Here is a 125098-nt window from a genome sequence, read left to right on the forward strand (position 1 = left end):
TAATTAACCTGTAGACTGGGCTCCCCTGGCCTAAGGTATTGTCATTGTTCTTGCTTCTTGCTGACTGCTCTCAGTAGCCCCTCAGGAAAACAAACACACTCTACACAAGATAGTCACTGGCAGACAAATGTTTATCGGTATTTCACTTTCTGCTGATCCCTTGTTGTTTCATGCTAGTATGACCAGTTACTGTAAGTCTCTAATATCTTATGCTCAAGCCTATCATCAACAGGTTAAAGAAGCTTTCCAAGGATCTGATTTTAAAGGATCCTGTTTGTCACCGTCTAGAGCCTGATGACGGGGCATTCTGGAAGCATCATCAGAGAAAGAGAGCCCTTGAGGCCCATTGGAAGGGCAAAACTGGAAGGCATTGTATAGGATAACATGTATTCTGTACAAATGCTGGAGACCTCCATATCAAATTGACTAGGAAGAGAAGTAGCTGACATTGGTGTAGACTGCTTCTACCCAAGATACCAGAAAAAAACCTTCCTATTTTAATTAAACATGAAATCTTTTTCTTCATTTCTTTCTTTCCTTTATTCTGACATTGACCTATAAAAATAATGCCCTCATCTCTACCTCCCAGGTGATTGCTAAGGTAGGTAAACTATGGAATTTAAAACAACTTTTTATATCAGGCTAGGAGAAAATCTAACTGACTCTTGGCTTAAAAAGTCAAATACGACAATTCCTGTGAATGAATCGATTAATAGTGCCACCTCGGTGGATGTATTTGTGCCTCAACAGGGTTTATCTTTGTCTGGTTATAATTTTCCTTGGACTTATGAATGACTAGATGGCTGGCACACAGCTGGCAATGCCTCTTAGGTTATCTAACTGTGTCCCTCACTGCTCTAGAAAGGACCTACCAGGAGGCATTTATAAATTCAAAATTAACTCACTTTCAGATTCCTATTTCCTCAGTTAGGAGTAAACAGTAATGAGGCTATGATCAGAAACCTCTCCTTAGCTCTTAAAAATATTGAGAATCCAATGCTAAAGCAATAGCTGCCCAAGAAAACTCCTTAGACTTTCTGGTTGCTCTTGATAGTAGGATAGCCCTTGATTTTCTTCCAGCTCAGCAAAGAGCTGTCTGTGCGGTGGGCAACACCACCTGTCGTACCTAGACTAACACTCCTAGAGAAGTTGAAACTCAGTTACATTAGATCATTGAGTAAGCAGTCTGGCTTTAAAGGTTTTACTCCTTCAACGAGATCTTTCTTTCATGGGTTTGAGTCTTAGGGACCGTGGCTCTGAAGTGCAGTTCAAACATTGGGAATTATCCTCCGTATTATAATTATAATAATCTTTCTGGCATGTTGTGTTCTTGCAAAAAGTTTAATTGCATATTTTTAGCTCCGAATAGCGAAGTAATCTCCCTGAGACTGGAATGTCGGAAAGGGAACAAAGAATGACCAATTGAAAGAATGTGAACCAGAAGACACGGCCTGTGAGTAAAACAGGGATTGAGCAAAACAATCACGACCTGCAAGTATCACTCAGAAGACCATGAAAAGCCCTAAGAACTATGGAGGACTGACTGAGTGATGCTAATGCAAAAATTTTTTTTAATCACATCTCTCAGCTTGGCTGAGAGTTTTAATCAAATGGAAGGGATTGTTAAAACAAAGAAATAACAATCCCCAAATGGCTCCCATGACAGCAAACCAAGAATTAATTGCAGTTTCAGGCCTCCCAGGATGTGACCTTTAAACAGTCAATCTGAAATTTCCTGAGTTGCACAAGTTAGGTAACCTGCATGATAAAATCCATGCCAATTCCCTTTCCCCCAATAAAGATGTTCTGGCTGAAAATAACCCTATCTTTTCTTTTGCTAGTTACTTCCTGACCTCACCCTCCTTCCTATAAAAACTTTCCATCTTGTAAGCCTCCTCATAGTCCTCTTCTATCAGCTGGATGGGACGCTGCTTGATTCATGAATTGCTTAAGAAAGCCAATTACATCCTCATATTTACTCAGTTGAATTTTGCTTTTTAACAGATGGTATGTGAATTATATCTCACTAAAGCCATAAAAAGAAATTTTTAATAGATGTTTTGTGCAAATTAATAATGCTATGACATTTTATCCCATATTTTCTCTTCATTTCTTCCCTGGCATATTGTGCATGTACCAGAGAGCAATTTTATGAGATCTGAGTGTAATTAGTTACTTATTCCTCCCTTACTCACTGGACTTTAGAGTCATGAAGACCTTGTCTGACATAGTGCTATATTCCTAGAACTAGCGTAGAAAGGGTTCCCACAAATGTTATCTGGATGAATCAATAAACCAATAAATATAAACCTCTATAGGAGCTTACCACCGGTTTACCCTTCTGGCCTCCATCACTTCCCACTCTGCCCCCATTTCAAGTAACTCATTTTCAGTGTGAATTTGTGGTATGAGTTGAACTGAAGCAGAATGTCACTTACCGAAAGGGGATGATTGCGCCATATTTCACTTGCTTTAGTTTAACTCAGGATTGTTTTCATTACTCTTTTAATCAAAATTCAGCACTAACCAAGCAAAATGCTTTCTCTTCTTTTCAAAGGAAAATCAAAAAGTATTTCACTTATGAGCCTCCCCAAGTAGATTTTCTGCAAAGAACTGCAAACAATGTAGCAGGTTTATATTAGACTGTTTACTCAGATTCTGTAGATCAAAGTCCAATGTTGACTTTGATGTGCTGCTGAGGACAAGAATTTTTACAAAGTACACCTTTAACTGGTTTGTCAACTGCTGGAAGTAACTCAGCAAAATATTTCTTTCTGTAACTAATGAAAACGGCTACCTACTTGACCCTAAAAAATTTGGAGAAACAGCTTCTATGGCCCTGCTTTGGAGGTGAGACAGGGCTAATTGAGGAGAAATTGTGTTCATCACACACTTAGTGTGGAAGGAAGCATTTTCTCCGCTTGAACTTTTCTATATACAGTCATTTTGCCTTATCTCGGGGATCACCTCTTCAGCCTCCATGGCCTTTAAGGACCTCCTGGATCAAGTTGGAGGCCTGGGGAGATTCCAGATCCTTCAGACAGCTTTCCTTTGTATCTGCGCCATGATAGCATACCCTCATGTTCTATTGGAGAACTTCACTGCAGCTGTCCCTGGTCACCGCTGTTGGGTCCAAATCCTCGACAATGACACTGTCTCTTCTAATGGCACTGGTATCCTCAGCCAAGATGCTTTCCTGAGAATCTCTATCCCACTGGATTCAAACCTGAAGCCAGAGAAGTGTCATCGCTATGTCCATCCCCAGTGGCAGCTCCTTCACCTGAATGGCACCTTCCCTAACACGAGTGAACCAGACACAGAACCCTGTGTCGATGGCTGGGTATATGACCGAATCTCCTACTCCTCCACCATTGTGTCTGAGGTAAGAGGCCCCATTCACCTTTTGTGAGTACATGGTGTGGGTATTAAAGGTAGAAAAATAATGAAGATGCTTCCAGCCTTTAGTCACTACATAGGTAACAACTCTTCATTCTTTCAGTAGATATTAAATGCTTCACTTTTAAATAAATAATAAGACTAATGAATTCAATAATGGATGTGAACCCTGCTATCACAGTGCTTTTATTCTTGAAAGGACCAAAGTTTAAACAACTAATTTATGTAATGTGTTAGAAATGTTATTGTAAGTCAGTAATGCTTACCTTTTGGTTGCAAATTATAAATTTTTGGGAGATTGATGAAAACCTCCATGCTCAGACTGTACCGCAGAGCAATCCTATAAGAAGGTCTATGATGAAATTCAGTCATGAAAAAATTTTAAAACTCAGATAATTGAACTCTATGGCCAGTTAGCATGGAGTAAAACAGAGCATTACCAAAACTTACAATTTTAAAGGAGGCTTCCAAAAACAGTTATGTATAAGCTGAGATTGGAATGAGAAGATCAGCTAATTTAGAAAGGGAAGCTGGAAAGGAAGATAGGAGTCCAATATACTAAAATTTGCAAGTAATGTTAAGCTGTTTCCAATGAGGGGTTATAAACTGCTGTGGAGCTCTCTTTTGCAAGTTTCCTTCTCTTGCAGTGGGACCTGGTATGTGAATTTCAGTCACTGATCTCAGTGTCTAAATTCTTAGTCATAGCTGGAATGCTGGTGGGAAACATCATATATGGCCATTTATCAGACAGGTGAGTGTCTCTAGATCACAGCTCCCTTTACTCCTGGGTATTTTCATGATTTCATGAATCATTCCATCATTAGGAAATAAATATTGCAAATTACAGTCCTCTGGAGCTGCCTTGGTCTCCAGTGTTCTAGAAGTACAAATAGAGAATTAATCATTGTGCTGAGTGCTGTTTTTTTCAGCATTGAGCTTTGTGTACAGGACTCAGTAATGGCATTTCCATCTAATCTGGAAGCATATTAGGACAGGATACAGAAAAGAGGTGCTATAACTTGTAGTTTAGAAACATGAGAAAGCGACACCTATGGGAATGGAGAGGAAAATATTTCATGGCATGAGATTTGGCCTGTTTGAAGACTCAGATATAGAAAACTGCTTTGCTGGCCTTGTCCAGGGGTGTCATGTTTCTGGACGTTGTGAGCTGAATTGCGGCTTCCCAGAAAATGATCACCAGGGTCTAGTTGCCCTACTGTGATGGATAGATTTTCTTATAAAACCTGTGTGGTACAGAGCAGTGCATCATTGGTGGTGTGTTAAAAAATTATGCCAGTAACCTTAGTTTTTGGTTTTGCACAAACAGGTTTTTAAAGGTAAGTTTTGTAATCGTTTAAAGTAATTAATCTAAGAATAACTGCTGTCACATTTTTCATGTGAGAAGTTTGGGGAATTCTGTGCCTGACCGTACCTCTTCTCATATAGACTTAACTCTGAAATCATTGCCAACACTCAACCATGTCTCTCCTGAGGGAGGTGGAGCACATGAGGTGCCCCTTACCATTCACCTGCATAATATTTACTGTTGTCTCAGCTGAGAAATGTGAACGTTAAATATATCACAGTAAATGTAACATAGAAAAGAGTTCAGAGCCAGAGTTTTCATTTTCAACAGTCCAGTAACATGGCCTCCTGTGACAGTGTCATGATAAATTATAGATATATCAATTTTTATGGATGACATGGTAGTAGAGGCAAGGGATGGAAAAGGCTTAGTAGCAGATAACAGTGGAGGACTAGCTGAAATTGAGGTAGTTTGAAAAATCCAAGGATTTTGAACTTCATCAGCAAGCTAAGAGGAAAAACTAAAAGGTATGTGTAGGAAAGGGGCATGAACAAATTGATACTTTTTAAATAACACTCTCAACTATTCATAATATTGCAATACCGGAAGCAATCTAGAAGTCGATCAATGATAAAATAAGATGCAGGATATTCATATAATAAATTAATCTACAGTAAAGGGAATGAACAAACTACTCTGTGCAGTAACACAAATGAATATCAGAATCATGCAGTTGTGCAGAACAAGCAAAATACAAATGATTACATATCAGACAATTACACTTTTAGGTGGAGTCAAAAACAGGCAAGCTATACTAAGTTGTTGGAAGTTGGAAAATTGGTTCTCTTTAGAATTTTACTGTGATTGTCTTGAAACTGTAGAGCAGTTTGGGTCAGATTGTCATTTTTAACATACTGATTTTTGTGATCTGAGAATATTATGGAGATATTAATTTAGATATTTTTAAATTTCCTTTTTCAGTGTTCATAGTTTGTGGGAAGAGTCGTGCATTTTTTTCCATAAAATTTACTTCTATTTAACTTGGTTTATGAGGCTATGAAGTTGTTTTTCGTAACTTTAATGTCTAATCATTCATTGCACATACGTAGAAATGCAATTGATTTTTATGTATTGATTCTACCAACTGCCATCCTGATAAATTTATTACTACTGGTAGATTTATTGTGAATTCCTTGAAGTTTCCTACTACTCTATCTTTTCATCTGCCAGTAAAGATAGCTTTACTTATTATTTTCATTTATTTTGCTTTTTACTCTTTTTTCTATCAATAGCTATAACGTTCAGTATCATGCTTAATGCAATTGGTGAGAGATGATAATCTTGCCTCATCTGACCTTAGGTAGAATGCACTGACCCTTTCACTCTTGAGTATAATATGAGATAGAGGATAATGGTAGATACTCTTAATGAGTTTTAAGAAGTTTTCTTCTGTTTCTGGTTTCCTGAATATTTTATTTGGAAAGATAGTAAGTGCTATTGAAGACATACTATAGACCATCTAATACTTGAAGGAGAAGCCTAGTTCAGATTTTTTTGGAGATTAAGACATTCAAAAGCAGCCATACATAAGGTGTAATTCAGAAAGCCATGCAAGAGGCCAGGCAACACACATGCTCAGAAAACACATGAGAACATATAAAGCTTTTGCCTCAGGTTGATGCCTACCCTACCACAAACCTGGCTAAGGCTTTAAGGAGTGCCTTGAAACAGATGCAATCTGCAAACATTGGGAGATCTCCAGACACTCAAGGAAATGTCTGTCAAAACTTAGCTGAACATGAACTAATAGTTTTGCAAAACAGTTTGGAAAAGTCTCAGAAAAATAGACTACTTAACCCTTCAGCTATTAAAAAAAGAATGAGAAATCAATGGGGAAGAAGGAAAATCTGACTTCCAGAGTTACAACATACAGTAGTGAAATGCCCAATTTTCAACAACAACAGAAATATCAGAAGGCATGCAAAGAAACAGGGAAACACGACCCTTTAAAAAGAGGAAAAACCCTGATAGAGACTATTCATGAGTAAGCTTGGAAGTCAGACATCCAGACAAAGACTTTAAAACAACTGTCTTAAATATGTTCAAAAAGATGAAATAAAGCATGGAAAAAGAACTAAAATAACTCAGGAAAATACTATATGAACAAAATGAGAATATCTACAAAGTGATATAAATTATTAAAATGGAACCAAATAGAATTTTCTTTTTTTAGTGAGGAAGATTGGCTCTGAACTGACATCTGTTGCCAATCTTCCTCTTTTTGCTTGAGGAAGATTGTCACTAAGTTAACATCTGTGCCCATCTTCCTCTGTTTTGTATGTGGGATGCCACCACAGCATGGCTTGATGAGTGGTGTGTAGGTCCACGCCTGGGATACTAACCAGTGAACCCTGGGCCACCAAAGTGGAGCATGCGACCTTAACTGCCATGCCACTGGGCCATCACCCAAAAAACATTTTAAATTGTCCTTAATTCACTTTCTATAAGACAGCTGACCTGGACTTTTCAAAAAAGGAATGTCATGCAAAAAATAAGTGGAGTGATCATTCTAGATTCAAAAAAACCCTAACAAAATGTAAGAACAAAATGCAATCTGTAAACTCCAACTACATCATGGATGGAATAAATAAAAAGAACAGCTAGAAAGAGAGTCTGAGGACCTTTGCAACAATTTGAATATAGTCTAATAGCTGATAGGATGGAATCAGTGTTCTTGGGTGTGATAATGGAATTATAATAGATTGGAAACTGTCCTTATTCTTAACTCAAGTATGCTAAAAACTTCAGGAGTGATGTGTCATATGGTTTGTAACTGCCTTTCAAATGATTCAACAAAAAAGTGTGTGTGTGTGTTCACATACATGCAAAGAAATAAAGCCAATGCAGCAAAATGATATCTCATGGTGAGCCTGATTGAGGTTTATACCAGGATTCGCTACAGTATTCATTTAAACTGTCTTTCATGTTTGAAAACTTTCAAAATAAAGAGTAGTTGGGAATAAATCCACCCAAATGAGAGCCAACATTAACATCATCTTGTTATATTTACATATATCACAAACATATGTTTTAAGTAAAGTTGGGATATATGTGATGTATGTACAATTGTGTAACCTCTTTTGACATATTTGTTTATAGATATATATCACATTTTCTTTTCAAATAAAATATTTTTTCAAATAAATTTTGTAACAAAGCCAAAAAGAAATACACACAAAGATTCTCCACTTATCTTCATTAAACATCGTTGTAATCACAGCATTACTATATTACTCAAGATAACTGGTTGCAGTAAAAAATCCAGAATCCTAGTTGGTTACCTGAATAAAAGAGTGATTCTCATTCATGTCATAGTTTGGTGTGGATTAAGTAGGGATCCAGGCCCCCATCTTCTAGACAATGACTAAGGAAACAATTCCTTCCATCATGTGAATTTTCATCAAGCAGTTTTTGTTTCCAGCCATGTTGTCAGATGGAATAGGTAGAATCAAAATTGATTTTATATGGACAGAGCTGGAAGTGGTCTACGTCATTTCTGTCCACAGCCCATGGTCAACACAAAGGTGAATGGACCATACTTAATTACAAGACTGGGAAGTATAGTCTTCCTCCGTGTCCAGAAAAAAAGAGAAGCAATGGTGAGCATCTAGCCAGTTCACACAATAATTGATAATGAAACAATGTTTATATTTTGCACAACACAGATTTCCCTTTTTTTGGATGTCAAGAAGAGATGGTTGAATTATCATACTCCTCATTACATAAGACAGTGTTCTCATTAACTTGGTCTTGAAATCCCCTCATATGCATATGTATATATCTGTTTCACTTTTTCTCCATGCTCTACTCCCATTTCTCTCCTCCAAATGTAGGGATTATTATAGTGTGTTGATTACACTATTTTAAAATTATGTATGTTTTCACAAAACTAGTGACATTGTTTCATTTACATTTACGGTAATTTACATATTATGTAAATATATTTTCTCATTATTTTTTGTTTGTACAATCACCACTATGTTTTTTAGATACATACACATTCTTATGTACACTTCTAGTTTATTTTCCTAGTTGCTAAATATTGCTGCACATTGTGGTTCCATCACACTGTTCTTAACCCCTCTTTTGGGAAAGGATAGCCAGATTGCCTCCAAAGACCTGATACCACAAATTTCCCTACATGTAAAAAACTTACCTGTGACTATTTCCTTTGAGTACATTATATATCATTATACATAACTACTTTTTGTTTTGACTGACCAGGCTTTCCAATAATCACCACTACATCATTTCCTTAATCATAGCACTTCTTTGTATTGATTCCATACCATTCTGAATTGAAACACAAATATAAGAATAAAGTATATATTGTATAATAACTCAGAATATAAAATATTTGACAGTTGTATTATAATATAAGTATAGTGTGAGTGAAGTAAATATTATAGAACAGTTTCCCAGTCCAATTTTTGTCCATTTGTTAATATTAATGGTCATATAGAATCAGCACAGGGGCCTTATTCCACAGAAAGACACCTTTTTCCAGAAATCTGTGAAACATAGAATTCTCTTTCCCTTTTATTTTTTTAACCTCACTGTTTTCTAGTTATTCATTCTCCATCTTACATAATTTCTTTCCTCTGAGAACTTTCTATGAGTTCCTCTGTATGTATTGTGGCTCTCTTCTACCATGCTTAAGAGGAAGCATGTTGTCCAATATCTGCAAACCCACACTCAGCAGAGAGTAGTTCTTATGCAAACTTTCATTAACTTTGGTATATTTTTTCACAGATGTTGCTTTTACATCAGGTTTGTTTTGCTATTAGAATGCTTCATATTCCTTTTTCCAGGTTAATTGAGACATAATTAACATATACCATTATGTCAGTTTAAGGTGTACAATACAATAATTTATACAGATATATATTGTGAAATGATTACCAATATAGGGTTAGTTAACATCTCCATCACCTCACATAATTACCATTTTGTGTGTGTGGTGAGAACATTTAGATCTACTTCCTTAATGACTTTCAAGACTATTGTTAACTATAGTCTCCAAGACATATTAGATCCCTAGAACTTATTCATCTCATAACTGAAAGATTGTACCCTTTGTCCCACATCTCCTCATTTCCACAAATCCTCCAGCCCTGGAAACCACCATTCTACTCTCTGTTTCTATGAGTTCAGCTTTTTCCCTGGTAACCAGAGAATAACCTATAGTGATTACACAAATGAACATGATCAAGATGTTAAAGCATATTGATACCAAAACATCAAAACACAAAAAGAGAACATGATAAGAAGAACATGATAACAAGGAAGAAAAGGTCTACAAAAAAGTCAGAAAACAATTAACAAAATGGCAATAGTAAGTCCTTACCTATCAATTATTACTTTAAATGTAAATTGATTAAATTCTCTAATCAAAAGACAGAATGGTTGAATTGATAAAAAAAATCCAGCAATAAAACAAGATGAACAATCCATTGATATGCTGCCTACTAGAGACTCACTTTAGCCTTAAAGACACAATTGACTGGGATGATGGCCTGGAAAAAGATATTTCAAGCAAATGATAAACAACAAAAAAAGCAGGGGTAGAAATACTTGTATCAGACAAAATAGACTTTAAACTAAAAAGGGTAAAAAGAGACAAAGAAAGCCATGACAGCATGACAGAGTGGTTAATACATCAAGAAGATACAACAATTGTAAATATTTATGCACCCAACATCAGAGAACCTAAATATATAAAGCAAAAACTAACAGAGCTAAAAGGAGAAACAAACATCAATATGATAATAGTTGGGGAATTTAATACCCTACCCTCAACAGTGGATAGATCATCCAGAAAAACAATCAATAAGAAAACAGAACATTTGAACAACACTGAGGACAAACAGACCTAAGAGATATATTCAGAACATTCTATCCAACAACAGCAGAATATACATTATTCTCAAGTACACATGGAACATTTTCTAGGATAGATCATATGTTAGGCCAGAAAGCAAGTCTCAGCAAATTAAAGAAGATTGAAAGGATACCAAATATCTTCTCTGACCACAGTGGTATGAAACAAGAAAACAATAACAGGAGAAAAACTGGAGAACTCACAAAAAAAGCAAATTAAACAACACTCTCCAGAACAACAAATGGATCCAGCAAAAAATTAAAGGGGAAATTAAAAAGTATCTTGAGAAAATGAAAATGGGAACACAACATACCCAAATTTATGGGATGCAACAAAAGCATTTCTGAGAAAAGTTCATAGTAGTAAATGCCTACATTAAGAGACAAAAAAGACCTCAAATAAAAAACTTAACTCAATGGCTCAAGGAACTAGAAACCAAAAAACAAATTTAGCCCAAACTTATCAGAAGAAAGGAAATAATAAATGAAATAGAGAACAGGAAAACAACAAAAAAGATTAACAAAACTAAGTATTGGCTCTTTGAAAAGATAAACAAAATTGGCAAATCTTTTTCTAGAGTAACAGGTAAAAAAAGAGAGGACCCAAATCAACAAAATTATGAATGAAAGAGGAATCATTACAACTGATACCACAGAAAGACAAGAGGCCACTATAAACAACTGTATTGCAACAAACCGGGCAATCAAGATAAAATGAAAACAATTCTAGAAACAACCTACCCAGACTGAATCAGGAAGAAATAGAAAATCTGAACAGACCAATTACTAGCAAGGAGATTGAATCAGTAATCAATAATCTCTGAACAAAGAAAAGCCCAGAACCAGACGGCTCCTCTGCTGAATTTTATCAAACATTTAAAGAATAATTAACACTAATCCTTCTCAAACTCTTCCGAAAAAATCAGAGGGAGAAGTTCCAAAGTCATTTTATGAGACCAGCATTACCCTGATACCAAAGCCAGAAAAAGACACTGCAAGAGGAAAACTAGAGGAGTGACATCAGCATTGTGGCAGGGTCAGTTGTCTCCTTTGTCTCCCCCCTCTAAGTTGCAAGCTGTAGGGCATCCATTGGCCAACAAAGGACTCCCTGCACAGCACATCAGAATGTCTGAGAGATCCATGCATCTGTACATCTGAAGGTGGGTGGACTGGACTTCTAGGAGGTGGTGGAACTAGGTGAGCAGCCCCCTACCCCTCCAGTGACGGCGGTGATCCAAGAGGCAGATACCCCCAGCATTTGGTGGTGGTGCCCTGATCTGAGATTTCAAAGAAGACAATGACACCAGAGACCAAGGCTGCAAAAGCAGCAAAAACACTCTAGGTTTACCCCTTTCCCTCTTTCAGTGGTGGCAGAGGGCACCCATGATCTGATGATTCCAGAAACACACTGGTGCTTGTGGCCCAGCTCCCCCCGTCTCCCTCAGTGGTGGCAATCCAAAATGTGAATACCTCTAGCAGAGGCAATGGTGCCCTGACCTGAGGTTTCAAAAAGTGCACCGGTGCTGGAGACAGAGTCTGCAGGAGAAGCAGCAGTGCTGTGGCTGAGCCCTACCCCTCCCCAGCAGTGGCAGGTAGCACTTGTGACCTGAGGCATCACAAATCACAATACAACCTTTGACCCAGCCCCCAGTGGCAATACCTCTGACACTGGCCTTATCAGTAACAGGTGACATATACAAGACTCCCTGGCAGTGGCAGCAACACCCATGACTCAGCCCCCAGGAGTGGTGCTGCCTACAGCTCCAGATAACCTAGGAGAAGCAACACAGGTCTTGCAGGGGGCATCAGCACCTGAGGCTGTGGAAAACCCACAGAAAGTCAGTGAGGGAACAGGAGACCCAGGTGACCCCAGAAGCAGCAATGATGCTTACAGCCTGGTGACCCAGGAGGCAACACCCAAAACTGAAGCAACATTTTAAACAGCAAGGCACCAGCATCCTCGGAGGCACAAGCAGCATAAAGAGGGCACTGACACTTGCACAAACATTCCCTAAATTTCAAAACGTGGCTACATTCTCATAGTTATTTTTACACTGGGTAGTTCTTGTTCCTTGATCTAACCTGTACCTGTTTCTCAGGTTTGGGAGGAGGTTGATACTCAGATGGTGTTTGCTCCAGTTCGCCATTGCTGACACCTGTGCAGCCTTTGCTCCCACCTTCCTCATTTACTGCTCACTACGCTTCTTGGCTGGCTTTTCTGTCATGACCATCATGTTAAATAGCACCATGCTCAGTAAGTCAACACTTTTGATCTTGTACATTTTCTAAGCCTTGACTTTGATGTAGACATTCCACCGTTGTTTAAAATCAAAATCCTGTTTGTGTTTTCTTTCAGTTGTAGAATGGACAGTGCCCCGATTCCAAGCCATGGGAACAACACTTGCATTCTGTTCTCATAGTATTGGACAGATAATATCAGGAGGACTGGCTTATGCCATTCGAGACTGGCGCACCCTCCAGCTGGTGGTTTCTGTGCCGGTATTTGTCATCTTTCTGTCTTCAAGGTACAAGCTCTCTCTCAGTCTTAGAGGATCCTGGAATGAAAGATGCATGGAATCAAGAGACATGAATTCTCTGTGATCCTTGGTCAACACTTGAGCATGTACTCTACTAATCTGTGTAATTTCAGAAGCTCAACAGACACCATTGCCAGATTATATCATGGAAATGAAATTATGTTTAATTTCAGATAAACAACAAATATTTTTGTATAATAATATCCCAAAGTTTAAATGGCACACAATTACACTGAAAATTCTTCATTTTTGTGAAATTTCTATTTATCCGAGTGGTCTGTATTTTCATGTGCTAAGTAGAAAAATACAGAATGTTCCATTAAATTCAAATTTTGGGTAAATAGCAAACAATATTTTAGTACAAGTGTGCCCCAAATATTGCATGGAACATAGTTATACTAAAGAGTTATTCACTGTTTATTTGAATACAAATTTAATTAGGCACACTTTATTTATAGTTACTGATATTGGCATTTCCCCTGAATAAGAGTGAAGCCAATGTTCCAAGTAGTGAAAGTGTACTGCATTAAGGTGTCATCTTCATATTTTCCTAGTTACAATATAAGAGAAAGTAAGTTTATATTTTCTGGTATAACCAAACAGTGGTGGATATTACATTGGAGTTGAAAGGCATAAGCAGGGGAGGAAAATTTCCTTCTACCCTTGTAGGTCCTGTGAATGGCCTAAGAATTAAACTGACATAAGACAATTAACAGGAGAAATGCACATAAATTTATTCAATATTTTATATGTATACGTCTTCAGGAGAAAAATTAAGACCCAAAGAAGCCATTAGGCCCAAAAGCTTATTTACATTTTTATACACAATGAAAACTATAAATTGTGTAGATGCGATGAGACACATTGGTCTGGACTAGGGGTGGGAATTTGTGGGACAAAGACTAAGAAATATATGGGGAAACTAAGGGAAAGTAACAGTTATTTTGGTAAGTTTGTTTGTATAGGTTCTTTTTGATGTCAACTCCAAGTCTCTGATGATAAGAATGTTCTTTTCTTCCTGGCACAAGAAGGGCATCTTTTCATGGTAAATTTTACGACTCTCTTAGGTAGAAAGGGAAGACAGAGAGATCTTCCTGCATCTGCTGTTTCCCAAGTTCCTTCAGCTCAAATAATCAATGTTTTAAAGCAGCATATTTTGGGTGGCATGTTCAGAGCTGCTTCCCATTTCTGGACAAAGATAATATGAAAAATGGGAAAATGAGAGTTAACGGCACCTCTGTTCTGTCCTTTGATCAGTTGGCTGATGGAGTCTGCTCGGTGGCTGATTATCACCAACAAGCCTCAGGAGGGCTTAAGGGAACTCAGAAAAGCTGCACACAGAAATGGAAAGAAGAATATCAAAGACACCCTAACCCTGGAGGTGAGAAGGATGGGAGCTGGTTATGGGTTGTAGAGAACACATGACCTGACATCTACATTAGTCAGTATCCAAGCAAGGTAAGGTCTTAGGAGTGGTTATGGGTCTTCTGACCTCACTGTTCTTGTTATTAGTTGAGTGTCAACATCATTTGGGTAACATTAGAAAAGGGCATGTTGTTACTGAAAGTATTTGACACGAATTTTACTCAATGGAGGAAGGAAGGACTGAGTACTAACAATTATAAAAACTGCAGACTCACAAAGAAAAAGAGAAAGCTCAAGTAAGTAAAGTTAGAAAAAATGAGAAATTGTAACACATAGAATACAAAGGATTATAGAAGAAGCTATGAAAACCTATATGCCAACAAATTAGATAGTCTTGAAGAAAAGGATAAATTCTTAGAATTATGCAATCTTCCAAAACTGAATGAAGAAGAATAGAGAATTTGAATAGACAGATAACTAGTAAGGAGATCCAAACAGTTACCATAAACCTTCTAAAAAACAAAAGTCATAGCTTCTCTGGTAAATTATATTATTCAAAGAAGTTATATTCAAAGAAGATTTAATACCTATCTCACTCAATCTTCCAAAAATTTGAAGAGGAAGAGATGCTTCCTAACTCCAGCTAGGCCAACATTAGGCAAACATTACCCAGATACCAAAACAAGAGAAGGAGAGCACAAAAAAGAAAATTACAGGGGCTGGCTCCCTGGCCCAGTGGTTAACTTCATGTGCTCCACTTCAGTGGCCCAGGGTTTCACCAGTTCAGATCCTGGGCACAGACATGGCACCACTCATCAGGCCATGTTGAGGTGGCGTCCCACATGCCACAACTAGAAGGACCCACAACTAGGATGTACAACTGTGTATTGGGGGGATTTGGGGAGAAAAAGCAAAAAGAAAAAAAAAGGTTGGCAACAGTTGTTAGCTCAGGTGCCAATCTTTAAAAAAAAACAAAAAAGAAAATTACAGGCCAATGTCACTGGTGAACAAAGATGCAAAAATCGTCAACAAAATATTAGCAAATTGAATATAACAACACATTAAAATGATCATAGACCATGATCAAGCCAGATTTATTCCAGGGGTGCAAGGATGCTTCAGCATCTAAAAACTGATCAATGTGATACACCACATCAACAAAATGAAGAACAAAAATCACATGGTCATCTGCATAGATGCCAACAAAGCATTTAACAAGATACAGCATCTATTTATGATAAAACCTTAAATAAAAGGGTTTAAAAGGAAAGTATCTCAACAGATAACTTTTTAAATATTGTATAAAACCCTAAAGAATCCACCAACAAACTATAAGAAATGATAAAATAATAGAGTAAAGTTGCAGAGTACAAAATCCACATACAAAAATCAGTCGTGATTCTGTTCGCTAAGAATGAAGTTCCAGAAAGAGAAATCAAGAATACAGTTTCATTTATAATCACAACAAAAAGAATAAAATACCTAGGAATAAATTTAACCAGGGATGTGAAAGACCTATTACCTGAAACCTATAAAACGTTGAAAGAATTCGAAGACAAGAAATGAAAAGATATTCCGTGCTCATAAATTGGAAGAATTAGACTTAAAATATTCGTTCTTCCTAGGGCAATCAACAGATTCAATGCAATGCCTGCCAAAGTCCCAAAGACATCTTTCATAGAAATAGAACAAAGAATCCTAAAATTTACATGAAACACCAAAAGACTCCCAATAGCCAAAGCAATCTTGAGATAAAACAAAGCTGGAGGTATCAAACTCCATGATTTCAAAAATATACTACAAAGCTATAGTAAAGCTATAGTAATTGAAACAGCGTGATAGTGGCAGAAAAACACACACACACAGATCAATGGAACAGAATCAAGAGCCCAGAAATAAACCCACACATCTATGAACACCTAATTTTCAACAAAGGTGCCAAGACCATACAATGGAGAAAGGAAAAATCTCCTTAATAAATGGTCAGCCACGTGAAAAGAATGAATGTAGACCATTATCTTACACCATACACAAAAATTAACTCAAAATGGATTAAAAACTTAATGTTTAAGACCTGAAACCTTAAAACACCTACAAGAAAACATAAGCAGTACACTCTTTGACATCAGTCTTAGCAATATCTTTTTGAATATCAAGTCTCCTCAGGCAGAGAAACAAAAAGAAAAAGTAAACAAATGGGACTACATCAAACAAAAAGTCTTCTGCACAGTAAAGTGAATCATAACCAAAGTGTAAGGACAGACTAACAACTTGGAGAAGATATTTGCAAATCCTATATCTGATAAGGAGTTAATATCCAAAATATACAAAAATCTCATACAACTCAGCAACAAAAAAACCAACAACCCAATTACAAAAAGAGCAGAGGACATAAATAGATAATTTTCCTAATAAGATATACAGATGGCCATGAGGCACATGAAAAGATGTTCAATATCACTAATTATTAGGGAAATGCAAATTAAAATACAATGAGAAATTACTTCACACCCATCAGAATGGCTGTTACTAAAAAGATGATAAATAACAAGTGTTGCAGGGGACGTGAGGAAAAAGGAACTCTCACACATTGCTGGTGGGTATGTAAACTGGTACAGTCACTATTGAAAACAGTATGGAGATTTCTCAAAAATTAAGAATAGAACTACTATATGAACCAGTTATTCCAATTCTGAATATTTATCCAAAGAACACGAAAAAAAGATATATGCACCCTGATGTGCATTGCAGCACAGTATTCACAGTAACCAAGACTTGGAGGCAAACTATATGCCCATAAAGGGATGAATGGATGAAGAAGATGTGGTATAAATATAAATATATATATAAATATATATATACACTATACACTAAAGTATACTACTAATGCTACTCTACATATATATTTATGGAATATTAATGTACAATGGAATACCACTCAGTCACAAAAAAATATGAAATCTGCCCATTTGGGACAACATGGATGGACTTTGAGGGCATTAAGTGAAATAAATCAGTTGAAGAAAGCCAAATGCTATATGATTTCACTCATACGTAGAAGATACAAAAACAAGAACCACAAACAAACACATAGACACAGAGAATAGTTTGGCAGTTACCAGCAGGGAAGGGGAGCAGGGGGAAGGCAAAATGAGTAAAAGGGCCCATGGGTATGGTGATGGATGACAATTAAACTTTGGGTAGTGAACACAATGTGGTCTACACAGAAGTCAAAATATAGTGATGTTCACCCCAAATTTATATAATATTATAAACCAATGTTACCTCAAAAATTAATTAAATAAAAAGTATTCTTTTAAAAACATTGTATACTGGTCTCACTCTGTATAAGAGAAAGTAGCAAAAAGTAATCCATTCCCTTCCAATTCTGACCATTTTTCAGAACAGTAAGGCCAGTAGAAGGATTAGTGACCATGCAGAACGGAGCATAAAGAGGTTCTCCCATTTGTTCATTCACCCATGCACTTTCGTTTGTGGTATATTTAGTGAGTGCTGACCTGTGGCAGGTTTTGTTCTAAACCTGGAAACACGGCAGTGACCACAACAGTCCAAACTCATGTGGAGTTTACATTCTCATTATTACAACTTCCAAGAGCATGACTGAGTGGAAATACCTCAGAGAATACTTTTTACCTCTTATTTTTCATCCCAGATATCGAAGGCAAATATTGCTGTGCATAACCAGTTAAATCATTCTTCATGTCATGCACATATATGAAGTACTTGCTGGAAAATTATATTGTACCATGTGTTGTGCTAGATTGTGAATGACAGAATAAGTTAGACTCCCAGCATTCAAAGAGCTTCCACATTCGTATAAGAGAGATAAATTCATAGACATTTTTAAATCCAAATATTTAAAATGATAAGAGAATGTAAAGAATGCTAATGGATATAAGGGAAAAAAACTACTCTCTTTTAATTGATAAAGGAGAAGATTAGAAGGTAGCCATTCAAAAAGGAGGAATAGAAGATTTCTGGAAACATATACAATGGCACATCTGATGGAAGTTCTTATAGTTCCAGAAAAGAGCAGAAGTCCTTTAGAAGATTTCGAATAATGCTCTTGAGAATTTAGATCCTAGTGAAGATGGTGGAGAGAAATGAAGTCTTCCCCAGAGATGAAGCAATTACACAATGGCATGAGTGTCCCTGATATGATGGGGAAAACATTTGATTATGTTAAAAAAAAAAAGGATGGGGGTGAACCTTGAAATTTAGGTGGAACTTGATGGCACTTCTACTGTGTCAATATGTACCTAAATTATATAAAATTCTTTTGGACCAACTAACTTCCCAGGAGTTATCTGATTCCAAGCACATACCTAGTATTTTGCCTACCAGATTGCCCCAATCCACGAAGGAGAGCGTAAATACTTACAGGGGCCAGGCAGATACAAAAGTAATGATACCAGCTGAACTTAAAAAAAAAAAAAGCATAATCAAGGTGAATGGCAGCTGACAATCACCTCAGTGCCAGGGAGAAGAAAGAAAGCATGACGCACGAGTAGCAGTTAAAATGTGGTTTAACTTAAAATTCATGAATCAGTAGCTAAGAAGCCATCATTTGATTTTCTTTTATTTTGTAAGATAATTCGGAAACTTGTTGTCTTAGTCCGGTTTAAATCTCCATCTGATGGATTGCCAAACACATCTGCTCCAGACGGTTCTAACTTAAAGCTGCCCCACGTTATGTCAATATCAATCTGTTGATTCCCCCAGATGTCCAGGAAGGGTGGCCTTTCATTTCTCTGAATTCTCTTCATCGTTGAATTTTCTCTAATGAGCTTCATGGTATTGTTTCATTCGTAGAGAGGAGAAGAGATTGGAGCTAATATTACTTGAATAATTAATAAATCAATAATTGCCTGATCTGTGCTAGACATAATTCCATATGTACATTTGTGACCTCATGCATGCCCTGGAAATCCTTGTGAGAGAGGTATTATTTTTTTCTCCTCCTACTTCTTCTTCTCTTGATCCTAATTCTGTTACATTTTCTTCTATTTTTTTGAGGTATAATTGACATATAGCATTATATTAGTTTCAGGTGTACAATATAACAATTCAATATTTGTCAATATTGTAAAATGATCACCACAATAATTCTAGTTATCTGTCAGCATACCTAGCTACAAAATTAATTTTTCTTGTGATGAGAACTTTTAAGATCTCTTAGCAACTTTCAAATATAAAGTACAGTATTATTAACTATAGTCACCATGTTGTAGACTATGTCCCCATGTCTTATATATTTTATAACTGGAAGTTTGTACCTTTTAACTCCATTCATCCATTTTTCCCACTCCCCCAACACCCACCTCTGGCAACCACTAATCTGTTCCTCGTATCTATGAGCTTGGTGTTGTAGTATTTTTTTTTTTTAGATTACATATAAATGAGATCACAAGGTATTTGTCTTTCTCTTTCTGACTTGTGTTTCACTCAATATAATGTCCTCAAAGTCCATCCATGTTATCTCAAATGGAAAGATATTTTTTTAATCACTAAATAATATTCCATTGTATCTATATATGCATACATACCATATTTTCTTTATCCATCCATTGATGGACACTTAGGTTGTTCCCATGTCTTGGCTGTTGTAAATACTAATGCAATGCTCATAGGGGAGTATGTATCTTTTGAAGTTAGTGTTTTCATTTTCTTTAGATAAATACCCAGAAGTGGAATTGCTGGATCATATGGAAGTTCTATTTTTAATTTTTTGAGGAACTTCCATACTGTTTCCCATAGTGGCTGCACTAATTTACATTCCCACCCATAGTGCACAAGGGTTCCTTTTTCTCCACATACTCACCAACACTTGTTATTTCTTGTCTTTTTGAGGACAGCCATGCTAACAGGTGTGAGGCGATATTTCATCGTAGTTCTGATTTGCATTTCCTTGATGATTAGTGATGTTGAGCGCCTTTTCATGTACCTGTTGGCCTTCTGTATGTCTTCTGGAAAAATGTCTGTTTGTATCCTCTTCCCATTTTAATCATATAGTTTGGTTTTTGCTATTGAGGTGTATGAGTTCTGTATATATTTTAGATATTAACTCCTTATCAGACATATGATTTGCAAATATCTTCTCTGTTTGCTAGGTTGCCACATCTTCTTATCCTTATTCAACTTTTTAATAACAAGGAGATTGAGATTTAGATATGTCCTGTTTCCTTCCACAAGGCATATGACTAGCATGTGGCAGAGCCATTGTATAATGCCGGGTTGTAGAGTCTGGGTATAAATCATACAACATCAAGATCTCCCCTAAATTTGTCCTCAGATTTAATTTTAGGCATCTCATTCATGGAGGCACAACATATTCCAAGATTTCTCTGAAAGAGGCTGGCCGAAGAACCAGAATAAAGGCTCTCAGAAAATTACTCTCCTTCCTGAAAAAAAAACCCCTGTTTTTCTATTAAGAGAAGCCAGCTGAGAACCAAGCTCAGTTGCCAGACCTTTCATGCCCCTCTGGTATAAATGAAGCTTTGAACTATAATCCAAGCAATTCTTCATTTAGTCCCCTTCCTGATCTAAATCTCTAACCTACACACCCATTTTGATGTCCTGCAGTCAAATTGAGTCTCATGTTAAAACGTCCTTGTCATTGTAAAATTTGCCACAGGCCCTCTTAACTCCCTAATTTACCTTTCACACCACTTTTATACCTGTCATTGCATCTTCCATGGCTATATTTTCCAGTGGACAGAAAGGTAAGTTATCTATCTTGCCCTCTATTGGGGGCTTCACAATGTCGACCGTTTTGTGACAACTAAACAGTTTGCTGTTGTTGTTGAAGATTTTGAGGTCCACCATGCAGGAGGAGCTGGAGACAGCACCAAATAAATGCAGTTTTTTTGTGTTTTTTATTTTTGAGGAAGATTAGCCCTGAGCTAACATCTGCTGCTAATCCTTCTCTTTTTTGCTAAGGAAGACTGGCCCTGAGCTAACATCTGGGCCCATCTGCCTCTACTGTATATGTGGGACGCCTGCCACAATGTGGCTTGTTAAGTGGTGCGTAGGACCGCGCCTGGGGTCCGACCCGGCGATCCCTGGGCTGCCAAAGTGGAGTGTGCAAACTTAACTGCTACGCCACTAGGCTAGCCCCTAAACCCAGTTTTTGATTTGGTTGTTCATTTTTTGGTTGGGCTGTATGAGTTTTTTATATATTTTGGAAAGTAACCCGTTGTATGCTATACGATTGGCAAATATTTTCTTTCAGATGTTGGATTGTCTTCTTGTTTTGTTGATGGTTTCCTTTGCCATGCATAAGCTTTTTAATCTGATGTAGTCTCATTTATTTATTTTTTCTTTTCTTTCCCCTGCCTGAGTAGATATGATATTCCAAAAGCTACTGCTAAAACTGATGTTGAAGAGTGAACTGCCTATGTTTTATTCAAGAAGTTTTATGACTTCAGGTCTTACATTCAAATATTTAATCCATTTTGAGTTAAGTTTTGTGTAAGATAATGGTCTACTTTCATTCTTTTTCATGTGGCTGCCCAGTTTTCCAAACACAATTTATTGAGGAGACTTTCCTTTCTCCACCATATTGATTCCATAGCTTTGCAGTATATTTTGAATTCAAGGTGTGTGATACCTCCAACTTTGATCTTTCTTCTCAGGATTCCTTTGCTTATTTGGGGTCTTTTGTTAGTTCCACGTAAATTTAAAGATTCTTTGTTCTGTTTGCATGAAGAATGACATTGGAATTCTGATGGAGATTGCATCGAATCTGTAGATTGCTTTATGTAATATGGACATTTTAACTATATTTATTCTTCCAATCCATGAACATGGAATACTTTCTTTTCTTTCTCCTTTGATTTCTTTCAATAACATCTTATAGCTTTCTGTGTATAGGTCTTTCCCCGCCTTGGTTAAATTTATTCTTAGATATTTTATTCTTACTTCTGCAATTCTGTGTGGAATTGTATCCTTGGTTTGTCTGTCTGCAAGTTTGTTATTAGTGTATAGATGCAACTGATTTTTGTATGTTGATTTGTATCCTGCAGCTTTATTGTACTTACTGATTATTTCCAGCAGCTTTTTTGTGGATTATTTGGGGGTTTCTGTCTATAGAAACATGTCATCTGCAAATAGTGACAGTTTTACTTCTTCCTTTCCAATTTGGACCCCTTTCATATCTTTTTCTGGCCTAATTGCTATGACTAAAATTTTCAGTGCTATGTTGGATAAGAGTGGCGAGAGTGTGTCTTTGTCTTGTTCCTGTTCTCATAAGAATAACGTTCAGGTTTGCACCGTTGAGTATGATGTTGACAGTGTGTTTGTCATGTATGGCCTTTATTATGTGGAGGTACTTTCCTTCTATAACCATTTTATTGAGAATTTTCATCATAAATGGATATTGAATCTTGTTGAATGATTTCTCTGCATGTATTGGGATGATCATGTGATTTTCATTCTTCGTTTTATAAGTGTGGTGTATCATATTGATTAATTTGCAGATGTTGAACCATCCCTCTATCCTTGGAAAAAGTCCCACTTAATCGTGGTGTATGATCCTTTTAATGTATTGTTGTATTCAATTTGCAAGTATTTTCTTGAGGATTTTTGCATTTATATTCATCAGCAATATTGTCTGCAATTTCCTTTTTTTATGTTGTCCCTGTCTGGTTTTGGTATCAGTTAATGTTGGCCTCATAAAATGAGTTTGGAAGTTTCCCATCCTTTTCAATTTTTTGGAAGAGTTTGAGGATAGGTATTAAATCCTCTTTGACTGTTAGGTAGAATTCACCAGAGAAACTATCTAGTCCTGGACTTTTGATTTTGGGGAAGTTTCTGATTACTATTTCAGTCTCTCTGCTTGTGATTTGTCTATTCAGATTATCTATTTCTTCTTCATTCAGTTTTGAGAGGCTGTATGATTCTAAGAATTTATCCATTTATTCTAGGTCACCCAATTTTTTAGTGTACAGCTTTTCATAGTAGTCTGTAATCCTTTGTATTTCTGTGATGTCCGTTTTAATTTCTCCTCTTTCATTTCTAAATTTTATCCATTTGAGTCTCCTCTCTTTTTTTCTTAGTGTCTGGCTAATAGTTTATCAATTTTATTTATCTTCTCAAAGAATCAGGTCTTTGTTTCATGGATCCTGTTGATTGCTTTTCAGTCACTATTTTCTTTATTTCTGCTCTTATTTTTATTTCATTCCCTCTACTGACTTTGTGTTTTGCTTGTTCTTCTTTTCTAATTCTTTCAGGTATAGTGTAAGATTGTTTATTTGAGATTTTTTGTTTCTTGAGGTAGGCCTGTATTGCTATAAATTTCCCTCTTAGTATCATTTTTGCTGCATCCATAAGTTTTGGTAAGTTGTGCTTTCATTTTCCTTTGTCTCTAGTATTTTTAAATTTCTCCTTTGATTTCTTCATTGATCCAATAGTGTTCGGTAGCATGTTGTTTGATCTCCACATATTTGTGACTTTTCCAGCTATTTTTTGTAGTTGCTTTCTAGTTTCATACCATTGTGGTTGGAAAAGATGCTTGATATGATTTCAATCTTCTTAAATTTATTGAGGCTTGCCTTGTTTTCCAACATATTGTCTATCTTTGAGAATGTCCCACATGCACTTGAGATAAATGTGCATTCTGCTGGTTTTGGATGGAATATTCTATAAATATCTATTAAGTCCATCTATTTTAGTGTTTCACTTAGGCCAATGTTTTCTTGTTGACTGTCTGGATGATCAACCCATTCACAGAAGTGGGTTGTTAAGATCCCCTTCTATTATTCTGTTGCTTTCAATTTCTCCCTGTAGGTCTGTTAATAGTTGGTTTATATACTATGGTAGTCCTGTGTTAGGTGCATATATATTAATGTGTTACCTCTTCTTGATGGAATGCCCCTTTCATAACTATATAATCTCCATCTTTGTCTCTTATCTTTTTGTCTTGAAGTGTATTTTCTCTGATATAAGGACATATGCACCTATTTTCTTTTGGTTGCCGTTTGATTGGAGTATCATCCTCCATTCCTTCACTCTGAGCCTCTGTTTATCTTTAGAGCTGAGATAGGTGTCCTGGAGGCAGCATATTCTTCAGTCTTGTTTTTTAACCCATCCAGCCACTCTGTGTCTTTTGATGGGGATATCAATCCATTGACATTTAGAGTGATTATTAATATATAAGGGCTTAATGCTGTCATTTTATCTGTTTTTTTTCTGATTGTTTTGTATTCCAACTCTTTCTTTTTCCTTGTATTTCTGTCTGCCATTTTAGCTCAGTGATCTTTTGTGATGTTTTTCTCAGTTTTCTCTTTACTTGTGATTTGTTACTCTGCTCTGGTTTTTTGTTTTGTGGGTACCATGAAGTTTGTATGAAAGATCTCCTAGATGAAATAGTCTTTTTTTCTGATAGCCTCTCATCTCTATTATTCTATTCAGGTTCCATCCTTTTCCTCTTCCCCTTCTACGTATTTGTTGTCACTTGTGTTTTGAGTTTATAACCAAATTGAAGTAGCTATATTATTTTTGATACTTTCTTTCCCTCTAGTCATTATGTTATAAATAAATGTTTCCTAACCTATTCTGATATAGAGCTGCAATTTTATGATTCTGTCTATTTATCTCCCTTCTTAAAGCTTCTTAAACCTTTGTCTTTTTATTTCAGGTAGGATGCTCCTTTCATCATTTCTTGTAAGGAAGGTATAGTGGTGATGAACTTCCTCAGCTTTTGTTTATCTGGGAAAACTTATATTTCTCCATCTTATCTGAAGGAGAATTTCACTGGAAAGAGTATTCCTGGCTGATGGTTTTTGTCTTTCAGCATTTTGAATACATCATTCCACAGCCTCCTAGGCTTTAAGGTTTCTGCTGAGAAATCTGCCAAAAGTCTCATGGAGGTTCTATTGTAGGTTATTGTCTTCTCTCTTGCTGCCCTTGATATTTGTTCTTTGTCATTGACACTTTACAGTTTTAATATTACATGCCTTGGAGAAAGTCTTTTGGCATTGAGGCAATTAGAAGTTCTATTAGATTTATGTACTTACACATCCAGGTCCTTTCTCAGGTTTGTGAATTTCTTGGCTATTATTTCTTTGAATAAGCTCCCTGCCCCTTTCTTCCTCTCTTCTACTTCTGGGATACCTATAATCCTTATGTTATTTTTCTTAACTGAGACAGATATCTCCCAAAGAATTTCTTCATTTATTTAAAATCTTATTTTTCTCTCTTGTTCCATGTGAATTGCTGCTATGTTTCTATCTTTGATCTCACCAATCCTCTTCTCCATATAGTCTACTCTATTTTTAATGCTTACTACTTAATTTTTCATCTCATTAATTGTGTTCATCCTCCCTGGCTATTTTTTCCAGTGGACAAAAAGGGAAGTCATCTATCTTGTCCTTTGTTGCGGGTTCACAATGCCTATCGTTTTGTGACAACTGAACAGTTTGCTGTTATTGTTGTTGAAGGTTTTGACACACACCATGCAGGAGGAGCTGGAGACAGCACAGAACAAACCTTCTGTGTTTGACTTGTTCCGCACACCCAACCTGCGTAAAAGGATCTGTTTACTGTCCTTCATGAGGTAGGCTTCACACAGTGCATGAGGGACATTAAAACAGTAGAAACAGAATTCTATTTGTTATTTCAGAGGATACGACATACTTGGGGATATATTTGAGATGAAACATAAGAAAGCCTCAAAGATAGTTGGTATTTTTATAGATAGTGAAAGAGTTATACAAAGACTAACACAGAACTAATTGTACAATGAGGAGTTTTGTTATCACATCATTCTACCAGGCTCATCACTGGAGATGATGTTGAGAAAAATCACAGTACAGACTTCAGCTTTAAGTTTCTTCACCTGTTGTTTTTTATTTTAATTGAGGTAAAATTACAAACTCTCAAGTGCTCAAATATATGCAGTTCAATAAATATTTCCATATGTAAATATATAACCATCGCTCAGATCAGGATATAGGAAAAACTCTAAACCCATGGAACCTCACCTCATGTATCCTCCACGAAAAAACCCTTCCACCTCCCAGAAGAACTTAGCAACAACTGTAACCTCCAATATCAGACTATAATTTTATGATGATTTATAATCATTAACTTGTAATAAAATTGCATTTAAAATATACCCAATATTTGTTTTAATCAGGTATGGTAAGACACACAGACTCAGAAATGATTGTCAGGAAGTAAGATTATAGTCACAGATCCCTAGATAGAGGAGGCACAAAGCACCAGGCAGGGTCATTCAGTGAAGCACGGGTGTCAGTCAGAGTGAAGGAGAGAAAAGAAAATAAAGAGCATGGCCCAGAGATTTTATTGAAGTTTTTGTGACAAGAAATGGGAGAGGAAGATAAGTATCCTGAGTAAGTTTAGGATTGCATGGTTTGAATAATTTTAGTGGGCTCTTGGTTATAGGGGTGGTCTGTAGTTTGTTCAGTACCTGGCTCTGGGTTGATTTAGGGGAGGGGGGATATTGGCTTGGTGTATGAGTTTGATAAAGGAGATGGTTGGGGGTGTGGGCTCTGGATTGAGGGTTTGTATATGAAAGGTGCACTCACAGTGGAGACATTTATTATCTTTAGGAATTAGCTAGCCCAGGGAGAGGCAGACTCTCCAGGATCAAGGCTCTAAGTGCTAGAGCATCAAAAATATAGAAAATAAGAAAATATAATCAATACAGAAATATTCTATAAATCAGATCATGCTTGACACTAATCCCTGGTTTTATGGCTCAATATTATCATTTATAAGACAGAGAATCTAAATCTTATGACATCTCTGTTTCCTCTTCCTTTCACCACAGATTTGCAACCTTCATTCCTTTATTTGGCCTGAGTCTCAACCTCCAGCACTTGGGGAAAAATATTTTCCTGTTCCAGGTTCTCTTTGGTGCAGTCAAAATTCCAAGCAATTATGTTGCCCTTTTGGCACTGAATCACCTGGGCCGTAGAGTAAGCCAGATGCTTTTCCTGTTCCTGCTGGGACTCTCCATCCTAGCCATCATATTTGTGCCCGAAGGTGAGAAAAGAGCACAGAGTGACAAATAGCTTCTCTGCATTCCTCTGGGCTTCTATGGGTCACACCGATCTGAAGCCTGAAGGAAAGGGATAATTGTATTCTAAGGATTCCCTGAAAGCAATATGGGGGTTAGCACAGCTTCTGCCATGAAATTGCTGGGAAAAGAACCAAGGTGAGTAAAGGTCAGCTCAGGTATATGGTTGTCTTCATTGCATTCGAGATGTATCTGGAAATTGGTGCCAGATTACTTGAAGTTTCTCTAGGACAGCAACTAATCACTTACCTTTGACCATTCACACTTTATATAGCAAGCACAGAGGGTCTAGACCTTGTCATTGTATCCCATTTGAGGACACAATACTGTGACTTCCTCTGTCTGGGTTCTTGCTTATTTCTACAGCTTTAGTGACAATTTCTTCTCTGATCTGTACATATCCACTCATGTGTCTCCTGTAAGATCTCCGTAACAGTAGCTATGGTTTACGGGTGTCCTGTTGACCTCAAGCAGACAAAAATTCCTTGTCTTCAAGCAGAGAATTGACAGCAGAAACAAGTCACAATACGGTTAAGAGCTTCTCCTAGAATTGATTTTACTAAATTGAATGATCATATGTAATGAATAAAGGGAATCAGGTGGTCACCATGCTTTACCTAACTCTCAGCATATTTATATATTTTACAAGATCCCAGATTGGTGGGCTCCACTCTTCATCATGAATGTCAGCAGTGATGCAAGTTTTCTTCCTTACAACAGTGCCCACTCCAATGCAGTAATGTTCTTGATGAAGCTTTTTGAGGGCAGGCAGGGCAAGTCAGGGGTAGAAAACTAACCCTTAGAACTTCCCTTCAGTGGTTTCTAAACTCAGGCTGTTTTCCTAATAGAGGTCCCTATACTTGAATATTGCAGCATTATTTTAGATCAAGCTACTCTCCAGCTTATCCATTAACATAGGAGTTCTGTTCTTTTGTTACTCTCTTCTGCATTACTAGCCTCATATATAAATTGTGCATGTTCTTAGATTTTAAACTCTCAAAGACATGGATAAGTCTTACACCCTTCAGCAATTGCTCACGTGACAGTCCTCTGTTCTGCGTGAAGGGTAAAGGAGACACAGAACAGAATTAATGCAAGAGAGCACCTGCCGGACTCACTTTCCCTTCTCCATTTCTGGCAAATCTCAGACACGCAACAGGAGTTGATAAAATAACTCAGTCCTTTTATTCACCATAAGTCATAATGTATAGATAAATCACATTTCTCACCTGATTAGACAATGCACATTTACTGATTCTGTGCAGTTTCTCTACACCATATTTAATACTTGCAAACACTTCCAATAGGATCTTTTTCATTTTTAATTTGAGGGATGGTGATGTCTTCAGCTCCAGTTTCCTGAGTCTCACTGGTCTTCCTCTCTCCAGATATGCAGACTCCGCGTGTGGTTTTGGCCACTTTGGGAGTAGGAGTTTCCTCTGCCGCTATCATCAGTGCTGTTGCCCATGCAAATGAACTAATCCCCACTGTCATCAGGTACAAAGCTCATGGATGCTCTGTCAGGATCAAAACAGGCCTCTCCCAGATAACTTACACCTCTTGGAGAAACCAAACTAAGACAAATTAGTTATTAAAGGTAACTAATTATAAGAGTAATTATAACAACAAAAACTATAACCAAATTCTTTCTACTTTGACTTTTTACGAAGCATTAAGTCCTTTAATGTTTCTTCTCCTGAAATCTTCTGAATCACATGAAGTGTAAATGCTATGGGTAACAGTATTTCTTCAATCATCAAATTTTGTCTCAAGACACAAGTGAAATTGAAAAGAATTGCTAGAAAGTAAGAGAGAAAATGTCCAAAACAAGAGTATATCATCAATCTCCACATCTAAACACACTGATGTGTTGTCTTCCATAACCAAGCAAACTAGTAAATCATAGATTATATTGCTGGATTTTCACTAGATTTTTTTTATTATTGTTTTGACCCCAAGAGCAACAGCTTTAGCTGTCACTGGAACTGTTGCTAATATTGGAGCAACCCTGGCTCCCCTCTTGATGATCCTAACCGTGTCTTCCCCCCACCTACCCTGGATCATCTATGGAGTCTTCCCCATCCTCGCTGGACTTGTTGTCCGACTCCTTCCTGAAACCAGGAATCAGCCTCTGCCTGACTCCATCCAGGACGTGGAAAAGAAGTGAGTAAACGCCCTGGCTGTCCCTTAGGGTTGCTGTGCACAATAGTTCTGTGATGAGGAGGGAAAGACAACATTCAGGGTCATTGTTCCCAGAGGAAAGTTTAGACCCAGATTAGTTCCATGTGGTCAGTGCCTTTGGTTTGGCTTCAGCTTCATTCCTCCCCCACAGTGACCTCAGAATCCCTCAAGCCTCCCTAAATCACACAGATCTGCTCTGCCCAGCCTGTACCAGTAGGTTTAGTGGTGAAGAGGCCAAAATTAGGTGTCCCAGTGTAACATACACAGCCCTGAAGTTATTTCACAAATATTCACGGATCCAAATACCGGATTCTCATCTCTTGTCCCTGGCAGCCCTCAGCCCAGGGAGTGCAGACAAGCTCTCTGAGACTGCTGGTTCCTGTAGGCCTGTATAATCTGATTCTGATTCTCCAGAGAAACAGAGCCAATAGGATGTGCATATATACAGCAAGACAGATTTATTTTAAGGAATTGACTCACAGTATTGTGGGGGCTGGCAAGTCTGAAATCTGCAAGCAGGCAGCCGCTTGGTGACCCAGGGAAGAGATGAAGGAAGAGAAGAGTTCTCCAGTCTGAAGGAAAATTTGGAGGCAGGATTCCTTCTTCCCCTGGGGGACCTGTCTTTTTCCCCTAAGGCCTTCAACTGATTGGATGAGGCCCTCCACATTATGGAGGATAAAACTTTGTGCTTTACTCTAAGTGTACTGATTTAAATACTAATAACATCTAAAAAATGCCTCCACAGAAACATCTAGACTGGTATTTGACTAAACATCTGGGCACTCTGGCCTAGCCAAGTTGACGTATAAGATTAAACACCACAAGACCTGAGGACTTCCTGGTCACTAAAGAATCTGAGGGAAGTCAGGGAGAGGACAAGAGCCCCTCCCACAGATGACAACATATTTCAGGGGAAATATGTTGTGTTGCCTGTGAGATTCAGACCATCTGGTTTTCACTGGGAAAGAAATTATTGAGAACAGAGATTTTTAAAGTGATAAAGATTGGGAAAGGAGTCTAAAACTTTTCTGTACTTCCTTTGCCTTTTCCAAAACCCCTCTTTCTGACACCATGGTGTCCAGGAGTAACAGCAGAAACTGTTAAAGCTGCCTTCTCAGATCCTGCCCTGGGAGTTGGGTCTTATTCTTCACAAGATTTACTCACATCCTTGGGGCAGGGTTCATGGTTTATGGTAAAGCTGGTTGTTGAAGGGTAAACTTGCTCTAATGAATGTTGGATATATATGCTTGTTCCATGTCTTTTCAATTTCTGTGTTAATTTGTTTGTTGGTTTCATTATATTTTTACCAGGAGAAAAAGCTCATTAAAAGCAAAGCAGGAAGATATTTGCATGAAAGTGACACCACTTTAAGGAATTCCAGGAAATAATTGCTGACTCAAGAGCAAAATAAAGGGGAAAAATGAGATAATTCTTCATAAGGGAAAATTTGTAAAATACATGCATAAAAGTACATAATGGAAAAATGGATTTTTCCAATTGCAGTAGTAAATTACTAAGTATAAAATACCTATAATTAATCATAAGAAGAAATGTGAAGAAAGCCATAATATTTTAAAAGAACTTAGAACATTTGTACAGTTGTAGATAACTAGCATGTTTCTCAATGGGAAAGTTGATTAATACTAACAATACCAATTTTTCCCTCAATTAATTGGCATAATTATTTATATAATCATAAGGACAAACTATACACTTTTGGAAGAATCTGAAAAATAGAAATTTCTCTGGGAAATTAACGATAAACAAGGTGATTTCAAAACAGAGGATTATGCAGTGAGATGAGGCTAGCTAGTGTATGGGGCAGCATATGCTGGAATTATAGCTGCAATTGTCAAAACAGTAATAGCAGATGCATTTACATATCAAAGGAAGTCCAGAAACAGAACATAGTAAATGTAACACTTAACATATAATTTTGGGATCCTAAATCACAAGGCAAATTAAAGGATTATGCAACAAATACATTAAAAAACTACTGAAAAATAAATGATTAATAATGTGACTTCATGCACTAAATCAAAAAATATTCTACTTTAATAAAAAGCTAAATAGAATAAAAAACTATAGGTTTCATTAGAAAATGTGGCTACAATATCTTGGCTTAAGAAAGTTTTGAGTAGTAAACCAAACTCCAGAAATTTAAAGACAAGCATATTTCAATACTACTCATTTAAATCCTCTGTTGGGCAAAACTCTAACAGCTTATCAGAGAAAAATAGAAAAATATTCACCAAAATGCTAAAAACAATTAACTTTTAGCGGTGGACTTTTTTTTTTTAAAGACTTTATTTTTTTCCTTTTTCTCCCCAAAGCCCCCTGGTACATAGTTGTGTATTCTTCGTTGTGGGTCCTTCTAGTTGTGGCATGTGGGACGCTGCCTCAGCGTGGTTTGATGAGCAGTGCCATGTCCACGCCCAGGATTCGAACCAACGAAACACTGGGCCGCCTGCAGTGGAGCGCGCAAACCTAACCACTCGGCCATGGGGCCAGCCCCTTAGTGGTGGACTTTTAAGTGATTGTTACTTTCTTCTTTGCAAGTTTCTGTATTCAAAGTTTAAACAAAGAATATATAAAATTTCAAAATATTATGATGTCAAAAATGAAAAAGCAAATGACAAAATAAACAATTTTTAAAATGTACTTTTAATATGTAGAATTCTCACAGTATCTACCCAAAAAGATAATAAACATTTCAATAGAAAATAGGTAAAAAGCAGAACATATCATTTTCAAGAGAAAAAAGTGGCATGGACAATACATTTAGGGAAAATTGTACAAACCCGCTAGAAATTAAAGACATAGAAACTCAAATGAAAATTCATCTTAAACTGTACTCTTTGTCACGGTTAGTGAGAGTGAAGCTAAACAGAAACTCATTGATTGATGGTGGAATTATAAAATAATTCATGCTAGAGACCTGCTGAAAACAGTTTGACATCCTTATCGAAAGCTTTGAAGTAAAATTTCTTTAATTCAGTAGCCATTTATTAAGCATGTCGTAACTGCCAAGCAGTGTGGTAAGCGCTCTGAACATAAAATGAAAAAATAGGCATAAAACAGATGTAACAGGTATGTATGTTAGAACACATGTGCAGGTGTGGTCTCACATTCAAGTCAACATAATCTTAGATTGAGTTCCAATTTCCTCCAAGTTGGCAGTAAATCATAAGTCCATTAATTTTAGAGATCATTTCTACAATCCTTCCTTACCAGAACTATCTGGATCCTGTAGGCATGCGCAGTGCCAAAGTGATGGGGTGAGACCAAGAGGGAGCAGCCACAGGTTACCAGTTATCTGTTCAAAGATATTACCAGGTTAATACTGGCCCTGGGCGCACTTGGTTGTTACAACTTCCCATTCATCACATGTGGCACTGGAATCCAAGGTTTCCAGTCTGATTGTTCAGCTCCCTATGCAGTCACTCACTTTGGGTCTTCTGCTTCCCTGGGGAACTACCATGGGTCGGGACTGGACCCCTCTCCCCCATAACCCAGAGACCCTCCCCTGATTTAGCCCCTTCCCAAACACTCAACTTTCTTCCTCTTCTCTCATTACCTCTTCCGGAGATCCTCTAGTTATCCTACGAACTTTAGATTTTGAAAACAAAGTCAATCAATTGTACAAGCTTCTTCTGTTTTTCACCTCCAAAATGCCTTCCAAGAGACAAAGAAGCACAAAAATGACAAACTATAGAATGTGGGAAAGACACAAGAGAAAATCCCAGAGGAATCATCCATAATGAGTATCATTGGCTTGTCCAGCCACATTCTTCCTCCTAATGAAATGTTTGAGATCCTATCATGACAAGGACCAGGTAAAACCTATTGTTTTTCACCTTGAAGGATGGAGGCCAGTCCATAGATTCTGACGTTTCTGTGGGAGAGAGTCCCATAATTCTTCATGGGCCTTTGATGTTGCAAACCAGTAGCTATGCTCCATAAGATGGCCATTGGTGCAAGGATTGAAAAGAGTGAGGTATCGAGTGACATGAGGGAAGATGGCAGAATATAGACAACAAAAGTACCGGCAGGAAGTATCTGGTTAAGTATTTTAGAAATATGAAGTCTAGTCAAAGCTTGAAGCTTCCAGGCTTGGCTTGGCTGATAAATTGTGATTAATTTCAATCAATTTCAACCATTACCAGAGTAGTGGCTATCGTCCACACACACTCATCCTTATGGAAGCTAGCCATACCCATGTTTCTGGAGAAGGTTGTGGGAGCCACAGTTGGCAAAACGACTGTCCTTAAAACATCAAGGATCTGTGTGCTGATTGCTGCTTCTGATCACAGAGTTGCCTACATAAAGGAGGGCCACCTTTGTTGCAAATCCCACAGACTAAAGCATACTCCAAGAGATTTAAAGAGAAAGCACTTGTTATTTTTTTTCATTTTTCCCTTTCTGGGAGCTTTTCTTTTTTTTTAAGGACCATGACTATTGAAAGCAACCTCATGTACAGAAAATGTAGAAGTCACCATCCACGCTCAGCTAAAGACTCAGGCTCAGAAAAGACCTGAGAAGACCTTAAGATGTTATCTTAGGCTGATCTCTGGCACAGAGACACCTGATAACTTTTTTAAAAAAGTAACAAACCCTGGGGAAGGCAGAAAATTTGGCTTTCAGTGTTGCCACATTGATTCAAATGTCAAGATTTAAACAAAAAATAATAAGAGACCCAAAGAAACAGAAAAGTGTGACTCATTCAAAGGAACAATGTATCGAATTCTGTGTAGATTACATCATGTTCACCACCCGAAAACTAATTCTAGTCCATTCCCTCACATGTGAGCCTATCAGCCCTTTTGCCCTCCCCCCGTCCCCCTTCCCCTACGGTAACCACCAATCCAATCTCCAATGCTATGTGTTTTTTTGTCGTTGTTTTTAATCTTCTACACAGAATTCGAAATATGATGTACATCTGAAAATAAATAAATAAATAAATAAGAAAGGAACAAAATAAATCGACAAAAACTATCCCTGAGGAAGCCCAGAGGATGAACTTACTAGATAAGGCTTTAAAGCAACTGTCTGAGATATAACTCGAAGAGCCAAATGAAGACATGAGAAAAGACAGGAAAATGATGTATGAATAAAATGAAAATGCTGACAAAAGTCTTGACAATATAAGAAGGAGCCAAAAATCAATTATTATTTCCCTTGAATACCTTCCAGTGGGACAAGATGTGATAGTGAAGATAGTGATAATGATGATCCTGACCCTGCGTAGGACTAGGCTAATATGAATGTTTGTTTCTTAATTTTAACAAAAACTTTAAAAACTAAAAAAAGTTAAAATATTTTTAAAAAGAGAAAACTTTATAGAATAAAGCTACAAAGAAAGAAAATACTTTTTTACAGCTGTACAATATATTCTGTTTCAAACTGTGTTATTATAAAAGACCCAAAAAGTTAAAAAATTTTAAAGTTTATAAAATAAAAAGTAAGCTAAAGTTAAGTTATTATTGAAGAAAGAAAAACATTGTTTTTATAAATTTAGTGTAGACTAAATGTACAGTGTTTTAAAGTCTACAGTAATGTATAGCAATCTCCTACGCCTTCACATTCACTCACCAATCACTGACTGGCTAACCCAGAGCAACTTTCAGTCCTGCAAGCTCCATTCATAGTAAGTTTCCAATGCAGGTGGTCCTTTTCTGTTTGTTTGTTTTTGCTGAGGAAGATTCACTCTGAGCTAACATCTGTTGCCAATCTTCCTCATTTTTTTTTTTTTTTTTTGCTTGAGGAAGGTTAGCCTTGAACTAACATTTGTGCAAATCTTCCTTTATTTTTTTATGTGGCTCGCCACCATAGCATGGCCAATGAGAGGTGTAGGTCTGCATCCAGGATCAGAACCTGTGATCCTAGGCTGCCAAAATGGAGTGCACTGAACCTAACTGCTATGCCATAGGGCCAGCCTCCCATTTTTTAATATTTTATACTGTATTTTTATGGTACCTTTTCTATGTTTAGATATGTTTAGATAAAGGAATACTTATCATTGTGGTACAATGGCCTATAGTATTCAGTAGAGTAAAATGCTATATAAGTTTGTGGCCTAAAAGCAATAGGCTGAACCATATAGCTGAGGTGTGTAGTAGGCTATACCATGTAGGTTTGTGTAAGTGCACTCTGATGTTCACACAATGATGCAATTGCCTAATGACGTGTCTCAGAAAGTGTCCCAATCATTAAGCCATGCATGACTGTATCGAACTATAAAAGCCTAAGGCAGAGATTACCAGTGGAGAAATACAATAGACCATCTAAAGTCCCAAGGGAAAGCTGTGGCGAGACTGTGTGCAAAATAAAGAAATTTAAAAGCAGCTGTGTATAGAGAGTAATTGATAAAGACACACACAGGATGCATTCTTGGAAAAGAACTGAGAAGACCTTAAGTTTCACCTTGAGCTGATTACAAGGCTCAAAACACATTCTGCTAATTAATGAAAGCCACCCCCCACAGAAAGCCAGTTTACAAAGATCAGGAGAGGGGGCTGTATCTTCACATGCCCAGTTTTCAACAAAAAATCACAAATCATACAAAGAATCAGAAAAACATAGTACAGCCAAAGGAAGTAAATGCCAGCACAAACCATCCCTGTGTAAACATAGGCCTCAGACATATCAGACAAGGACTTTAAAATAACTGTCTTAAACATGCTGAAAGAACTAAAAGAAAACACAGACAGAGAACTAAAAGATGTCAGGAAAACTATATATGAACAAGATGAGAATATAACAAGAGATAGAAATTATGAAAAGGAACCAAACAGAAATTCCAAAGCTGAAAAATACCATAACAAAATTGAAAATGTAAGGATCTCAAGCAATTGATAGCAAAAAATCCAAATAACCCAATTTTAAAATAGGCAGAGGATCTGAATAGACATTTTTCAAAAAAGACATACAAGTGGGCCATAGGTATATGCAAAGGTGCTCAACATCACTAATCATCAGAGAAATGCAAATCAAAACTACAATGAGATACCACCTCACATCTGTTAGGATGGCTATTATCAAAACCGAAGAGATAACAAATGTTGGTGGAGATTTGGAGTTATTTATTGCTGCGAAACAAATCACTCCAAAACTTAGCTGCTTAAAACAACAGACATTTGTTGTTTCACACCCTTTCTGAGGGTCATGAATCCTGAAGCAACTTAGCTAGATACCTCTGGCTCAATATCTTTTATGATGTTGCACTCAAGCTGTTAACAGAGGTTGGACTTATCTAAAGCTTTGCCTGGTGCTGGAGGATGTGCTCCCAAGATGGTTACTTTCTGACTGCCACTGAAAAAAGCCATCAGTTCCTTGTCACACAGGCCTCATCTCAGTGAATGTCCTCCTGACATGGCAAATTGCTTGCCCAGGAGCAAATAACTCAAGAGACAGAACTCCAAGATGGCAGCCACAGTGCCTTTTTATGACAATCTCCAAAACCACACATTATCATTTTCTCCTTTGTTCAGTTATTCAGAGGCGAGTTGCTAAGTCCAGCCCATACTCAATGGGGAGCAAGGGACACTCCAATTTTTAAAGGAAGACTTATCAAGCTATGTGTGGATATATTTCTTTTAAAAACCACGAACTCCCTCCCAGTTCAATTTCTACTTCTGAGTCCCTTATAAGATTACATGTGTTGGTTCTAGGAGGACTCCACATAAAACTTCCTGCATATACGTTTCTTCCTCAGACTCTCTTTCCCAGGGAACTGACCAAAAAAATACCCCTATGGGGCAATGGCTAATGAAACACAGTCACACTTTGGGCAAAAAAATGGGCTGCCCACAAGAGTGTTACCTAATATATACACCCAGAAGATTTCAAAGAAGGATAATCAACAATTTGACGGTAGCTGCCCCAATAAAAAATCATGACTCCTTTTCTAATTTCCACACAAGTGTTAGTTCTCAGAACCCAAAACCACAGACTGGAGGAGAAATCTTATCCTCAGAAGGTACAACTCTGAAAAACCACAGTAACTGCGTACATGAATGATTCTTCCAGTCCTTTTCAGAGAGAGCTAACACAATTTACTTGGGTGAACATGCACTGGAAACATTTTGAGGACTGCTGAACACGGAGCTCATAGTGATACTAATATTGAAGGACTCAAAAGGTCATCATGCTTTCCCTCTTAGAGTGGGAGCTTGGGGGAGGATGTCTGGTAATAAAGAGTGTCCTGAATACAGCCTGCCTCACAGTAGATCCATAGAGTCCACACTCTCAAAATGATTATGTCCCCACTTTCTGCATGTATACTGGGATTGATTATACTTAGAGGTTTGCAGAAACCCCACATTGGTTCCTTGCCCTGTGGGATAAGAGCTATCCTAGTGGATGTAACCAAGAGGAAATTGAAACCTACTGTCTAACTCCCTCCCAACATAGTACATCAGAAACAATAGTGTATTCCCAGTGAACAGGAGAAGTTATCCCACCTTTACAGGCATAAACCACACAAGGGAGGTAGTTTCCATCATGTCTCCATTTACTTATTTGCAGAGCCAGATTTAATTCCGCTTGAGTCTAGCCCTGCAAATAATTGATTGATGTTGGAGGGTAACGGTGGAATACCACAAATAGAATGAAACATTAGACCAAATTAGAGCTTGCTGCCACTTGTGGCATCTTTGCTAAAGCAAAGTAACACAAGTTCATGTCATAGCACATGGGGACTAATCTATGGAATGTGTTGTTTCCATCCCTATTAAGAATGATAACTGAAAGTAGTTCATATTCACATGAGATGTGCCACAATATACCCTTACATTCCTGCCCCAAGACTCTGTTATCTCTCTGCCCCATCTTTATAATGTAATTCAAAAGACCTGGTATATGTGCACATTTTATAGAATATTAGTTTGGTACATTTTACCAAAGGCATGATATTACCAGAGCAGATGATCAAGAAGTGGAAATACATTGGAGGTTTTTGCAAGACATGTGTCATATTAAGTGGGTGAAATAAACTCTAGAATGTTTTGGGAGCCTACAGCATCAGGGATAATTTAGACTTCCTGATGGATGAGGCATGACATGATATGCCCTTCAAAATGAAAGGCAAATCGTCGTATCTTGCATCTTCCACCACTAAGAAGGAAGCACAGTGCTGAGGAGGCCACATCACTGCTATAGGTAGTATTTTCCACATCTGGAGTTTTTTCAATCCATTTACTGAGTAACATGCACTACTGCCATCTCTGAGGGGGGTCCAGCATATGAAAGTGTTCTGGAGAAGGTGGGAGGAGCCTGGCACATTTGTCACACTACCTTAAAATATCTCCTCCAATAAGAGAGTCATCTGGAGTGAAAAAAGATGTATAAAGTTTATGTCAAGTCTCAATGGGAGAGTTACATCATAGGCCCTAAAGTTATGGAGCAAAGCCATGCCACCTAAAGCGTGACTAAGGATGTTAAATTACCATAAGACCAGAGCATGTGATCACTATCTAAGTTGTCTTAAAGCCATGAAGTCATATTGTCAGGTGGGCCTGCATCAATCCATCCCACCATGGAAGTGGTGCATCTGGGGCAATCATAGATAGGGATGAAGAACACAAATAAGCTGTGTAAGAGGTGGTTCTACTAATGTTACACTTCATTTCAGTTCACACCAAGCCTTCCTGGGTATATGTTATGACCAGACGACTGAGCAAGAAAATAGTTCAGCTAGGTTCACATGTGGATTGACTCAGTATATGGTTACAAGCCACAAATGGACTGTTAGTGAACTACTGGCACACTCTTGGTAAACTTGAAAGTCAATGCTGATAGAAAATTCTCTAAACAGGCAGAGGTTCAGGCACTATACATGATCATCCACTTTGTGGGGATGGAAAAGTAGGCTGTCATAAGATATATATATAGATAGATTAAAGATGTTTTCAAATGGCTTAGCTTGTTGGTCTGAGCCTGAAAACAGAAAGATTGGATGATTGGGCAAGAGGCATGTGGATGCACCCATGGGAGTCGCATTAGATGTGAAGATCTCTTTAGCATATTTATCAACCCCTGGAGACCACAGACCATAGATGAGGCATTAAACCACTGAGTAACCAAAATGACTTAGAGTTGATGTCCACTATCCATCATCCATCCCCTTTCACAAGCCTCCCCAGTGCAGACAAAAATGGCTTCTGAGTAGAGGCAGAGATTAAGGCTATGCAGAGGTCCAACGGCATGGGCTCCCACTCACCACCTCTAAACTGTCTGCCATTTCTGTCAAATGTCTGAACTGAAAGCAGCAGAGATAAATGCTGTGCCATGAATTTGACACCATTCCTCAAGGAGACCAACCAGCGCCTTGATGACAAATTGGTTACATTAGTGGCAGAGGTTCATATTGAATGGAATCAACATATATTCAGGGTAAGGATTTCTCTTTCATACTTTCACGGCCTCAACCAGCACAACCATCCAAAGGCATTGAGAGTATATGATCAACCAACACAGGATCCTTGAATAATATGTCTTTGAACCGAGTGACACACATGGAAGGAAAAGAAGCAAGGCCTGACCATGGGATCCTCTGGTATCATCACACACTCTACCCCCAAGAAGCTGCAAGTCCCAAGAGTGATGGGACAGCCTTGTGAAACTGCAGGTAAGATTCCAGTTAGGAGACAATACTCTGCTAAAATGCAAAATTGTTTTTCATGATGCAGTATATGCTCTAAATCTAAAGCCCACTATAGGGTGCTTTGTTCCCCCAGAGGTAGAGTAAATGGCCTGGGAATAAAATGGTGGAAGTGGAAATGGCTTCATTTACCAAACTCTCAGTACCCTACTTGGGGACTTATTCTTTTTATTCCTGTAAATCAAGGATCTGTGAGTATAGGGATCATGGTGTACACAATGGAAACATTTTCACCTAAAAAACAGGGAGGTACTCAAACAACAAGCTATGCCTACCCGTTAGTCACATCATATTTCTGTGCTAAGAGGCTAGCAGGAAAAGAAAGGAGTCACCAATCTGACTAGAATAATAGACACTCATCATCCGCAGGAGGTAGGGCTGATCTTTTCAGTGTACCATCAGTAGTGCATCGAGGTATCCACTGGTACTACTCTGCCTGATTTTGATAGTAAAGGGACATGATAATTTTCCAGGACATGAAAAGGGCATGGTGTCTAGGGCCTTTGACACCCCAGGGTCTGGATCTGTGTCACTCCATCTGGTATGGCCCCTAGACTAGGAGACTGAGAGATATCTAGAATGGATTTTTGGGGAGAAAAATGATGAGTAACATGCAGCCCTGAGATCTGTTATAATGGTGAGACATGTGCAGATCGTCACTCTAATTCTCTGCTATAAATTTTCCCTGAAGGAGTTGTTCCCTACTGATGTGAACTTACACAAATCAAGTGTATCTCTGTAACACAAATGGTGGACTGTAATGGAAGGTGTGATAGCTGTGCTGCACCACACCACCTAGATTTCACTTTCAGGATATCAGAATGTTAAATCCCCAATGCTGTGAGTTTTGATTCATATCTTCCCTTGGAATTTCCTTTGGCCAAGGGAAACTACATCCCCGAAGGTTGCATGCCTCTAATGAGAGGCAGCCTGTATCCATTGACTAGCCAATGCTGTGTTACAATGGTTTACACTATGGCTTAATTTCAGACACTTCTGAAGGGCCATTCCATCTCCACATTTGCCCATGGAATGGTTTAAGGGCTATCGATGATCATTTAACAAGTACCTCTTAAAAGTCGTGCTTCCCTCACACACTTTCATGTAGTATTTCTAAGAATACGCTCTAATAAACCTCCTGTATGCAAATTTGTGCCTCAGTTTCTTTCCCAGGAAACCAACTCAAGATAAATACTAAAGTGTTAATGGGCCTGCAGTGAAGCAGCCTAAGATTGCATGAAAATTGTTTCTTCATTTTTAGCTGGAAGCATGTTGAATCACGCAACCCTACAATTTTCTCTCTGGTCTTATTGAGATGATAGAAAGATATATAATAGGCAGAACTGACTGGATTTGGAATTGACAGAGCTTTGATTGAGTGTAAAAGGAGAGTCAAATGGTATTGTAAAGCCTTTTGACATGGGTAGCTGGTGGATGGGAGTACCATTTACAGGGATAGACAAGAGAAGCAAGTAATAGCAAGAGGAAGAGGATCTGAAGGGGATAGTAGCAATGACACATTTCTGTTTCTCTTGTGGTTTTTCTAGCCACTCCTAATATCTACTTTGCTGGATCCATCTTCTCAATGCTGTGTTTAAAATTAGAGTTCCAAGAGCTCATCCTTAGCCCTCTTCTCTTCTTCTTTAACATAAACATCTTGATGCTCCTTACATAATAGGGACTTAACTTGCATCTATACCTGTGATGTTTGCAGCCCAGACCCTCTATTTAGTCTAGACATCTGCTTCAAAGACCAACTAGAAAATCCCACCCAGATACCCCCAAAGCACATAATGGAATGAAAGTATAAGTTTGCTTCTCTTATAGTTTGAATTTAGAGAATGTCATTCAGGTGCCAAAAAAGGGAGGGTTTTGTGAAAAGATATTGGGGAAGCTTAGAGGTCCAGGTCTCAGGAAGGCAAGGGCGAGGGCATCTCTGAAGCCTGGACAGCAGGTATCTGGAACCATCTCTCTGAAGCTATTAAGTGACTCATCCCTAACAATTTCCTTTCTCTGCATCTCTTCAGCCAACTTTCAAATTCTCAGGAGAGAGCTGTTCACGCAGAATGATTCTCCAGCAAACTTATATGTGTTTCTCATCCCTAACTTCCTAGCCATGAATGATTCATCTAAGAACAGAGATTCCTTATTTAAAATAGGTCAGTTTAGGGGCTGGCCCCGTGGCCGAGTGGTTAAGTTCGCGCGCTCCGCTGCAGGCGGCCCAGTGTTTTGTTGGTTCGAATCCTGGGCGTGGACATGGTACTGCTCATCGAGTCATGCTGGGGCAGCGTCCCACATGCCACAACTAGAAGGACCCACAGCGAAGAATATACAACTATGTACTGGGGGGCTTTGGGGAGAAAAAGGAAAAAAATAAAATCTTTAAAATAGGTCAGTTTCACTCAAGTTTATTCATCCCTGGCCAGGGATAAGTGGAACTGGCTCTTTTTTCTCTACATAAATGCACTTCCCTCACTTCCTCCCCATCGGAAATCTAATGTATTTCTGGGTAGCTATTATGATGAAGAGAACAGCTTCATATTTCATATGCTTGAGTTTCTTACAATGTTCATCTTTATGTATTATTACATTATGCCCCAAATCATTTTATATTCTGCTGTTCAAGTATCAATGGATAAAAGTTTTGAGCTACCTAACAATTATTATACTGCCCACCAGATTAACAGTTCCAGTTTGACAGCATTGCCATTTTTATCTATATAGAGAGTTTGTGCACTCATACTTGACTTTTTATATACTTTTGTCTATATAAATAAAATCTGCTTTCTGTTTGCAGATAAAAACACTGCATAGGGGCCGGCCTGGTAGCACAGTGGTTAAGTTTGCATGTTCCACTTTGGTGGCCCAGGGTCTGCTGGTTTGGATCCCGGGTGCTGACAAGGCACCTCTCATCAAACCATGCTGTGGCAGGCATCCCATATATAAAGTAGAGGAAGGTGGGCACGGATGTTAGCTCAGGGCCAGTCTTCCTCAGCAAAAAGAGGATTGGTAGCAGATGCTAGCTCAGGGCTGATCTTCTTCAAAAAAATAAAAAAATAAACCATCGCACAAAACTGCTGTATAGATTCCACTAAGTTTGGAATTTATTTTGTGAATGGTCTACCTGAAAATATAGACCATTCAGAGGCCCCTAATTTTTTTGATAGACTTTTTGAAACACCTGAAAGGCATAGGCAGTCACTCTCTGGAGCAGCAGAATCTGAAGCCCAAAAGGAAGCCAAAAACAGAAAAAACAATGTAATTTCAAGTATAATGTGAAGTATAGTACATGCATTGCTTAACGGTGGGGATAAATTATGAGAAATGCATGATTAGGCTATTTCATCATTGTGCATACATCGTAGAGTGCACTTACACAAACCCAGATGGTATAGCCTACTACACACCTAGGCTGTATGGTATTAATCTGATGGGGCTACCATTGTACATGTGGTGCATTGTTGACTAAAATGTTGTTATGTGGTACATGACTATAGTCTCAACTTGGATGGCAGAAAAGCAAATGCTCTGCACAAGTTTTGGGATTTTGAATTCAGCTACTTTTCACAGGGAAATCCTGGTAGTGAACTCCAGGTTAAGTAAAATCAGGGACTGATTTATTAAAGAATGGTTAATGACTTTCTTAAGCAACAGTGGGAAAACCAGACAATAATTTTATAAAAGTGAGTGGAAAATGCAGAAAGGAAACCATTAGTATTTGATAAAAAGGAAATAGAGTCTCAGAAAATCATTGCCAAGGAGAAGAAAAATAATCATCTAGCAATCTTGAAAACTAGAAATCTTTTTTGCTTACATTAGGTGATACTTTGACTTAAGCCAGAAGACTAGATTCAATGCAATGTGAAAGAACACAATTTAAAATATGTGTGGAATGCTAGAACTATGTCATCAAAAGTGTATTTGAAAGGCCTGGAGTATAGAGCAGTCTTACGTTAAATTTTTATAACGGCAAGAACAATATTTTTAAGTAGCAACTGATATGTTTTATGTTTTCTCCAGCCTGAAATACACACACACACAAACACACAAAAGCATATGCAAACACTCAGACATACACATCACTCTTCATTTAATTTCTTTGCTTATGCACTAGGATGATCAAACATCCTGGTTTGCCCACGACAGACCCAGCTTGTATCTGTTATCTTGGCATAATTATTTAGAGTTTCAACTTTCATTACCAAAAGTGCCTCAGTTTGATTTTTATGACCCTGACTAAGGTTGTTCTTTTTATGTCAAGTAGCTGGCAATGAACCATTAAACCTTGTCACAAGTTGTCATGGCATAGGAAGGAATTTGTCAACGTGAAGAAATAAAATTTTTTACTTTGAGTTCAAAAATCTTTGTCCAAGTGTGAGAAAGATTTAGGAAGACATATTTAGCTAGTCATGTCTTCCATGCCAGCCTCTCAACCTCAGCATAGCTAAAGATCTTCTGAGAAGGGGAAGCAGTGTCTGAGAGGAAACGATAAGAGAGTAGGAACTAATAAAGAACCTTAGTCAGGACATATGCCTCACTATCCAAAGTGGAAAGCATCAACTCTCTCACTCAGTAGGAAACTCAGGGTTTAAGGAGGTGGATTTTTGTAGATAATTTGAAAACAATAATAAAGTTTACTAAAATTCTCTGTTTTCTTATCACCAGGTGTCAGTAATATTAAACAATGTAAGTGATAAAATCCTCCTACTCTCCCATAAAAATATTGTGTTGGTCCAAGTTTTAAACAACTGATGCGACTACTGTTAAGTTTTAATAATATATCTCTAGGCTTAAAATTAGCATTTTTGGTTATTTATCACTTAATGAATATTGCATTCTACCTGGACATTGATTTGGAGAACTCACAGTTATACAGTTTGTCTCAGGCATCTGTGGACCCAGCTACACACATTCATTTCATGAATAAGATCATGAGGGTGACATCAGCATCATGGTAGAGGGAGTTGTTCCCTTGTTCTCTCCCCTCTAAGTTAACACCAGTAGGATATCCACTGACCAACAAAGGGCTCCCTGCACAGCACAGGAGAATGACTGCGATGAATATTCTATACAACTGAAGGTGGGTGGACTGTACATCTGGGAGGCAGAGAATGTAGGGTAGCAGCCCCATTCCCATCTCCTAGTGGTGGCATTCCAAAACTTGGACACCATTGGCAGGGGTGGTGATGCCCTGATCAGAAGTTTCAAAAAGCACAGCAGCACATGCCAGCAACCAGAAGCTACAGGAACAACAATGGCATTGGTGGCTTAACTCTTGCCCCCACTACCAGTGGTGGGTGCTGCCCATGACACGAGGCTTTGAAAATACAGTGGTGCCAAAGAACCAGTCTCTTCTCCTTCCCCTAGCAGTGGCACCGGTCTCTCCAGCAACGTGGACAGCATCCAAATGCAGATATCTCCAGGAAGTACAGTAATGCCCCAGCTTGAAATTTCAAAAAATACACCAGAGCTGGAGACCAGGGGCTTCAGGAGGAGCAGCAGCACTCATGGATCAGCATCTGCCCTTCTCCTAGGAGTTGCATATGGCACCTGTGACCTGAGGCTTCAGGAACAAAAGGAGAATCTGTACTCAGTCCCCAGTGGTGGCACCCCCAATTCCAGCTCTACCAGGAGCAGTGGCAGTATGTAAAACACAAGGCCACTGGCAGTGCCATTGACACTGATGAACCCAGAACCCCTGGCAGCAGTATTGCCAGCACCCTCAGATAATCTGAAGCAGCAGCACATGTGGTACACCTGGCAGCAGCACCCAAACATGTGGAGAGCCTGTGGAGAGACAATGGGGGAACATAAGACCAAGGTGACCCTAGAGCACCAGAGGTGCTTGCAACCTGGTGACCCCTTTGGTGACACCCCCACTGTAACAACACCATAAGGAGCAAGGCATCAGCAACCTAAGAGGCACAAACAACACAAGAAGGCTACTGATGATGCCTCTGGCAGACGCAAGGGAGGATGTAAAGTGCAGGCTCTCAGAAACAACCTGGAACAGCTCAGGATCAAAGTAACCAAAACCTTATCCAAATAAGAAAGGTGTTTACTATCACAAATGCACCAGTAGAGGAGCAACTCATCAAACACCATGAAGAACTACAGTGACATGGTATAACAGAAGGAAAATGACAGCTCTCCAGAAACTAAACTTGAAGTCATATTGCAATCCAAATGATAGATAATTCAAAATGGCTGTCATGAAGAAACTCAACAAGTACAAGAACACTCAGAAAGACCATTTTCAATGCATTCAGGGATAAAACTAATGGACAGAAGGTGTACTTAACCAAAGAGAATGAAACTCTAAGGAAAAAAACAAACAAAATTCTGGATATGAAGAACACAATTAATAAGATGAAAGAAATAAAGTAGAAAGCATTGACAATAGAGCAGACCATATGGAAGAGAGAATTAGGGAGCTCAAAGATAGAAATCTAGAAATGATTCAGGTGGAAGAGAAGAGAGACCTAAGTTTTGTAAAAACATATTTAAGAAATGAATAAATTCTACAACAAATATCTAACAAAATTAAGAAATGCTGCTTAAGGATAATGAACATCCCAGAGGAGAAAGACAGAAAAGAGCAGAGAGCTTATTCAAAGAAATAATAGCTGAGAACTTCCCAAACCTGGGGAATGAAATGGATAAACAGTATAGGAAGCATAGAGAACCCCTAATTATCTCAATGCAAAAACACCTTCTCCAAGGCACATTATATTACAACAGTCAAAAGTCAATGACAAAGAAAGAATATTAAAAGAGGTGGGAGAGATGAGAATAACTTACAAAGGAATCTCCATCAGGCTATCAGTGGATTTCTCACCAAAAACTCTACAGGCTAGGAGAGAGTAGAATGATATATTCAAAATATTGAACACAAAAACTATCAGCCAACTACACGCTATCCAACAAAGTTATCCTTCAGATATGAAGGAGAAATAAAGGCTTTCCTAGACAAGCAAGTGCTGAGGGAGGTCATCAACACCAGGCCTGCTTAACAAGAAATGTTGAAAGTAGCCCTCCTAACTATAACAAAATGGAAAAGATTTACAAATCATTGAGCAAGGCGATAGACAGAATCAGAAAATTGAACTCTACATCAGAATAAGTTAGTAAATAAGTTTAACGTAAAGGCTAAAGGGAAAGAAAGCATCAAAAATAACTATAACTACTTCAATTTGGTAACAAACTCACAACACAAAAAAAGATAATTTGTGACATCAAAAACACAGAAGGGGAAGAGGAGAGGGATGGAACCTGTGTAGGATAATGGAGATAAGAGGATATCAGCAGAAAACATTCTCTCGCCTATGAGATCTTTTATACCAACCTCATGGTAACCCTAAAACAAAATCAGAGCAGAGTTACAAAACATAAAAATGTGGAAAATAAAAAATATCCAACAGAAAACCACTAAACTGAAATGGCAGACAGAAATACAAGGAAAAAGAAAGAATGGAAATATAGAACAATTAAAAAAGCTAAAAGTGATGTCAAAGTGGAAAAAAACAATACTATATATATGGAACCACAAAAGACCTGAATAGCCAAAGCAATCCTGTTATAAAAGAACAAAGCAAGAGGTATCGCACCTCCTGATTTCAAACTATATTATAAAGCTATAGTAATCAAAACAGTATGGTACCAGCAAAAAACAGACACATAGATCAATGGAACAGAGATAAGAGCCCAGAAATAAACCCACACATGTATGGGCCAACTAATATTTCACAAGAGAGCCAAGAATACTCAATGGAGAGAAGACAGTCTCTTCAAAAAATGGTGCTTGGAAATTGGACACTCACTTGCACAATAAAGAAACTAGACCCCTATCATACAGGACTTAATTTAATTCACAAAAATGAATTAAACATGTATTAGAAACATAAATACAGAATGTAGTTTGAAATGGATTAAAGACTTAAGTTTAAACCTGAAACTATAAAATCCTAGAAGAAAACAGGAAATAAGCTAATAAGCTCCTTAACATGGGTCTTAGGAATGATGTTTGGATATGACACCAAAAGCACAAGCAACAAAAGCAAAAATAAACAAATGGAACTACATCAATCTAAAAAACTTCTGCACAGCAAAAAAAAGATCATGAAAATGAAAAGACAACCTACAGAATTAGAAAAAATATTTAGCAATCATACATCAGATAAGGGATGATATCCAAACTATATAAAGTACTCATACCACTCAAAAGTAAAAATACAAATAATCCAATTACAAATGGGTAAGGGACCTGCATAGACAATTTTCCAAGAAGACGTACAGATGGTCAACAGCTCCATGAAAAGGTGCTCAACATCACTAATCATTAGGGAAATGCAAATCAAAACCTCAATGAGATATCATCTCACACCTGTTAGAATGGCTATCGTCAAAAGGACAAGAGATCACAGATGGAGAAAAGTGAACAATTATGCACTGTTGGTAGTGTTGTAAATTGGTACAACCACTATGGAAATAGTATGTAATTTCCTCAAAAAATTAAGATAGAATTACCATATGATCTAGCAGTCCCACATCTGGGTATATATCCAGAGAAAACAAAAACACTATGTTGAAGAGATACCTGCACTCCCATGTGCATTGCAGCGTTATCTACAACAACCAAGACACAGAAACAACCTGTGTCCATTGATAGATAAACAGATAAGGAAGTTGAGATATATATTTTTCTGTACTATTATATGTAGAGATTATATTTATATGTCCGTATATCTATCTATTTATCTAATTCACCCATAAAAAGAAGGAAATTCTGCCATTTGTAACAACATAAATAGACCTTGAGGACACTATATTAAGTGAAATATGTCCAATAGAGAAGTACAAATGCTGTATGATCTCTCTTAATGTGGAATCTAAAAACAAACAAACAAACAAAACCCATAGAGGAAGAGATGAGATTTGTGGTTATCAGAGGTGGGGAGTATTAGATAAGTGTTCAAATGGTACAAACTTCCAGCTATAAGATAAATAAGTACAACATGATAACTATAGTTACCACTAGTGTATGCTATATTTGAAATTTGCTAGCAGAGTAGATGCTAAAGTTCTCATCACAAGGAAAAAATATTTTTTCTTTTTTCTTTTGGTATCTATATGAGATGATGGATGTTAACTAAATTTACTGTGGTAATCATTTCACAGTATATGTAAGCCAAGTCTTTGAGCTGTACACCTTAAACCTATCAAGTGCTGTATGTCAATTATATCTCAAAAAAACTGGAAAAAATATATCTACCAAAAATAGGAATATCTAGATACATTAAGCACTTACTAACAGATATGAAAGGAGAAATAGACAATAATGCCATAATAGTAGGGAACAGACATGTACAAAACATTCCATCCGAGAGCAGTAGGATACGTACACTATGCAGACTTTACACTATGCTAACAGCATCTGTTAGTACAAGGAATATTTATGAAGTGTTCAAATTTCCAATATTGTAGCCCATCTTATTTTGTTTCAATTGGTGTCAAAGATATATTGGTAACAGATTAGAGAAAAGGTTTGTTATATTCAATATCTATTTACAACCAGGGAGGTTTGTTTCTAAGATCTGTTGTTGATTATATATTGATTTTTTACGCTTTTACTTGTGAAAATCATCCCTATTTATCAAGATCTGCCTTCTTTCTCACACTTACTTTTACAAAAGTTGTTATTATTCCCTACCCTAACCTGTTCCTGTTACCGAACACAAACACAGTTTTGTTTGCCCACCACACAGTAGGGCCGATAACTGAAATGTCAGGCTTGTGGTGAGGAAAAAGTTTTACTATCAAAAGGCAGCCAGGTGAGGAGATGGGAATTAGAACTCAGAGCCAGCTCCTTGAAGGGAAAAAGGTGGGAGTTTTTATCTGGGGTTTTAGGTAGGGGAAGGGGGAGCATGTGGACTTGCTGGTTGGCACCTTCCCACCAGCCTGCATTTGGCCTTGAAGACTGAATTTCTATTCCCTTGACTCTCTGGACTTCTCTGGTTAGTTTTCATCTTCAGCCTGCGTTTGGCCTTGTGAGGCTGAATTTTGATGTCTGGACCTTGAATTCCTAGGAAAGACAGTTCACTCATATAGTAAGGAGGGGCAGAAAGAGCTGCTTAGTTTTAAACAACAGTTGATTATGCTGAGTATGCACAGCTGCAGTTGGCAAAGCTTCTATCAAACTTTTGCTTTAGGGAAGATTTTTTAACTTCTTCATTATTGGATTCATTCCCATTTCTCAGGTTTGGGAGGAAGTTTATGCTTAGATGGTGTTTGCTCCAGTTCACCATTGCTGACACCTGTGAAGCCTTTGCTACCACCTTCCTGATTTACTGCTCACTACACTTTTTGGCTCTGGGCTTTCTATCACTAACAGCATGTAAGACAGTGTTATCCTCTTTAAGTCAATACTTTTGACCTTGTATATTTTCCAGGCCTTGACTTTGACGTTGACATTCCATCATTGTTTAAAGCCAAAACCCTGTGTGTGTTTTCTTTCAGTTGTAGAATGGACAGTGCCCCAATTCCAAGCCTTGGGAATGACACTGACAAACTGTGTCAATAGTTTTGGGAAGATAATGTCAGGAGGCCTGGCTTTTGTCATTTGAGAATGGCATACTCCCCAGGTGATGGTTTCTGTGCCACTATTTGTCATCTTTCTGTCTTCAAGGTATGTAAGTCTTAGAGGACCCTAGAAGGAAAGATGCATAGATTCAGCACATACAAATTCTGTTAGTTCCTTGATCAACACTCAAACATGTGCCCTACTAATCTGTGTAATTAGACAGCTGAACAGACAGGCTTGCCAGATAACATCATGGACACAAAATTCAACTTGAATTTTGGATAAACACCAAACATTTTTGTATACTAATATCCAAAATGTTATATGGCACATAGTTACGTTGAAATTATTCACTGTTTATGTGAAGTTTCTTTTTATCTGAGAGCTCTGTATTTTTATGTGTTAACTGGATAAGAGAATGTCCCATTAAATCCAAATTTTTAATAAATAACAAAGGACATTTTAGTCTAAGTATGTCCCAAATATTGCATGGAGCATTAGTTATACTAAAGAATTGTTCACTATTCATTTGAATGCAAATTTAGCTAGGCACACTCTATTTTTAGTTAATAAAATTGGCACTTCCCTTGAATATGAGGGGAGCCAATGTGACTCAGAGTCTCTGTTCTCAGCAGAACAGATTTTAACTTAATTATACGATATAATTCAATTCTGGCAATATCCACCTAGAATTAGCATCAGATCCCACAGGTTAAGGGCTCAGGCCCACAAGACTGCTCCCCAACTTGAGAGGCCAGTTGCAAGCCCAGGTTATTACCTGTGCCTCTGACCAATTGGCTATAGATTGGAGGTGCAAAAACCCCCTCCTTGGCTTCTATTAATTTGCTAGAGTGGCTCACAAAACTCAAGGAAACATTAACTTACTTTTATCAGTTTATTAAAGGATATGATAAAGGATCCAAATGAAAAACCAGATGACAAGATATATAAAGTGAGGTCTGGGAGGGTTCCAAGTACAGGAACTTCTGTCCCTGTGAAGTTGGGATGTGTCACCCTCCTGATGTGGATTTTGTTTCCAACCTGCAACCTCTTTGAATCCAATAATTTTGGTATTTATGGAAGTTTCATTACATAGACATGATTGATTGACTCAGTCATTGATGACTGATTCAACCTCCAGCCTTTCTCTCCTACCTGGAGGCAAGAGAAGTGGGACTGAAAGTTCCAACCCTCAAATCACATGGTTTGTTCTCCTGGCAACTAGCCCTCATCCTTAGCTGCAGTCCAAAGTCACCTCATTAACGTAACAAAAGATATCTTTGTCAATCTCAACACTTAGGAGATTCCAAGGGTTTTAGGACATCTGTGCTATAAACGGAGACAAAGAACAAACATATATTTCTTATAAATTACAATATCACAGGGAGAAAAAAAAATAAGCACACTAAAGAAAAATTGAAGCCTCTGCCAGCTGCAGCTGGATCTTTTGGTGGTAAAAAAGATACTCTGTAATGATATAATGGTGATGTTTACAAAACTGTGGTAACTAAAACCCATTGAATTGTAGATAATTTTTTAATCTCATTTTTTCAAGTAATTTTATTGTGATCACAATGGTTTATAACATTGTGTAATTATAGGTGTACAATATTATTTATCAATTTCTGAATACACTTCATCATGCTCACCCCCTGTAGTCTAATTTTTTTCCATCACCATTCATATGTGCCCCTTTATCCCTTTTGCCCACCCCCAATCCCCTTGCCCTCTGGTAAACACTAATCTGTTCTCTTTATCCATATATTTGTTATCTTCCACATATGAATGAAATCATACAGTATTTGTCTATCTCTGTCTGGCTTATTTCACTTAACATCATACCCTCAAGGTCCATCCATGTTACTGCAAGTGGGACAATTTTGTCATTTTTTACGGTTGAGTAGTATTCCATTGTATATATATATATACACCACATCTTTTTTATCCAAGCATCCACAGAAGGGCACTTGAGTTGCTTCCACATCTTGGATATTGTGAATAATGCTGCAATGAAAATAGAGGTGCATAAATCTCTTGGGATCATTGATTTCAAGTTCTTTGGATAAGTACCCATAGTGGGATGGCTGGATCATATGGTATTTCTATTTTTAATTTTTTGAGAAATTCCGTACTGTTTTCCATAGTGGCTGCATCAGTTTGCATTCCCACCAGCACTGTATGAGGGTTTCCTTTTTTCCACATCTGCTCTAACACTTATCATTTTTTGTCTCGGTAATTATAGCCATTCTGACCAGTGTAAGGTGATATCTCACTGTAGTTTTGATTTGCTTTTCCCTGATAATTAGAGATGTTGAGCATCGTTTCATGTGTCTGTTGGCCATCTATATATTTTCTTTGGAAAAATGTGTGTTCATATCTTCTGCCCATTTTTTGATTGTTTTTTTTTTGCTGTTGTTGAGTTGTCTGAGATTATTACATATTTTGGAGATCAACCTCTTCTCGGATAAATGATTTGCAAATATTTTCTCCCAGTTGGTGGGTTGTCTTTTCGTTTTGTTCATGGTTTCCTTTGCTGTGCATAAACTTTTTAGTCTGATGTAATCCCTTTTCTTAACTTTTTATTTTGTTTCTCTTGCCTGAGTAGACATGGTATTCAAAAAGATATTGCTAAGACCAGTGTCAAAGAGTTTACTGCCTATATTTTTTTCGAGGAGTTTTATTCTTTCAGGTCTTACATTCAAGTGTTTAATCCATTTTGAGTTAATTTTTGTGTATGGTGCAAGAAAATGTGTCTGCGTTCATTCTTTTGCAGGTGGCTGTCCAGTTTCCCAAAACCATTTATTGAAGAGACTTTCCTTTCTCCAGTGTATGTTCTTGGCTGCTTTGTTGAAGATTAACTGCCCATAGATGTGTCATTTTTTTCTGGGCTTTCGATTCTATTCCATTGATCTGTATGTCTGTTTTTGTGCCAGATCTATGCTGTTTTGATTACTATAGCTTTGCAGTATGTTTTGAAGTCACGGATTGTGATGCCTCCAGCTTCGTTCTTTTTTCTCAGGATTGCTTTGACCATCCTGGGTCTTTGGTTGATCCACCTAAATTTTATGATACTTTGCGTTATTTCTGTGAAGAATGTCATTGGAATTCTGATTGGGATTGCACTGAATCTGTGGATTGCTTTAGGTAGTATGGAAATTTTTTTTATTGAGTTAATGATAGGTTGCAATCTTGTGTGATTTCAGTTGTACATTAATGTTTGTCATTCGTGTTGTAGGTGCACCACTTCACCCTTTGTGCCCACCCCCCACCCCACCTTTCCCCTGGTAGCCAGTAATCTGTTCTCTTTGTCCACATTTTAAATTCCTCATATGAGTGGAGTCATACAGAGATTATCCTTCTCTAACTGGCTTATTTCACTTAACATAATTCCCTCAAGGTCCATCCATGTTGTTGCAAATGGGATGATTTTGTTCTGTTTTGCAGCTGAGTAGTATTCCATTGTATATATATACCACAACTTCTTTATCCATTCATCTGTTGATGGGCACTTAGGTTGCTTCCATGTCTTGGCTATTGTAAATAATGCTGCAAGAACATTGGGGTGCATAGGACTTTTGGAATTGCTGACTTCAAGCTCTTTGGATAGATACCCAGTAGTGGAATGGCTGGATCCTATGGTAGTTCTACTTTTAATTTTTTGAGGAATTTCCATACTGTTTTCCATAGTGGCTGCACTAGTTTGCATTCCCACCAGCAGTGTACAAGGGTTCCATTCTCTCCACAACCTCTCCAACATTTGTTACTATTAGATTTAGATATTTTTGTCATTCTAACAGGTGTAAGGTGATATCTTAGTGTAGTTTTGATTTGCATTTCCCTGATGATCAGCGATGATGAGCATCTTTTCATGTGCCTATTGGCCATCCGTATATCTTCTTTGGAGAAATGTCTGTTCATGTCTCCAGCCCATTTTTTGATCAGGTTGTTTGATTTTTTGTTGTTGAGTTGTGAGAGTTCTTTATATATTATGGATATTAAGCCTTCGTCAGATATATGACTTGCAAATATTTTTTCCCAGTTAGTGGGTTGTTTTTTTTGTTTCAATCCTGTTTTCATTTGCCTTGAAGCAGCTCTTTAGTCTGATGAAGTCCCATTTGTTTATTCTTTCTATTGTTTCCCTTCTATGAGAAGACATGGTGTCCGAAAAGGTCCTTTTAACACTGATGTCAAAGAGTGTACTGCCCACGTTTTCTTCTAGAAGTCTTATGGTTTCAGGTCTCACCTTTAGGTCTTTGATCCATTTTGAGTTTATTTTGGTGAATGGTGAAAAAGAATGGTCAATTTTCATTCTTTTACATATGGCTTTCCAGTTTTCCCAGCACCATTTGCTGAAAAGACTTTCTTTTCTCCATTGTATGCTCTCAGCTCCTTTGTCGAAGATAAGCTGTCCATAGATGTGTGGTTCTATTTCTGGGCTTTCAATTCTGTTCCATTGATCTGTGCACCTGTTTTTGTACCAGTACCATGCTGTTTTGATTACTGTAGCTTTGTAGTAAGTTTTGAAGTCAGGGATTGTGATGCCTCCTGTTTTGTTCTTTTTTCTTAGGATTGCTTCTGCAATTCGGGGTCTTTTGTTACCCCATATAAATTTTAGGGTTCTTTGTTCTAATTCTGTAAAGAATGTCACTGGGATTCTGATTGGGATAGCGTTGAATCTGTAGATTGCTTTAGGTAGAACGGACATTTTAACTATGTTTATTCTTCCAATCCATGTACATGGAATGTCTTTCCATCTCCTTATGTCGTCATCCAATTCTCTCAGAAAGGCCTTGTAATTTTCATTATATAGGTCCTTCACTTCCTTAGTTAAATTTACCCCGAGGTATTTTATTCTTTTTGTTGTGATTGTGAATGGTATTGTGTTCTTGAGTTCTTTTTCTGTTAGTTTGTTATTAGAATATAGAAATGCTACTGATTTATACAAATTGATTTTATACCCTGCAACTTTGCTGTAGTTGTTGATTACTTCTAAGAGTTTTCCAATGGATTCTTTGGGGTTTTCTATATATAAGATCATGTCATCTGCAAACAGCGAGAGTTTCACTTCTTCCCTCCCTATTTGGATTCCTTTTATTCCTTTTTCTTGCCTGATTGCTCTGGCCAGGACCTCCAGTACTATGTTAAATAAGAGTGGTGATAGAAGGCATCCTTGTCTCGTTCCTGTTTTCAGGGGGATGGTGCTCAGTTTTTGCACATTGAGTATGATATTGGCTGTGGGTTTGTCATATATGGCCTTTATTATGTTGAGGTAGTTCCCTTCTATGCCCATTTTGTTTAGAATTTTTTCATCTATGTTCATCAGTGATATTGGCCTGTAGTTCTCTTTTTTCGTGGTGTCCTTGTCAGGCTTTGGTATCAGCGTGATGTTGGCCTCATAGAATGTGTTAGGAAGTGTTTCATCCTCCCTAAATTTTTCAAATAGCTTGAAAAGGATAGGTATTAAATTCTCTCTGAAAGTTTGGTAGAATTCCCCAGGGAAGCCATCTGGTCCTGGGGTTTTATTCTTTGGGATGTTTTTGATTGCTGTTTCAATCTCTTTCCTTGTGATTGGTCTGTTCACATTGTCTGCTTCTTCTTGAGTGAGCTTTGGGAGGTTGTAGGAGTCCAAGAATTTATTCATTTCCTCTAGGTTATCCATTCTGTTAGCATAGACTTTTTCGTAGTATTCTCTTATAATCTGTTGTATTTCTGCAGAGTCTGTTGTTATTTCTCCTCCTTCATTTCTGATTTTGTTTATTTGAGCTTTCTCCCTTTTTTTCTTTGTAAGTCTGGCTGGGGGTTTGTCAATTTTATTTATCTTCTCAAAAACCAGCTCTTTGTTTCATTGATCCTTTCTACCGCCTTTTTCGTTTCAATAGTATTTATTTCTGCTCTGATTTTTGTTATTTCTCTCCTTCTGCTGACTTTGGGCTTTATTTGTTCTTCTTTCTCTAGTTCAGTTAGGTGTAGTTTAAGATTGCTTATTTGGGATTTTTCTTATTTTTAAGATGTGCATGTATTGTGATGAATTTTCCTCTTAATATAGCTTTTGCTGTATCCCATATGAGTTGGTATGGCATGTTATCATTTTCATTTGTTTCCAGGTATTTTTTGATTTGTTCTTTAATTTCTTCAATGATCCATTGCTTGTTCAGTGGTGTATTGTTTAGTCTCCACATCTTTGTGCCTTTCTCAGCTTTTTTCTTGTAATTAATTTCTAGCCTTATAGCATTATGATCAGAGAAGATGCTTATTTCAATTTTTTTAAATTTGTAGAGGCTTGCCTTGTTTCCCAACATATGGTCTATCCTTGAGAATGTTCCATGCGCACTTGAGAAAAATGTGTATTCTGCTTTTTTAGGATGAAGTGATCTATATATGTCTATTAAGTCCAATTGTTTTAGTTTTTTGTTTAGCTCCACTATTTCTTTGTTGACTTTCTGTCTGGATGATCTGTCAATTGATGTGAGTGGGTTGTTGAGGTCCCCTACTATTATTGTGTTGTTTTCAACATCTTCCTTTAGGTCTGTTAATAGTTGCTTTATGAACCTTGGTGCTTCTATGTTGGGTGCCTAGATATTTATAAGCGTTATTTCTTCTTGATGAAGTGTCCCTTTGATCATTATATATTGTCCCTGTGTGTCCCTCTTTACCTGTCTTATTTTGAAATCCACTTTGTCTGATCTAAAAATTGCAACACCTGCTTTTTTTTCCTTGCTATTAGCTTGAAGTATTGTCCTCCACCCCTTCACTCTGAGCCTGTGTTTGTCCTTGGGGCTGAGGTGTGTTTCCTGGAGGCAACAAACTGTTGGATCTTGTTCTTTAATCCATTTTGCCACTCTGTGTCATTTGCATTGAGAGTGATTATTGATGCATGTGGACTTAAAGCTGTCAATCTGTTGCTCATTATCTGGCTTTCCTGCTTTTCTCTTCCTGTGTGCTTTATCCTACCCATTTGATACTGCAATTTCTTATGCTGGGTTTCTTAGATTTTTCCTTATTTATGTTTTGTGGCTCTGTTCTGTGTTTTAGTTTAGTGGCTACCCTGAAGTTTGTATTTAGAATCTTGTGTATAATATAGTCTATTCTCTGGTGGTCTCTTACTTACTTGGCCTAGACTAATTTAGTCCCTTTGCTCTTCCCCTCCTAAATTATTATTTTCATTTCTTATTCCAACTTGTGTTATGAGTTTGTAGTTAGAGTGATAAGATTGTCTCTGCTTTGGTAGTTTCCTTATCTTTATCCTAATGCTATAGTTGAATATTTGCTATCATATTCTGGTTCTATTTATCTGTCTCCCTACTCTGTGGATTGTGACCCCTTTCTCTCTTTTTCCTTTTTTCAGGTATGAGAGCCTTCTTGAGGATTTCTTGTAGTGGAGGACTTTTGGTTACAAATTCCCTTAACTTTTGTTTGTCTGGAAAAGATTTAATTTCTCCTTCATATCTGAAGGATATCCTTGCTGGATAGAGTATTCTTGGCTGAAGATTTTTATCTTTTAAAGCTTTGAATATGTCACTCCATTCTCTCCTAGCTTGTAAGGTTTCTGCAGAGAAATCCACTGAAAGTCTGATAGGAGCTCCTTTGTAGGTTATTCTCTTTTGTCTTGCAGCCCTGAGTATTCTTTGTTTGTTATTCATTTTTGCCATTTGTACTACTATATGCCTTGCAGTAGGTCTTTTTACATTGAAAAATCTAGGAGATCTGAAAGCTTCCTCTACACACATTTCTCCCTCAATCCCTAGATTTGGGAAGTTCTCTTCTATAATTTCATTAAGCACACTTTCTATTCCATTTTCCTTTTCTACGTTCTTGGGAATTCCTATGATCCTTAAATTGTTTCTCCTCATTGAATCTGCTATCTCTCTAATACTTTCCTCATTCCTTTTAATCCTTAGCTCTCTTTCTTCCTCTGTCTGGAGCCATTCAGCTTATCTATCTTTGATTATGCTAATTTGCTCTTCTATGGAGTCTACCTGGGCATTCAGGGAACCCGTATTCTCTTTTATCTGGTCCACTGTGTTTTTCATCTCTAGTACTTCCGTTTGATTCTTCTTTATAATTTTAATCTCTTTTGTGAAGTAACTCCAGAACTCGGCTTGTTTCTCTATCTTTCTCTCTACCTCATTGAGTTTTTTGATTATAGCTGCTCTGAACTCATTTTCACTTAGTTTACCTATTTCCAAGTCCTCAGGACTTAATTCTGTGTTTTTGTTGTTTTCCTTCTGGTCTGGGGCTTTTATAAATTGCTGGATGGTAGAGGAGAGGTTTTTTTCACATGGTGGTAGAATTCGGTTGCAGTTACAGCCTGTCGCCACTAGATGGGGGTCGAGTGCTGCACGTTCTGAGCTCTCTGCCTTCGGGTAAGACGGCAGCACCCAGTGTGGTTTGCCAGGGCGGGGGCGGGTTCTCTCAGCACCGATCTGGATTTGATCAGTTCTGTTCTCTGCTCTCCCGGGGCCCTGGGTTTATGGGGATCCCGTGCACGGAAGCTTTCCCCTGTCAGCAGGTTTCCACTGTACTGGCAGTGGGAGTCCTAGACAATCCCCTGGTCACGCAGCCCCTCCCATGCTCCTTCCCAGACTCATGTGGAGATCCCAGTTTCCAGGGCAGGGAGTGATGTTCTCTCCTACCCCATTCCAGCTCCTCCGAGGCAGGCAGCAGGGGCTCTGGCCTCTGTCTTTTGATACTGTAGGTCTCTGAGTCCTGGCATCAGGTTCATTAGCTGAAATTCAGGGGTATTTTTCAGTCCTTTGTTGTACTTTGGAGGGGAGAGAGTCCCTGGTCAGCTCACTCTGCCATTTTGCCAGGGATCACTAGTATGGAAATTTTAATTATGTTTATTCTTCCAACCCATGAACATGGAATATCTTTCCATTTCTCTCTGTCTTCTTCAATTTCTTTCAATAGGGTCTTATTGTTTTCAGTGTACAAGTCCTTCACCTCTTTGGTTAAGTATATTCCTAGATATTTTATCACTTTTATTGCTATTGTAAATGGGATTGTATTCTTGAGTTCTCCTTCTGTTAGTTCATTATTGGAGTATAGAAATGCAATTGATTTTTTAAAATTGATTTTGTACACTGCAACTTTGCTGTAGCTGTTGATTATTTCTAATAGTTTGCTGGTGGATTCTTTAGGGTTTTCTCTGTATAGAGTCATGTCATCTGCAAATGGAGAGTTTCACTTCTTCCTTTCTAATTTGGATTCCAGAGGCATTTATTAATTCAAAGGATCTACCAGAGGCGTTTATTAATTCAAAATTAACTCAATTTGAAAGATCCTTATTTTCTCAGTTAGGAGTAAATATAAATGAGGCAATGATAAGAAACCTGTCCTTAGCTCATGAATTATTGCAGAACCTGCTGTTAAAGCCACACGGGCCCAACAAAAATCCACAGACTCTGGTTGTTCTTGGTAGTAGGATATCCCTTAATTTCCTTAATTCAGCAAGGAGTTGTCTGTGCTTTGGCCAGCTCCCCTTCTGTACCTGGATCAACACTCCTGGGGAGGTTGGAACTCAGTTACATTAGATCACTGAGCAAGCCACTGGCTTTAAAGAGCATCTCCTTCGATGAGGTCTTTCTTTGATGAGTTTCGGTTTCAGGTACCATGGATCCATAGTGCACCCCAAATATTGGAAGTTATCCTGCTTATTATAGTTAAAATAATCTCTCTGACATGTTGTGGTCTCTCAAAAGCTTTAAATGCATGTTTGCAGCTGCTGACCACCATGCAAATGATCTCCCTGAGACTGGAATGCCAGAGAAGGAACAAAGAATGACCAACATAAAGATTGTGAATCTGAAGATGTGACTTGTAAGTATCACAGGGATTAGGCAAAAACATCACGATCTGTGAATAGCACTCAGAAGACCAGAAAAAGCCATAAGAACTAGGGAGTAGCGGCTGAGAGTGGTGCTAATGCAGTAATGTTTTTTTTATCACAACTCTCAGTTAGGCTGAGAGTGTTAATCAAATGGAGGGAATTGTAAAAAGAAAGAAATAACAAGCCCTAAATGGCCCCCATAACAGCAAACCAGACTTAATTACAGTTTCAGGCCTCCCAGGATGTGACCTTTAAATAATCAATGTGAAATTTCCTGAGTTGCACAAGTGAGGTAACGTGCATGATAAAATCCATGCCAATTCCTTTGCCCCCAGTAAAGAAGATTTTCTGGACCAAAATAACCCTATCTTTTCTTTTTCTATTTACTTCCTTACCTTACCCTCCTTCCTATAAAATCTTTCTATTTTGTATGCCTCCTCATAGTGCCCTTCCAGTAGCTGGAAGAGATGCTCTTGATTCATGAATTGCTTAAGAAAGCCAACTAGATCTTCAAACTTACTCAGTTGAATTTTGCTTTTTTAACAGGTATGTGAATTACATCTCAATAAAGCTGTAGAAAAAGAAATTTTTAATAAATGATTTAGTGCTAATCCGTGGTGCTATGACATTTTATCCCATATTTTCCCTTCAATTCTTCCATAGCAGATTGTGCATGTACCAGATAGGAATTTTATGAGATCCAAGTATAATTATTTATTTAGTTCTCCCCTACTCACTGGACTTTAATAGCTATGAAGACCTTGTCTGACACATAGGTGTATTCCTAGAACTAGCATAGAAAAGGTCCCCACAAATGTTATCTGGATGAATCAATAAACCAATAAAAATGAACCTCTGTATGAACTTACCATTGATTTACCCTTCTGCCCTTCATCACTGCCCTCTCCGTCCCCATTTCAAGTAATTTATTTTCAGTGTAGGTTTGTGGTATGGTTTGAACTGAAACAGAATGTCGCTTACAAAGAAGGAAGAATTGCACCATATTTCACTCCTTTAATTTAACTCAGGTCTGTTTTCATTAACTGTTTTAATCAAAATCCAGTATTAAACAAGCAAAATGCTTTCTCTCCTTTTCAAAGAAAAATCAAAGAGAACTTCACTTTTGAATCACACTCAGTGATTGGAGAACCAAGACGAAAACTCAGAACGAGGTGTATGTTCTTACAGTCACTGAGCGATGAGGAGATTAGAAGATTCTGTAACTTCAGGAGGAAAGAGAGAATGGCTCAAAGTAGCGGATGTGGTTGGTGTTCTGGAAAGCCATAAACCTGCTCCTGCAGTGTATCTGGAGAACGAAAATTGGGTTGTTCCACAGACGATGGAATCTCCCAGAGTTCCTTCTTTGCAGCTGCTGCGCATTCCTCTGGGTCGCCATCTAGTGTCGCATAAAGACAATCGGAGGGGATCTCTACCACCATGTACAGTACAGGGAGGGGGCGTGAGAAGCCTCTTTATTGTGTTTGGCAAGCATCTCAGTGAAGCTTGCAGGCATTTTAAACCAGTTGCCTCTGTGTCTCTTGCTTTGAAATTCTCCTTTTTCTTTTAAATAGTGTAAAAATTTTAATAAAGCGAGGTGGATGGGTTTTTTTTAGACGTCCTATCTTGGCCTCCTCTTTGTGTTTATTGGTTGTCATTTTTACCCAGAATTCAAATTTTGTGTCCCTTTGACATGAGTCTGTGGCTTATTTTGTGGCGATAGCTTCTAAAAGTCATATCGACTTACTTGTGGGTTTAATTTCCTCCTAAATTGTTTCCTATTTTGCAGCATTAATATGTTCAACAATGATGGGAAAATTGGTGAAAATGATCTGTCTTGGTCTTAATGAAATTTTGATTCCATCCAACATTGCTTCATAGGATCACAATTTTACTTTATAAATTCCAGATTTGGAGTATTTCTCAATTGTCCAATAACTGTTTGGACAAATGATTTAACTTGCTGTTTCCAGAAATTTGCCAAATCCTTTGTCTCAAATCTCACAACTGAGATTTATTTAACTATTTTCTGATATGGCTATTCCTCTATAATGCAAGACTAGTTTAGCAGAAATTATGACTGTATAGAGCTGTTAATATTTAAGAAGTTACTGTTAGCAAAATGCATGTAATAAATGCATCTTATCACGAAAACTGTATTCCTGGAATTTGATTTATCATACTCAGTTGCCAATTCCTTTTACCCATAATCTGTCTTTACACAGACTACCTTTGCAACACGTTTCCCTGAATTTAATCTACTTCTTAAAATGTATTTTCATACAGTATCTGTCTTTCTCCATCTGACTTATTTCACTTAGCATAATACCCTCAAGGTCCATCCTTGTCACAGATGCCAAGATTTCATCTTTTTGTGGCTGAATAGTATTCCACCATATTTATAGATACTGCATCTTCTTTATCAATTCATCCATTGATGGACATTTAGGTTTTTTATGAGTCTTGACTATTGCAAATAACGTTGCAGTGAACATAGGGGTGCAGATATCTTTTTGAATTAGTGTTTTCATGTTCTTTGGATAAATACCCAGAAGTGGAATAGCTGGTTCATATGGTAGTTTCTATGTTTACTTTTTTGAAGAATCGTCTTACTGTTTTCCATAATGGCTGCCCCACTTTACATTCCCACCAGCAGTGTGTGAGGGTTCCCTTTTCTCCACAATCTCTCCAATGTTTTTATTTCTTGCCTTTTTAATAATAGCCGTTCTGACAGACATGATGTGCTATCTTATTGTGGTTTTGATTTAAATTTCCCTAATAATTAGTGATGTTGAACATCTTTTCATGGGCCTATTGGACATCTGTATATCTTCTTTGGAAAATGTCTGTTCAGATCCTCTGTCCATTTTTTAATCAAGTTTCGAATTTCATGACACCTCTTCTGTTAAACTTGCCTGTCTTTCAATAACCACAAGATTGTCCTCTAATTAACTTTAAAGGTCCAGTCAGGGGGCAATGCAATCAAAATGGACTAACATGATTTCTTGTTTTTCATCTCTTACAGACTTATCATAGGGTGACTTAGAATGTCTCACCTTTTATAGGTTGTTGAGAGGTACTACATCTCACATAAATAACTTTTTAAGGCACTTTATCAGACTCTGAACTAAAAATTATTTTGTCTTATAGTTTAAACTTGCTTGAAAACAAGAATCTCATCTAGAATATATAGATAGCTTTTCTGGAACTCTCCCACTTCCCCCAACCAGGTCAGAAATGAGGTGGAAGCAAAAACCTTTCAGTAAGATGTGAAGTGAGAGAGTTTATCCTATATAGACATTTAAGCCTCTTGTAAATATTGTAATTCATAAATGCTCAGCTTAAATTAGAAGATAAATATAGCTAAAATATTTTATACAACAAATTGTTAACCTTTTAAAAATAAAATTGTTGCTAAAATTTGAATGCTGTTACAATTAAGGAAAATTGGTGCCACTTTTTTGCATGCTGTCTACTTTATTCCTTAGGATATTAATCATAATTGTTTTAATTCCAATTCTGATCATTCCAATATCCCTGCCATATCTGAGTCTGGTTCTGATGCTTACTCTGACTCTTCAAGGTGTGTTTTATTCCTTTTAGTATGTCTTGTACACTTTTCTTGCTATACAGGAATGATGTACTAGGTGAAAGGAACTGCCGTAAATACGCATTTAGTAACCTGGTGGTAAGGTGTAGGGACAGGGGAAGAGTTCTGTAGTCCCATGGTTAGGTCTCAGTCTTTTAATGAGCCTATGCCTCTGGACTGGCTTAATAAAAGTCCTTTCTCTATCACTGTCTTGCCCCTTGATGGATTGGCTTTTGTCTTGCAGTGAGCAGATCATGCCCTTTGCGTGGTAACAGAAATTGGTGACCAAAAAGGGACCCGTTAGTCTGTCCCAGGCTAGCTGACTTTGGGGGAAATTTTTGGGAAACTCCCTAGAAACTCTGTGAGGCTTTCTTTGCCTCAGGGATGGCCCCTGTCAGTTTCCCTCTGCCACTAGCTGCCTCCAATGGTCTTTATGGTGGAAAGAGAAACAGCTACTTCTGATGAGTTGATGGGCTCAATCTGGATAAAGTAAGTCACCTCGGGGGTGCACCACCATGAACTCTGTTCCCCCTCCATTTGGGGTCCTCCCTCTCTGAGAGGAAGCACCATCTGGCTGATACAGCACCCAACAGAGTGGAAATAGTTGCAGGACTTTTACCTGGAATCTTGGAACCAGTTCATTGGTTTTTCTGTGTCTGTGTCTGTCCATCTCTGTGTGTCAAAATGGGAATAACTTTAAACAGCTTACAAGATAACCTGGGTGAATTTAAAATTACAGTGGGCACTTTGGGCTCTTTTTGAGCCTCCAAATGAAGGAACAAGGAAAAATCTTTAATCTTTAAAGAGCCAAGAGTCCACCTTTTGAGCTAAAGTTTCCAGAAGCTGTAGATATTTACAGAAAATAGCAGAAGCCTACCAAGCTTGTTTTGTGTTCTGAGGGCTTGACTTGATAATTATCAGGTTGTAGGGATAAATACAGTAGGACAGAAATGTGGATGCATCCTGTTTTGTGTTCAGTGATGGTCAGACAGAAGTTCAGGTTGTACTAACATTTGGGGCTAAGGGTCCTACCAAGCTGCCATTGGCATCAGGAGAATTACTTTGGCTATCGGAAGGAATATTCCATTAGATAAGATCACTTAAAAGTACACTTAAAAGTAAAGACTTAAATTCTAAAGGAACCTTATTGAATGTTTTGTTGCAAAAACCTTATAGAAAATTGTTATAAATGGTACCTAAAATAAAAGCCATGGTTTTATGGATATCCTGTAATCTACCTTTGAAAGATGGCCCAAAATGAATCTCTTCCAGAGTTAACAAGACTCAGAGATTTTTGGGAAACTGCTGTTCTATACAGCCAGGTATAGTTAAATGCTCATCCTGACTAAAACCTGACAAGATATTTGAAAGGATTTACCAACTTATGATCAGGAATTTGGCCAAATTGGAAGCTGATATTCAGAGCCTGATAAGAATTTTCTTTCCAGGCCTTCTTCCCTAATTTAAAATAAAACTAAGCACCCAGAAGGAAAGAAGCAAATTAGAGATGATGCACTTGGACAGGTAGATCAACTTATAATGTCATTTAAGTTGCGACCCAATTTCTGAGGAATTAAGAGCAATTGCCCTTAAAAAAAAAAAAAAAACCCTTGAAAGACTGGAAACTCAATTCTAGAGACAGTCCAGATTCTACTCATTTCCCTTATCTCAAAGAGCTTGCAAATCCTCCAGGGACTATCCAGCCAATCACTAATTCCTAAGACTGAAGAAAGAAAAAGGAAAAAAGCAAAGAAAAAAAGAGGGTCCATAAGAGCACCCTCACCAAAAATCTAGCATCTTCAGTGTCTTATCCAAAAATATTAATAAAAAGACTTAAAACAAAATTTGGATTCAGGGCTGGCCTGGTGGCATAGTGGGTAAGTTTGTGCTCTCCACTTAGGTGGCCTAGGGTTTGCAGATTCAGATCCCAGGCACCAACCTACACACTGCTCATCAAGCCATGCTGTGGCAGTATCTCACATACAAAATAGAGGAAGATTGGTGCAGACGTTAGCTCAGGACCACTCTTCCTCAAGCAAAAAGAGGAAGATTGGCTATGGATGTTAGCTCAGGGCCAAATGTCCTACCAAAAAAAAAAAAATGGATTCATAACTAGGGAGCCTTGTATTACTGTACCTCATTCATGGCAGTAATTTTAAAACAATAATTGTAGAGTCTTTGTGTATGTGAGTCTCTCTCTATAAATGTATGTGATATCTTACCTCCAGATGGTATAATTTATAAAGAGCTCTGTTTAATTAAGTTAAACACTTATGTGAATTATTTCTAGATGCAATAGCAACTAACCCAAATGTCTTTCAAGTTAATATGATAAAATTAATCATTGATAAATGAAAGCTTATTTAAGATTGTTGGTTTTATTAAAATGGACATGTCCTCAGAGTTATCAGCATTGGATATGATGCAGACATGCAACCTTTATTCTATGTTTATTGGTCAAACAGGCTGATATTATCTTTATTACAAAATTGGTTAGCAAAAATAATAACTTAAAATGATAGCTAATTTTGTCTAATGTCTCATGAAGCTTTATAGGCAATCTGAATAATTATTAGGAACAAGTAAACTAGATAGATGTGAAAGAATAAAAGCATTTGGTGAACTTTTTAACAATAATTATACATTGTGGCATGTATACTTAAGATCCAAAATTTCTCTGGTAACCTGAAACTTTGAAGTTTTGCTAGGTGAAATTAAATGATAAAAACTCATTGACTATCCGGGTCATTTTAAAATAAGATATCATATTGAAATATTATTGCTAAACACGTCTATCTACTTTTTGCTTCTTATTACAAAGAAAGTAAAATATGTCTGGGTTTATTAGTACAGTTTTCTTAAACTTTTAGTCTATGGTTGATAAAGAAGTTATAGAAGGTTTTTACTTACTTTTTAGTAAGTCTACCTAAAAGACAGAAATTCTATGTTTTGTCAAAATAATTTCCTATGTTCAAAAAGGTGAGGTCTCTTTACCAAGAAAATGAAAGTCTTTAAAAATTTGTTTAATTTTCCTTGTTTGCCATAACATCTTCTGTTGTCACTTTGATTAAATGGATAACTGAGCATTGTTTCACAATAAGCACTTTTCCTATTTGACCAAATTTTTTAAAACCTTTTGATATTTTTTGATGATTTTCTCCCAGAATTAAAGTCTTTCTTTTGACTTAAAAAAAGGGGAACTTTCAGAATTTTCAATCAGCCCTGGTACTTCTCAAAGAATTTGTTATCACTTTCTATAAAGAGGACGATGTTAAACTAACTAGACTTATTTGGTATATTAAATTACATGAAAAGTATTATCAAATAAATGATGATAAACTCTCCTAGGTTACATTGTGTGGGTAAATGTTATTAATATAAGTATTTAAAAAAATTATATGACATTTCTGGAATTCTGATCTGTCCTGCTTGTCAGTCATAATTCTATTTTATTTTCTCAAAGTGTTGTATGTCACAGAAATAGCCAAGTGTCTTTGCCAAGTGCCATTTTTGAGTATTTTGTTATTTTCAGATGGTTGTTTTACTCTGATGTTTTTGCAAATATGTTTCATCTTCCAAAATGAAAGATCATCTTCCAAAATGAGAGAGAGATTTATGGAAAGGACTCTAACACTTACTCTAGAATATAGGTTTCTGATAAACTTTCAGTCCATAAAACTGAACTGGGTAGGAAATTACAGATCTCTAATGGAGAAACTGATGATTTCAGGAAACTGCTAACAGAAGGTTAAGATCAAGGCTGATTACACAGGACTGAATTAAGTGATGAGGAAGATTGTCATTTTTATGAGTTCATTTGAGATACTGTTGATTTTTTGAGATTTTCAAGACTTTTTTCCAGATTTAAGGAAACCTTTTTCAAGATTTAAGGAAACATTTTTCTCTTTCTGTTAAGAAAATTATACCTTTGTAAGCGAAATTGAAACATTCATCTTTTTCTCCCTACCTGATTTCTCCAGAATTTGGAAACTGTTAGTGAGTGGGTATTGTTTTCATGGCAATAAAATTATTTACATAAGTTCAATCAGAATCTGTTCTACTTATAACAGGACACAAATGGGAATGTTGGTTACATGACCAAGTCTTTTACTGGAATGCCATATTTGGGAGAAAAATTCAGACTGAGATATGACAAGACAGCTTTTGAGGAACAAGGGTTGACTTTACGGAATAAATACACTTGGAAATAACGGTCTGGTACCTTGCTTACAGGGTTCCCAGCAACCTTACCAGGTGAGTAAAGAAGGTCACTTCCCTGGCAAGTACAAGGAACCTCAGGATATTTTGGGGAACCTAAAGAGAAGAAATGAATCCACCCAAATCTGTAGGTATTGCAGGCAGAGTCTGACAAGTCCTTGGCTTGGCTTTCCTGGTCCCAAGAAGCATTTAAAGTCCAATCTGTGATTCCTTATTAAAAGATCTAGCAAACCAAATTTAACAGGAGCCTATACAGCAAGAATAAGTATATAATTTGGCCAAGTTTATTGAAACTAGGCTTATTTTTCCAAGCAATTAGTCTTAATTTGGCTATGTATGGTAAAAATGAGGGTGATTTTAAAGAGAAAAAATTATGTTTTAATAGAAACTACAATACACATTCAAGAATATTAATTCTAGCTCTGTTAATTATCTGTGAGGGTTTTTTTCCCCCTGTTTGTTTGCTTGTTTTGGTGAGGAAGACCGGCCCTGAGCTAACATCTATGCCAATCTACCTCTCTTTTGTATGTGGATGCCACCATAGCATGGCTTGATGAACAGTGTGTAGGTTCATGCCTGGGATCCCAAACCTCAAACTCCAGGCCACCAAAGCAGAGAATGCAAACCCAACCACTATGTTACCTGACTGGCCCCAGAGGTTTTTGTTTTCTATCTGTAAACTGGACTGCATCCTGAGTTCTTCCAGTCTCCTGAAATATCTGACTACAAACCTCCAAACTAATGCTTTCAATTTTTTTCCCATTGTTTTCACTTGGAATCATTGAAAACTGGAAACACCCTTTCCCCTGAAGCCCTGCAAACTGAAGCTGGACAACTTAATAGAAACTTAAGAGAGATTCATGCCTCTTTCTGTATAAGCCACTAAAAAGATACCTGAACATGTGTTGACATCATCAGAGACATTTTAAACTGCAAAAGATGCTTTGACCTTAACATCTAGAAATCTTCTTGAGTGGCTGTACCCTGGCCTAAGAAACTGGTTTATAATTTGCTCAAAATGTTAACCTTGTTTTTCTTTTCTTTCTCTAGAAATGCTTCTTATTGACTACCTGGTAAGGTGCTTACACAATATAGTCCTAACATTGGTCGAAATTTCCTCTTGTTCCAGGAGACCCCAAGGGAACTGAAATTAAGGAACTAGACACTGTCAGATATTACTCTACATCACCTATGTCTTGGAGACTGGGTCTTATTAAAGTCCTGCAGAAACAAGCATCCAGAGGACCAACTCCACCCCTCCCAAACCAGGCCCTATGGACTACTGCTGGTAACCCACTCTTCAGCTCATCTACCAGAATGCCACAAGAAATGGGAATCACACCCTAGAAGAACATTGTAGCCACGATCATCATGATCTTGGCAGGTTCCATACTTCAGACACTGACTTCTCACTACCTAAATCTTATTCTTGTGAATCTCTAACCAACTTAAAGTTACTTTTCAGGAAGCCATGAAAGAGATGTTCACCTCTGAGTAGGATTCTTACGTCCTAGACACACTTGTTTTGATAATTGCTGTCTTTGTCATACTTTTCCATTTTTTATAAATCAGCTGTGCACTCAGCAGACCACTATGAGGGTTGAACCATTTTCTTTTCAAGTACCAGATAAGTAACTCTACAGCCTATTACTAATTTTTTAGAACTACTCCTCTAACATTCATGATATCATTAAGATAACGGCTTCATCTTCTCCCTGAAAAACTTGACTGGCATACCAAATGATAACTGTAATCTGTCCCAGCAACAAACATAAGCTATAGAGTGAGGCTACTTCATCCTCACTCCCTCATACTCCATATGTTTATATCCACGGTGACACTTTGTTTTCCTTTCAAATATTTCCATAATTTCAAAGGAAAGTTTCCTTGAGTGCTCTAAAGAAGTAACAGACTTATAGTTAAGTAACACAAAAGTTCAGATGCTTACACCAGGAATCCGGACAGTATGTACCTCACCTTATTGTATTTTTTTGTGGGTTTGATCATCGGTGTTGGTCCTACAATTGCCTGGTTACTTGGCTCATACAGTGTTATTGCCTTTTGTGGTACCTGACTATGCCTACATTTATATATAGCTTAGGAGAAACCCAGCATTAGACAAGTTTTCTTAACCTTTTTTCTAGAACTAAGACGTCTATGCTGGGTGGTGCTACTAATTCTTTGCTGGCTTCCAAGAGGTTGACGCCTTATATTTCTTTGGGCAAACTTTGCTGCCTTGGTGGGGTGTTGCATCCCACAAGCACATGATAAGGAATCTCTCTCACACTTTGGGGGTACTCATCAATGAAATGGCACAGGCAATAGCAGCCAAAAAGAGAGCATTAGGTTTATTGGCAAAGGTTGTCCTGGACAATCAGATAGCTTTAGATTATATCCTAGCTAAACAAGGAGGAGTTTGTGCAATAGCTAACTCATCATGTTGTGTGTACATCAACAGCTCATCAGAGGTTGAAATTCACGTAGACAAAATCAGAGAGCAAACTACATGGCTACAGCAGGTATCTCCAGAAGAACTGGGTCCAGACTGGTTTTCAGGACTGTTTTCTTGGATTCCCCAAGAGATTAGATCTATTTTTTCAGGGACTATTAAAATTTTGCTTGTCCATACTTCTTATCCTTCTGGTTGGATAATTGATTGAAAAATGTGCCTTTTGATGTCATACCAAAGCTGTTGAATAAGTGCAAAAATTCTAATAATGCAAAATGTCAACCTGAAGCTGGAAACGAGAATATTTTGAAATAGGTGCTAAACAGTTCCATTTTTCTAAGCCAGATCTACACCCCAATTCAGCAGGAAGTAGCTAGATTGGTCATCACTCTCAACCCCTCAAGAATGAAGAATGACCAAAGAACATGAGGGATCGAAACCTGTAAACAGTTAGCTATTAATGATTAAGTAGCTACTAACTAAAGTTCTTTTTTTTTTTTTTTGCAGTTACTAACTATAGCTTTTAGTTCTTCATCTACCCATCGTTAACTGTGTTGCTTAGGCAATATATTAACCAGCCCTCATTTGGTTCCTATAGATAATGTCTCCCTAGCACCTGGGTCATCATGGCAGTGGATGTTTGAGCTGTTTTTCAAGAATTAGGATCCTCCCTGTCCAATTCAGGCCAATTGAGACCACCAACCCATCAACTGGGCATATGCAGGTGCTTGTTAAGTGACATTTTTGATGTCAAGAAGCTAAAAGCTCCACTCTCAGATCATAGGAACATCAAAATTTTGTGAACATACGTTTTATGAAGAGCCATGAAGCTGGACTACACTTGTTCTTATCATCACTTACCTCACTACTCCTTACATACAATCATCTGCTCCCACACTTCAGACAATCTTGTCCCCTACCCCATACATATCCCCAAGTCCTCGTTTTCAGGGAGGCAGATCTGAGATTGATTCCCCACCTCCTTTCTTGGCTGCCTTGTGATTAAACCCTTATTCTTTGGAAAATCTTAACCTCAGTGATTGGCATAATCACGTGGCAGGCAAAATGAACCTAGTTTGGTAACATTGTGTTCTCTCAAAATCTTTAAATGCAAGTTGCAGCTGATAACCACCAAGAAAATGATCTCCCTAAGACTGGAATGTCAGAGAAGGAACAAAGAAAATGATCAACTTAAGTACTGTGAACCTGAAGACATGACCTATAAGTATCACAGGAATTAAGCAAAAACATCATGACCTGCAGATATCACACAGAAGAACAGAAAAAAGCTTTGAGAACTACAGAGCAGTGGCTGATGGTGCTATTAATGCCTTAATTTTTTTTTTCACATCTCTCAGTCAGGCCAAGAGTTTTAATAAAATGGAGAGAATTCATAAAATAAAGAAGTAACAAGCCCAAAATGCCCCTCATGACAACAAATTAAGATTTAATTACAGTTTCAGGCCTCTGAGAAATGTGACCTTTAAACAGCCAATCTGAAATTTCCTGAGCACAAGTAAGGTAAACTGCAAGATACAACTCATGACAGTTCCCTTTCTCCCCAAAAGATGTTCTGGTCCAAAATAACACTTTCTTTTCTCTTGCTAATCGTGTCCTTACCCCACCCTCTTTCCTATAAAAACTTTCCATTTTGTGTGCCTCCTAATAACTCCTTTCTAGTAGCTGGATAAGATGCTGCTTGATTCATGAAGTGCTTAAGAAATCCAATTACATCTTCAAATTTACGCAGTTGAATGTTGCTTTTTAACAAATCATATATGAATTATATCTCAATAAAGCTGCAAATAAAGAAATTTTCAGTAGATGATTTAGTGCTAATTATTATTATTATTACTATTATTAATATTATCATCATCCCATATTTTCTCTTCAATTCTTCCCTAGCACATTGTGCATGTACCAGATAGGAATTTTGTGATATCAGAGTGTAAGTATTTATTCAATTCTCCCTTACTTGCTGAACTTTAAGAGTTCTTGTCTGACACATTACTGTATGCCTAGGAGCACAGAAAAGGTCCTCACAAATCTTATCTGAATGAGTCAATAAACCAATACAAATAAACCTCTATATGAGCTTACCGCTGGTTTACTCTTCTGGTCTCCATCACTTTGCCCCTACTTCCAGTAACTTACTTTCAGTGTGAATGTATGGTATGATTAGAACTGAAGTAGAATGTCACTTATGAAAAGGGAAGGATGGCACCATATTTCACTCGCTTTAATTTAACTCAGTATTGTTTTTGTTAACTCTTTTAATCAAAATTCAGTACTAAACAAGCAAAATGCTTTCTCTTCTTTTCAAAGAAAAATCAAAAAGCATTGCATTTTTGAGTCTCACCAATTAGATTTTCTGAAAGAACTGTATAACAGGTAGCAGGTTTATTTTAGATTGTTTACTAAGATTCTGTAGATCAAAGTCCAATGCTGACTTTGAAGTTCTGCTGAGGAAAAGAAATTTTACAAAGTACATTATTAACAGATTTAATTGCTAACTTCTGGAAGAACCTCAGTAAAATATTTCTCTCTATAACTAATGAGAATAGCTACTAACCTGACCCTAAAACACTGTGGAGGAACAGTGTCCATGGCCCTGCTTTGGAGGGGATACGGGGCCAATTGAGGAGAGAGTGTGGCCATCACATACTTAGTGTGGAAGGAAACATTTTCTCCCCTTGAACTTTTCTAGATACAGTCATTTTGCCACATCTTGGGGATCACCTGCTCAGCCTCTATGGCCTTTCAGGACCTCCTGGATCAAGTTGGAGGTCTGGGGAGATTCCAGATCCTTCAGATAGTTTTCTTTTGTATCTCCAGCCTCATAGTGTACCCTCATATGCTATTGGAGAACTTCACTGCTGCTGTCCCTGGTCACCGCTGCTGGGTCCACATCCTCGACAATGACACTGTCTCTGTTAATGGCACTGGGATCCTCAGCCAAGATGCTGTCCTCAGAATCTCCATCCCATTGGATTCAAATCTGAGGCCAGAGAAGTGTCATCGCTTCCTCCACCCCCAATGGCATCTCCTTCACCTGAATGGGACCTTCCCTAATATGAGTGAGCTGGACACGGAGGCCTGTGTGAATGGCTGGGTGTATGACCAAAGCTCCTTCTCTTCCACCATCGTGACTGAGGTAAGAGACCCCATGTAAGTCCTGTGAGCTCAGAGTGTGGGTATTTAGAGGTAGAAAAAATAATGAAAGTGCTTCAAGACTTTAGCCGCTATGTAAGTGCTGATTCTTCACTCTTTCAGCAAATATTATTTACTTCTCTCTTAAATGCTAGCCACTTACATAAATAATAATACTAATGAATTCAAAACTAGACTTTCACCCTGCTATCATATGCTTTAATTCTTGGAAAGACAAAATTTTAAGCAAGTAATTTTCTGTAATGTGTTAAAAATGTTATGCTAGGTCCGTATTGCTTACCATTTGGTTGGAAATTATAAGTATTTGGGAGATCGATGAAAACCTCAATGCTCAGATTCTAACCCAGACCAGTCAAACAAGGTCTATGATGAAATTCAACCATGAATAAAATTTGAAAACTAGAATAATTGCACCCTGTGGCCAATGTTGAGAACAAGTTAGCATGGAGTAAAACAGGGCATTAATAAAACCTGCAGTTTTAGAGGAGGCTTCCAGAAACATTATGTTTAAGCTGAGATCTAAGTGAGATGGTCAGCTAATATAGAAAGGGAAGCTGGAAAGGAAGATAGGGGTCCAATATACTAAAATACACAAGTAATATTAAGGTCTTTCTACTGTGGGGTTAAAAGCTGTTGTGGAGCTCTCCTTTGCAAGTTTCTTTCTCTTACAGTGGGACCTGGTATGTGAATTTCAGTTACTGAACTCAGTTTCTAAATTTTTATTCATGGCTGGAACGCTGGTGGGAAGCATCATATATGGCCATTTATCAGACAGGTGAGTATCACTGGATCACAGCTTTTTTTATTCCTAGGTATTTTCACTATTTCATGAATCATTCGTTCATTAGGAAACAAATATTGCAAATTACACTCTTCTAGAGCTGGCTTGGTCTCCACTCTTCTAGAAATACAATTGAAGTATTAATCAGTATGGTAGTGCTATTTTTATAACATTGAGCTTGGTGTACAGGACACAGTAATGACATTTCCATCAAATCTGGAACCACATCAGGACAGGATGTAGAGAGGAGGTGCTAAAACATGTAGGTTAGAAATATGAGAAAGTGTTACCCACGGGAATGAAGAAGAAAATATTTGATGGCATGAGATTCAGCCTGTTTGAAGACACAGATATGGAAAACTGCTTTGTTGGCCTTGGCCAGGGGTCCTGTGTTCAGTCCTTCATGGAGTCTGTGAGCTGAATGGTTGTGGCTTTCCAATGAATGGTCATCTTGGTCTAGTTGCCCTAGTGTGATGTGTATATGTTCCTATAAAACCTGTGTGGTATAGAGCAATGTGTACTGGTGGTGTGTGGAAAAATTATGCCAGTAACTTTAAATTTTGGTTTTGCAAAAACAGGTTTTTAAAGTTAAGATTCACAATTATGTAAAGTAATTAATCTAATCATAACTGCTGTCACAGTTTTTCATGTGAGAAGTTTGGGGTATTCTGTGCTTGATAGTACCTCTTCTGAAATCGGCCTCCTCTGAAATCATTGCCCACACCCAACCACATCTCTCCTAAGGGAGGTGGAACACACGAGGTGCCCTTACCCTTCACCAGCATAATATTAACTGTTATCTCAGCTGAGAAATGTTAACACTAAATATATCGCAGTAAATGTAACATATAAATGAGTTCAGAGACAGAGTGTTTATTTTCAGCAGTCCAGTAACCCAGTCTTCTGTGAAACTATCATGAGAAATTATAGATATATCAATTTTTATAGAATGCAGAATAGTAGAGGTGTGAGGTGGAAGGGGCCTGTAGCAGATTACAGTGGAGATCTAGCTTAAATGGAGGGAGCAAGATAATCTAAGCAATTTTAAGTTCATTAGAAAGCTAAGAGGAAAAACAAAAATATTATATGCAGGAGAAGGGCATGAAAAAATTTATACTTTTAAAATAAAACTCTCAACTACTTATAATTTCCAAATACTGGAAATAATCCAGAAGTCTATCAATAATAGAATAAGATGCAGGATATTCATATAATGAATTCTTTTTATTTATTTATTTATTTATTTGTTTTATCAGAAATGGCCTTTACTATCTTGAGATACTTTCCTTCTATAACCATTTTATTGAGAGTTTTTATCATAAATGGATGTTGGATCTTGTTACATGCTTTGTCTGCAATTATTGAGATGAGCATGTGGTATATTTTCCTCATTTTGTTAATGTGGTAATTGACTGATTTGAGGGTGTTGAGCTATCCTGTGTCCCAAGTATAAATCCCACTCAATCATGGTCTATGATCCTTTCAATGTATTGCTGTATATGGTTTACCAATATTTTGTAGAGGATTTTCGCATCTGTGTTCATGAGCAATGTTGGCCCGTAATTTTTCTTCTTTGTGTTGTCCTTGTCTGGTTTTGGTATCAGAGTGATATTGGCCTCATAGAATGAGTAAGGAAGCATTCAGTGTTCTTCAAGTCTTTGGAGTAGTTTGAAAGGATAGGTATTAACTCTTTGAATGATTGGTAGAATTCTCCAGACAAGCCATCCGGTCCTGGGCTTCTATATTTTTGATTACTCTTTCAGTCTCTACTTGTGATTGGTCTATTCAGAGTCTCTATTTCTTCTTGATGCAGTTTTGGGAGGTTGTATGATTCTAAGAATTTATCCATTTCTTCTAGGTTATCCAATTTATTAGCATATCATTTTTCATAGTATTCTCTCATAATCCTTTGCGTTTCTATGACACCCATTGTAATTTCTCTTCTTTCATTTCTAATTTTATTATTTGAGCCTTTTCTCTTTTTTCCTTAGTGAGTCTGGCTAAGGGTTTGCCAATTTTGTTAATCTTCTCAAAGAACCGGCTCTTAGGTTCATTGATCCTTTCTGTTGGTTTTTTTTTTTTTTTTTTTTGGTCTCTGTTTCATTTCTTTCTGCTATAATTCTTGTTATTTACCTCCTTCTGCTGACTTTGGGCTTTGTTTGTTCTTCCTTTTTTCTAGTTTTGTTAGGTGTAGTTTAAGATTACTTATGTGAGATTGATTTTTCTTGTTTGTTGAGGTATTGCTATGAATTTACCTCTTAGAACCTCTTTTGCTACATCCTATAAGAGTTAGTACAATGTATTTCCATTTTCATTTGTCTCCAAGTATTTTTTATTTTCTCCTTTGATTCTTTCATTGATCCAATGGTTGCTCAGTTGTTTAGTATCCACATATTTCTGAGTTTCCAGATTTTTCTTGCACTTGATTTCTAGTTTCAAACCATTGTGGTCAGAAAAGATGCTTGATATGATTTCAATCTTCTTAAATTTATTAAGGCTTGCCTTGTTTCCCAACATATGGTCTATCTTTGAAGATGATCCATGTGCACTTGAGGAGAATGTGTATTCTGCTGTTTTTGAATGGCATGCTCTCTCTATATCTCTTAAGTCCATCTGCTCAAGTGTTTCATTTTAATCCACTATTTCATTATTGACTCTGTCTGGATGATCTATCCATTGCTATAAATGGGGTATTCAGGTCCCCTACTATTATTGTGTTGCGGTCAATTTCTCCCTTTAGGTCTGTTAATAGTTGCTCTGTACACCTTGGTGCTCCTGTATTAGGTGGACATATATTCGTAAGAGTTATGTCCTCTTGATGGAATTTCCATTTTATCATTATATATTGCACCTCTTTGGCTCTCATTATCTTTTTTATCTTGAAGTCTGCTTTGTCCAATATAAGTAGGGCAATACCTTCTTTCTTTTGTTTTCCATTTACTTGGAGTATCATCTTTCATCCCTTCACTGTGAGGCTGTGCTTGTTTTTAGAGCTGAGGTCTGTTTTCTGGAGGCATAATGTTTGGTCTTGACTTTTAATCCCTCCATCTCCTCTGTGTCTTTTGATTGGAGAATTCAATCCATTTACGTTTATGGTGACTACTGATATTTGAGGGCTTAATACTGCCATTTTGTCTCTTGTTTTCTGCTGGTTCTATATTTTCTTTGTTTCTCTTCTCTTGAATTTCTGACTGCCACTTCAGTTTGCTTGTTTGTTGTGATGGTTTTTTCAGTATTCATTTTATGATTTGTGGCTCGGCTCTGGCTTTTTTGTTTAATGGTTACCATGAAGTTTGTATACAAGATCTCTCCTATGAGATAGTCCATTTTCTGATATCCTCTTATCACCATTAACCTAAGCATTCCATCCCATTCTCCGTCCACTTATAAGTTATTGTTGTCACAACTTATTCTATTTTGCTTTGGAGTTTGTGATTAAAATAGAGTGTTTAGAGTCATTTTTGATGCTTTCCTTCTCTTTATCTTTTATTTTGTGTTTAAGTGTTTGCCGAGTTGTTCTGATAGAGAGCTGCAATTTTCTCTATTTATACCCTGCTCAAGGCTTTGCAAACCTTTGTCTTTTTGTTTCAGGTATAAGGGCATCCTTGATCATTTATTGTAAAGGAGGTCTGGTGGTGATGAACTCTCTCAGATTTTGTTTATCTGGGGAGATTTCCTTTCTCCATCATCTCTGAAGGGTAGTTTTTCTAGATAGAGTATTCTTGGCTGAAAATTTTTATCCTTCAGTATTTTGAATTTATCATTCCAATCTCTCCTAGACTGTAAGGTATCTGTTGAGAAATCCACTGAAAGCCTGATAGGGGTTCCTTTGTAGGTTATTCTCTTCTGCCTTGCTGACCTTAATAGTTTTTCTTTGTCATTGACTTTTTCTAGTTTTACTATTATATACCTTGGTGAAGCTCTTTTTGCACAGATGTGAATAGGAATTCTATAGGTTTCATATACTTGTAAGTCCAGTTTTTTCCCCCAGGTTTGGGAAGCTCTCAACTATTACTTCTTTCAACAAGCTCTCCATTCCTTCCTCCCACACTTCTCCCTCTAGAATACCTATAATCCTTATGTTGCATTTCCTAATTGAGTCAGATATTTCTTGAAAAATTTCTTCATTTTTTTAAAGGTTTAGTTAGTTCTCTCTCCTCCTCCATCTGAAGCATTACTATATTTGTTCTCTAAATTGCTAATTCTGTCCTCCAAAATGTCAACTCTGTTTTTAAGTTTTCTAGGTTGTTTTTCATTTCATTCACTGTGTTCTTCATGCCTAGAATTTCTTTCCTTTTTTTCTTGGACTTTCAGTCTCTTTGGTGAAGAATTCTTTGTGCTCATTAGTTTTATTCCTGAGTTCATTGACTATCTTTCTGAGTTTTCCTCTAACTTGTTGAATTTATTTATGACAATCATTTTGAATTCTCTGCCATTTATATTGTAAATTTATGTGACCTCAGGATTGTTTTATGCAGGCTTGTCATTTTCCTTCTGCTCTGAAGTGTTTTTGTACTTCTTTATAGTGTTTGATGAAGTGTTCCTTTGCCAGCTCACGGTGGTATTATCAGGTCACAGATTCCACCTGCCACCTCTGGGTGGGGGCAGGAGCTGTGTTTTCAGCACCTATCACATCTATGGGAAATTGTGCCAATAGGGATCTTCTGTGTTTTCCCACTGGCTTCAGTCACTTGGCAGGTCACACACACATGCACTCTTGCTCTGGTGTAGAAATTCTGCCTTGGCCTGGGACCAGTCAAACAGATACACTAGATGGAAGTGGCACTTTCTTTCATGAATGTGGGCCTGCTCTAGATTCATGGGCAGTTTTTCTGGTCTGCTGTGCTTGGTGGGGCACCCACATGGTGGCTGAGCCATTCCACTTCCTTTGGAGCATTTCTGAGGGCTGGGATGCAACTCCTAAAGCAAAAGTGTTCTTGTGCAGACCTGCCTGCTTCCCTGTCTCCTTTTATAGTCACACAAAGGCCGCTCTGTGAAAGCCCAGGACCTAGAATGCCGCCAATGGAGAGTTGGAGGGGATACACACACCTCCTTCCACTGCTTTCCAGGAATCCAGTACCCCTACCTTCAGATGTATGGCTTCATGGATCTCTTGCACATCCTATTGTGCTTTGTAGGGAATCTTCTGTGGGTTAATAAATGTCCACTTGGTTTTAACATGGGGGATGACACTAAGGGGACAGATAACTTTGCCACTCCTCTGAGTATTTATTTGAAAAGATTTTGATATACATTAAGCACTGCTGAAGACATACAATAGACTATATAATACATAAAGGAGAAGCTCAGCTGAGACTCTTGGGGAAATTAAGACATTCTAAAACAGCTATATGTAAAGGGGAATTTGGAAAACCGCATGCAATGGTAGGTAAAGCACATACTCGGAAAAGACATGAGAATATCTACAGCTTTTAGCTCAGGTTGATACCTACCCACAGTGCAACCCTAGCTAAGTCTTTAAGGAGTGCCCTAAAACAGAACCAATCTGCAAACACTGGGAGACCTCTGGGCATTCAAGAAAATCTCTGTCAAAATTTAGCTGAAGATAAGCTAATAGTTTTTCAGAATAGTTTGGAAAATTCTAAAAAAATAGACTATGGGGGCCAGCCTAGTGGCATAGTGGTTAAGTTTGCACTCTCCACTTCAGTGGCCTGGGGTTCACAGGTTCGGATCCCAAGCACAGATCTAACATTGCTGGTCAAGCCATGCTGTGATGCCATCCCACATAAAATAGAGGAAGATTGGCACAGATGTTAGCTCAGGGCCAATCTTCTTCACATACACACAAAAATTGACTACTAAACTCTTCAACACATAAAAAACAAATGAGCAATCCCTGGAAAAGAGGTGAAATGTGATTTCCAGAGTTACCACACTATAACAGTCAAACGCCCAATATTCCACAAAAAATAAAAGTCAGAAAGCATGCAAAGAAATGGAAACATGGCCCTTTAAAAGGGGGGAAAAACTGACATGGAGTGTTCATGAGTAAGTCTAGAAGTCGGACATCCAGACAAAGACTTTAAAACAACTGTCCTAAATATGTTCAAAAATCTCAAGTAAAACACGTAAAAAGAACTAAAACAACTCAGGAAAATAATGCATGAAAAATGAGAATACCCACAATGTTATAGAAATTATAAACATGGAGCCAAACAGAATTTTTGGAGGGAAAAGTATAACTGAATTGAATTTTTCTTTTGAGTGATTCAACAGCAGATTTGAGCATGCCAAAGAAAGAGTGAACAGGAAGATAGGGCAGTTAAAATTATCAAGTCTGATGCACAGAAAGAAAAAAGAATAAGGAAAAGTAAACACAACCTAAGGGACTTATGAAACATCAGAAAACATACCAATATACTACTTAGTGATTTCTCAGAAAGAGAAGAGAGAGAGAAAGCAGCAGAGACATTGTGTGAAAAAATGATGAAGAAAACTCCCCAAGTTTTGTGAACAATATCAATCTACAAATCCAAGAGCCTCAAGGAAATCTAATAGACTTTACTCAAGGAGACCCACACTGAGATACATTATAATTAAAATGGCAAAAATGAAAGACAGCATCTTGAAGGCAGCAAGAGAGAAGCAATTCATTGCATACAAAGGCTCCTCAATGAAATCATTTGTTGATTTCTCATTAGAAACTTTGGAGGGCAGAAGGCAATGGGATGATATATTTAAATACTGAAAGAAAAAAACTGTCAAACAGGAGTTGTGTATCTGGAAAAGTATCACTTAAAAATGAGCTAGAAACTATGATACTTACAGATAAGCAAAAGCTGATATAGTTAAATACCACTAGACCTACCCTAAAGAAATGCTTAAAGGGATCCTTACATTTGAAATAAAATGGCAATAGACAGTAACTCAAAGAAGAAATAGATATGAAGAAAAAAGGTCTTTGACAACAGTAAATACATAGGCAAATATAAAAACATGTATTAATGTAATTTTTGTGTATAAATTTACTTTTTATATTCTAAAGGATTTAAAACACAAATGTGTTAAAATCATTTTAAATCTATGTTTAAATGTCTAAAGATGTAGCTTGTGATATCAATGACATAAGCAGGGTGAGCATATTATTATATAGAAGTAGAGATTTTATGCAATTGAAGTTAAGTTGGTATTAATTCAAACTAGATTACTACCACTTTAGGATATTACATGGTATCACAGGAAAAATACGTATAGAATATACAGAAAAGGAAACAAAAATGGAAACAAAGTGTATCACTACAGAAAATGTCAAGTTAACAAAAAAGAAGTCAGTAATGCAGGGAATAAGAAACAAAAAAGTCTGTAAGATGTACAGAAAACGAATAGCAAAATAGCAGAAGCAAGTCCTTCCTTTCAGTAGTTACCTTAAATGTAAATAGGTTACACTCTCCAGTCAAAAGGCAAAGAATGCAGAAAGATTAAAAATATAGAATCCAACTATATGCTGTCTGCAAGAGATTCATTTTGGATCTAAAGACACAAATAAGTTGAAAGTGAAAGGATGTAAAAAGATATTCCATGCAAATTGTCACCAAAAGAAAACTTGGTTTGGCTAGTCCTAATATCAGACAAAATAGACTTTAACTCAAACACTACTATGCAGAACAAAGAAGGAATTTGTATATTGATTTTCATAAAGTAAATTCAAGAAGAATATATAACAATAATAAATATAGATGCATGAAACAACAGAGCTCAAAATATAGGCGGTGAACACTAGCATAGTTTAAGGGAGAAATATACAGTTCTATAATAACAGTTACATAATTCAATACCCCACTTTCAATAATGGACAGACTACTAGACCAAAGAGCAATGAGAAATACAGAACTTGACCACTATTAAACCTACCAGCCTTAACACACATATATACGATATCCAACAACAGCAGAATACACATAATTCTCATGTGCACATCGAATATTCTCCGGGGTAAACCACATTTAGGACACAAACAGTTCTCAAGTGAAATAAGACAGACACAAAAGGACAACTATTGTATGATTCCATTTATATGATTCCACAAATTCAAAGATAAAAAAGGTAGATAAGAGGTGACCAGAGACTAGGGGGAAGGGAGGAAAAAGCAATTATTGCATATTGAGCACAGAATTTCTTTGGAAGTGATGAAAAAGCTTGGGCAGTAGACAGTCACGATGGTTCCACCACGTTGTGAATGTAATTAATGTCACTGGTTTATACACTTAAACATGACTAAAAAGGAAAATGTTATTTTATATATATTTTATTGTAATAAAAGGAAATGCAAAAATTAATATAAGAAGAAAAAACAATTACAAAATTGCTAGATACTGTATGTGGCTCATAAAGCATAAAATAATAATTATCTGGTCCTTTACAGAAAATATTTGCTGGCCCCTGGTGTAACAGCACTCTGAGGCTCTGTGTTGATTATTTTAAAGGATTGTTTCTCTCTCTTCCTCACCTTCTATAACTTCTATTGCTCTGTCTTCAAGTTCACATTGTCTCTCTCTTATGTAAGCATGGCTCTTAATTCTATACAGTGAATTTTTATATCAGAAACAGTACTTTACCAGTTCAAGAATTTCAGTTCTTGTGGATTGTTTCTGTTAATTTCTCTGCTGAGAGTGTGTATTTCTGAGCTGTGATTTTCATACATCATATTTTATTTACATCTTTGAGGATACTTATACTACCAGCTTAAGATACTTATTGGTTAATTCCAAATTTTATCTCATCTCAGGAGAAGATTCAAATCATTTTCATTCTTTTAAGAATAGGTTTCATTTTCTTGGTTCTTCACATGTCAGGAAATTTTGAATTGTATCCTTACTATTATGAATATTAAGTTGTGGAAATTCTGGATTCCATTATTATTCATCAGTAATACTGATTCTTTCATTTTAGTGAGCAATTTTCATGCCTAAGGTTGAAATGCACTGTTTCTTATGTGACTGGACTCTCTTCAGATCTACGTCTTTTGCTGACTTGCTTTGAGCTTTTTCAGGACATGAATGTTTCAGGAGCCCATCAGGGATGTCTGGTAGACACAACTGAGAGATCCCCTCTTTGCCTCTTTCATTTGCTGGAACCCTCACTGTCTTCAGTTTTCCCAGTCTCCCACAGTCTGTGACCTGGCTCTCCAGACCACAAGAAGGCAGGTTTTGCACATGCACCGAATCACTATACTTACTGTGTGGATTCCACCTTAGTCCAAGTTATAGCCATGGAACTGGGATCTTCTTTACATTGATCCCCATCAGTCTCCTCTGAAAGAGCATCCACCATACACCACAGTCTACCTGCTTCTGTTACTCTCCAATACTCCAATACTCTTTTTTGGTGCTTGCTTTTTGTGTTGTGCATAGGCTTTCCACTTATTCTCTGAGGGAGTGGAGGGCAGGCTGTAGAGTTTAAGTCCTTTATTCCCTGAACATGAAATGCACACATCACAGGACTTTAAGAGTAGTATTATGATAGAATCTCTTAATCTCCAGTATTTTCATTTCGTTGGTAATTAACTGAGCAAGCAAAAGTGGTGGTAGAGACATCATTTAAGAGGCTTTCCAATAACTCTTAGGAAAAATGATGGGGATTTTAATTGGGAAGGTATCCAGGAATATGGTAACATTGAGCTGGATTGAGAACCAGCTTTGTAGAAAGGTGCAACAATATTTCCTGATGGTTTCAAATGTTTAAGAAGGAGGTTTTGATACAGCAAATGGAAGATCAAGGATGATATCTATATGTTCAGCCTGAACAAATGGATGAATGCTGATACCGTTAAATAAAATGAGGGAATAGAGAAAAAGGAGCACATATGGAAGAGGAAGCTAAGACTTCTGTTTTGAACAAAATAAATTGGAAGTGCCTATTGGTCAAACAGCAGATGTCAAGTAGTGGAAAGCAACATTAAGAATATTGATCTGCTTGAAAACAATCTAGCTAAAACTTAGCGTTTAGCCAGGCTGATATTCAGTTTGTAAATATCCAAGCAACAATCCCCTATAAGCCATCCACTAAAAGGGGAAATATAGGGTCCAGCAGCCATACTCTATTTGACCACTTCCATGTCAAGACCAATGTCCATTATTAATGGTCAGTGAATCTCACATATTGGTTGTTAAACATTTGGAATATCCCTTCTGTCCATTAGAACATCCCTTTGAGCCAAAATTTGTAAATATGCAGCCTCATCGTTTTCTCTTGAGGCCTCACTCCTTAAAAATGTTGAATATCTAAGTGTTCAGATGCAAATAAAGCAATAAAAAACTTCATGGTTTGAAGCTCTCAAACAAACCAGACCTCATCTTTGCTCCATTGCAGGGGCAAGAACCATTCTGGTACCTTTGTACAAACAAGTTATAAAAAATTTTGGTGAGGGTGACACAGGGTGAAGACATGGGCTTCTGGTACTCAGAAAACTACCTTGGTGATCACAGTCTTGTGCTAATTGAGCACTAGTCTGAGTTTAGACAAAACTACTCAGCATCAATTCCTAGGATCCCTTCCTTTTGCATATCCAACACAATATCCTGACTTCCCTTATTCCTCGAGTGACTGGTCATCCCATTTGCCTGGTCACTCTAGGCTTAATTATTAATAACATCCCTTTTCAGTCTCAAAAGTATCCCATCGGGGATAATAATTTTATGGAAAGGACAGAGGACTCTTATATCTCAGAGTTTGGAGAAAGGCAATCATTGCTAATGCATTCAAGCCTTTTGATAATGATGAATAATTTATTATGAACCCTCATGTAAGACACAGACTTGAGAATATAAATAATTTTATATATAAATATAAATATAATATAAAAATTATTTTCTGCCTAGCCTCTTTCAGGATCATAGACACATTATATAATTGAGGTAAAGAGGAGGAAGTGATGAGCCATGCTCACTGTCATAGAATAGAAACTGTTTACTGGTGGCTCTTTGCATAATGTTAGTAACAAAAGCCCTTCCCCGTTCCTGCTTAATATTAAAAAGACTCTCAAAATGTCACTTCTTCCCAACTTGAGCTATAGATTCAATGCAATCAAAATCAAAATCTCAAAAATTATTTTGTTGAAAAGGGGTGATTGGGCCCACATGTGAGGTGATGGACTATAACTAGTTTTTGGGTGGTTAACATGATGTAATCTACATAGAATTTGAAATATATTATGATGTACATCTGAAAGCTGTATATTGTTATAACCCAAAGGTACTGCAATTAAAAAAGAAAGTTAAAATAGAACTACCGTATGATCTGCAATTCCACTTCTGGGACTATACCTGAAGGAAACAAAAACACTATCATATGTCAATTCATATTTAAAAGTCTTCTTGATAATTTATTTTCTTTTGGCGAACTTGCTTAATCCTATTTCATAATCACACTTTTACCTGATAATATAGCTGATGCATAACAAACCAAGAATAGGAAAAGTGTTATCTTCACAATGTTTTTGTTCACTTTTGCCTGCCTTATTAGTATTACATTTAACCTGAACTTTCCTTGTATGAATCCTTTTAAGTCAATTGTAATGTTGTGTCAGTTAATTTGGCTAGAAGTATATACATAATTCACAAATCCAAAAAAAATATTTTGTAAATATTGACAACTAATTCTAAAGTTCATTTGGAGGCACCAAGGACCCAGATGCCAACACAACATTAAAGAGGAAAAATACAGATGGAGGAGTGACACTACTCGACTTCAAGACTTACTATAAAGCTCCAGTAATTAAGACAGTGTGGTATTGGTGAAAGAACAGACAAATAAGTAAATACAACAGTATAGAGTGCACAGAAATAGACCCACTTAAATATAGTCAACTCATCTTTGACAAAGGAGCATAGACAATACAATGGATCAAAGGTAGTCTTTTTGACAAACAGTGCTGAAACAACTAGATATACACAGGAAAAAAGTGAACTGAGAAAGAGAACTTACACCTTTCACAAAAATTAGTTCAAAATGGATCACAGACCTAAATGTAAAACACAACAATATAAAACTCCAGGAAGAAAAAAGGAGAAAATCTAGATAAGCTTGGGTTTGGTGATGACTTCTTAGATACAACACCAAAGGTATAACCCAGGAAAGAAAAAATTTATAAGCTTCACTTCATTAAAATTAAAACTTTCTGGTCTATGAAAGACACTGTCAAGAGAGTGAAAAGACAAAGCACAGACTGGTAGAAAATATTTGCAAAAAACTTATCTGATAAAGAATAGTTAGCTAAAAAATACAAAGAACTCTTAAAACTCAACAATAAGAAAACAAAACAAGAAGCTTGATTAAAAAATAGCCCAAAGACCTTAACACAGACCTCACCATCAGCAAACAAAATGCAAATATATATTTTACTTTTTTAACCTTTGGTTATTTTCTGACCAAAAAATTGCCATGTAAAAATTGAAATATGGATAAAAATTTAAAATACACTTTAAATTGTCCTTATTTCACATAAGGACAACTGACCGGACTCTTCAGAAGGTAATTTCATGCAAAAGGTAAGTGGAGTGAACATTCTAGATTTTAAAAGACTGACAAAACAACAACAAAATGCAATATGTAAACTCCAACTACATCATGGATGGAATAAAGAAATATAACAGCTAGAAAGAGATTTTGAGGGCTTTTGTGGCATTTTAAATATGGTGTAATAGATGACATGATGGAATTATTGTTAGTGTTCTTAGGTGTGATAATAGAATTGTAATAATATCAGAAACTGTCCTTATTCTTAATACATGCATGCTAAAATCTTGAGGAATAACGTGTCATATGATTTGCAACTGCCTTTCAAATGATTCAACAAAAAATGTGTGTGTGTTCACACACATTCAAAGAAATAAAGTCAATGAAGAAATGATATCTCATGCTGAATCTGGTTGAGGTTTACACCATGATTCACTACAGTATTCATTTAAAATGTCTTTCATTTTTGAAAATTTTCAAAATAAAAAGTTGTTGGGAATAAACCCACCCAAATGGAAGCCAACATTAACATCAACTGTTGTATTTACGTAGATCACAAATACATGTTTTAAATAAAATTAGGATATGTGTGATATGTGTATGTGTAGTTGTGTAACCTCTTTTGACATATTTGTTTATAGATATATATCACATTTCTTTTCAAATAAAATATTTTTTCAATTAAATTTGGTAACATACACAAAAAGAAATACACACAAAGCTTCTCTAGCCATCTTTATTAAACATCATTATAATCACAGCATTATTGTATTAGTCAAAGTAACTTGTTGCAATAAAAAATCCAGAATCCTGATTGGTCACCTGAATAAAAGAGTGACTCTCATTGATGTCATAATTTGTTGTGGGTGAGTTGACCATCCAGGCCACCATTTTCTAGGCAATGACTCCGGAAATAACTCCTTCCATCAACTGACTTTTCATCAAAAGTTCTTTGTCTCCACCCTGTATGCTGTACTGGTCAGCGCCCTCGTGCTGATGAACATGGTCAAGAGAAAGGATCCCTAAAGCCAGCTCAAAGGTGGAGCTAGAAGCTTCCAGACCATTATCACCCCACCATGGAGTTTCCTTTTTCTTTTCCTAGCCAGGGCTTCTGAAGAGCTGTTCTCATCTCTCTACTCATCCTGATATCTACTCCCTCAAGTGCTTGCACACCTCGACACTCATGACCGAAATCTCTCTGACCCAAGGGGGACCCTAGTGTGCCTGTGTTGACTGAACCAATAAAAATGGCCTGTTCTGGCTTGACTTTGCCTTAAAAAAATAAAAAAAAGTTCTTTGTCTCCAGCCATGTTGTCAGATGGAACGAGTAGAACTAAAATAGGTCTTATGTGGACAGACCTGGAATTGGCCTATGTCACTTCTGTCCACAGTACATAGTCAGCACATAGGTGCATGGAGTCTACTAAATTTTAAGACTTGGAAGTATAGTCTTCCTCTACGTCCACAAAAAAGAGAATCAATGATGAACCTCTAGCCAGAACATTCAATCATTAATGACAAAACAGCCTTTATATATTGCACTACACAAATTTCTATTTTTTGGCATGTCAAGAACAGATGGTTAAATTATACTTCTCATTATATGAGACAATGTCCTCATTAACTTGGCCATGAATTCTCCTCATATATGTATGTATAAATCTGTTTCACTTTTTCTCCATGTTCTACTCTCATTTCTCTCCTCCAAAAATAGGGATTATTATAATGTGTTAATGACATTTTAAAATTTTTATGTGTTTTCACAAAACAAATGACATTGTTTCACATATATATGTTGTAATTTACATATTATTTAAAAGTGTTATTTTCTCATTATTTTTTCTTGTACAACCACCAGTATGTTTTTGAGACACACACACATTCCCATGTGTAATCCTGGTTTATTTTCCTAATTGTTAACATAGTGCTCCACAGTATGGCTCATCATGATGTTCTAATCCTTCTTTTGGGAAAGGACAACCAGATTTCCTTCAAAGGCCTGATAACACAAATGTCACTACATTTAACAAATTTATCTGAGACCTTTTTGTATGAGTACTTTATGTATTATATATATATATAAATGCTTCTGTTCTAAATGAGCAGGCTTTCTAATAATCACCACTACATCATTTCCTTAATCATAGCACTTCTTTGTATAGATTCTATTTCATTCAGAATTGGAACACAAATATAGGACTAAAGAATATATTGTATAATAACTCAGAATATAACATATTTAGCAGTTGTATTATAATATAAGTATAGTGTGAGCAAAGTAAAGATTACAGAGCAGTTGCTCAGTCCCAATTTTTGTCCATTTATTAATATTCCTGGTCATACAGAATCAGCAAACGTGTTTTAGTCCAAACTGTCTCCAGAAAGACATCCTTTTCTGGAATTCACATATAACATTGTGTTAGTTTAAGGTGTACAACATGAAGATTTATGCAGATATATATATTGTTAAATGATTACCACAATAGGATTAGTTAACACCTCTATCACCTCACATAATTACTGCTTTTTCTGTCTGGTGAGAACATTTAAGATCTACTTCCTTAGTGACTTTCAAGAATATATCACAGTATTGTTAACTACAGTATCCATGCTGTACATTAGGTCCTCAGAACTTATTCATCTTTTAACTGAATGTTTATACATTTGACCAACACCTCCCCATTTCTCCACATCCTCCAGGCCCGGTAACTACCATTCTACTCTCTGTTTCTATGAGTTCAGCTTTTATTCATGGTAACCACAATGGAAAATATACAGTAATTACACAAATAAACACGATAAAGAAGGCAAAGCATATTGATACCAAAATATCAAAACACAAAAGATAACACAATGAGAAGCAAGGGAGGACAGATCTACAAAAAAGTCAGAAAACAACTAACAAAATCCTGATAGTAAGTCTTTACTTACCAATAATTACTTTAATTGTAAATTTATTAAATTCTCTGATCAAAAGACACAGAATGGTTGAATTGATTTAAAAACTCAATGGTAAACAAGATGAACAATCCAATGACATGCTGCCTATAAGAGACTCATTTTAGCCATACATACACAATCAACTGAGAACAAAGGCATAGAAAAAGATTTTTCAAGCAAATGATAACCAAAAAAAAGCAAAGGTAGATATAGTTATATCAGACAAAATAGACCTTAAACTAAAAATGGTAAAAAGAGACAAAGAAAGTCATCATACTATGATAAAGGGGCAATCCATCAAGAAGACATGACAATTGTAAATATTTATGCACCCAATGTCAGAGTACCTAAATATATAAAGCAAAAACTAACAGAGCTCAAAGGAGAAGCAAGCATCAATACAATAATAGTTGGGGAATATAATACTCCACCCTCAAAAGTGATATATCATCCAGACAAACAATCAATAAGAAAACAGAGTTTGAAATACTCAAAGGGCCAAATGGAACTAACAGGCATATGCAGAACATTGTATCCAACAACAGCAGAATACACATTGTTCTCAAGTACACATGGAACATTTTTCTAGGATAGAACACGTGTTAGACCACTAAACAAATCTTAGCAAATTCAAGAAGATTGAAAGGATACCAAGTATCTTCTCTGACCTCAACAGTGAAACTAGAAATCAATAACAGGAGGAAAACTAAGAAACTCACAAATACATTTAAATTGAACAAGAGTCTCCTCAACAGCCAATGGATCAAAGAAGAAATTAAAGGGTCAGTAAACAAGTATCTTGAGAAAAATGACAAAGGAAACACAACATACCAAACCTTATGGGATGTAACAAAAGCAGTTCTAAGAGAGGAATTCATAGCAGTAAATGCTTACATTAAGAAACAAGAAAGATCTCAAATAAAAAACCTAACTCAATGACTCAAGGATATAGAAAAAGAAAAACAAAACTTAAACCTGAACTTAGCAGAAAGCAGGAAATAATAAATGAAATAGACAACAGCAAAAAATAAAAAAAGATTAACAAAACTAAGAGTTGGTTCTTTGAAAAATAAACAAGATTGGCAAACCTTTTTCCTAACAAGGAAAAAAAGAGAGAACTCAAATCAACAGAATTATAAATGAAATAGGTAACATTACAGCTGAGGTCACAGAAATACAAAAGGCCACTATAAATAACTGTCTGCCAACAAACTGGACAGCCAAGATCAAACAGAAAAACTCCTAGAAACATACAACTTATCAAGAAGGAATCAGGAAGAAATAGAAAATCTGAACACACCAATTACTAGTACAGAGATTGAATCAGTAATCAATCATCTCTGAACAAAGAAAAGCCCAGCATCAGACATCTGCTGGTGCATTTTACCAAACATTTAAAGAATAATTAACACTAGTCCTTCTCAAGTTCTTCCAAAAAATCAAAGAGGAAGAAACATTTCAAACTCATTTTATGAGGCCAGAATTTCCCTGATACAAAAGCCAGGAAAGGAGACTATAAGGAAAGAAAACTAGAGTGACATCAGCATCATGGCAGAGTGAGGTTTTGCCTTTGTCTCTCCTCTACATCGCAAGCAGTAGGACATCCATTGATCCACAAAGGACTCCCTGCAGAATACACCAGGATGTCCGAGAGATCCATGCATCTATACATCTGAAGGTGAATAAACTGGACCTCTACGAGGCAGTGGATCTAGGAGAGCAACCTCCTCACCCCCCAGTGGCAGTGGTGATCCGAAGTGCAGATACCCCCAGTGGTGGTGGTAGTGCCCTGACCTGAGGTTCAAAAAAGGCAATGGTACCAAAGGCCAAAGGCTGCAGGAGCAGCAAAAACACTCACGGCTTACCATTTTTCCTCTCCCAGTGGTGGCAGAGGGCACACACGATCTGAGGACTCAGGAAACACAGCAGCGTTGGTGGTCGAGCTCCCTCCCTCTTCCCTGGTAGTGGCAATCTGAAACGTGGATACCCCCAGCAGAAACGATGATACCCTGTGCTGAGGTTTCAAAAAGTGTACCAGTGGTGGAGACCAGAGGTTGCAGAAGCAGCAGTAGTGCTGATGGCTCAGCCCTGCCCCCTTCCCCAAACAGTGACAGGTAGTATCTGTGACCTGAGGCTTCACAAACCACAACAGAACATTTGACCCAGTTGTGATACCCCCCAACACCAGCCTTAACAGCAGCAGGTGATGTATACAAGGCTCATGGCCCCTAGCAGTGGCAGCAACACCCATGAACCCAGTGCCCAGCAGTGGTGCTGCCTGCACCCCCAGATAGCCCTGAAGCAGCAGCACAGATGGTACACGGGGCAGCAGCACGTGAGCCTGTGTAGAGCCCACAGAGAGCCAGTGGGGGAACATGAGACCCTGGTGACCCCCAGAAGCAGCAGAAGTGCTGACCCAATAAGTGATACCCAAGACTGAAGTGACACTGTAGGCAGCAAGACACCAGTGTCTGAGAGGCACAAGTAGCAGAAGGAGAGCCATGGCAGAATGCCATGGCACAAGCACTGAGGAAGGAAAGTGCCAGCTCTAAAATGCAACCAAAAGAATATCAGAATCAAAGTAACCAAAGCCTTACCCAAATAAGAATGGTGTGTACTAACACCAATGCACTGGCAGAGTATCAACTCATCAAGCATCATGAAGAGCTACAGTAATATGGTAGAACAGAAAGAAAATGACAACTCTACAGAAACCAAACTTGAAGTCAGAGAATTCAAAACAGCTATCATGAATAAACTCAAGGAGTACAAGAAAACACAAAAAGACAGTTAAGTGAGCTCAAGAATAAAACTAATGAATAGAAAGTGTACTTCACCAACGAGGTGGAAACTCTAAAAAAATTTTAAAAACAAATTCTCGAGGAAAGAACCCAATTAAAGTGATAAAAAATATATGACAAAAATCATTGGAAATAGAGCAGGCCATAAGGAAGAGAGAGTTAGGGAGCTCAAAGATATAAATCTAGAAATGATTCAGGTGGAAGAGGAGAGAGAACTAAGAAGTTTAAGAAGTGAAGAAATTCTATGAGAAGCATCCGAATCAAACAGGAAAAACAACGTAAGAATAATAAGAATACACATTCTTCTCAAGTGCACATGGAATGTCATGGAGCATAGATCATTTGTCAGGTCACAAAACAACTGCTAGGGAATTTAAGAAGATTGAAAGCATATCAAGTCTCTTTTCTGACCACAATGGTATGAAACTCTATATCCATAACAGAAGGAAAACTTTCACGCTACTTTAGACTTAGACTGTAGTGCCCTAGAGTGCCAAGAACAGATGAAGATTCTCTGCATTCTAGACATTGTACCGACTTTCTATTATGCTAAATGTACCTGTTAGCACAAGGAATATTTACATGTGTTAAAATTTGCAATATTGCAGCCTGTCTAATTTCATTTAAATTAGTGTCAAAGATCTACTGGTAACAGATTAGAAAAGAAGCTTTGTTATGTTCAGTATCTATTTACAAACAGGAAGGGTTGCTTCTGAGAAGATCTGTTGTTGATTATCTGCTGAATCGGTAAAGTCTTAAGTGCAAAGTTTCACTTGCTAAACATTCCTGAAATTTCAAAATGTGCCTACTTTTTCACACTTATTTTTATAATAGGTTGTTCCTGTTCCCTAATGTAAGCTGTATCTGTTTCTCAGGTTTGGCAGGAGGTTAATACTCAGATGGTGTTTGTTCCAGTTTGCCATTGCTGACACCTGTGCAGCCTTTGCTCCCACCTTCCTCATTTACTGCTCACTACGCTTCTTGGCTGGCTTTTCTATCACAACCATCATGTTAAATAGTACTATGCTCAGTAAGTCAACACTTTTGATCTTGTACATTTTCCAAGCCCTGACTTTGATGTTGACATTCCACCATTGTTTAAAGTCAAAATCCTGTTTGTGTTTTCTTTCAGTTGTAGAATGGACAGTGCCTCGATTCCAAGCCATGGGAACAACAATGAAAACCTGTGCAAATAGCATTGGACAGATAATATCAGGAGGTCTGGCTTTTGCCATTAGAGACTGGCGCACCCTACAGCTTGTGGTTTCTCTGCCTGTATTTCTCATCTTTCTGTCTTCAAGGTATAAGCTCTCTCTTAGTCTTAGAGGATCCTGGAATGAAAGATGCATGTAATCAAGAGACATGAATTCTGTTTGGTCTCTGGTCAACACTTGAACATGTGCTCTACTTATCTGTGCAACTCTAAAAGATGAACTGACAAGGTTGCCAGATTACATCATGCACACTAAATTAAGTTTGGATTTCAAGTAAACAACAAATATTTTGTAATAATATCCCAAATGTTATAGGGCACATAGTTACACTGAAAATTATCACTTGTGTGAATTTTCTCTTTATCTGAGAGTTCTCTATTGTTATTTGCTAACTGGATAAAATACAGAATGTTCCATTAAATTCAAATTTTGGATTAATAACAAATAATAGTTTAGTATAACTATGTTCTATGTATTGCACAGAACATAGTTACACTAAAGAGTTATTCACTGTTTATTTGAATAAAAATATAACTAGGCACACTGTATTTTTAGTTGATAAAATTGGCACTTCTTCTGATTAAGAGGGAAGTCAATATAACTCCAAGTCTTCATTCCCAGCAGTGAAAGTGTACTGCATCATGGTGTCGTCCTCATGTTTTTCCTAGTTATCTCATAAGAGGAAGTAAATTTATATTTTCTGGTATAACAAAACAGTGGTGGGTGTTAGATTGGGGGAAAAGGCATCAGCAGGGGAGAAGAAACTTCCTTCTACCCTCTTAGGTTCTGTAGATGCTGTAAGAATTAAGCTGACAGAAGACAGATTAACAGGAGAAATGCATACAAATTTATTTATATTTTTTTGTGCACACAGGAGTCTTCAGAAGAAAAACGAAGACCTAAAGAAGTCATTAAGCCAAAAGTTGTATACATTTCTACATATGAGAAAACTTTACATTTAGGGGAAGTGACAAGACAATGTGGCTTGACCCAGGGGCAGTAATTTATGGGACTATGACTAGGAAATATATGGGGAAACTAAGGGAAAATAAGAGTCATTTTAGTAAGTTTGTACAGGTCCATTTCAGTGTCAATTCCCAGTCTCTGGTGATAAGAATGTTCTTCTCTTCCTGGCACAGGAAGGGCATCTTTCTCGTGGGAAATTTTATGACTTACTTTTTGGTAGAAATGGGAGAACAGAGAGCTCTTCCTGCATCTGCTGTTTTTCAAGTGCCTTCAGCTCAAATAATCAATATATCAAAGCAGCACATTTTGGGTGGCATATTTCAAAACCATTCCCATTTCTGGACAAAGGTTATGCGAAAAATGGGCAAATGAGAGTTAACCGCACCTCTTTTCTCTTCTTTGATCAGATGGCTGATGGAGTCTGCTCGGTGGCTTATTATCACCAACAAACCTGAGGATGGCTTAAAGGAACTTAGAAAAGCTGCACACAGAAATGGAAAGAAGGATGTGGGAGACACCCTAACCCTTGAGGTAAGCAGGAGGGGAGCAAGACATGACCTGACATGTATATTAGTCAGTATCCATAAAAGGAATGCACGGTAAGGTCTCAGGAGTGGTTGTGGGTCTTCCGACCTCACTGTCCTGGTTCTCAATGGGTGCCAACATTGTTTGGGTTAACATTAGAAAAGGAAATGCTGTTGCTGAAAGCATTGGACACACATTTTACTCAATGGAGAAAGAAAGTACTGAGTATTAACAATTATAAATTGCAGACTCACAAAGAAAAGAAGAGAGATGGCTCAAATAAAATGAGAAAAGAAAGAGGAGAAATTACAACACATACCACAGAAATACACTGGGTTATAAGAGAAACAAGAAAAACCTATATGCCAACAAAATAAATAATCTTGAAGAAGTGGATAAATTCTTAGAATTATACAGTCTTTGAAACGGAATCAACAGAAATTTAGAATCTGAATAGACTAATCACTAGTAAGGAGATCAAAACAGTAATCAAAAACTGCCCCCCCCCCCCAAAAAAGTCAGGACTGGACAACTTCCCTGGTGAATTCTATGAAACATTCAAAGATTTTATACTTATCCTTCTTAAACTCTTCCAAAAAACTGAAGAGGACAGGACACTCCCCAACTCATTCTATGAAGCCAACATTACCCTGATACCAAAACCAGACAAAGACAACACAAAAAAAGAATTACAGGCCAATATCACTGATGAATAGATGCAAAAATACTAAAAAAAATTAGCAAATAAAAAAAAATACAGTTAAAGGATTACACACCATTATCACGTGAGATTTATTCCAGGGATGCAAGGATACTTCAACCTCTGCAAATCAATGTGACACACCGCATTAACAAAATGAAGAATAAAACTCACATAATTGTCTCAACAGATGCAGACAAAGCATTAAATAACGTGCAGCATCTATTTATGATAAAGACTCTGAATAAAATATGTATGAAAGGAAAATATCTCAACAGATGACATTTTTAATATTGTATAAAACTCTAAAGAATCCACCAAAAACAGTATTAGAAATAAGAAATTAATGCAGTAAAACAAGGTACAAAATCAACATACAAAAATCAGTTGTGTTTCTATAAACTAACAATGAAATTGAAAGAGAAATCAAGAATACAATTTCCTTTACAATACCAACTAAAAGAATAAAATACTTAAGAATAAATTTAACCAAGGGGTTAAAGATCTGTACCCTCGAACCTATAAAACGTTGTTCAAAGAATACAAAAAATATGGAAAAATGGTCCCTACTCATAGATTGGAAGAATTAACAGAGTTAAAATGTCCATACATCATAAGGCAATCTAAAAGATTCAATGCAATTCCTGTCAAATACCCAATGAAATTTTTCACAGAAATAGAACAAAGAACCCTAAAATTTACATGAAACAAAAAAAGACCACAAATAGCCAGGGCAATTCTGAGAAGAAAAGAACAAAGCTGGAGGCATCACAATCCCTGACTTCAAAATTAACTAGAAAGCTATATTAATGAAAAAAAACATGGTGCTGTTAGAAAAATAGACACACAGATCAATGGAGCAGAATCAAGAGCCCAGAAATAAACCCAAATCTATGGACACCTGATTTTTAACAAAGGACCTAAGACCATACAATGGAGAAAGGAAAGTTTCTTCAATAAATGGGGTGGGGAAAACTGGATAGCCACATGCAAAAGAACGACAGTTCACCATTATCTTACACCATACAAAAAATTTAACTCAAAATGCATTAAAGACTTGAATGTAGGACCTGAAACCATAAAACTTCTAAAAGAAAACAGAAGCAGTACACTCTTTGACTTCAGTTTTAGCAGTATCTTTTTGAATATCATATCTACTTAGGCATGGGAAACAAAAGAAAAATAAACAAATGGAACTACATCAAACCAAAAAGATTCTGCACAGCAAAGGAAACAATCAACAAAATGAAATGAAAATCTAACAATTGGGAGAAGACATTTACAAATCATATACCTGATAAGGGGTTAATATCTAAAATATATAAAGAATTCATACAACTCAACAACAAAGAAACAAACAACCCAACTAAAAGAGAAGAGGATATTTATAGACGTTTTCCCAAATAAGATACACAGATGGCCATGAGGCACGTGAGATGTTCATTATCAGTAATTATAAGGAATAGAAATCAAAACCACACTGAGATATCACCTCACGTCCATCAAAATGACTACTATTAAAATCACAAGAAATATAAAGTATTAGAGAATGTGGAGAAAAGGGAACTCTTATACACTGCTGGTGGGAATGTAAACCCATGCAGCCTCTATTGAAAACAGTATGAAGATTCCTCAAAAAATTAAGAATAGAAATATTATATGACCCAGCTATTCCACTTCTGGGTATTTATCCAAAGAATATGAAAACACTAATCTGAAAAGATATATGCTCCCCTATATACATTGCAGCATTATTCATAAAGCCAAGATTTGGAAACTACCTAAGTGTCCATCAATGGAAGAATGGAAAAGTGTTATATATGCACAATGGAATACTACTCAGGGATAAAAAGATGAAACCTTTCCATTTGCAACAACATGGATGGACCTTGAGGGCATTATGCTAAATGAAATAAGTCAGATGGAAAAATACAGAAACTTTATGATTTCACTCATGTATGGAAGATAAAAACAACTACAAACACACATAGACACAGAGAATAGGTTGTTGGTTACCAGAGGGTAAGTGGGAAGAGGGGAGGGCAAAATGGGTAAAAAGGCACATGGATATGGTAATGGATGGCAGTTAGACTTTGGGTAGTGAAAACAATGTTGTCTAGACAGAAGTCAAAATATCATGATGTACACCTGAAATTTACATAACATTATAAACCAATGTAACTTCAAAAATTAATTAAAGAAAAATTATTTTTTAGAAAAACATTGTATTGGTCTCACTCTGTGTAAGAGAATGCAATAAAAGGTAATCCATTTCCTTACAATTAATGTTCTGATGGCCATTTTTAAGAACAGTAACACCAGTAGAAGGATTAGTGACCATGCAGAATAGAGCATAAGGAAGTTCTCTAATCTGTTTATTCACCCACACACTTTATTTCATGGTATATTTAGTAAATGTCTACCTGTGGCAGGTTTTATTCTATCCCTGGAAATATGGAAGTGACCACAGCAGTCCAAATCCATGTTGTATGGAGTTTGAATTCTCCTTATTACAAGTTTTAAGAGCATGACTGAGTGGAAATGCCTCAGAGAAGTCTTTCTCTTTCTTATTTTCCATCCCAGGTATGGAAGGCAAATATTGCTGTACATCACTAGTTAAATCATTCTTTATGTCATGCACATACATAAAGTATTTATTGAAAACTTGTATTGTGCCAGGCATGGCGCTAAATCATGAATACCAAATAAAAGAGAGTCTCAGACTTCAAGGAACTTTCACATTAATATGAGATAGAAAAATGTATAGACACTTTTAAATCCAAATGTTTAAAGTGGTTAGAGAATGTAAAGAATGGTAATGGATATACGGGGAAAAAATCTACCCTCCTTTTATTGACAAAGGAGAAGATTAGAAGTTAGCCATTCAAAAAGGAGAAATAAAACATTTCTGGAAACATGTACAATGGCACACATGATGGAAGTTCTTACAGTCCCAGAGAAAAACAGAAGTCCTTTATAAGATTTTACATAATGCTCCTGAGAATTCAGATCCCACTGAAGATGGTGGGTAGAAATCAAGGTTTCCCAGAGATAAAGTGATTACATAGAAAATGGCACTGAGGGTTCCTGATATGATGGGAAGAACATTGGCTTGTGCTTTAAAAAAAAAAAAAAAAGATGGGGGTGGACCTTGAAATTTAGGTGGACCTCTGTGGCACCTCCATACTGTGTTGCTATATGCCTAAATTATTTAAAATTCTTTGGGACCAATTAATTTCTTAGCAATTATCTTTGTTCCAAGCACTTACCTAGTATTTTGCCTACCAGTCTGGTCCAATCCAGAGAAGGAAAGACTAAATATTTCAGGGCCCAGGTAGATATAAAAATAAGTGATACTAGCTGAAGTCAAGAAAAAAGATGTATGATCAAGGTGAATGGCAGCTGACAATCACTCTATGCCAAGGGAAAGAAAGGGAGCATGGCACATGAGTAGCAGTTAAAATGTGATTTAAGCAAGGAATTCTATTCATGGATGGGTAGCTAATATGCCTTCATTTGATTGTTTTTTATTTTGTAAAGATATTCAGAAATTTGTGGTATTAGTCCTGTTTAAATCTCCATCTGATAGATTGCCAAACACACCACCTCCAGACAATTATTCTAACTTAAACCTGTTCCACTTTATGTCAATACCAATCTGCTCATTACTCCAGATCTCTGAAAGGTGGCCTTTCATTTCTCTGAATTCTCTTCATCATGGAATTTTCTCTAATGAGCTTCATGGTTGGTTTCATTTGTAGAGATTGGAAGAGATAGAGCTAATATTATTTGAATAATTAACAAATCACTAACTGCCTGAGCTGTGCTAGGTTGAATTCCATATGCACATTTGTGACCTCATATATGCTTTGGAAATCCTTGTGACAGAGATTATTTTTTTCTCTTACTGGTTCTCCTGATCCTTATTCTTTTACATTTTCTTCTTTATTTTTGAGGTATAATGGACATATAACATTATATTAGTTTCAGGTGTACAACATAACAATTCAATATTTCTATATATTGCAAAATGAACAACCACAACAAGTCTAATTAGCATTCATCACCATACACAGCTACAAAATTTATTTTTCTTGAGATAAGAACTTTTAAGATCTACTCTCTTAGCAACTTTCCCATATACAATACAGTATTATTAGCTGTAGTCACCATGCTGTATGTAACAAATCCATGATTTATTTTATACCTAGAAGTTTGCACCTTTTGACCCCCTTCACTCATTTTGCCCACAATCCCAACCCCCACCTCTGGAAATGATCACTCTCTTCTTTGTATCTATGAACCTGGTTTTGTTTTGTTAGATTCCACATACAAGTGAGAACACATGGCATTTGCTGTCCCTGTCTGACTTATCTCACTTAGTATAATGTCCTCAAGGTCCATCTGTGTTCTCTCAAATGGCAAGATTTCATTTTTGTCGTTGAATAATATTCCATTGTACATATATATACACCATATTTTCTTTATCTATTCATATACCAGTGGACACTTAGGTTGTTTCCATATCTTGGTTACCGTAAACAAATCTGCAATGAACATGAGGGTGCATATATCTTTTGAAGTTAGTGTTCTCATCTTCTACACATAAATATCCAGAAGTAGAATTGCTGGATCATATGGTAGTTCTATTTTTAATTTTTTGAGGAACATCCAAGCTATTTTCCATAGTGGCTGCACTAATTTACATTCCCACTAACAGTGCACAAGGGTTCCTTTTTCTCCACATCCTCACCAAATCTTGTTATTTCTTGCCTTTTTGAGGATAGCCATTCTAACAGATGTGAGGTTATATCTCACTGTAGTTTTGATTTGCATTTCATGGGTGATTAGAGATGTTGGGCACCTTTCCCTGTACCTGTTGACCCTGTGGATGTCTTCTTTGGGAAAACGTCTGTTTATATCCTCTGCCCATTTTAATTATTTTGTTTGTTTCTTGCTATGGAGTTGTATCAGTTCTGTATATATTTTGGGTATTAATTCCTTATCAGATACATGATTCACAAACATCTTCTCCCATCTGATAGGTGGCCACATCTTCTTATTCTTATTCATCTTTTTAATGACAAAGAGATTGAGGCTTAGAGATATCCTGTTACCTTCCTCAAAGTATACCTAGCATGTGGCAGAGGGATTGTATAATGCCAGGTTATAAAGTGTGGGTATAAATCATATTACACTAAGATCTCTCCTGATTTGATGCTCACATTTAATTTTAGGCATTTCATTCATGGAGGGACAACACATGCCAAGATTTTCCTGAAAGAGGCTCACCAAAGAACCAGAATAAAGGCACTCAGAAAATTACTCTCCTTCCTGAAAAAAACTGCTTTTCTAATAAGAGAAGCCAGCTGAAAAATAAGCTCAGTTGCCAGACTTTTCATGCTCATCTGGTATAAACAAAGCTTTGGACTATAGTCCAAGCAATTCTTCACTTAGTCAACTTCATGATCTATATCTCTAACCTCCACACCAATTTTGATGTCCTGCAGCCAAATTGTGTCTTGTATTAAAATGTCCTTGTTACTGTAAAATTTCCCTCAGGCCCCTTTAACTCCCTAATTCACCTTTCATCCCACTTTTACACCTGTCATTGCATCTTCCTTGGCTGTATTTTCCAGTGAACAAAAGGGAAGTCAACTATCTTGTCCTCTGTTGGGGGCTTCACAATGTCTACTATTTTGTGACAATGGGATGTTTTGCTGTTGTTGTTGTTGAAGGTTTTGAGATCCACCATGCAGGAGGAGCTGAAGACAACACAGAACAACCCTTCTCTGTGTATGACTTATTCCACACACCTAACCTGCATAAAAGGACCTGTGTACTGTCCTTTATGAGGTAGGCTTCAGACAGTGCATGAAGAAAGTTAAAATAGTGGAGATGTGATATTTCAAAGATGCAACATGTTATAGTGAAAGATTTGAAATAAAACATGAGGAAGCCACAAAGATAATTGCTATGTTTGGGGACAGTGAGAGGGTTATGAAAAAGACTAAGATGGAACTGATTGTACCATGAGGAGTTCTGCAGTTTTTTTGTTTTTTTTTTTTTGAGGTCATATTGGCTTATAACGTTGGGTAAATTTCAGGTGTACGTTATCCTATTTCAGTTGCTTTATAGACTTCATCGTGTTCATCACCAATAGTCTAGTTTTTATCCATCATGATACAATGTGCCCCTTTACCCCTTTTGCCCTTCCCCCACCCTCTTCCCTTCAGGTAACCACTAATCTGTTCTCCTTATCTATGTGTTTGGTTATCTTCCACATATTAGTGAAATCATACTGTGTTTGTCTTTGTCTCCAGGGTTTAATTTACTTAGGTACATCCATGTTGTTTCTCTTTTTTTATGGTTGAGCAGTATTCCGTTGTATCTTCTTTATGTGTTCATCCATTGATGGGCACATGTGTTGCTTCCACATCCTGGCTATCATGAATAATTCTGTGATGAACATAGGGATGTATAAACCTGTTTGACTTTTTCTTTCATGTTCTTTGAATAAATACTAAGCAGTGGGATAGCTATATAATATGGTATTTCTATTTTTAATTTTTTGAAGTGTCCCATACTTTTCAATTTCTTTGAAGAGCTTGAGAAGGATACATATTACATCTTTAAATATTTGGTAGAATTCACCAGAGAAGATATCTTGTCCTTGACTTTTGTTTTTTGGGAGATTTTTAATTACTGTTTCAATCTCTTTTCTTATAATCCTTTGTATTTCTATGGTGTCCATTGTAATTTGTCCTCTTTCATTTTTTATTTTACTTATTTGTGTCTTCTCTCTTTTTTCTCAGTGAGTCTAGCTAAGGGTTTGTCAATTTTGTTTATCTTTTTAAAAAAGCTGCTCTTTAGTTTCATGGATTCTTTCAAGTGTTTTTTTTAGTCTCTATTTCATTTATTTCTGCTCTATTTTTATTATTTCCTTCCTTCTACTGAGTTAGGGGTTTGTTTGTTCTTTTTTTTCTAGTTATTTTAAGTACAGTTTAAGATTGATTATTTAAGATTTCTCTTGTTTTTTTTGAGGTAGGCCTGTATTTCTATAAACTTCCCTTAGTACCACTTGTGCTCCATCCCATAAGTTTTGGCATATTGTGTCTTCAATTTTCATTTGTGTCCAAGTAGCTTTTTTATTTCTCCTTTGATTGCTTCATTGACCTAAGATTTGTTCAGTAGCATGTTGTTTAGTCTCCACATATTTGTAACTTTTCCAGCTTTTTTTATGTAGTTGATTTCTAGTTTCATACCATTGTAGCAGGAAAAGATGCTTGATATGATTTCAATCTTCTTAAATTTACTGAGGCTTGTTTTGTTTCCCAACATATGGTCTATCTTTGACAATATTCCAAGCGCACTTGAGAATGTGTATTCTGCTATTTTTAAGTGGAATGTTCTATATATACCTATTAAGTCCTTCTGGTCTAGTGTTTCATTGAAGGCCACTGTTTCCTTGCTGACTTTTTTTCCAGATGATCTATCCACTGATGTAAGTGGGGTGTTCAGATCCTCAACCATTATAGTGTTGCTGTCAATTTCTTCCTTAAGTCTGCTAATAGTAGCTTTATATACTTTTATGTTCCTATGTTAGGTGCATATGTATTAATAAGTGTTATGTCTTCTTGAGGAATATCTCTTATCATTATATAATCTCCATCTTTGTCTCTTGTTGTCTTTTTGCCTTGAAGTCTCTTTTCTCTAATATAAGGTTGGCTACACATGCTATCTTTTGATTACCAAAGCAAAAGATGCTTGCATTACCATCTTCCATCCCTTCACTCTGAGCCTATGTTTGTCTCTAGAGCTGAGATGAGTGTCCTAGAGGCACCATATTGTTGAGTATTGTTTTTTACTCCATCAAGCCACTCTGTATTTTTGATTGGTTAATTTAATCCATTTACATTTAAAGTGATTATTGATATATGAAGGCTTAATACTGTCATTTTATCTTTTGTTTTCTGATTGTTCTATATTTCTATTGTTTCTTTTTCCTTGTATTTCTGTCTGCCATTTCAGTTTGTTGGTTTTCTGTCCTGCTTTTCTCTATTTATAATTTATTACTTTGCTCTGAATTTTTTTATTATGGTTATCATTAGGTTGTATAAAAGGTCTCATAGAAGAGATAGTCCTTTTTCTGATACCTTCATCTCCATTAGCCTATGCAGGTTCTGTCCTTTTCCTCTTCTAATTCTGTTTTCTTTGTCACAAATTATTTTTCTTGTGCTGTGAGATTGCCACCAAATTGCAGTGTTTATAGTTATTTTTGATGTTTTCTTTCCATTCATCACTTATGTTTTAATTAAGTGTTTACTAACCTATTCTGATATAGAGCTAAAAATTTTTTATTCTGTCTATCTCCTTGCTCAAATCTTTGTAAATCCTTGCCCTTTTTTATAGGTCAGAGGGCTCCCTTCATCATTTCTTATAAGTCAGATCTAGTGGTAATGAACTCCCTCAGCTTTTAAAAATTTTTTTTTGTCTGGGAAAGCTTTTATCACTCCATCATACCTTAAGAATAATTTTTATAGATAGAGTATTCTTGCCTCATATTTTTTTGTCTTTCAGTAGTTTGAATATATCATTCCACTATCTCCTAGCCTTTGGGATTTCTGCTGAGAAATCTGCTGAAATCTTGATGGAGGTTCCTTTTGTAGCTTATTTTCTTCTCTTTGCTGCCTTTATTATTTATTCTTTGTCATTGACTTTTGACAGTTTTATTATATGCCTTTCAGAAGGTGTTTTTGCGTTGAGGTAATTAAGAGTTCCATTAATTTTATGTACTTGCATGTCCAGGTTCCTCCCCACGTTTGGGAAGCTATCAGCTATTAGTTCTTTGAATAAGCTTTCTGTTCCTTTCTCTCTCTCTTCTAATTCTGGGATACCTATAATCTTTGTGTTACTTCCTCATTAAGTGAATATCTCTCCAAGACTTCCATTTTTAAAAAATTTCAGTTTTCTCTCTTCCTCCACCTGAATCATTTCTAGCTTTCTATCTTCATCATCACTAATTGTATCCTCCATTTAGTCTGCTCTATTTTTAATGCTTTCTGCATTATTTTTAATCTCATTAATTATGTTTATCTTCCATGTTTGTATTTTCTGTCGGACAAAAAGGGAAATCTTCTATCTTGTCCTCTGTTGGAGGTTCACAATGTCTACCATTTTGTGACAACTGAACTGTTTGCTGTTATTGTTGTGAAGGTTTTGACATCCACTATGCAGGAGGAGTTGGAGGCAGCACGGACCAAACATACAGTGTGTGACTTGTTCCGCACACCCAACCTGCGTAAAAGGATCTGTTTACTGTCCTTCGTGAGGTAGGCTTCAGATAGTGGATGAAGAATGTTAAAATAGTGGAGACAAGATTCTATGTTTTATTTTAGGAGACACAACATGCTTAAGTATAGATTTGAGATAAAATGTGAGAAAGACACAAAGATAATTGTTACGCTTATAGTTAGAGAAGGGGTTAATGAAAGAGTGACATGAACCTATTTGTATCATGAAAAGTTTTTTTATCATATCTTTCTACTAGGCTCATCACTGGAGATGATGCTGAGAACTTCAATCACGGTACAGATTTTAGCTTAGGATTCTTCACTGATTTGTTTTCATTTTATTTGAAGTAAAATTACAAACAGAAAAGCACTCAAATATATGCAACTCAATGAATATTTATATATGTAAATATGTAAGCATCACAGTGATCAGGATATAGAAAAAAACCCTAAAACTCTAAAAGAACCCCCATGTATCTCCAGAAAAACACTCTTCACACCCCCCAAAAACTTGGCAATAATTATAATCTCCTTTAACATAATATTATTTTATAGTAATTTAAAAATCGTTAACGTTCAAGGAAATTCTGTTTAAAATGTACCCAAAGCTTGTTTTAATCATGTGTGGTAAGACACACACTCCAGAATGATTGTCATAAAGAAAGTTTATATTCACAGATCCCTAGAAAGAAGAGGCATGAAACAGCCTACAGGGCCATTCAGAGAGGCACCAGGGTGAATTAGAAGGCAAAAGAGAGGGCCGGCCTGGTGGCACAGTGGTTAATTTTGCATGTTCCATTTCGGTGCCCTGGAGTTCGCCAGTTCGGATCCTGAGTGCAGACATGGCACTGCTGGGCACACCATACTGTGGTAGGCGTCCCACATAAAAAGTAGAGGAAGATGGGCATGGATGTTAGCTCAGGGCCAGTCTTCCTCAGGAAAAACAGGAGGATTGGCAGCAGTTAGCTCAAGGCTAATTTTCCTCAAAAAAAAAAGAAGTCAAAAGAGAGAAGAAAAGAAAGAGCATGGCCAACAGCCTTTATTGTGTGTGTGTGGTTTTTTTTTTTTGTCAGAAGGAATGGGAAAAGAAGGTAGGTATTCTGATTAAGCTTAGGATTGGAAAGTTTAAATAATTTTAGTGGACTCTAGGCTATAGTGATGGTCCATTGTTGTCCAGTACCTGGTCCTGGGTTGATTTAGGTTGGGGGAATATTGACTTGGTGTGCGTTTGATAAAGGAGATAGTTGGGGGTGTGGGCTCCAGTTTGGAGACTTGTAAATCAAAGGTACACTCACAAGGGAGTAATTAACTATGTTGAGGAATTATCAAGCCCTGGAAAAGGCAGACTCCTCAAGATCAAGGATCTAAAGACCAGAGTATCAAAAATATAGGAAATAAGAAGACATAATCAATATAAATCTTCTACAAATCAGACCATGTCTTCTCACATGACACCAACCCCTGGCTTCTTGGCTCAGTATTATCATTTGTAAGACAGAGAATCTAAACCTGATGGCATTTGTTTTTTCTCTTCATTTAACCACAGATTTGCAACCTTCATTCCTTTTTATGGCCTGAGTCTCCACCTCCAGCACTTGGGGAAAAATATTTTCCTGTTCCAGGTGCTTTTTGGTGTAGTCACACTTCCAAGCAATTATGTTGCCCTTTTGGCACTGAATCACCTGGGCCGTAGAGTAAGCCAGATGCTTTTCCTATTCCTGCTGGGAATCTCCATTCTGGCCATCATATTTGTGCCCCAAGGTAAGAAGCCCACATAGTGGGAAATGGCTTCTCTCCATTGCTCATGGATTCTAGGGGGTCACACCTACCTGAAACCAGAAGGAAAAGGAGAATTGTATTCTAAAGATTCCCTGAAATCAATATGGGGGGTTAGTACTGCTTCTGCCATGAAGTTTTCAGAAAAAGAACCAAAGATGAGTAAAGGTCAGCTCAGGAATATGGTTGTCTTCATCGGATTCCAGAGGTATCTGGAAACTGATGCCATCTATTACTGACAGTTTTCTAGGACAGCGATTAATCACTTAGCTTTGGCCAATCACACTTTATATAGCAAGCATAGAGTGTCTAGACCTTGTCATTATATCCCATGTGAGGACACAATACTGTCACTTCCTCTTCTGGGCTTTAGCTTATTACTGCAGATTAAGTGACAATTTATTCTCTGATCTCTACGTATCCACTCACGTGTCTCATATCAGGTCTCCATAATAGCAACGCTGGTTTAGGGGCATCATATTGACCTCAAGAAAGCAAAGTATACTTATATTCAGTCAGAGAAGTGTACAGAAGGAACAAGGCACTAAGAAGTTAAGAGTCTCTCTCAGAACCTATTTTACTAAATTGAATGATCATATGTAACATATAGGGGAAACTGGGTGGTCACCATGCTTCACCTAACTCCCAGCATATGTATGTGTTTTACAAGATCCTGGATTGGTGGGCTTTACTCTTCATCTTTAATGTCAGCAATAATGCAAGTTTGCAACCTTACAACAAAGTTCACTCCAACGCTGCAAGGTTTCTAATGAAATTTTTTGGAAAGAGTGAGGACAAGTCAGGGATAGAAAACCCTCTAAAATTTCCCTTCAGTGGTTGCCAAAGTCCAGCTTTTTTCCTAATAAATGTCCTTATACTTGAATATTGAAACATTCCAGATCAAGCTACTCTCCTGCTCTCCCATCAACATAGAAGTCTTGTTTTTAATTTTTTTATTACTCTCTTTCCATTACTAGCCTCTTGTCGATATTGTGCAAACTCATAGGTTTAAAACTGCCAAATGGATGAGTCATATACTGCTCCATAATTTCTCACATGGCAGCCCTGCATTCTGTGTGAAGGGCAAAGGAGACACAGAACAGAATTAACTCAAGAGAGCACCTGCTGGACTCACCTTCCCCTCTTCATTTCTGGCAAAGCTCAGATATGCAATGGGAGAAGATGAAATAACTCAATCATTTTATTCGCCATAAGCCATAATATGTTGATGGTCACATTTCTCATCTGATTAGACACTGCACATTTTCCGACTCTGTGTAGTTTCTGTACAATATATTTTATCCTTGCAAACACCTCCAATATGGTCTGCTTCATTTGTAATTTGAGAGATGTTGATTTCTTCAGCTCCAATTTCTGGAGTCTCACTGGTCTTCCTCTCTCCAGAAATGCAGACCCCGCGTGTGTTTTTGGCATCTTTGGGAATAGGAGTTTCTTCTGCCGCTATCACCAGTGCACTTGCCCATGGAAATGAACTAATCCCCACTGTAATCAGGTACAAAGTTCATGGATGCTCACTCAGGATCAAAACAGATCTTTTGTAGATAACGTACAGCTATTGGGAGAAGCAAACTAAGGTAGGGAAGTTATCAAAAAAATTAATTATAATAGTAATAATAATAAAAATTATAGCCAAATTTTATTAAAAACTGACTTTTTGCGAGGCACTAAGTCCTTTAATGTTTCTTCCCCTATAATCTCCTGAAACTCACCAAGTATAAATGCTATGGATAAGAGTATTTTTTTATTGATCAAATCTGTCCTAATGCACATGTGAACTTGAAAAAGAATGGGGCCACCCCAATGGCACAGTGGTTATGTTCACACATTCTGCTTCGGTGGCCCGGGGTTTATCAGTTCAGATCCTGGATGTGGACCTATGCTCTGTTTGTCAAGCCATGCTGTGGTAGGCATCCCATGTAAAATAGAGGAAGATGGGCCCAGATGTTAGCTCAGGGCCAATCTTCCTCAGCAAAAAGAGGAGGACTGGCAGCAGATGTTAGGTCAGGAATAATCTTCCTCAAAAAAAATTTTTTTTTAATTGATAGCTAATAAGAGAGAAAATGTTTAAAACAAGAGTATGTCATCAATCTCCATTTCTAAACACACTGATGTGCTATCTCTCGTAAGCAAAGCAAAATAATAAATCACAAATTACAGTTGCAGATTTTGACCAGTTTTTTTGTATTATTGTTTGCACCCCAAGAGCAATAGGTTTAGGAATCATCGGAATTGCTGGTAATATTGGGGCAGCCCTGGCTCCCCTCTTGATGATCCTAGTGGTGTATTCCCCTCGCCTTCCCTGGATCATCTATGGAGTATTTCCCATCCTCGCTGGACTTGTTGTCCGACTCCTTCCTGAAACCAGGGATCAGCCCCTGCCTGACTCTATCCAGGACGTGGAAAATGAGTGAGTAAACCCTCTATCTGTCCCTTAGGGTTGCTGTGTATTATAAGTCTGTGATGAAGGAGACAACACAAGAATCAAGGTCATTTTTCCCAGAGGAAGTTTTAGACCCAGACTATTTCCACGTGGTCAGTGCCTTTGCTTTAGCTACAGACTCATCTTTCTACCACAGCAACCTCAGATTCCCACAAACCTACACAGATCAAACAGATCTGCTCTCCCTAGCCTGAACCAGTAGGTTTAATGGTGAAGCAGCCAAAATTACGTGCCCTAGTATGACATACAGAGCCCTGAAGATATTTTGCAAGCATGCACAGATCCAAACACAGGATTCTCATCCCCTTGGCCCTGGAAGCCCTCAGCCCAGGGAGGGCAGATAAGCTTTCTGAGACTGTTGGTTCCTGTAGGCCTGTATAATCTGATTCTGATTCTCTAGAGAAACAGAACTAATAGGATGCGTATATATAGAGCAAGACAGATTTATTTTAAAGAATTGGCTCACGAGATTGTGGGAGATCACAAGTCCGAAATACACAAGCAGACAGCAGCCTGGAGACTCAGGGAAGAGTTGAAGGAAGTGCTCATCAGACTGAAGGCAAATCTGGAAGCAGAATTCCTTCTTCCTCTGGGGGAACTATCATTTTCCCTAAGGCCTGCAGCTGATTGAAGGAGGCCCTGCACATTGTGGAGTGTAACATGATTTACTCAATGTCTACTAATTTAAATACTAATAACACCTCAGTAGAACCTTCACAGAAAAATCTAGACTAGTGTTTCACCAAACATCTGGGCACTCTGGCCTAGCCAAATTGACGTATAAGATTAACCACCACAAGGCCTGAGGACTGCCCTGGCCACTGAATAATCGGAAGGAGGTCAGGGATAGGACAAGAGCCCCTTCCACAGATGATGTTTCTCAAGGAAAGGAGTCCTGTTGTGTAATCTGTGAGATTCAGACTGTCTCATTTTCACTGAGAAGGAAAGTGTTGAGAAGAGAGATTTTAAAGTGATGAAGAATGGGGAAAGATTCTCAAACTTTTCTGTACTTCTTTCCCTTTTCTAAAACCCCTTTGTCCAATGCCATGATGTCTAGGGGTGAGAGTACAAACTGTCAAAGCTGACTTTCTAGATCCTGCCCTGGGAGCTGGTTCTTATTCTTCACAAGATTTACTCAAAACCTTTGGGAAAGGTTCATGGGTTTAGTGAAGCCATTGGCGAAGGATAAGCTTGACCTAAAGAATGCAGTACATACACGCTTATTCCATGTCTTTTCATTTTTTGTGTTTGTTGGTTTCATTGTATTTTTACCAGGAGAAAAAGCTGGAGAAAAGCAAAGCAGGAAGATATTTCCATGAAAGTGACACCATTTTAAGGAATTGCAAGAGCTACCTAACTGCTGATTCAAGAGCAAGATAAAGGGGGAAAATGAGATAATTCCTCATAAGGGAAAATATGTAAAATTAATAAATAAAAGTATACAACAAAAATGGTTTTTTTCCCATTGCAGTATTAAATTACTAAGTATAACATACTTATAAATATCATAATAAGAAATGTGAATAAAAATAATATTTTAAAAGAACTTAGAATGTTAATATAATTTTAGATAGCCAGCTTGTTTCTGGATAAGAAATTTGATTAGAACTCAAAAGGGCAATTCTTCCCTGAATTAATTGCTAGAATAGTTGATGTAGTAATTACAATGAAAAACTACATACTTTTGGAAGATTTGAAAAATGGTTACAAATTTATCTAGATACTAAATATAAGGTAATTCAAAAAATAGAAAATCACGACGTGAGGGGAGTCTGGCTAGCGTGTGGGATAGCAAATGTTCACCTTTATTATAAGTGAAATAGTCAAATAGTAATAGCAGATGCATTTACATACCTAAGGAATTCCAGACACAGATCACAGTAAATGCAACACTTAATATGTAATATTGGCATCATAAATCACAGGATAAAAAGAAGGATTATCCAACAAATAGCATAAATAACTATTTAAAAATAAATGACTATAATGTGAGCTCTTAACCTAAACTAAAAAATTATACTTTAATAAAATGTTAAATGAAATTGAAAAACTCTAATATTCATTAGAAAGCATGCCTACAATATCTTTGGTTAAGTAGGTTTTGAACAGTAACACAAAAGCCAGAAATTTAAAGACAAGTATATTTGAATACTACTCATTTGAAGCCTCTGTGGGGCAAAACCCTAACAACTTATCAGAAAAAACTAGAAAAATATTCATCAAAGTGATAAAAACAGGTAACTTTTAGTGGTGGACTTCTAAGGGATTGTTACTTTCTCCTTTGTAACTTTATTCAAAGTTTAAATGAAGAACATGTAAAATTTCAAAGTATTATATCATGCCAAAAATGAAAGAGCAAATGACAACATAAATAGTTTTTAAAATGTACTTTTACTATGTAGAATTATCATAATATCTATCCAAAAAGATAATAGATAATTCCATATAAAATGAGTAAAAGGCAGCAGATATCATTTTCAAGAGAAAAAAAGAATCATGGGCAATCAATTTATGAAAATATGTACAAACCTACTGGAATTAAACAATAGAAACTAAAATGAAAGATCAACTTATAATGCGATCACTGTCAAGGCTGGTGAGAATATAGTTAAATAGAAACTGTTTGATTTATGGTGAAACTATAAAATAATACATGATAGAGAGATGCTAAAAACACATATTGGCATCATTATTAAGAGATTTGAAACAAATTTTCATTAATTTAGCAGCCATTTTTGAGCATGTAGTAACTACCAGGTGTTATAAGCATCTGAATGTGAAAAGAAAAAATAGGCATAAAATAGATGTAATGGGTATGTATGTTAATACACAAGTGCAGGTAGGGTCTCACATTTTAAATTTCTACGAGTCAAAATGACTTTAAGTTCCCATTTCCTTCAGGTTGGCAGTAAATCACAGGTCAGTTGTTTGGAGATTATTGCCACAATCCTTCTCTACCAAAAATGTCTAGATCACACAGGCACATGCAATGCCAAAGTGATGGAGTGACAACAAGAGAGGGTAGCTATGGGTTATCAGTTATCTGTTCAAGGAAATTACCAGGCTAATACTAGCCCTTTACACACTTGACTCCTACAACTTCCCATTCAGCCCATGAGGTGTTGGAATCTCAGGCTTCCACTCTGATTGTTCGGCTCCCTAAGCAGCCACTCTGTCTGGGTCTTCTGCTTCCCTGGGGCACTACCATGGGTCAGGACTGGGCCTTTCTCCCCATAACCTACAGACTCTCCACAGATTTCACACCTTCCCAATCACTCAACTTCCTTTCTCTTCTTCCATTACCTCTTCCAGAAACCCTCTAGTTATCCTATGAACTTTAGATTTTGAAAACAAAGTCAATCAAGATTCTTCTGCTTTTCACTTCCAAAATACCGTCTGAGAGACAAAGGAGTGCAAAAATTACAAACTACAGAATTTGAGAAAGACACGTAAGGAATTCCAGGGAAATCATCCTTAATGAATATTATTGGCTTCTCCAGCCACATTCTTCCTCTTAATGAAATGTTTGTGATCCTATCATAACAAGGACCAGATAGAACCTATTGTTGTTCACCTTGAAGGATGGTGCCCAGTCCATAGATTCTGGCGTGTCTGGGGGAGAGTGTCCCACAGTTCTTCATAGTCCTTTGATGTTACAAACCAGCAACTTTGCTCCACAAGATGGTCAGTGATGCAGGGATTGAAAAAGAGTGATGTAAGAAGTGACATCAGGGACGATGGAAGAGTAAGAAGCACCAGGAAAACATCTTTTTATGTGGACAACAAAAACAATGGCAAAAAGTATCTGGTTAACTATTTTAGAAATATGAAGTCTAATCAAAGCTTGCAGCTCCCAGGTGAAGGCTTGGCTGATAAATTGTGATTAATTTCAGTCAATTTCAACCATTACCACATTAGTGGCTACCATTCACACACACTCATCCCTGTAGTGGGTAGCCATGCTCATGTTTCTGGAGCAGGTTGTGGGAGCCACGGCGGGCAAAAAGGACCTTGTCATTCAAACATCAAGGATCTGTGTTCTGATTGCTGTTTCTGATGACAGAGGTGCTTACGTAGAGGTGTGTGACCATTGCTGACTTGATGAGCAGTGCATAGGTCTGCACCTGGGATCCAAACCCCTGAACCCTGGGCTGCTGAAGCAGAGAGCACAAACTTAACCACTAAGCCATCAGTCTGGTCCCTGTATGATATATTTTAAAGTTGCTAACAGAGTAGATCCAAAAAGTTCTCACAACAAAGAAAAAAATATTTTTTATTTTTGTATCTATTTGAGATGATGGCTGTTATCTAAATTTATTTTGTTGATCATTTCACAGTGTATGTAAGTCAAGTCTTTATGCTGTACATCATAAACCTATACAGTGCTATATGTGAATTATATCTCAATAAAACTGGAAAATAATATATACACCAAATATTGAAATACCTAAATACATTAAGCACTTGCTAACAGATATGAAGGGAGAAATAGACAAGAATACAATAGTAGTAGGGGACAGAGATATACAGAACATTCCATCTAACAGCAGCAGAATTCATATTCTTTCTAAGTGCACGTGGAATATTCTCTAGCATAGATCATATGCTAGGTCACAAAAAACTCTGAAAATTTAAGAAGATTGAAATAATATAAAGTATCTTTTCTGACCACAACAGTGTGAAGCTAGAAATCAATAATAGGATGAAATCTTTCACATAACTTCAGCCTTAGCCTGCATGGTCCTAGAACCCCAAGAACAAAGTTAGATCCACTGCATTCTAGACACTATACAGACTTCCTTCTCTGCTAAATGCATCAGTTAGTACAGGGAATATTTATGATGTGTTAAATCTTCCAATACGGCAGCCTGTCTTATTTCATTTGAATTGGTGTCAAAGATCTACTGGCAGCAAATTAGAGAAGCAGCTTTGTTACACTAAGAATCTATTTACTAACGGAGAGAGTTGCTTCTGAGAACATCTATTGTTGATTATCTGTTGATTTTGCAAGGTTTTAAGTGCAAAGTTTCACTTGTGAAAACATTCCCTAAATTTCAAAATGTGTCCTTTTTCACGCTTACTTTTACAATATGTTGTTTTGTTCCCTGGTCTAACCTGTACCTGTTTCTCAGGTTTGGGAGGAAGTTAATCCTCAGGTCATGTTTGCTCCAGTTTGCCATTGCTGACACCTGTGCCTCTTTGACTGCTCACTGTGCTTCTTGGATGGCCTTTCTGTTGTGAACATCATGGTAAACAGTGCTATGCTCAGTAAGTCAATACTTTTGATCTTGTACATTTTCCAAGGCCTTATTTGATGTTGATATTCCACCATAGTTTAAAGTCAAAATCCTGTTTGTGTTTTCTTTCAGTTGTAGAATGGACAATGCTCAGATTCCAAGCCATGGGAATGACCCTGACAGACTGTGTCAATAGTATTGGGCAGATCATATTAGGATGTCTGGATTTTGCCATTCGATACTGTGAACCCTCCCACTGGTGGTTTCTGTGCCAGTATTTGCCATCTTTCTGCCTTCAAGCTATAAGCTATATTTCAGTCTTTGAGGATCCTGACATGAAAGATGCACGGAATGAGGACACATGAATTCTGTTACATCCTTGGTCAGCAATTGAGCATTGTTTTACTAATCTGTGTATATTGAGAAGCTGAACAGACAGTGTTGCCAGATAACCTCATAGACACTAAATTAAATTCGAATTTTGGATAAAAGACACATGTTTTAATATCCTAATATCCTAAATATTATATAGCAAATAGTTACTGTGAACATTATTTATTGTTTGAGTGGAATTTCTATTTACCTGAGAGTTCTGTATTTTACGTGCTAACTGGATAAGATGCAGAATGTCCCATTAAATTCAAATTTTGGATAAATAACAAAAATATTTTAGCATATCACAAATATTGCATGGAACATAGTTATACTAAAGAGTGATTCACTGTTTATTTGACTACAGATTTAACTAGGCACACTGAATTTTCAGTTGCAAAAATTGGCACTTCCCCTGAATAAAGGGGGAGCCAATAAGACTCCAAGTCTGTATTTCCAAGAGTGAAAGTGTACTGCATTAAGTTGTCATCCTAATATTTTCCTAGTAATAGTACAAGAGGAAGTAAATCTATGTTTTCTGGTATAACTGAACAGTGGTGGGTGTTAGACTGAGAGGAGAAAGGCATCTGCAGGGGAGAAAAAAACCTCCTTCTACCTTCTTAGGTTCTGTGGATGGCCTAAGAATTAAGCTGACTGGAGACAGATTAACAGGAGAAATGTATACAAATTTAATCATACAACATATTTCAATCCTGACACTATCCACCTAGAGTTAGCATCAGATCCCACAAGTTAAGGGCTCATGCCCACAGGACTACATCTCCCAATGTCAGATGCCACTTCCAAGCCCAGATTGTTCCCTGTGCTTCTGACCAAGTGGCTATAGATTGGAGGTTCCAGTGACCCCCTCTTTGGCTTCTATTAATTTGCTTGAGTGGCTCACAGAACTTGGGGAAACATTTAATTACATTTGCCTATTTGTTAAAGGATATGATAAAGGATACAAATGAACAGCCAGGTGAAGAGATACATAGGGTGAGGTATGGGAGGGTTCTGAAGCCAGGTGCTTCTGTCCCTGTGGAGTTGATGTGTATAACCCTTGTGATATGGATTTGGATCCCAACCTGCAAACTCATTCAATGTAATTTTTTTTGGTTTTTATGGAAGTTTCATTACATAGGCAGGATGATTAAATCATTAGTCATTGACAATTGATTCAACCTCAAGCCCCTCTCTTCTCCCTCGGGGCCAGGAGGGTGGGACTGAAAGTTCTAACCCCCCAATCACATGGTTAGTCCTCCTAGCAACCAACCCCCATCCTTAGGTACAGTCCAAATGTCACGTCATTAACACAACAAAAGATATCTTTGTCACTCTCCTCGCTTAGGATATTCCAAGACTTTTAGGAGCTCTGTGCTAGAAACAGAGATGAAAATCAAATATACATTTCTTATTAAAAATTACAATATCACAGGGCAGAAAAAAATAAGTGCACTAGAGAAAATTGGAGCCTCTGTCACTGCAGCTAGTTTTTTTGATGTTTATAAAGGTCTTCTGTAAGAGATAGTGGTGATGGTTACACAACTCTATGGTAACTCAAAGTCATTGAATTGTACAGTTGAAGTGAGTAAATTAGATGTATTATAAAAAAGAAATAACAGGCCGAAAATTGTCCTCATGATAGCAAACCAAGACTTAATTACAGTTTTATCTCCTCTTAAGAATGTGACCTCTAAACAGTCAATCTGAAATTTCTAGAGTTGCACTAGCAAGGTAATCTGCAAGATGAATTCCGTGCCAGTTCCCTTTTCCCAAAAATAGATGTCTGGGCCCAAAACACCCTTTCTTTTCTTTTACTAAATGACTTCCTAGTCCCGCCCTCTTTCCTGTCTAAACCTTCCATTTCTTACAACACTGAGACTGCCGTTCTAGTTGCTAGAACTGCTATTTTTCAATTCATGAATCATTTAATAAAGGCAATTAGATTCTCAAATTTACTCAGTTAAATTTTGTTTTTTAGCAGATTTGGTGACAGTGGTGGGATGGAACTGAACTTCTGAGGGAATTCCTGGACAATGAGAAACACAGGCATGGTACCCTATGAACCCCGTTTTGAGTTCAGTGTCTTTCTGAGCATTTTGGAGGGCCATCCATAAGTTCCTCTCAGTTTGAGTTCCTCTCTTTTTGCACTCAAGCTACCAATCCGTGGCTTTCCTTTACAGGGCAGGTCAGCTTGAGCTGCTGGATGACTCTACCTGGGGCCCAACTGAGCTGGCAGAGGATTCTTCCCAGAGCCAACTGAGCTAGCAGAAGGTTCCCCAGAGCCAAACCCTTAGTCTTTCAGACCACAATTCCTGGGTGGAAAATTCCAGCCCTTAGCTCTTTCTCTCAGTTCCACAGTGCGAACTTTGATGGTTTAGTCTACAATTCCCCATTTGTTTCCAATCAGTCCCCAGATCCCACGCTGGGAACTGTAGGTGGCAGCCTCAGTTCTCCATTTTGCTTGGAATCAGTCCACTGTCTCCATTTTTGGAGTTTGCTGGCTCAATCCTTTTTCCCAGGCTAAAGTTCCCTGAGGATTGTTGGTGGTTACCAGCCAGAGTTGGGCTGGGTCTGATAGAGGAAACACACTGGGTCTGGGGTTGTACTGGGTCCGATTTAAGCTGGACTGAGTCCACTGGGAGGCCTCAGGTGAATATTAAATATGAGTTAATTGATAATGGGAATCTCTGAAAAAACAAAGCCGCGTAATTGTGTGCATGGGTCGAACATTTAAATACTGTTGAAGCACTTGTCACCTCCCAATCCCACGGCAAGTCCTTCTTAGGTGTTAGTTTGGCTCAGAGAACCCAAAGTCCTCAGCTAAATGAAGTGAGATCATCAAGTTTCAAAGTATTGAGCGCACAACCTTCTTGCACATCTGTTTATTTTATGTCTAAGAACTGTGGTCCCAGAGTGGTAGATATCTACAAAAAATGGCAAAATTTTACCAGAGGCAACCTAGAATTACAATGGCCAGTATGGGGAACATTCCAATGAGATAAAACGAATGCAGAATCTTAGAAAAGTCTTAAAAATTCAGCATTGAAAACTTCACTGCAAAAGACATAAAAAATTAAAGAGATAATAGGTACTTAAAACAAAAGACTATAAGACTGATGTAACACTGACATAACACCTACTGCCTCCTCTATCCTCCTCTACTTAAGCACTTATTCTAGTAATTTCTGTCTGAATTGTTTTTCCACTCTGAAAAGACAACATGACCTCAAACAAAAGCTGGCTAAGTTAATGGCCTTACAGACACCTGATATCTACCTTTGAAAATGACCCACATACAGGCTCCTACCAATGTTGACAGGACTCTGAGAGGTTCCTGGTAAACTGCTGTGTTGTTCCCATAAACACCCAACGGGAAACTAAAATTACAATTAATGAAGTTGTCCAATACTTCCAGTTATATTTACTGTTTGTTCCAGCTGAAACCTGATAAGATATTTCCAAGGATTTAATAAATTTATGACCAGAAATTTAGCCAAGTTGAAAACAGATATTTAGAGCCTAATAGGAATTTTTCGTAGGCCACTTCCACTAAGTAAAAATGAAATTATGTACCCAGAGGGAAAGAAACATTCCAATAGGTGAATGAGCGTGTCAATCCTTTTTGTCAATCCTCAAACTTTCCCTAATCATCTCAAAATACTTGTAGGGGCCAGCCCTGTTGCACAGTGGTTAAGTTCGCATGCTCTGCTCTGGCAACCCAGAGTTCACAGGTTTGGATCCTGGGCATGGACCTACACATCATTCATTAAACCATGTTGTGGTGGCATCCCACCTACAAAATAGAGGAAGATTGGCATAGATGTTAGGTCAGCAACAATCTTCCTCAAGCAAAACAAGGAAAGTTGGCAAGAGATGTTAGCTCAGGCCTAAACTTTCCCACCAAAAAAAAAAAATGCTTGTAGATATTGGGATATCAGAAACAGAACTGTCCTGCAAATATGCTCCAAAAACTTCATCTTGAAGAACACTTGGATACCTCCTCTGTGCCTTTGTGATGTAGATTTTCTACCCCCACCTTCACTGTGACTTGAAAGCCATTCTTTAAAATGCAATGTCTCTCATCAGAAGAAAATAAAAGGAGAGAGAAAGTATTTGGAAATTGGACTAATGAGAAATCTTACAAATATTCTCCACAAAAATTAGTAACTATAAGGTCTCTGTGCCTCTCTGTATGTCTGTCTGTACATCTATATATGACTATATTGCGGATATGTGATATTTTCTACCTCCATATAGCATTGCTAAAATTAATTGGCAAAAGTGCTCTATTTAATTGGGTTAAAGGCCAAGCGCTTGTAAGGATTGGGCATTTTAAAGTTCTCAGAAATATAATACAAACAAATCCAAATTTTTTCCAGTTGAAGTGAACTGGGAAAAACTTAGGTATAAAAGCTAGTTTCAGTTTGGTATTTTAATTAAATAGACATATCTTAAAAGTTACCAACATTGAATATAATGCACATAAACAACTTTTCTTCCACCTGGGTTTACTAGTCAAATTTATGCCATCTTTATTGCAAAATTAGTCAGCAAAGAAGAACTTAAAATGATGGCTGATTTTGTGTAATATCTCATGAAGTTTTTGTGAGTGATCTAAATTTAATTGATGGGAGTAAATAATTTAGATAGACGTAATTGGGATAAGAGTTTATAGATAAACCTTTTAGCAACAATTATATTTTATGGCATGTGTACTTAAAAATAGCATCTAACACTTTTCTGGAAACCTGAAACTTTAGAGTTTTATTAACAAATTAAATGGTGAGAAATTTATTAAATATCTATATGATTTTCAAATACAATAAAATAGTGAAGCATTCATTAATGAACATAGGTTTATCAACTTTCGCTTCCTATTTCACAGAAACTAAAGATAAATTTGGGTCTATTAGTAAATATGTTTTATGTCACACAGACATTTTCCACGAAAAAGTATGTTTCTGAAAATTATAAAAAATATTTGTAAATCTGTCAATCCTCAGAATGCTAATATAAAAGAAAGTTCGTATTTGTTGATTGCCTTATTTTTCACTTAGAAATTAAGGTTTCTAAAGGTTAAAAATTCTAATATGAAGTTGCACTTGTTAAGGCAAATGAGAGTAATTTTGTTTCAGAATGGGAAGGAGAAAACTGAAGGACAATTTCAACGTACATAGAAAGAAAGAAAGAGAATTTTTAATCGTGTGATCAGGCTGACAAAAATTACTTATAAGGGTTTTACAATTAACCTTTAACATCAGTAGTATACTTATATAAAACTAGACATTGTTTCTTTTATTTGCTAAAGGACAAAGTTTTCTTGGACTATTAGGTCTGCTCCTGATGAGAGATTATGAAAGAAAAATGAAGATTTAGTGTTTTATCAAAATAACTTTTGATGCTTTATGAGGTCTTGATTACATAGGAAAAACAGTCTTCTTAATAATAAAAGAACTAAGTTTTGCTAATAGGTAATTAAATATTGCTTCATATTGATGTGTGATCTTATTTAGTCAAATGGCCAAAGCTTTTGATATCTTTGACAAACTTCCCAAAATCTAAATCTAAAATGAAGTCTTTTTGACCCAAAAGAAACATATTTTTCCACAGAACCACTGGAACATTTCAAAAGATTTGTTAAACTAATTAGGTTTATTTGATATGTTAAATTGCATAAGAAGCATTGTCAAATAAGAAATAATACTATGCCTCCTTTACATTTTGTTTTCATAGGTATATAATTGTTCTAGAAATTGTGTGAAATTCCTGGAAATCTGATATGTCCTGGTGTAATGTTATTACTTGTAATCTGGCTATTATCTTAAATGTTGTATGACATACTCTGGGATCTCAATCAAATATGACCAACAGGTAAATGATCTTCTTAGTGCTATTCTATTAGCTTCTGAAATTGCTGTCATCAAAATTGAGGCCCACTATAAAGAACTGAATCTGAGTATAAGGAGAATGCCATAGCTGACTTTCGGACAAGGCAGCAACAGCAAAATCTAAAAAGATAGTGGCACACGTGGATGAAGTCCATTCTGCTTCTGCAAAAGGTGACCACTCATTGCCCATATTTTTCCATGGCAACATGGCAACAGTCTTCTTCTGAATCAGAGAAATTAAGATGGGTAAACAATGGCTGTAAATTAAACAAATGGTTAGGGCTATGGGAAACCAAGATGGCCCCTTGGTTCTTCCCAGCTCCCTGGCAAATCTCATTTTTCAGTTTTACACTCCTATACCCACCACCCTGCATTTAAGAAAAATTATTTTTGTCCCCAGAGGCTTCAGACCTCCTATCTCTGTACCCTTTGGATACCTGCATCTGGACTTCATTCAAGTGCCACTTAGCATGGGTTACAACTATATTCTTGTTATCATATAAATGTTTACTGTATGGTTTGAAACCTTCACATGCCACAAGGTGGATGCCCTCACAGTGGCAAAGCAACTGTTAGAAATTACCTGTTCCACTTGGGGTATACCTTCAGCAATCTCCAGTGATAGAGGTACCCAATTCACTGGGCAAATCATACAAGCCATAATGAAAATCTTGCAAACTTTTGGAATTATCACTATTTTTGTCACTCTCAATTATCAGGCAAGGTCAAGAGAGCTAATGGCTTTAACGTTTTTCCAGATTTAAAGAAATCTTTTCATTTAAGATATTAACATTTTGGCAAGATATACCTTTGTGAAAAAAGATAAAACAATTACCTTTTCTCTCTTCCTGATCCCTCAGAATTCAGAGACACTCAGTCAGAATTCTTGTTTCACTTATATAAATAATCAGGGAAGTGTTAAGATAAAAAAATACTTTTACTGTGATTATCTTTAGTAAAGGATGGAGGTAATTGTAGAGAGAAAAATTATGTTTGCAGTTTTGAAAACATTAGATTCTAGTCCTGTTAATTTTCTTTGTGATTTTGTTATATACCTGTAGACTGGACTCCTCTGGTACAAGGTATTGTCATTGTTCTTGCTGACTGTTCTCAGTACCCCACTTGGAAAACATAAACTCACTCCACACAAGACAGTCATTGACATCAGTTCTTATTGGTGTTCAACTGTCTGCTGATCCCTTGTTTCCTCATGCTTGTATGACCAGCTACTGAGGCTTTAACGTCTTGTGCTCAAGCCTATCATCAACAGGTTACAGGAGCTTTCCCACATCCAGTTTTAAAGGATCCTGTTGGTCACAGTCTAGGCCCTCTGACTGGTCATTCTGGAAGCATCATCAGAGGAAGACAGTCCTTGAGCCCCATTGGAAGGGGCATTAGCAGGTGCTCCTGACCACTGACACTGCTGCAAAACTAGAAGGCTTTGTAGAAGATGACATCTGATTCTGTACAAATGCTGGAGACCTCTGTATCAAATTGACTGGGAAGAGAAGTAGCTGACATTGATGTAGACTGCTTCTACCCAAGACAGCAGAAAAAACTTCCTACTTTAGTTAAACATGAAACTCTTTTCTTCTTTTCTGTCTTTCTTTCTTTTACTCTGGCATTGACCTTTAAAATAATGCCCAATCTCTACCTCCCAGGCGGTTGCTGAGGTGGGTAACCACTGGAATTTAAAACAACTATTTATATCAGCCTAGGAGAAAATCTAACTGACCCCTGGTGTAAACAGACAAATGCAATGATTCTTGTGAATGAATCCATTAACAGTGCAACCTCAGGGGAAGTAGCTTGTGCTCCAACAGGTTTTACCTTTGTCTGTTGTGGTTATCATTCTTCTTGGACTTATGAATGCCTAGATGGCTGGCACACAGCTGGCAATGTCTGTTAGGTTACATAACTGTCCCTCACTGCTCTAGAAAGGACCTACCAGGAGACATTTATTAATTCAAAATGAACTCTTTTTCAAAGATCCCTATACCCTTGGTTAGGAGTAAATATTAATGAGGCTATGATCAGAAACATCTCCTTAGCTCTTAAAAATATTGCAGAATTCACTGTTAAAGCAATTGCTGTCCAAGAAAAAGGCTTAGACTCTCTGATTGTCCTTGTTAATGGATAGGCCTTGATTTTTTTTCATTTGACCAAGGAGGTAGCTATGCTGTGGCAAACACCAATTCCTATACCTAGACTAATACTTCTAGAGAAATGGAAACTCAATTACATTAGATCATTGAGCAAGCCAGTTGGCTTTAAAGGTTTACTCCTTCAATGAGGTCTTTATTTCATAGGTTTGGGTCTTAGGAACCATGGCTCTGAAGTGCAATCCAAACATTGGGAATTATCCTGCTTATTATAATTATAATAGTCTCTCTGGCATGTTTTATTCTCTGAAAAGGTTTAATTGCATATTTGCAGCTCCTAATCATGAAGTAATCTCCCTGAAACTGGAATGTTGGAGAAGGAACAAAGAATGACCAACTTAAAGAATGTGAACTGGAAGACATGGCCCATGAGTATCACTGGGATTGAGCAAAAACATCAGGACCCGCAAATATCACTCAGATGACCAGAAAAAGCCATAAGAACTATGGAGCAGTGGCTGAGAGTGGTGCTAATGCAGTAATTTTTTATCATATCTCTCAGTTAGTCTGAGAGTTTTAATCAAACCAAGGGAATTGTTAAAATAAACAAAAAGCCCCAAATGGCCCCTATGACAGCAAACCAAGATTTAATTACAGTTTCAGGCCTCCCAGGATGTGACCTTTAAACAATCAATCTGAAATTTCCTGAGTTGCACAACTGAGGTAACCTGCATGATAAAACCCATGCCAGTTTCCTTTCCCCCAATAAAGAAGGTGTCTGACCCAAATAACCCCATCTTTTCTTTTGTTATTTACTTCCTGACCTCACCCTCCTTCCTATAAAAACTTTCCATCTTGTATGTCTCCTCATAGTGCCCTTCTAGCAGCTGGATGGGACACTGCTTGATTCTTGAATAGCTTAAGAAAGGCAACTACATCTTCATATTTACTCAGTTGAATTTTGATTTTTAACAGATGGTATGTGAATTATATCTCAATAAAGCTGTAAACATAGAAATTTTTAATAGATGAGTTAATGCTAATAAAGCTATGACATTTTATCCCATATTTTCCCTTCATTTCTTCCCTGGCATATTGTGCATGTACCAGAGAGCAATTTTATGAGATCTGAGTGTAATTAGCTATTTACTTCTCCCTTACTCACTGGACTTTAGAGTCATGAAGACCTTGTCTGACACATAGCTGTATTCCCAGAACTAGCATAGAAAAGGTCCCCACAAATGTTATCTGGATGAATCAATCAGCCAATAAATGTAAACCTCTA

At 37.1% G+C, this 125098-nt stretch overlaps 2 protein-coding genes across 9 annotated transcripts; both read left to right on the forward strand.

Annotated features, from left to right (window-relative positions):
* Positions 1–2653: 2653 nt before the first annotated feature.
* Positions 2654–32449, forward strand: LOC103542273 (organic anion transporter 7-like). Of its 6 annotated transcripts, none has more exons than XM_008509206.2 (10): positions 2675–3382; positions 4044–4147; positions 12742–12896; positions 12999–13167; positions 14437–14560; positions 26004–26119; positions 27359–27573; positions 28996–29104; positions 29567–29770; positions 31099–32449. In XM_008509206.2, the coding sequence occupies exons 1-10, from the start codon at positions 2981–2983 to the stop codon at positions 31157–31159; spliced, it is 1659 nt and encodes a 552-aa protein (XP_008507428.1). In that variant the 5' UTR covers positions 2675–2980; the 3' UTR covers positions 31160–32449. The 6 variants fall into 6 exon arrangements, 4 of the variants coding, with proteins under 4 accessions (XP_070421457.1, XP_008507428.1, XP_070421456.1 ...); XM_070565355.1 differs by having other exon boundaries at positions 2692–3382; positions 32122–32449; XR_011524136.1 differs by having other exon boundaries at positions 2700–3382; positions 28996–29204.
* Positions 32450–73560: 41111 nt separating this feature from the next.
* LOC103566112 (organic anion transporter 7-like) lies at positions 73561–111662 on the forward strand. Of its 3 annotated transcripts, XM_070565364.1 has the most exons (11): positions 73588–74263; positions 74952–75055; positions 94152–94306; positions 94409–94577; positions 95365–95412; positions 95864–95987; positions 105898–106013; positions 107521–107735; positions 109155–109263; positions 109975–110178; positions 111487–111662. In XM_070565364.1, exons 1-11 carry the CDS (start codon positions 73862–73864, stop codon positions 111545–111547), a joined length of 1707 nt encoding a protein of 568 aa, XP_070421465.1. In that variant the 5' UTR covers positions 73588–73861; the 3' UTR covers positions 111548–111662. The 3 variants fall into 3 exon arrangements, with proteins under 3 accessions (XP_070421466.1, XP_070421465.1, XP_008540617.1); XM_070565365.1 differs by lacking the exon at positions 111487–111662 and having other exon boundaries at positions 73561–74263; positions 109155–109345; positions 109975–110102; XM_008542395.2 differs by lacking the exon at positions 95365–95412 and having other exon boundaries at positions 73642–74263.
* The last annotated feature ends 13436 nt before the right edge of the window (positions 111663–125098 follow it).

The sequence above is a fragment of the Equus przewalskii genome, chromosome 11, assembly GCF_037783145.1.
Source record: "Equus przewalskii isolate Varuska chromosome 11, EquPr2, whole genome shotgun sequence".
Lineage (NCBI taxonomy): Eukaryota > Metazoa > Chordata > Mammalia > Perissodactyla > Equidae > Equus > Equus przewalskii.

What these genes read in the sequence shown, in the direction of transcription:
- LOC103542273 (XM_070565355.1), top strand. Translation starts at nt 2,981, where the DNA reads ATGGCCTTTAAGGACCTCCTGGATCAAGTTGGAGGCCTGGGGAGATTC. An exon ending in GTCATCTTTCTGTCTTCAAG is followed by an intron (nt 13,168 to 14,436) that starts GTACAAGCTCTC and finishes TCCTTTGATCAG; the next exon opens with TTGGCTGATGGAGTCTGCTC. An exon ending in CTAATCCCCACTGTCATCAG is followed by an intron (nt 29,105 to 29,566) that starts GTACAAAGCTCA and finishes TTTGACCCCAAG; the next exon opens with AGCAACAGCTTTAGCTGTCA.
- LOC103566112 (XM_070565364.1), top strand. Translation starts at nt 73,862, where the DNA reads ATGGCCTTTCAGGACCTCCTGGATCAAGTTGGAGGTCTGGGGAGATTC. An exon ending in CTCATCTTTCTGTCTTCAAG is followed by an intron (nt 94,578 to 95,364) that starts GTATAAGCTCTC and finishes TTGTGCACACAG; the next exon opens with GAGTCTTCAGAAGAAAAACG. An exon ending in CTAATCCCCACTGTAATCAG is followed by an intron (nt 109,264 to 109,974) that starts GTACAAAGTTCA and finishes TTGCACCCCAAG; the next exon opens with AGCAATAGGTTTAGGAATCA.